At 46.0% G+C, this 144,179-nt stretch overlaps 3 protein-coding genes across 4 annotated transcripts; 2 read left to right on the plus strand and 1 right to left on the minus strand.

The window, feature by feature from the left end:
• Nucleotides 1–16,972: 16,972 nt before the first annotated feature.
• On the plus strand, nucleotides 16,973–23,159 carry LOC141077966 (uncharacterized). The gene is made up of 6 exons (XM_073564748.1): nucleotides 16,973–17,194; nucleotides 17,277–17,400; nucleotides 17,484–17,581; nucleotides 17,780–17,870; nucleotides 21,770–22,525; nucleotides 22,676–23,159. Exons 1-6 carry the CDS (start codon nucleotides 16,973–16,975, stop codon nucleotides 23,032–23,034), a joined length of 1,650 nt encoding a protein of 549 aa, XP_073420849.1. The 3' UTR covers nucleotides 23,035–23,159.
• Nucleotides 23,160–53,177: 30,018 nt separating this feature from the next.
• Nucleotides 53,178–102,206, minus strand: LOC141077970 (uncharacterized). 2 transcript variants are annotated; one of them, XM_073564758.1, is made up of 11 exons: nucleotides 102,122–102,206; nucleotides 80,440–80,589; nucleotides 80,131–80,310; nucleotides 79,924–80,047; nucleotides 79,743–79,840; nucleotides 66,046–66,195; nucleotides 65,737–65,916; nucleotides 65,531–65,654; nucleotides 65,350–65,447; nucleotides 65,061–65,151; nucleotides 53,178–54,828 (listed from the first exon to the last, which is right to left on the minus strand). In XM_073564758.1, the coding sequence occupies exons 2-11, from the start codon at nucleotides 80,515–80,517 to the stop codon at nucleotides 53,300–53,302; spliced, it is 2,652 nt and encodes an 883-aa protein (XP_073420859.1). In that variant the 5' UTR covers nucleotides 80,518–80,589; nucleotides 102,122–102,206; the 3' UTR covers nucleotides 53,178–53,299. The 2 variants fall into 2 exon arrangements, with proteins under 2 accessions (XP_073420859.1, XP_073420858.1); XM_073564757.1 differs by lacking the exon at nucleotides 102,122–102,206 and adding an exon at nucleotides 80,882–80,929 and having other exon boundaries at nucleotides 53,178–54,825.
• A 10,389-nt stretch (nucleotides 102,207–112,595) lies between these two features.
• LOC141077967 (uncharacterized) lies at nucleotides 112,596–137,224 on the plus strand. Its single transcript, XM_073564749.1, has 7 exons — nucleotides 112,596–112,952; nucleotides 120,263–120,412; nucleotides 120,542–120,721; nucleotides 120,805–120,928; nucleotides 121,012–121,109; nucleotides 121,308–121,398; nucleotides 137,130–137,224. Exons 1-7 carry the CDS (start codon nucleotides 112,596–112,598, stop codon nucleotides 137,222–137,224), a joined length of 1,095 nt encoding a protein of 364 aa, XP_073420850.1.
• Nucleotides 137,225–144,179: the final 6,955 nt, after the last annotated feature.

The following is a 144,179-nucleotide window of genomic DNA, read 5'->3' on the forward strand; positions in this document are numbered from 1 at the left end:
CTTTGTCGCGCCACCTTTTGCTGCGATTACTGCTGCAAGTCGCTTGGGGTATGTCTCTATCAGTTTTGTACATCGAGAGACTGAAATTCTTACCCATTCTTGCTTGGCAAACAGCTCAAGCTCAGTGTGGTTGGATGGAGATCGTTTGTGAACAGCAGTTTTCAGCTCTTTCCACAGGATGCCGTCAATCACCACTGGGAGGACCGGTCGCCCTCCAACATACTTGGCTCGCCAGTTCTTTGGGCCTTGTGGTCCTACTCCTGGGGGGTTGGCCCTCTGCCCCAGGGGTTGCTCATTTAAATAACAGAATCTTGCGATGTGGCCTGCCTTGCAGCAGTGACGACAGATGGGACGTCCATCCTGGTCATAGCGATCGTTGTCACTCCCCTCGGAGTGGCAGGATCCTCTTCTTCCGTAGCCACGGGACATCCTCTGGAGTGGAGGCCAGCTGGATCTTCTCCTTTGAGGACATCTGCATGGACTGCACAGTTTTGGCGAGTGCAGCCATATTTTTGGTCAGCTCTTGGACCTGAAGGCGCAGTTCTGTAGATGGATCATTATCCAAAGTCTGTGCGTCAGCCTCCGAGGGAAAGATGCTGCTTCTTGGTGGTATGTGATTGCTGGGCGCCTGGGGGGTGATGGACAGCTGATATTTGGTTCATTCAGCACCCGGATAGCCCTGTCTTTAAAGTCTGCAAAGTCTAGATCAGGGGTTTGTAGGGCTATGATGCGCAGCTGTGCTCTGGGTACTGGATAGGAGTCCCTCAGTAAATTGCTCCTTTAACAACCTGTCTCCATCTTTCACACTGTCTGAGTCAATCTGCTTTATGGCTCGCAGCGCCTCCTGCAAGTTAAGAGCATAGTCCCATATACTGTCCTGCGCTCTCTGCTTACACCCAAAGAATCTCATTTTTATTTCAGCTTCAGTGTGGGTGTCAAAGGTGCTTCTTAGCTTACCCAGAATCTTTTTAACAGTCTCTTTATCAGTGTCCTGCCAGGACTTTACTTCTCTTTGCGCTGCACCAGTTAGCTGCCCAATAAGGATGTCCACTTTTTGGTTTTCAGACAGAGGATACAGCTCAAACAAACTGCACAGTCTCTCTTTGAATTCACTCAGGGTATGTGACTCCCCTGAGTACTGCGGTAACCAGGCCACTCCCGGTATATAGGGCATGGACAGCGGCATTATGGGGACTGCTGCGCTGGTTCTTGAGGTGCTCTGGAGGCGGCGCTGGCTGCTGGATTCTGTGGTGCCATTGGAGCCGCAGCTGCGCTGGCCCCTGCATCTTGCGGCGCTGTGGGGGGTGCGGTGGCGTCCACCGCTGCATCTTCTCTTGCCTCAGACATTCTCTTCCCCCCTAGTTAACGTTTGCCAGGCCCCGTGTTTCACTGGCTTACCAGTTGCCGCTCCAGAGGCTGGATGATCGGGGATGCCAGGACTGCAGGCCTCAGTTCCTCACTTCCCGTCCGCTGGTCTCTTCCCGCGCAGCACTTCACTTTTTGCGCTCTCTTTCAGGCTCCACCCATGAAGGCACACCCCTTTGGCTTTCCGCACGCGCCAAATGGCGGGGTAATGGCGGCAATTGCAAAATAAGTCTATGGCACACAATACAGTCTCTGGCACACAGGAACCGATAGCATCGGGCTTCGTAAATCCTGTTCGTGACGCCAAAATGGATCGCCTGCCAGGGCAGTGGGGTTACTCGGTACTGGGCCGGTGTCTCAGAGGGACGTGTCACGGTGGCGGTGACCCGGTCTGTGGCCCTAGGAGTCCATGCAAAAGGGGTGAAATGTGGCTGAATAAAGTTTATAGGTGGATGATACGTGACGCCACCTGTGGTGCTCGGCAATGAAGGGGTTAAGCTGACACTGCAGGCAGATCCTCTGCGACTGATGGTATAAGGCAGCAAGGTGTAAGAGCTCCCCACAGGTAGAGCTGTAGTCCCAGGGCAGTGGTAATAGGTGTTGAGGGAGAGAGTGCAGTGTTAGGCACAGAGATGTAGCAGTGCTAAAGTGGTTGCAGGAAGGAGGCAATGGCACAACAGGGTGCTGTTTCCTTTACCTTTACTTTGCTTTGTAAGTGCAGTCAAGGATCCAGATTACAGATGGAACAGGAGTTAATCAGCCTGGAAGCAACTTAGGCATCTCTTTATGCAGATGGGTTGTGTAGTCTCCTTCCTAGCGCTTATCTGAGGTACTTGCAGTACTGAGTTACACTGAAGTTCCCCTTGCTTGCTCTCTTTTAGAACTCCCCTTGTGTTATGAAAGAGTCACCGTAGGAGGCAGACACAAAAATAGAAGCTACGTCCAGAAAGCCAGAGAAGTTGGCAACTATCAGATTGCAGACCCCTGAACCTATCAACACAACTAGCAGTAGCCGTGGGGGGTTCCTACGGTGCCCTAGACCCCTCGATCACAGCCGGAGAGCTAAATAGCCTAAAGACAGAAATGGAAATCTAAACTGCCCCAGAGCAGACCCCAAAGTAAAAGGCAGCCCCCAACATATAATGACGGTGAAGCAAGATGAAAAAACACTCACACAGATAGAAAGATAGGCTGAGCAAACGATGGGGCCCAAGCTAACTAAACAGGACAGGAAAGGAAGGTTGCTGTCTGCAATCTGCCAAAACCCTATCAAAGACATAAGCCAACAGGCTGATATGGAAAAAGACCCTGAAGCAGCTAGGCTTCAAAAAACTATATCAGCACTCAGGTATTTTCTGAAGACAGAGCTAAAGGAATTCAGCTCACCCCAGCAGGGAATGGCAGAAATCCAGAAAAAAAAGGAAAACAAAGTCTAAGCACAAATGCAAAAAGCAGCGCAAAAAACTTAGCTTTAGAAGAGCAGGAATTCAGACTGGTCTCCAAGAATCCCTCAGAGAAATCACCCGCAGGGCAGAAGGGCGTCGGCGGCCTTATATCCAGTCAGTAACTCCACTCAGCCAGTCATCATCATTAGGCTCAGGTGCTTGATAATCAGGCTCACTACCTTTCTTTACCAGAAGAGGGAGTTCATTGGGCCTCAGTGGTGAAGGGGAAAATGAACTCACAACACCCTTGTATGGCAGACAGCCGTAGCCTCCTCCTTCTCTGGCTCACACTCGTTGCTGCTGTGCCTCCGAGTCTTATGTGGGAACAGAGCATTTACAGCCTCCTGTTCCTCCGGTTTCTGTTGCAGGAACATCAGCATCCATACAACCTCGTAGACCAGACTCCGGACCATGCGCTACAGCTAGAAGTGAGCCTGAATTCCGCTCAATCCTCCAGCTCATCTCTCCCACATCCACAAACTTCGCCATCTCCACACAAACTCACTAACTTCCCTTTCCTGGCCACAGAGAGCAGCTCCTCAGCAGTTTGGGTTCAGAGCTCCCTCTGCTGGCCTGGAGTGGGAACTGTGCTGTGTACTGGATTTACCTGCTAGAGAGATCCTTCATTGCTTCCAAGCAAGACATCACACTCCCTAGGAGGAAGGTAATGCCACTGTGGCGACCATACTCCAGGGGGTGCCACAGAAGCACTCGGCTGAGTGGTTCTGTTCTGAATTTAGACGTTGGGCAGCTGAGATTTCTTGGAGTGATGCCGCCCTTTGGGGGTTGTTCCGTAGAGGCCTGTGTGAACGTCTGAAGGATGCCCTGGCACTTCATCCTCCACCTGACTCCCTGGAGGATGCCATGACCCAAGCGGTTTGTACGGATTGCAGACTGCGGTCAAGAGGCGTTATGCAACTCAAAACATCGTTATTCTCCAGTCGAGGTGATACCCGGACTCCTCCTGTGGCTATGGAGGTGAGCGCTGTCACCTGTGAGAAGGAAAGAAGACGCCGCTGGGAGAAGCAGTTGTGCTTCTATTGTGGGGATTCTGGATATTGGAAGAAGGACTGCCCTTCCTGTCCGTCGTCCTCCAAGGTGGCGGGAAATGACTAAGTCTGGGTAGTAGTCGAGGAGGCTACCAAGACATTCAGGTACACTTTTCCTCACTTGCAAAAATTGTGCTTCAGTTGGAACTGGAACTTGATGATGGTCCTGTTCAGACTACCGCCTTTGTTGACTGTGGTTCTGTTGTTAACCTGATTGATACCCATATTAAGACTCTTAATAAGATAGGGACAGTCAGCAGGATCCTGTTAAACTTGTGACAATTGACTCGTCCCTTCTTACCCAGTATGGTATCTGTTTCAAGTCTGAACTTTTTTCTCTGAAAGTGGGTCCCACTCATGTGGAAAAACTAAGTTGTCTTGTGTTAGATAACTTGCCTGTGGGACTGGTACTGGGGATGCCTTTGCTTCAACGCCATAATCCTACCATTGATTGGGTAACGGGGGAGCTCACTCAATGAGGATGCAAGGATAAATGTTGTAACCTGAGACCTCTTGTTAACTCTGTTAAATCCGTATCTGTGTCATCTGTCGGTCTGGAAGGTATTACGGAATACCTGAAGGATTTCAAAGATGTGTTTTCCAAAAGCAAGGCTGAGGCGCTGTCACCACATAGACCATACGATTGTGCCATTGATTTACTACCTGGAGCCAAGTTACCTAAGGCTCGGTTGTTCAATTTGTCTGGGCCAGAGTGCCAAGCCGTGAAGGAGTATATAGCTGAGAGTCTCCGCAAAGGGCATATCAGGCCTTCTGTTTCACCCGTGGCAGCAGGGTTCTTCTTTGTGAAGAAGAAAGATGGTGGTTTGCGGCCGTGCCTTGACTTTCAGGAACTTAACAAGATAACGGTTAGGAACACTTACCCGCTTCCCCTCATCCGAGACTTAAGGCCCCGTCACACACAGCGATCTTGCTAGCGAGATCGCTGATTTTGTGACACATCAGCGATCTCTCCAGCAAGATCGCTGTGTGTGACGGGGATCAGTGACCGGCCCCCCTGCTGGTTATCGCTGATCGTCGTCGAATGTCCCGGGCCATTTTTTGAACGCTGGTCTCCCGCTGCCCAGCGCGTATCGCTGCATGTGGCAGCGAGAGACCAGCGATCAGCGACGCTGGTTTCTAATGTAAACGTCAGGTAACTAGGAGCCCCGCGGCTCTTGGATACCCGCTGTTTACCTTGGAAACGAGCGTGCACGCTGGTTTCCAGGGTAAACAGCGGGTATCTAGGAGCCGTGGGGCTACTAAAAAGAAGCAAAATGGATTTTGGATTGCGATGCACAAGTTCCCCTTCGCCTCAATGATACATTGAATATGTCTGTGTGGCTATGATCTATGTTATATTTCTTTTAATTTTTTGTATTAATCATTTCACTGTACTCACTGTAAATGTTTTGCACTTCTCAGTTAACCATTCCCTAACCCTTGTTAAAAGGAAGTGGTGTAACCCCCTGACAAGCATGGACCGGTAGAAGCGCTAAGCAAGTGCGAAACGGCCATAGTCCGTCAGGCTCTCTCATCTGTATAGCTCCCTGCTACCTGCACGCCGCACTCTAATATGGTTTCATGTCTCGTTTCACCATGGAATAAAATTGTAAGAAGGATCTGGGTGACAATTCTTTCAATTTCTTATGATTACTCTTATACGTATACACAATGGTGATGAATGGAAGGCCGCATTCAATACACCGGAGGGTCATACTGAAAATTTGGTGATGCCATTCAGATTAAACAATGCTCCGGCAGTCTTTGAAAATGTCATTTTTTTTCTCCCCGATGGGTAGATTTGCGGTAGTTTACCTGGATGATATATTGAGTTACTCACGTCCTCTGCAGGAGCATCATGAGCATGTCAGACAGCTGGGGTGGGAAAAACATTACCCATCAATCTCTTTTTGACATTTTGAAGACCTCCATCATTGAAAAATGTCCTAGCACCAAGAAACATAAAAGAGAAGGAGGAAGATTTGCTAATAATCGCCTGTCTCCCGAATAAACTCATTACATGCAATCTGAAAACTTGCCTCTGTTGTGACTCGATCTGCCATGGTCTCTCTGAATTCACCCTTATTTCTACTGGTGAAATTTTCCAGACCAAAACTCCCATGTCATGTTCCACCAGTTATGTTACACACGTGATTATATGCTCATACCAGAAATTATATGTGGGAAGGACGACCCAACCCCTCCACAAAAGGCTGAACTCACACCGCTCCAATACTCCATAGGGTTTTCTCCAACATGGGCTTTCACGTCACTGCACCATCAAACGCAAGAAAGATTCCAGACAACTGAGAATATTCCCCACAGAGGAGATTCCCCCACAGGGTCAGAATTGCATTGGACAACTACATCGGGAAGAAATCTTCTGGATTTATAAACTAAACCCCCTTACTCCAAATGGCCTCAGTGAGATTACAGATGTTACAGAGCCTCCTGCTGCACCAGCCTGGGATAAGTCAGATCATCGCCGGATCCCCGAACACCTCCAGTGACCCGGCTCCACCAGCGCTGCCGATCCCCCCCCGGGTTTACTGAATTCAGACTGTGGGACAGACCCCCATTTGACACATTAACTTTTACCCTATTTTCCTCCTGAATATTTGGGGTGCGTCTTATGGTCCGGTGCGGCTTATAGTCCGAAAGATACAGTATATCTTTATTCATTCTTTTAGGTGACCTCACTTCATTCATAGGCACTTTATAATATAATTATTGTATGTAACTGTGTTCTGTTTTCTCATGAACTGTAATTTATCTTTGTGTGACGGACTTTCTCATGAACTTTGACATTTTGAGCTTTGTTGGTGTTTTTTTTCATTCCAAAGTCATACTAATAGGGAATTTAGATTGTGAGCCCCATCGGGGACAGCGATGATAATGTGTGCAAACTGTAATGCGCTGCGGAATATGTTGGCGCTATATAAATAAAAAGATTATTATTATTATTATACAGACTGCATATAAAACGTTCCAGGCTTGACATGTTTATCCGCTGTCAGGTTTCGTCCTGAGGAAGACGTCCCGCGTGACTGTGAAACGCGTTGACTTTGAAAACCTATTTGAATAAACGTTTTTGAGGAAAATCTCCATCTCCGATCATCTTCATCAGCAGCGCAGGTACAGACACATTATACCCGGATCAGCTCTTCTGCTCGGTCTTTGGCCCCGGGTCCTGCAGCAGCTGATTTATGCATTGAGCATGGTGTAAAGGCACCGCTCCATCAGGTGAGTGTAATACTCCCCTACTCTCATTACATCTGGTTATCAGGTAAGACCCTATTTTTTGCTTGTTTGTTCCTCAGTATCTCGACTACAAGAAATCTCTGTAACACTTTCAGGTTACTTGGATAAAACCAATGAAGGGACTGCTGGGACCGTAACGGGGTCCATCTGAGACCCCAATGCAGAAGCCACATGTCCTGAGAACTGGACCTGCTGGACCACAAATTGTCATTTCTCCAGGTTACCAAATACATAGTTGTCACATAGAACCTGGAGACCCTGTCTGACATGCTCAGCATGCTCCTCCAGAGGACGGGAGTAACTCAATATATCATCCAGGAAAATTACCACAAATCTACCAATCAGTGAGAAAAATATAATTACTGACATTGTCACAGACTGCCGGAGCATTGGTTACCCCGAATGGCGGCATCAGGTTGGGTTTTCTTACCACGAATATTGGATTTATGTTGGGGCCCCCTGTCCCTGACAGCCGGTGTCGTTTCCCCTACAGAGGCTAATCCACAAGGGCACTGAGGAGCGAGACTCGGGCGAGTTTCTCCCAAGTGTGACCCCGACCTCAGCCGGACTCTGGAAGGGGGGAAATAACCGAGATTTGGGCATTTTAGCTCCTGGTGTGGAGTCGATAGCACAATCATATGCCGCCATATAGTAGACGGCCGGTAACTGGTGATAATTCCCTCCTGTGTGGGGTCTATTTCCCTCCAGAGAAATCACACGTTACATTCCACACATAACACTGTGTAGAGAAGGCGGCGCGGGGTAATTGTGCTAGTAGTGAGGGGCGAATAATGGCGGGAATGTCACTGACTGAGGAGAAGGCTCCATGGAGCGTCTTCACTCCGGATATCATGTGACCTCTGACTCCTCCCCTCCTGTGACCTCATCACAGGTCCTGTGCACAGAGCAGCCCTATATGTGGAGTGCGGCTCTGCAGGTTAGTGATGGGCAGTCCGGCTCTTCTGGCTCCTTTCCCCACTTTTCTCCCTCCTGTCCCTTCACTACAAAGCCTGGGCCTCATTATACAGCTGTACAGGGGTCTAGTGAAGGCTTTTTAGCCCTTTCCTCAGAGTGTAGCTCCTGGGCACAGGCCCTCACTCCTGTCCCTTCACTATAAAGCCTGGGCCTCATTATACAGCTGTACAGGGGTCTAGTGAAGGCTTTTTAGCCCTTTCCTCAGACTGTAGCTCCTGGGAACAGGCCCTCACTCCTGTCCCTTCACTATAAAGCCTGGGCCTCATTATACAGCTGTACAGGGGTCTAGTGAAGGCTTTTTAGCCCTTTCCTCAGACTGTAGCTCCTGGGCACAGGCCCTCACTCCTGTCCCTTCACTATAAAGCCTGGGCCTCATTATACAGCTGTACAGGGGTCTAGTGAAGGCTTTTTAGCTCTTTCCTCAGACTGTAGCTCCTGGGAACAGGCCCTCCCTCCTGTCCCTTCACTATAAAGCCTGGGCCTCATTATACAGCTGTACAGGGGTCTAGTGAAGGCTTTTTAGCTCTTTCCTCAGTCTGTAGCTCCTGGGAACAGGCCCTCACTCCTGTCCCTTCACTATAAAGCCTGGGCCTCATTATACAGCTGTACAGGGGTCTAGTGAAGGCTTTTTAGCCCTTTTCTCAGACTGTAGATCCTGGGAACAGGCCCTCACTCCTGTCCCTTCACTATAAAGCCTGGGCCTCATTATACAGCTGTACAGGGGTCTAGTGAAGGCTTTTTAGCCCTTTTCTCAGACTGTAGATCCTGGGAACAGGCCCTCACTCCTGTCCCTTCACTATAAAGCCTGGGCCTCATTATACAGCTGTACAGGGGTGTAGTGAAGGCTTTTTAGCCCTTTTCTCAGACTGTAGCTCCTGGGAACAGGCCCTCACTCCTGTCCCTTCACTATAAAGCCTGGGCCTCATTATACAGCTGTACAGGGGTCTAGTGAAGGCTTTTTAGCCCTTTTCTCAGACTGTAGATCCTGGGAACAGGCCCTCACTCCTGTCCCTTCACTATAAAGCCTGGGCCTCATTATACAGCTGTACAGGGGTCTAGTGAAGGCTTTTTAGCCCTTTCCTCAGACTGTAGCTCCTGGGAACAGGCCCTCACTCCTGTCCCTTCACTATAAAGCCTGGGCCTCATTATACAGCTGTACAGGGGTGTAGTGAAGGCTTTTTAGCCCTTTCCTCAGACTGTAGCTCCTGGGAACAGGCCCTCACTCCTGTCCCTTCACTATAAAGCCTGGGCCTCATTATACAGCTGTACAGGGGTCTAGTGAAGGCTTTTTAGCCCTTTCTTCAGACTGTAGCTCCTGGTCACCATGTGATCTCACCATGACCCTAACAAGCCAATTAAGGTGTGAAATCTTGGTCAAAATTATCTCAATACACAAATCTCCAAGGGTGCCCAAAGTTTCGTGGGTCTCCCTCCCAGGGCTGTGGGGTACTCGGTACCGGGCCAGTAACTCAGAAGGGAAGGTGTTACAGCAGCAGTGACCCGGTCCGTGGCCCTGGTCGCCCAATGTAAAAAGGGGATTGAATGGTGGAATGTAGTTGATTAGATGAATAGTTCGTGACGCCACCTGTGGTGTTCGGCAATAGAGATGTACGCAGATGCTGCAGACAGATCCTCTGGGACTGATGGTGTGGTGCAGCAATGATGTTATAGCCCTCCACAGGCAGGGCTGTAGTCCCAGGGCAGAGTAGGTGCAGTGACACGTAGATGGTGTAGTGTCTGGCGCAAGGGATGTGGCAGTACTGGGCAGGTTACCGCAGGAATGAGTGGAGGACACCAGGGCATGTAGTTCCAAAGCTTTACTCACAGTCTGTTGTACAAACAGGTGCCTGCCTCCGTGCCGTGTCCCCCGGGTCAGAGACTCAGTCAACCTCCAGGCCAGATGGAATACTCCTTTCCAACACTCCGCCAACATGTGCCTTTCTGAACGTCTCCTCTTATAGCGCCTTTAAATGAAGTACTCCTAGTACTGAGTTACACTGGAGTTCCTCCTGTCCGATGTTCTTATGAACTCTACTTGTACGGCAGACAGCTGTAGCCTGCTTCGGGGACTCCTTGCTACTAAGTCCCGGCTCACTATCCAGTTGCTGTTGTGCCCCCAAGTCTTGTGTGGGAATAAAGTGGTCACTACTTCTATTCCTCTCGTGTCTGCTGCAGGACCATTAGTATTCATACAACCTCGGGGACCGGGCCCCGGCCTTGCGCTTAGAAGGGTTCTCTTCTAACCCACGTCCTCTGTGGCGACTGAGCCTCATTGGCGCCACATACCCCCCGTTAAACACAGCACATCCACGGGCTGCAAGGTAAACACAGTTACCAATACAGTTAGGCTATGTACCCACGTAGCGATTTTTAAGCGTTTTTGCCGTGATTTTCGGCGTGAAAACGCTGCAAAAACGTTTAAAAATCATGTACAGAACGCCCCCCATGCATTCCTATGGCATTCCGCACATGCTGTGCTAATGCTGCGCTTTTTTCCACGGCGGAATCGCATCGCGGAAAAAATCGCAGCATGCTGATTCTTTTGTGCGGAATCGCAAAGAATTGCCGCGATTCCGCACCCATAGGAATGCATGAGAATCGCTTACTTCCCGCATGTGGCTATGCCCACCATGCGGGAAGTTAAGCGCCTCATGTGCGTTTGGTACCCACGGTGTGGAGGAGAGGAGACTGTCCTCCAGGCCCTGGGTACCATACCCCTGTAAAAAAAAGAATAAAAAATAGGGGTATATTTACCTTCCGGTGTCCCGCGCTGCCATCCCGGGCCTCAGCGTTCCCAGTAATGCCTTGCGGCAAAGCCCTGTAATGACGTAGTCTCGCGTGACTCTAGCAGTCTCGCGAGATTGCTATAGCAACGCGAGACTACGTCATCACAGGTCTCGCAAGGCATTACTGGGAACGCTATGGCCCGGGAATGCAGCGCGGGACGCCGGAAGGTAAATATACCGCAATTTTTTTACTTTTTTTTAGCATTTTAACATCCTATCTTTTACTATTGATGCCGCATAGGCGGCCTCAATAGTAAAAACCTGGTCACACTTGTCAAACACTATGTTTGACGAGTGTGACCAACCTGTCAATCACTTTCCAAGCGATGCTTCAAATCGCTTGGAAAGTGCTTGAATATCGCACGCGAAAATCGCTGCAAAATCGCGATCATAATCGTGGTAAAATCACGGTGAAATCGTGCGGAAAAAAACGCGCAATTTCTGGGAAGGAGTCCGGGTTTTAGTGAGCGTTTTAAAACGCTACGTGGGTACATAGCCTAACATACAAAATTTTTATATTGCATAATAAACATGTCTTATACTAAACTTCCCAATGTGGGAGGCACTGTTTCTTGAACATTGCAAACAATTTAACTGTCTATCTATATTTAAAGTTATGCTACCTAATTTAAAGTGCTATGGAAGCAAATTCACTATCAGCTTGAGAAACACATTTTCTAGCATCACATTTCTTTTCTTTGTTATCTGTCACATTTTCTACTTTCTTAATGAGTGATAACCGTCAACACCTGGTTCGTCACCTGCATACTTTTATTCAATTCTCACATCTTTATTCAAATATTGTAAAACATTCTCTATATTTATTTCTCAATTGAACCCTATAAAATCTGTCATTAATACTTTTACTACACATTATCACTTTCTAGTTTCTTGTTCAAAAGTACTAAGCATTATCCATAAGTGCAAAGAGTAGACATTGGTCCAGCCATCATGTCTTGAAATGTCCCTATAACGAGGTAGTCCTTGTTCCAAGGTGAGGTTCCTATGTAAAACCAAGATAAAGCACCTAAAGAGGTGCAACTATTTACAACTACAGTTCTGGATCATTCAGCGTCCATGATCTTCTCAGTTCAAGTAATAAAAGAACGCTGCCAATAAAACGGGGCAACAACAGGATCAACAAATAAGCATCATAATCAAAAATAGAAAAACTGGAAACTTGCTAATACCCTCCTGGGCAACAAAAGTTAGTTCAAATCAAGATTATTGCTAATGATCCCCTCCTGGGTTTCTGGAAGCTGGTTTCTTGGGCTGCTTCCAGGGGAGATGCTCTGGGTGTCCACCTCCTGGTGGGTTGATGATGCTGCCTGAGGTACAGCAGGGGTGGTGACTTGAGGCTGTGGGACAGGTGTTACCGTAGCCTGGCACATGGGGGTCGGTACAAACGCAGTCTTGGTGATCACTGTGGGTGGAGGAACAGCAGGCTTCTCCTGCCTGTAGGCCGCGATGAAATCCTCTGGGATGCGGTGTATATTTAGGGCGTACCATCCCCTTAGCCCCTCATGCCGGGTGAAAGTCACGTAATTCCCTTGGTTGCAGGTTTCGAGCAGGGTGCCCCTTTTTCAGATGGGACTCCACGTCTCTCCGATTGAAGAACAGATCGGAGATCCGTTTGGGGTCAGAGATAAAACCGAACCCCCGCTCATGGTTCACATTAAGAACCTGGCCCCATCCTGCCGAATCCCGGGACCCATAGTGACCAGCACAGGCTCTCTGCGGTCCAGATCAGGGCCCAACACAGCCAACCTCCGCTGTTCCCTCTCCCGCTGCTCGGCTGCCAGCTGGTGGATGGTTTCCTGACAGTAGTCCCTTGTCCCTTCTTCCTGTTCCCGGGACCGCCCTCTGCCCTCCGTGGACTGCGGCACCACTGCCAGGGGCTCAGATGGTTCCCCCGGGGGCTGGTATCCCGGTCCCAGACCAAATCTAGCACGACCTGGCCAGCCGCTGCGACCGCGGTACACCCTAAGGCCTTCCAAGGTGTAGGGACATCAGACGTACCTGGGGCCTCCTGGCGGTGCTCCGGTGCGGGTCCGGGTGGCAGCGGTGGTAGTTGTGGCTGCCTGGGTGGATATCGGAGATGGCGATGGGATGACTGGCGGCTCCCGGTCTGCGGGGTCTCTGGTGGGACCTGCGCGGCCGCGTCATTTCCAGGGGGGAGCTCCTCTTCCTCCGCTTCAGCTCCCAGGGTCTCATACAACTCCTCCAGCGGTGACGGCAGAGAGGGGACGATAGATGCTGCCGATGGTATGGCAGCGGCCGCAGGCTCCACAGGGTCTGCCTGGAGAGGATCAGGTATAGCGACAGCGGGTACCGGTGACTGGGGTACCTCGGGTGTAGGCCCCTCCGGGGCGTGCTGCCAGTTCATCCTCCATAACGCCTCCTGCCTAAGCTGCAGATGGTGTGTTAGCCGGGTAATCTCCTCCTCCACCTGTCGGCAGTTCATCTCAGAAGTGGGGTCGGAGCCTTCAGCCATTGCGCCGATGAGATTTAGCTCGACCTCCTCGCGCTCCACAGGCCTCTTCCCTTCTCCTTCCAATATGGCATTCTGGCATTCTTCCACCTTCCTGGGCTCTTTTCCTGCCACTGTCTCCCGCCCTTCCTTCTGAATGCGGCGTCTTCTTCCAACTCCTCCATACCAGGCCAGTATATGAACCCCTCGGGGGGTGGGCCATGTTGCTGTCGCATAGAAGTTCAGACAGGGGAGGCCCAGGACAGTTTGTGGTCTTTTCTTAGGACCACCCATGTTGTCATGCCCTTCTTCACCGCGCCGGCGGCCATTTCTAGCTTTCATATTACAGTCTATTAAATTGGGTCTTCTGCACATTTTCAAAAGGTTTGAGTCTTAGGCACACAGAACCCGATGGCATCGGGTCTCGTCATCCAGTTCGTGACGCCAAGTTGGGTCGCCCTTCCAGGGCTGTGGGTTACTCGGTACCGGGCCGGTAACTCAGAGGGGAAGGTGTCACAGCAGCGGTGACCCGGTCCGTGGCCCTGGGCGCCCAATGTAAAAAGGGATTGAATGGTGGAATCTAGTTGATTAGATGAATAGTTTGTGACGCCACCTGTGGTGTTCGGCAATAGAGATGTAAGCCGACGCTGCAGACAGATCCTCTGGGACTGATGGTGTGGTGCAGCAATGATGTTATAGCCCTCCACAGGCAGGGCTGTAGTCCAAGGGCAGAGTAGGTGAAGTGACACGTAGATGGTGTAGTGTCTGGCGCAAGGGATGTGACAGTGCTGGGCAGGTTGGCGCAGGAATGAGTGGAGGACACCAGGGCATGTAGTTCCAAAACTTTACTCACAGTCTGTTGTACAAACAGGTGCCTGCCTCCGTGTCCTCCGGGTCAGAGACTCAGTCAACCTCCAGGCCAGATGGAATACTCCTTTCCAACACTCCGCCAACATGTGCCTTTCTGAACGTCTCCTCTTATAGCGCCTTTAAATGAAGTACTACTAGTACTGAGTTACACTGGAGTTCCACCTGTCCGATGTTCTTATGAACTCTACTTGTACGGCAGACAGCTGTAGCCTGCTTTGGGGACTCCTTGCTACTAAGTCCCGGCTTACTATCCAGTTGCTGTTGTGCCCCCAAGTCTTGTGTGGGAATAAAGTGGTCATTACTTCTATTCCTCCGGTGTCTGCTGCAGGACCATTAGTATCCTTACAACCTCGGGGACCGGGCCCCGGCCTTGCGCTTAGAACTTCTAGGAAGGGTTCTCTTCTAACCCACGTCCTCTGTTCTCTTTTACTCCTCACATTCCATACTAATCTTCCTTTCTATGGAGAATCAGGCTTTCAGTCTATGTTGCTCTCACTTCCTTTCCTGTGCCAGCAGACCCAGGTCACTGGGATCTGCTGCAGCACTTCCATCCATCTATCCCTCTCTACGGGGATCTTCTTCTCTCTGACTCTCTAACCAACTGACTTCTCAATCCTCAACTCTTCACGCTCTCTGTAATATAAACTAACTCCACCCACCTCCCAGCACATTTCGTGTTCCAAGCAGGGAGCCACCAATGGGTGCTTTGCTATACTCCAAGCAGGGAGCCGCCGAAGGTGCTTTGCTACACTACTTTGTGGTGTGGGGTGCAGGTGTTGGAGTGTGGTCAGGTGTCTCCACCTTATTTGGATGGTGGGGTACCACACCTCAGGAGGAGGTGCAGTACCTCTGTGGCGACTGAGCCTCAGGGGCGCCACATTTGCATCGCCCCTTTTTTCTTTTTGCAATTATAAAATTGTAAAAAAGTCTATATATATATATATATTTTTTTTATTATTATTTTTGCCTAAAATACAAAGAACATGTGTCATCTTAGAGGTTCATCCCGCTGGTGCTCAATATTTAATAGGGTCTTACTATTAAACTTAATGAAAAGTTTGGTGAATTTCTTTGAGCTGTTATTACTAGAGATGAGCGAATATCGTCGGAGAAGTTGTTATTGGCTAATATCGCTAACCGAATAGCTGCATCGGGACCACGGATCCCTGGAGCGCTCCCGATAATCAGCTGCATGTGTCGCTCTCCTTGCAGGTGCTGTGACTATCACACAGCGCGACACACGCAGCTGATTATCGGGAGCGCTCCAGCACCCTGAGTCCTGCACACACTGAGGCCCCTGATCATGTGACCCCTAACTCCTCCCCTCCTGTGACCTCATCACAGGTCCTGTGCACAGAGCAGTCATATATTTGGCGGACACTCCTGGATCTTCTGCTTTATGGGCCGGTTCCTCCTGTGAGTCCTATTAACCCTTTCGCTCCCTGTATTCTCCTTTCTGACCAGGACAATATCTGAATTCGGACAGTGTAACAGGGATTTAAGCAATGTGGAAGGAAAAAATGACAATTTTACTTTTTTTTACTCACAAAAATGTGACTTTAGCCCCAAAATTGGCAGCGTAACAGCGTAACATCCAGGAGATGTGGAGGGCGCCGTATGAGGGCAACAACCCAGCAGCAGGACCGCTACCTCCACCTTTGTGCAAGGAGGAACAGGAGGAGCACTGCCAGAGCCCTGCAAAATGATCTTCAGCAGGCCACAAATGTTCATGTGTCTGCACAAACGGTTAGAAACTGACTCCATGAGGATGGTCTGAGGGCCCGACGTCCACAGATGGGGGTTGTGCTCAAAGCCCAACACCGTACAGGACGCTTGGCATTTGCCACAGAACACCAGGATTGGCAAATTTGCCACTGGCGCCCTGTGCTCTTCACAGATGAAAGCAGGTTCACACTGAGCACATGTGACAGCCGTGACACAGTCTGGAGACGCCGTGGAGAGCGATCTGCTGCCTTCAACATCCTTCCGCATGACCGGTTTGGCAGTGGGTCAGTAATGGTGTGGGGTGGCATTTCTTTGGAGGGCCACATGATGTTGGGCTGTGAGCACAACCCCCATGGAGACAAAATTGTGCCTTTACCTGTAGATAAATTCCCAGTGGGGTGCAATTTCCAAAATGCAATAACTTAAGTGGGGAATTTATCCCTGTCAGTCCCTGTTATCTTGGCTGACCCTGGTCCCCAAAGACTCCTGCCCTTACAAGAGCAGTCCACAGCTGACCCTTAATGTCTAGCCAGCCCTGGACTGACCCTGGGTGCCTCCCGAAGCGTTTCTTCAAAGGTATGATTCATCAGGGGAATGGCACCTATCGGGAGAAACCTTGGCCAGCATGTCCTTCCATATGAAGCAAGAGGCAGTGGTAGACGTCAGGGAAGAAAACTAAATACTGTAAAATAATAAATCTCCTCATATGTTTCCCTTATTATCTCCAGTAATTGTATTATTACACAGGATTCTTATGATGTTACATTGGATCATCTTCTTCTCGTTCAGGTCTCTACAATATTGGATCCTCTCAGTGAAGATCTTCTACAAAAGAGAATTTTCCTGATTTCCCCATCAAGGATGGATATGGACAGAGACAAGATGGTGGAGAGGATGTTACACCTCACCCTAGAGATCCTCTTCTGTCTCACTGGAGAGGTGAGAGATTCTGATGACGTCACATTACATCATTCTTATCTATGGGAATAACAGATGGACAGAACTGGAGAGGTGAGGACTCTGGAAATGTCTGTAGTGAGATTTATTAATGTATCTCTCCATAACCAGGATTACACAGTGGTGAAGAAGACCTCTAGTGATCGCTGTCAGGACCCTGTGTCTGAGGGATGGGGAAGACCCCTGAGCCCAATCACGGGGCCTTCACCTCACCCCCTGATCCATGAGGACATCAATGACCAGAAGATCCTAGACCTCATCTACAAGATGATTGAGCTGCTGACTGGAGAGGTGACACTGCTGGGAATGCTGGGACATTATACAGTAACGCTATGAAGGGATCGGGGGATGACGGTATCATTGTATGTGTCAGGTTCCTATAAGGTGTCAGGATGTCGCTGTCTATTTCTCCATGGAAGAGTGGGAGTATTTAGAAGGACACAGAGATCTGTACAAGAACGTCATAATGGAGGTTCCCCAGCCCCTCACATCACCAGGTAATAGACAGGACTAAATACACACGGCCTATAATTATCTGTATGTAGAGAATGAATTCAGTCCCTGTATGTGTTTCCTCCAGATCTATCCAGTAAGAGGATAACACCAGAGAGATGTCCCTGTCCTCTTCTTCCACAGGACTGTAACCAAGAAGATCCCAGTGCTCCTCAGGATCATCAGGTAGATGGAGAGAAGGTGTCAGGAGATCTCCCCTATGATGTGTAGATGGCTGTTAAGGTCTTGTGCTCAGTCTTGTTTTATCCACCAGTATTATATGTTTTATACTTGTGTAATGAGAACGGTGGAGATGGAAGGATTAGAGCTGATCATAGATGGGACTTCTCCATCTGTCTGTGACTTTTACAATATTTGTTTCAGGGTGAAGATCTGACCCATATTAATACTACAGAGACATATGTGAGGGGTGATGAGTGGTGTAAAGAGGAGATTCCCACATATGACTACCCAGGTGAGTAGTAACCACTAAATGCAGAGAAGTCACAGATTCCTCTCCGTCACCGGCTGTGGCTGCTTTATCGGTGGTGTAGTCCGGCCGTATTACCATGATCACCATTTTGCCTCTAGACCGCAACATTCTCCCCCACCCAAAACTGTTCAAATGACTTTGGGCATTGAAAGCTCTTTTCATTAGAACTTATGGCCAGGAGGATCCACCTACCCCCTGAGATTAGAAGACGCTGACCGTTACCTGCCCAGATCTGTAACTATAAAGCCAAATGACAGCGTACGTAGAATGTGCTGACAGGTTAGAAAATCAGTTGGAGAAAAATCTTATGCTGGGCCTGTAAGAGAAAGCGGAGGGTAATGAAGCTGTTGGCTTCCTAGATCCCTGAGATCTTATCGGATGACTCTTCTCTCCATTCTGTGCTGCTGAATGTCTCATGGTCCCTACAAGACCAGGTCCAGTCTTTCTGGCCAAACTTCCCTTTTATGATCGACACCAGTAAATGTGCAGTGAGGCCAAGTGTGAATTTCTGTACAATAACAGCAGAATTTCCCTTTATCCTGACTTTTCAATTTGTGTTAAAACTACTGAATTTTTTGGACTATAAGACACAATGTTTTCCTTCAAAAATGTGGAGGAAAATGGAGGTTGCATCGTAGTCCGGATGTACCGGCTCTGGCTGTGGTGGGGGAACGGCATCGGCGGAGCAGCAGGTCACAGGAGGCTGAAGCCGGTGGCTGCGGCTAACTTCTGTTCCTGCTGGTAAAGAGAAATGAATATTCACTGCATTACACACCCATGGGCTTGGAGGGCAATGAATATTCATTTCTCTTTAATAATAGTATCTTGATATGATTAGCCTCCAACCCCGGTCCTGGTATGCAGGGCCCCATCCTTATAATTGGCCCACACCGCCATCCACATTCTGGTATGCATGGTCCCATCAGAAAACGTTAAAAAAGAAACCATCACACTTACCTATCCTTGCGCTCCCTCGCAGCGTCCTGCTCCGGTGCCAGCAACTGCTATATGCTTGTAAGCAGCACATGCCAGGGACGTCACGCACTGCTCACAAGCAGAGCACAGCTGCCAGGACTGTGCACACAAAGGGCAGTGAGTATTCTTTGCTCTTCAGTAGCGCGCAGTGTCAGCCACCGGCTTCCTGCTGCTACCGGCAGTGACGTGTGCCGCTACTTAAGAGAAATGAATATTCATGAATACTCACTGTTCTCAGAGCTGCTTACAAGCATAAAGCAGTTGCTGGCACCGGAGCAGGACGCTGCAAGGGAGCACCGGGTAGGTAAGTGTAATGGTTTGTTTTTTTAATGGATGGGGTCCTGCATACCAGGATAAGGATGGGGACCCAGTATACCAGGACAGGGATGAGGTGGCATGCATGCCAGGATAGGGATGAGGGATCCATGCATACCAGGGTAGGGATGAGGGATCCATGCATACCAGGATAGGGATGAGGGATCTATGTATACCAAGATAGGGATGAGGGATCCATGTATACCAGGGTAGGGATGAGGAATCCATGTATACCAGGATAGGGATGAGGGATCCATGCATACCAGGGTAGGGATGAGGGATCCATGTATACCAGGATAGGGATGAGGGATCCATGCATACCAGAATAGGGATAAGGTATCTATGTATACCAGGGTAGGGATGAGGGATCCATGCATACCAGGGTAGGAATGAGGGATCCATGCATACCAGGGTAGGGATGAGGGATCCATGCATACCAGGGTAGAGATGAGGGATCCATGTATACCAGGGTAGGGATGACGGATCCATGCATACCAGGGTAGGGATGAGGGATCCATGTATACCAGGGTAGGGATGAGGGATCCATGCATACCAGGATAGGGATGAGGTGCCATGTGTATCAGGATGAGGGTGAGGGATCCATGCATACCAGGGTAGGGATGAGGGATCTATGTATACCAAGATAGGGATGAGGGATCCATGCATACCAGGATAGGGATGAGGGATCTATGTATACCAAGATAGGGATGAGGGATCCATGTATACCAGGATAGGGATGAGGGATCCATGCATACCAGAATAGGGATGAGGTATCTATGTATACCAGGGTAGGGATGAGGGATCCATGCATACCAGGGTAGGAATGAGGGATCCATGCATACCAGGGTAGGGATGAGGGATCCATGCATACCAGGGTAGAGATGAGGGATCCATGTATACCAGGGTAGGGATGACGGATCCATGCATACTAGGGTAGGGATGAGGGATCCATGTATACCAGGGTAGGGATGAGGGATCCATGCATACCAGGATAGGGATGAGGTGCCATGTGTATCAGGATGAGGGTGAGGGATCCATGCATACCAGGGTAGGGATGAGGGGGCCATGTGTATCAGAATAGGGATGAGGGGACCATATATACCAGGATAGGGGATATTAAGTACAGAATTGACCACATTTTTTTGCTTCAGTTTTTTTCCCTAATTTTTTCCTCTAAAACCTAGGTGCATCTAATGGTCCAAAAAATATGGTAATTTTAAGGAGGATTGTGATAAACTACAGGACAAACATTATAATGATAATATTAAAATAATTGTTATTGAATAATAATAAATAAAAACTGAATTAATATGCAGCTGGATCAAACTGGAGCACGTATGGAAAATATATGAAAAATGTATTACAGTAAATAAAGCCACAATATTCACAATAGAATAGAAAAATCCTAATGCACACTGTCAGTATAAAAGCACATTGTTAATATAGAGTGAATCAAATATAAAAAAAATATATATGAAATCACAAAAACGGAAAGTGCTGCATTGTGCAAATGTGAAGAGTGTTATAACCAAAGTGCTCTAGTGCCAAAGGTGCTATACAGAAACCAGCGCCACAATCACTGTGTGATAAAGTGCTCATAGTGCAGACACATCATGGGGCATATAACTACAATGTGCCTGTAATAAGTATCCGGTACAAAGTGTCTTATAGACACCTCTCCATTACTAATCCATGGTCTTGATGTCACCTGACAATACAAGGGTGACATCAACCCCACAAATATGAACCCCATTTGCCATCACTACAGCGCTAGAATTCTAATAGATGTCCCTTTTCTGGGCAGCTGCGGGCTGCTATTTTTCGGCAGGGGGTCAATATCCATGGCCCCTTACAAGCCTGAGAATACCAGCCCCCAGTTATCAGCTTTAGCAAGGCTGGTTGTCAACAATGGGGGGACCCCACATGGTTTTTTAAATTATTTATTTAAATAATTTAAAAAAAACAGTGTGGGGACCCCTCTATTCTTGATAACCAGCCTTGCTGAAGCTGACAGCTGAGGATTGCAGCCCCCAGTTGTGATCTGGACCCATGGAAGCGTGTTTAACGCAAAACGGCAGTAGTCCTGTTTCTTGCCTGCATGCCTGCACTTATCCTGCCCTCACAAACCTTGTCCATGTTTGCTTTTCTGAAATAAAGGAGGTTTTTTATGATACGGTAAATGGAGTGTGCTGCTTTTTTCCTTATTTTTTGGTTTATAGAAACCTTGTTGCTTTTCAGCATCCTTTGAGCCACTAATAGTGTGGGAACCTCTATTTTTCCATTGACAGATGATGGACCTGAGTGGGGACTTGGTTTTTGTGAGATGAGAATTGGTATTATTTTCACCTACATAACATTGATTGGTTTCTTTTTATTCGATATTTGGGAGGCAGAATGAACAAACAGTTGAACACCGCACACTACTGGTTCATCCAACAAGGTTTTCTATTAGACTGTGAACTGTCATTGTCTTGGTAAATAATTAAAGTTTTTTACATAGCTTGCCGTTTTTATGGACAGTTTAAGTAGAAATGTTCAAAAATATAAAACTCAAGGATATTTTATTAAAAAGTAATAGTTTATTATCTTAGCAGATGACTGTACCAGGAGATCAGAGGGACAGCTGACATCTTCAATTTTTAAATCAGATGATCTTGAGATCCTACAAGATACAATGGAAGTGACTCCAGATATAGCATCATCCATTCACAGCAAAGATCTGTCATCTGATCCTATGAAACAGGTCCCATCTTCTGATTCATTACCAACTATAAAAGAAAATCAACGTTACAAAAGAGGCATTAAAAAACAATCTGCTTCTAAAGCAAATCAGTCATTTTCATGTTCAGAATGTGGGAAATATTTTATACGGAAATCACATTTTGTTAACCACCAGAGAACTCACACAGGGGAGAAACCTTTTTCATGTTCGGAATGTGGGAAATATTTTGCACATAAATCAAATTTTGTTACCCATCAGAGAACTCACACAGGGGAGAAGCCGTTTTTCTGTTCAGAATGTGGGAAATATTTTGCACAGAAATCAAATTTTGTTTCCCACCAGAGAACTCACACAGGGGAGAAGCCTTTTTCCTGTTCAGAATGTGGGAAATGTTTTGCACATAAATCAGAATTGGTTATTCACCATAGAGCTCACACAGGGGAGAAGCCGTTTTTCTGTTCAGAATGTGGGAAATATTTTGCACAGAAATCAAATTTTGTTAAGCACCAGAGAACTCACACAGGGGAGAAGCCATTTTTCTGTTCAGAATGTGGGAAATATTTTGCACAGAAATCAAATTTTGTTACCCACCAGAGAACTCACACAGGGAAGAAGCCTTTTCCATGTTCAGAATGTGAGAAATATTTTAGCAATAAATCAGATTGTGTTAGGCACCAGAGAACTCACACAGGGGAGAAGCCTTTTTCATGTTTAGAATGTGGGAAATGTTTTGCACATAAATCAAAATTAGTTACCCACCATTGAACTCACACAGGGGAGAAGCCTTTTTCCTGTTCAGAATGTGGGAAATCTTTTGCACAAAAATCACAATTGGTTACCCACAAAAGAACTCACACAGGGGAGAAGCCTTTTTCATGTTCAGAATGTGGGAAATGTTTTAACAATCAATTACATTGTGTCAAGCACCAGAGAATCCACACAGGGGAGAATCTTTTTTCATGTTCAGAATGTGGGAAATGTTTTGCACATAAATCACATTTTGTTATGCACCAAAGAACTCACACAGGGGAGAAGCCTTTTTCATGTTCTGAATGTGGGAAATGTTTTAGCAAGAAATCAAATTGTGTTAAGCACCAGAGAACTTACACAGGAAAGAAGCTTTTTTCCTGTTAATATGGGAAATGTTTTACTTGGAAATCAACTGTTAATAAACATCAGAGATGTCACATAGGGGAGAAGCCTTTTTTATGTTCATAATGTTGGAATAGTTTTTACCAAAATTGAATCTTCATAAATGAGTTGTCTCTTGTCATTCCTCATGTTTGCTGACAAAAGGATAAAACTAAACTTTATTAATTCCAAATGTAAAACTATACCCATAATTCATCCCCTGAAGGTTAGTCAGAAAGTGACTAATAGAAAAAACATATACCACACATCTCAGTACATAGGGTGAGGTGAAGTTTACACACTCACTCTCATTTCTATGGGTTTCATCGTCCTCACTAAAGACGACTCATCAAGAGAATATTTAATACTGACCTATAGTCAAGTGAGACTAAACGAAAAAAAAACTAAAATCATGTATCATGTTATTCGAAACTGTCAGAAAACTAGCCCCATATTGGCAGATCCCAGACCTCAAACTATATACTTCGGAAGCTTATAAGCCACTCCAGTGTCAGGAATAGATAGTATGAATTTGAATTTACCAAATGGCTGCAATGAAACAAAGAGTGAAAAATATAAAGGGGTCTGAATACTTTCCATACCCACTGTATCAGTAAAAATAACTCCTCTTTATTAGGTAAAGAATAAAAAAATTGCGCCATTTTCCGATACTCGGTGTGTCTCCATTTTTCATGATCTCGAGTTGGGTGAAGGTTTATTTTTTGTGTGCCGAGCTGACGTTATTAATGGAGACCATTTTGGTGCAGATACGATCTTTTGATCACCCTTTATTCCATTTTAATGCAATGTTGTGGCAACCAAAAAAAGGAATTTTGGCATTTTGACATTTTTTCTCGTTACACCATTTAGCGATCGGCTTAATTCTTTTTTATATTGATAGATTGGGCGATTCTGAACGCCGCTATAACAAATATGTGTATGTTTGATTTTTTTTATTGTTTTATTTTGAAAAGGGGGTGATTTGAACTTTTATTTTTTTTATATTTTTAGAAACATTTTTTTTACTTTTGGCATTGTGAAGACATACAGCATTGTATCTTAATTTACCAGATGACTATTTTTTGCAAACGAATAATAATAGAATGTTATCTGTATGTTGGCTTTAAATTTAAGTGTTTATTTTTAGTTGGTCAAAAAAACAGACTTGTTTGTGTAAGCCTGGAATATTGACTTTTATTGTGCGCTTATCCTTGATCACTGGTGATGATTGCTGATATGCTAATTATGCATTGTGTTATGGAGTCAGTTTGTTGACTTCTAAAGCAGAGAGGGAAAAACTATGCAAATAGTTTAAATAATCAAGTAATGCTATAATAATCTCATCTCCATTCTTACCCTTTATGTAAATACTGAATGAGGGACACTTTTTAAGTCTAAAAATAGGTTACATGCCTCTGTATAAAGAGACTGAGAGAGAAACAGCCAGAGAGATTCTGCCAAGACATCTATACATCCAAAGGACAAGAGACAGGACAGCAGCCACAACATCATCACAAGGGACACGGATCTATCATTCTATAGGAAACATCCTAGGGGTTTTCAGCCTCGGTTGGAAAAATACAGATCTGCTCCATTGACCATCACTGAACCATGGATACGTTTGGAAAAGCCAGATTGTGATCTTTGGATAAACTGGCCTTGTACCTTGTATGGACTCAATGGACTGTCATCTTCCTACACTTGTTGTTACCTCCTCTGTGTGCATGCCACAGGTGGGTAGTCGACCCTGGAAGATGAAGTCAGGTTGTGATCCTCTGATCAACTGGCCTTGTGTGGACTGTGATCTTCCTACACTTGTCGTTAGCTCCTCTCTGTGTGTGTGCCACAGGTAGTGATCCTGGAAGATCTGTAGTCACAGCAGCTATTATCCTGGCGGGTCAGTGGAAGGGTGAGACTCTGTAATGTGCCCCATCTTGGGTATTTTTCTGGGACTGTTGTATGTGTTAGCATACAAAGAAATGAACTGCACCACAGGGAAATCACGGCCGCCACATGTGCTCGGTGCGATACTGCTCAGTGAGCCATGATGAGCTCATGTAACCGGACACTTCGGGTGCACATCAAGTAAAGAAAGTGAGGATCTGTAGAGAAAACGGCCGCCGTCACTCGCATACTCCATCTCCCATTCTCCCTGAGGACATGCTGTGAACTGCTTGATCAATAAAGAATGGACTTTTTACACTGGTGAGTGCCACCTCATTTTTTTTGTGTTCTATGTGTTATCTGCCTGTTCTGTGGTACAATAAAGCATGGCCACACTGTTTTACCCTCACCCTGTGTTGTCTGAGTAGCGTTTTGTCCATCTTAAAAGGAGAGCGGGAGTTCGGCAGGTGGCGGTTTTGCCTAGCGGGCGGCGCTCACAGCATTCCGGCAGTGACAAGCATAGAGGTCTGCTGAAGACCTCTAGTTGTCATGCCAACCCATCGGTGACCCATGATCATGTGACGGGGTCACCGATGGGCGGGATTTCTGGCATCCTTGCTGGAAGTGAGCATTAAATGCCGCTGTTAGGGTCAAATGGCAGCTGTTCAATACAGCTGACGTGTGCTGTAAAAGATGTAAGCTCACCGCCGGAGCCCACATCAAAGGGAGGAAGTACATTTACACCCGATGTCGGAAAGAGTTAAAAGGGATTGTTTTTACAGAGACAGAAGTGGTAATCAATCATGTATACATACAAATAATTACAGAAATACACAGCTTCTAATGGTAAATAGTATGTAGGTAAGACCAGAAAATATAGTTTGTGTAAACCATGTGTAGATATAAAAATTCAGGCAAATGTAGCGCCATCTAGTGGCCATGTGCAAAAGTGCCATCATAGAGTAACATGTATCCTAAGAGAGCGTCACTATCAAGGTGGAGATGAGATAAGTGCACCGTATTTATTAAGTGTAAGATAAATCCATACATAGATGTATTGGCAACAAAAATCCCTTGGACATAAGTGGCGTAATGGAGATGGGGAAGAGCAACCCAAACACCAGCGCCAATTGCACAAGCTCAAAATACACTGTGAAAACCAGGAGACAGAATAAGAGCATGCGATAAATAGCATATAAAAGAGTCACATTTTATTAGAATAAAGTACTACAGATAATACACATGTAACAATGTGCTAGTCTGACAGAATAGACGGTATCAACCCAGAATACCCTACTCCTCCTTCACCTCTTGATATTTAATCTTGGACTTACTGTTTGGGCGCTTCTATGATACTATTACTTGCAGGACATGGGCCCATATGGGGATGCAGCACACTGGGGCTACCTTTCCACCTTGGTGGAGGAGTAGGGTATTTTGGGTTGATGCCGTCTATTTTCTCTGACTAGCACATTGTTACATGTGTATTATCTGTAGTACTTTATTCTAATAAAATGTGACTATTTCATATGCCATTTATCGCATGCTCTTATTCTTTCTCCCGGTTTTCATACATATATATAAACGGATTGTAGATTTATCACTGGATATCAGTGTATAAGGGGAATAGATCCTGTGCACTTATAGATGAATAGCTTATATAATGAGAGGACACTAGAGTTGAGCGACTTTTGTTTTTTTAGAGTCGCGTTTCGTTTCGTGAAACCCGACTTTTCCAAAAGTCGGGTCGAGCAAGATCGTCCGATTATAGGGAAAAGTCGGGGTCGTCCCGAAACACGAAACCCAATGTAAGTCAATGGGGAATAAAAGTCGGCAGTGAGAGGAGGACAGGAAACACACCTACAGTGCCCATTTGAATGCCAAAAGCATCAATTCTTCTTACTTAAGCTTGTTAACCCTAATTAACTTCATAATACAAGTTACGCACTGAAAAATGGGGGTTATTTGGCTAAAGTTGTGGGGGGGAGGGCTGGCTGCAGGTTTTCATGTGCCCTGGGCGAAAGAGCGCCCCTTTAACACATACCACAACTCATCATGCTCCGATACGGCAGAGAAATAGCGGTATAGTACAATGAAAAATACCTCACTTTTTACATCTCATGACGAGGCCCATCTATTTCTCCATACAGAATCATTGGTCCCATATAATGTTTGAAACAGTATATGATGAGCTCCACATAATGCTACAGTATATGTTGGTCCCCATGGATGAAGCTCCACTGTCTTATGGGCCCAAATAATGCTCCAAACATAATGGGCCCCATTTCTAATGCTCTAGTGTATAATGGGCCCTGTAAATGCTGCTCCAGTGTCTGATGTCCACCTTTGGAATGTTCCAGTGTATGGTGGGCCCCATCTATCATTCTCCAGAGTAACGTGCTCCCCAAAAATTGCTGTCCCAACATTGATAACAATCAAATAAGTCTCCTCGCTAGGGAATCCCTGTACTTCTCTGGATTCCTCGTCGTCCCCATCTTCCATCTCACTGCACAGTATTTCAACTTTGCAAGTGCTGTGATCCTGGGCAAGCAGGGGGGCCCACTCGTTGGCGACGGCACTGGCACAGGGCCCCTGATAGTATGGTGGTGTGTCTGATGGCGGGTGGGCCGAACCTGCACTTTCATCTGCAGCTTCCTCTTTGTCACCGTGTAAGATGGAACTGTATATGGGAAGGGTAACCTGAGTTTCATCAGGGTCAGATTCAGGTTGTGTAGCGTGCGAGGGGAATGTAGTGGTCTGGGTCAATGTACCAGCAGATTCATCGAGCAGTGGCTGGGCATCAGTGCACTTGTGTCGCCCCCAGGAGTACGGTCGCCACAGTGGCATTACCTTCTTCCTAGGGAGTGTGATGTCATGCTTGGGAGCAACGAACGATCTCTCTAGCAGGTTAACTGATTGGGCGGCGTTATTCCCACGAGTCATGACCCTCCAAACAGCGTTCATGAAGGCAAAGTGTTTGTTTTACGTGGGGAGTATGGTTGCAAAGCTGAACCTTAAAGGAATGTCCAGAAGGGCACCACCAGGAGTGGAGCCTACGGTTAAATTCTCTTGGGAAACCTCAACCATGCCAGCTACAGAACAGATGCACACATTGCAAGCTTAATTCCGTTAACGAACGAGACTCCGTCATGCCCCGCGGTCCGAGTCCGGCTTACTAGAGGGACACGTGAGGCTCTGGCACATGAGATTGGCCAATAACTGGTGTGTCATGCCCTTACATGTCCGTGGCTGCATGTGCGCTACACTGAAAAGGCCAGCGTTTGTCACTTACAGGTGCAGATAACCCGCTGAACAACGTTAGTGATGGGGATCACTGATTACAATTATTACCCGCGAACAATGATTTCCCTGTAAGTGCAGGTCAACCGCAGTTCCGGAATTAGGCCTAACCGTCATTCCTGAAAAAATGAAAAACTTACGTGTGCAAACCACAGGTGCTGTAGCTTGCTTAACAGCTCGCCAGCCGTTCTCACGCCCAGTATGGATTACACGTGATTGCACAAAGGTGAGAAAGGGTACCGTATCCCCAGATAACATGTATGCATAGCGTACACATTCAAAATATATGTCTATACATCAGGAGGCAGGCTCAGACGGTGTTAGGCCCAGTATGGATTGCACGTGATTGCACAAAGGTTAGAAAGGGTACCGTATCCCCAGATAACATGTATGGATAGCGAACACATTCAAAATATATGTCTATACATCAGGAGGCAGGCTCAGACGGTGTTAGGCCCAGTATGGATTGCACGTGATTGCACAAAGGTTAGAAAGGGTACCGTATCCCCAGATAACATGTATGGATAGCGTACACATTCAAAATATATGTCTATACATCAGGAGGCAGGCTCAGACGGTGTTAGGCCCAGTATGGTTTGCACGTGATTGCACAAAGGTTAGAAAGGGTACCGTATCCCCGGATAACATGTATGGATAGCGTACACATTCAAAATATATGTCTATACATCAGGAGGCAGGCTCAGACGGTGTTAGGCCCAGTATGGATTGCACGTGATTGCACAAAGGTGAGAAAGGGTACCGTATACCCAGATAACATGTATGGATAGCGAACACATTCAAAATATATGTCTATACATCAGGAGGCAGGCTCAGACGGTGTTAGGCCGAGTATGGATTGCACGTGATTGCACAAAGGTTAGAAAGGGTACCGTATCCCCGGATAACATGTATGGATAGCGTACACATTCAAAATATATGTCTATAAATCAGGAGGCAGGCTCAGACGGTGTTAGGCCCAGTATGGATTGCACGTGATTGCACAAAGGTGAGAAAGGGTACCGTATCCCCAGATAACATGTATGGATAGCGTACACATTCAAAATATATGTCTATACATCAGGAGGCAGGCTCAGACGGTGTTAGGCCCAGTATGGATTGCACGTGATTGCACAAAGGTTAGAAAGGGTACCGTATTCCCAGATAACATGTATGGATAGCGTACACATTCAAAATATATGTCTATACATCAGGAGGCAGGCTCAGATGGTGTTAGGCCCAGTATGGATTGCACGTGATTGCACAAAGGTTAGAAAGGGTAGCATATCCCCAGATAACATGTATGGATAGCGCACACATTCAAAATATATGTCTATACATCAGGAGGCAGGCTCAGATGGTGTTAGGCCCAGTATGGATTGCACGTGATTGCACAAAGGTGAGAAAGGGTACCGTATCCCCGGATAACATGTATGGATAGCGTACACATTCAAAATATATGTCTATACATCAGGAGGCAGGCTCAGACGGTGTTAGGGCCAGTATGGATTGCACGTGATTGCACAAAGGTTAGAAAGGGTACCGTATCCCCAGATAACATGTATGGATAGTGTACACATTTAAAATATATGTCTATACATCAGGAGGCAGGCTCAGACGGTGTTAGGCCCAGTATGGATTGCACGTGATTGCACAAAGGTTAGAAAGGGTACCGTATCCCCGGATAACATGTATGGATAGCGTACACATTCAAAATATATGTCTATACATCAGGAGGTAGGCTCAGATGGTGTTAGGCCCAGTATGGATTGTACGTGATTGCACAAAGGTTAGAAAGGGTACCGTATCCCCAGATAACATGTATGGATAGCGTACACATTCAAAATATATGTCTATACATCAGGAGGCAGGCTCAGACGGTGTTAGGCCCAGTATGGATTGCACGTGATTGCAAAAAGGTTAGAAAGGGTACCGTATCCCCGGATAACATGTATGGATAGCGTACACACTCAAAATATATGTCTATACATCAGGAGGCAGGCTCAGACGGTGTTAGGCCCAGTATGGATTGCACGTGATTGCACAAAGGTTAGAAAGGGTACCGTATCCCCAGATAACATGTATGGATAGCGTACACATTCAAAATATATGTCTATACATCAGGAGGCAGGCTCAGATGGTGTTAGGCCCAGTATGGATTGCACGTGATTGTACAAAGGTTAGAAAGGGTACCGTATCCCCGGATAACATGTATGGATAGCGTACACATTCAAAATATATGTCTATACATCAGGAGGCAGGCTCAGACGGTGTTAGGCCCAGTATGGATTGCACATGATTGCACAAAGGTTAGAAAGGGTACCGTATCCCCGGATAACATGTATGGATAGCGTACACATTCAAAATATTTGTCTATACATCAGGAGGCAGGCTCAGACGGTGTTAGGCCCAGTATGGATTGCATGTGATTGCACAAAGGTTAGAAAGGGTACCGTATCCCCAGATAACATGTATGGATAGCGTACACATTCAAAATATATGTCTATACATCAGGAGGCAGGCTCAAACGGTGTCAGGCACAGTATGGATTTGACGGCCCAGACTACACAGCGGAGGAGCAGGGAGAGGTAAAGATTGCAAATGCTGGGGCCCTGCCCAAGCAAGGGGGGCCCACTCGTGGGCGTCGGTACTGGCACTGGGCCCCTCATAGTACGGCGGTGTGTCTGACGGCGGGTGTGCACCACCACCGTCAGAGACACTTGATTGCACTATGAGGGACCCTGTGCCAGTGCCCGCGCCCAAGAGTCGGCTTACCCACCTGTCCAGGGCAACGGCACTCGCACGGTGTCGTGCGCTAGGTGGTGACCCCGGCCATGGACAGGCAGCACAGTTAGGGAGTTTTAGAAAGTGGCATATGTTGATGTTGGACATTCAGCTGATGCAAAAGGTGAAATAGGTCAAGTCCCAGGAAGAGGTGGACCAAAGCAAGCCATTTTTCTGTCACCCTATGTGTCATCAGGGGAAGGTGGGACAAAATCCTTGGAAACCCATGCGTGGTTCATTTTAATGAAGGTTAGATCATCCACATTTTGGGTTGACAGACGGGTCCTTTTTTCTGTCAGGATTGATCCAGCTGCACTGAAGACTCGTTCCGATAGCACACTTACTGGGCAAGCGAGCTCCTGTAAGGCATATTGTGCCAATTCAGGCCAGGTGTCCAGTTTAGCGGCCCAATAGTCAAAGGGGAATGACCTGTGTGGGAGAACATCGATATGGGAGGAAAAGTAGTTTGTAACCATAGTTGACAACTGCTGTCTCCTGTCACTTTCCATCGATGCAGTATTACCAGTTGTGTGAGCGGTACTTGAAAAATCAGTCCACAACATTGTCATGAAACCCGTCTCCAACGCCACTTCTGCTGTGTGCACCACGAACACCTCTGCCAAGCTGACCCCGGCCCGTACGGCTCGTGTGAGAACCATCACTGCTGCTGTGTGCTGGGAATGCCTCAAGCAACTGATTTACCAGAGTTGCTTGTTTATTAGCCAATATTAGGTCAAGGTTCTCCTGTGGCATGATGTTTTGTAATTTGCCTTTATAGCGTGGGTCCAGGATGCTGGCCAACCAGTAGTCGACATCGTTCATCATTTTGGCAATGCGGGGGTCCCTTTTTAGGATCTGCAAGGCATAATCTGACATGTGGGCCAATGTTCCCGGTGTCAATGATGCACTGCGAGTGCTGGGTGGAGGAGCACTTTCTGGCAAATCCACATCCCTCCAGTCACGCACAAACCCTGTACCAGACCTTGCCACGCCAACATTTTCACTTGCCCCACGAGATGCATCCTCCTCCCCTAAGTAATCATCCCCATCATCCTCCTCCTCCTCCTCCTCCACCTCGTCCAGGAGAGGTCCCTGAGCAGACAATGGCTGAATGTCATCAAGGATTCCCTCCTCCTCTTCCTCCTCATCAACATTGGCTGCAGAAGCCTGCTCCTTAAGGTGTGTCAAAGTTTGCATGAGCAGACGCATTAGTGGGATGCTCATGCTTAGGATGGCGTCGTCTGCGCTTACCAGCCATGTGCATTCCTCAAAACACTGAAGGACTTTACAGAGGTCTTTCAGCTTCGACCACTGCACACCTGTCAACTCCATGTCTGCTCTCAAAGTGCCTGGCCGTGTATCCTCCCACAAATGCATTATGGCCTGCCTCTGCTCGCACAGCCGCTCCACCATGTGCAGGGTGGAGTTCCACCTTGTTGCAATGTCAATAATGAGGCGGTGGTTGGGAAGGTGGAGCAATCGCTGCAGCTTCTGCATACGAACGGAGTGTACAGGCGACCGGCGGATGTGCGCGCACAGTCTTCGCACCTTCTGGAGCAGGGCTGTTAACTCCGGATAATTTTTGAGGAAGCACTGCACCACCAGGTTCAAGGTGTGAGCCAAGCAAGGTATGTGGCTGAGTTTTGAAAGGGCTATGGCTGCCACAAAATTACGGCCGTTATCACTAACTACCTTGCCTGCCTCAAGATGTACACTGCCCAGCCATGACTCAGTTTGTCGCTTCAAGTACTCGGCCAGCACCTCGGCGGTGTGTCTGTCGCCCAAACACATCATCTGCAACACAGCCTGCTTACGCTTTCCACTAGCTGCTCGATAGGGGGACACCTCGTGTGCAACAGTGGCAGCTGCAGATGGAGTGCTCGTACGACTGCGCTCTGTGGACGAGCTTTCGCTTCTGGAGGAGGAGGAGGAGGGTCGAACGCCTACAGCCAACTGTTTCCTATACAGTGGGCTAGGCAGCACTGTCCCACCACCGCTGTCCCCTGTGGACCCTGCATCCACCACATTAACCCAGTGCGCAGTGATGGACATGTAACGGCCCTGGCCATGCCGACTGGACCATGCATCAGTTGTGAGGTGCACCTTTCCGCTCACTGACTGCTTGAGTGCATGGACAATGCGGTCTTTCACATGATGGTGGAGGGCTGGGATGGCTTTGCGAGAGAAGAAGTGGCGACTGGGTAGGTCATAGCGTGGTACTGCATAGGCCATGAGTTCGCGGAAAGCTGCGCTTTCCACCAACCGAAAGGGCATCATCTCAAACGAGATTAGTTTGGCAATGTGGGCATTCAAACCCAGTGTACGCGGATGAGAGACTGAGTACTTTCTTGACCTACTCATAGTGTCTGGGAGGGTGAGCTGGACTTGAGAGCTGCATATGGTGGAAGTAGCGGTGGACAGGGCGGACTGAGAGAGGGTTGATGATGGTGATGGAGTTGGTGTTCTTTTTGATGGCCTAGAATCAGTCTTTCGTTGATATAACAGTGGGATTCCCTGACTGCTGTGGCCTTGCAACGACACCTCAACATTTGCTGCTGTGCTAACCGGTGGGCTTACAGTGGGGGAAACAATGTAGCGTTGCTGACTACCTTCGTTGTGATCAGTTGCACATGTGGCACTTGAGGTTTGGTGTTGTGTCCACGCTTGCAAGTGCATGCTGGTTAAATGTCTAAGCATGCAACTGGTATTCAAATTTTTCAGATTTTTCCCTCGGCTAAAGGTCTTTACGCACTTCTTACAGATAACCTTGGCCTGATCATGAGGATTTTGTTCAAAAAAGTGCCACACTGCACTCTTCCTACTTTGGCAGACATTTTGCGGCCTAGCATGCTGTGATGTTTTGACCCTCTGGACAAGCTGTCCAGCAACTCTTTTGATTTTTGGAACCTGTCTTTGGAGTGCTCCGGGCCTGCCAGATAACAGCTGTTGCGATGTCGATGTCTTCTGTGGATGCTCCTCATCTGAGCTATTGGAAGCAGCACCCTCTTCCCCCAATGGATGCCAATCTGGGTCAACAACTGGGTCATCCATCACCTCCTCTTCAATGTCATGTGCACCTTCCTCTGTGTCACCGTGTATGGTGGTATAGTGTGCGGGAAGGGGCACCTGAGTCTCATCAGGGTCAGAATCTGGCTCTGCACACTGCGAGGACAATGTAGTGCTCTGAGTGAATGTACCAGCAGAATCATCCATCAGCGGCTGTGCATCAGTGCACTCCATGTCAGATTCATCTTGGCCTGGGTAATTCACCATTTGACTTGATAATCCAGGCATGGTATGTGAAAACAGCTCCATGGAGTAATCAGTAGTATGGCCTGCGTCATCCTTCAATCTTGGTTGGGGTGAAGGACACAAGGAAAGGTGTGGTTCATGAACATGAGCCTCCAATGACGACTCAGTGCTTTTACTTTTTACAACTGAAGAAGAGGAGGCGATAGAGCTGGAGGCTGAGTCAGCAATGTAAGACAAAACTTTTTCCTGATGCTCTGGCTTTAATAGCGGTTTGCCAACTCCTAGAAAACTAAGCCTTCGAAGCCTTATGGAGCCAGATGATGACGCAGGATCAACACCTCCTGCATTCGGTCCTATTTTGCTCTTGCCACTACCGTCAGATCCACCACCAACACCATCATTACCAGCTGCCAACCCCCGCCCAATTCCACGGCCTCTTCCACCAGCCTTCCTCATTTTTGGTAGAAATGTAGACAAAATCCAACAAACTATATAGTAATGTAAAACAAGGTACAAGGTGTCTATAGGACAGGGGAGATTTTGAATTTCTGCTCACACTAGTGGACACAGGACACTTTTGGATTGTGTGAGGCCCACTGAATATCTGAGCGCTATGTCACAGGCTCGATGGCACAGCTGTGACCAAAGTGACTAGAGGATAAGTGAGATTTTGAATTTCTGCAGACACTGGACACTTTTGGATTGTGTGAGGCCCACTGAATATCTGAGCGCTATGTCACAGGCTCGATGGCACAGCTGTGACCAAAGTGACTAGAGGATAAGTGAGATTTTGAATTTCTGCAGACACTTGTGGACACTGGACACTTTTGGATTGTGTGAGGCCCACTGAATATCTGAGCGCTATGTCACAGGCTCGATGGCACAGCTGTGACCAAAGTGACTAGAGGATAAGTGAGATTTTGAATTTCTGCTCACACTAGTGGACACTGGACACTTTTGGATTGTGTGAGGCCCACTGAATATCTGAGCGCTATGTCACAGGCTCGATGGCACAGCTGTGACCAAAGTGACTAGAGGATAAGTGAGATTTTGAATTTCTGCAGACACTGGACACTTTTGGATTGTGTGAGGCCCACTGAATATCTGAGCGCTATGTCACAGGCTCGATGGCACAGCTGTGACCAAAGTGACTAGAGGATAAGTGAGATTTTGAATTTCTGCAGACACTGGACACTTTTGGATTGTGTGAGGCCCACTGAATATCTGAGCGCTATGTCACAGGCTCGATGGCACAGCTGTGACCAAAGTGACTAGAGGATAAGTGAGATTTTGAATTTCTGCAGACACTTGTGGACACTGGACACTTTTGGATTGTGTGAGGCCCACTGAATATCTGAGCGCTATGTCACAGGCTCGATGGCACAGCTGTGACCAAAGTGACTAGAGGATAAGTGAGATTTTGAATTTCTGCTCACACTAGTGGACACTGGACACTTTTGGATTGTGTGAGGCCCACTGAATATCTGAGCGCTATGTCACAGGCTCGATGGCACAGCTGTGACCAAAGTGACTAGAGGATAAGGGAGATTTTGAATTTCTGCAGACACCTGTGGACACTGGACACTTTTGGATTGTGTGAGGCCCACTGAATATCTGAGCGCTATGTCACAGGCTCGATGGCACAGCTGTGACCAAAGTGACTAGAGGATAAGTGAGATTTTGAATTTCTGCAGACACTGGACAATTTTGGATTGTGTGAGGCACACTGAATATCTGAGCGCTATGTCACAGGCTCGATGGCACAGCTGTGACCAAAGTGACTAGAGGATAAGTGAGATTTTGAATTTCTGCAGACACTGGACACTTTTGGATTGTGTGAGGCCCACTGAATATCTGAGCGCTATGTCACAGGCTCGATGGCACAGCTGTGACCAAAGTGACTAGAGGATAAGTGAGATTTTGAATTTCTGCAGACACTTGTGGACACTGGACACTTTTGGATTGTGTGAGGCCCACTGAATATCTGAGCGCTATGTCACAGGCTCGATGGCACAGCTGTGACCAAAGTGACTAGAGGATAAGGGAGATTTTGAATTTCTGCAGACACTTGTGGACACTGGAGACTTTTGGATTGTGTGAGGCCCACTGAATATCTGAGCGCTATGTCACAGGCTTGATGGCACAGCTGTGACCAAAGTGACTAGAGGATAAGTGAGATTTTGAATTTCTGCAGACACTTGTGGACACTGGACACTTTTGGATTGTGTGAGGCCCACTGAATATCTGAGCGCTATGTCACAGGCTCGATGGCACAGCTCTGACCAAAGTGACTAGAGGATAAGTGAGATTTTGAATTTCTGCTCACACTAGTGGACACTGGACACTTTTGGATTGTGTGAGGCCCACTGAATATCTGAGCGCTATGTCACAGGCTCGATGGCACAGCTGTGACCAAAGTGACTAGAGGATAAGGGAGATTTTGAATTTCTGCAGACACTTGTGGACACTGGACACTTTTGGATTGTGTGAGGCCCACTGAATATCTGAGCGCTATGTCACAGGCTCGATGGCACAGCTGTGACCAAAGTGACTAGAGGATAAATGAGATTTTGAAATTCTGCAGACACTGGACACTTTTGGATTGTGTGAGGCCCACTGAATATCTGAGCGCTATGTCACAGGCTCGATGGCACAGCTGTGACCAAAGTGACTAGAGGATAAGGGAGATTTTGCATTTCTGCAGACACTTGTGGACACTGGACACTTTTGGATTGTGTGAGGCCCACTGAATATCACAGCGCTATGTCACAGGCAGAAATTGGCTAGTGTATCACAAACTACAAGGTGTATGTAGAATTGGGCAGAGTAGGAATCTCCCTAGAGTGCAGGTCTGTAAGAACGGAACATGTCCTCGACTTATTCTCACAGAGTGACACAGATAGCTTCACTGTGGCTGTGATAACAGCCGTTACACGGTACTGTGTGAGGAGCGTACACCGCTGTATGAAAAAACCAGGGGAAGAGTCTTGAGGAGATCATTTGCATATTCCCAGTGCCTTCTGGGATAAGTGAAGAGTCTCCGCGAGCTCAACGATCACTGGGTTTTGGCCGTTGCAGCTGAAAAGAGGAAATCGGAAAACCAGGGGAAGAGTCTTGAGGAGATCATTTGCATATTCCCAGTGCCTTCTGGGATAAGTGAAGAGTCTCCGCGAGCTCAACGATCACTGGGTTTTGGCCGTTGCAGCTGAAAAGAGAAAATCGGAAAACCAGGGGAAGAGTCTTGAGGAGATCATTTGCATATTCCCAGTGCCTTCTGGGATAAGTGAAGAGTCTCCGCGAGCTTAACGATCACTGGGTTTTGGCCATTGCAGCTGAAAAGAGGAAATCGGAAAATTTTGGCTCATCTTTCATCGTTTTTAAGAAATCTCAAGATGGAAGAGGCCAGGAGCCATTTGGTGAGCTGCATTTCTTGCTACATGTTCACAGATTTACCAGTGGAAAAGCCAAACTTCACATGCCACAAATGCAAGCTTGTGACCCTGTTGGAGGAAAAGTTGCAAAATCTCGAAGAGAGGTTAGCTACGTTGAAGATCATTAAGGAAGGTGAAGAGTTCTTGGACAGAGCAGAATTATCTCTTCATGTTACAGAAAGAGAAGAAATTCGAAGTGCACCTGAAGAAACAGAGGAATGGAGACATGTGACCCAGAGAAGCAGGAGGATCAGGAGGCAGTCAGCACCCATACTGCTCAGAAACCAGTACCAGGCTCTCACGCAGGAAAACGATGAAGAAATACATCAGGATAAGACTTTGCCAACAAACAGCAACCTTGTACGCCTTCAGAGTCCTCCTGGATGGAGAAAGAAAAATGTTGTGAAGAAGAAACGGAGAGTGGTGGTCATGGGGGATTCCCTGTTGAGAGGAACAGAGGCCGCTATCTGCAGACCGGATATAACTTCAAGAGAAATGTGCTGTCTTCCAGGTGCAAAAATTAAAGATGTGTCTGACAGGATATCAGGACTCTTCAGACCTACAGATGACTACCCATTCCTGCTACTACATGTGGGGACAAATGACACCGTAAGAAACGACCTGGAAACCATCTGCAGAGACTTTGAAGACATAGGCAAGAAAGTGAAAGAACTGGGAGCGCAGGTGGTCTTCTCTTCCATCCTCCCAGTGGATGGCCATGGAACAAGGAGGTGGAATAAGATTCTGCAGGTGAACAACTGGCTACGTCGATGGTGCCGTCAGCAACGATTTGGATTTCTGGATCACGGAGTGAACTACTTATACGATGGACTACTTGCTAGAGATGGGGTGCACCTTACGAAGACTGGAAAGCAGGTATTTGGAAGTCGCCTTGCTACACTTGTAAGGAGAGCTTTAAACTAGAACAACATGGGAAGGGAAGCAAAAGACCAGAAAAAGCCATACACCTGACAAATGCTATTGAGAACTCTGCTATTAGAAGTGGAAAGGAAGAACAAAGACGAAAGAATCTAATTAATAAAAATATTGGAGAAAGAGAAACCAATCACAAACTAAAATGTTTCTATACTAATGCACAAAGCATGGGCAACAAACAAGGAGAATTGGAACTACTAACACAGGAAAAGAAATATGATGTCATTGGAATCACTGAAACTTGGTGGGACAATACACATGATTGGAATACAAGACTAGAAGGATACAACTTATTTGCAAGAAACAGACTTGATAAACGAGGAGGGGGTGTCGCATTGTATGTTAGAAATGCGTATATCTGCACAGAGATTGAAGCTTCAGAGACCGGGAGTTCTGTGGAAACTGTTTGGGTAAGAATACAAGGACAGAACAATGGAAAGGACACCATTGTAGGCATTTACTACAGGCCGCCTGTGCAAGCTGAAGATATGGATGAACTCTTTATGCATCAAATGGCCAAGTTCTCCAAAAAATATAACATAGTTGTCATGGGAGATTTCAACTATCCAGACATTTGTTGGGAATCTCTCTCAGGCAAAACTAACAGGTCAAGGAAATTCTTATCCTCTCTTGCTGACAACTTTATCTTCCAAAAGGTAAAGGAGAAAACAAGGGGAACTGCTACCTTGGATCTAATCCTTATAAACAGGGAGGAAATGGTTGAGGAGGTAAAAGTGGCTGGGACCCTAGGAGGTAGCGACCATGCTATTTTAGAATTTTGGATAACTAGAGGCGGAAGACCTGTGAAGACTCAGACGTCAAGGTTAGATTTCAGAAAGGCAGATTTTAAGGGATTCAGAAAGAGAATTGGAGGGATCCAATGGCTGGATATCCTTAAAGACAAAAATGTCCAGGAAGGATGGGAAATCTTGAAAAATGAAATTCTCAAAGCACAGTTGTTAACAATTCCGAAAAGAGGGAAGAATAGGAAGCATTTAAGGAAACCAGGATGGATGAACACAGAACTTAAGCACATGCTAAAAAGGAAGAAAAAAATGTTTATAAAATGGAAAGAGGGAGGCATATCTAAAGAAGAATATAATGCTGTCTGCAGAACCTGCAGGGCACAAATCAGATTATCTAAAGCTGAAAATGAATTGAGGCTTGCAAGAGATGTCAAAAGCAATAATAAAGGATTTTGGGGATATGTCAAAAGTAAAAGAAAAGTCAAAGATGCTATAGGATTTTTACAGGATGAAAATGATGAAATGGTAAGACAGGATGTTGAGAAGGCTGAACTTTTAAATTCCTATTTTGCATCTGTTTTCTCTCAGAAAGGAAATGTAACATCAACTGTTATTCACTGTCCTATTAAGGGAATAGAAGAATCCAGGATATCTATAAACAGAAAGATAGTGAGGAAACACTTAGCTAACCTAAATGAATTCAAGTCTCCAGGTCCAGATGCATTACACCCCAGAGTACTGAAGGAGATAGCAGAAGAAATTTTTGAACCCCTCTCCATAATCTTTGAAAATTCTTGGAGAACAGGAGATGTGCCAGAAGACTGGAGAAGAGCAAATGTTGTTCCTATCTTCAAAAAGGGGAAGAAGGTGGACCCAGGCAACTATAGGCCGGTGAGTCTGACTTCTATACCAGGAAAGATCTTTGAACAAATTATTAAACAACATGTATGTCAATACCTGGATAAGAATGAAGTGATTAAACAGAGTCAGCATGGGTTTGTAACTAATAAGTCATGTCAGACTAATTTAATTTCCTTCTATGACGGTATTACTGATTGGGTGGATCAAGGAAATGCTGTAGATATAGTATATCTTGACTTCAGCAAAGCATTTGACAAAGTCTCTCATACAATCCTTATTGAAAAAATGACTAAGTATGGAATGGACAAGGCAACTGTTAGGTGGATTCATAACTGGCTTAGTGATCGGACCCAAAGAGTGGTCGTAAATGGCTGCACATCCAGTTGGAAGAATGTCTCAAGTGGGGTACCACAGGGCTCTGTCCTGGGCCCTGTATTGTTCAACATCTTTATCAACGATTTAGATGAAGGAATTGAGGGTAAACTGATTAAATTTGCTGATGACACAAAGCTAGGAGGGATAGCTAATACTAGAGAAGAGAGAGAGAGGATTCAAAAAGATTTAAATAAACTGGAGAAGTGGGCAGCAACTAACAGAATGGTTATTAACAGGGAGAAATGCAAAGTACTACATCTGGGCAATAAAAATGAAAAAAGCATATATAGAATGGGAGGAATAGGGCTAAGTGACAGCACATGTGAAAAAGACTTGGGTATACTAATAGATCACAGACTGAATATGAGTCAACAGTGTGATGCAGCAGCAAAAAAGGCAAATGCAATTCTAGGATGTATTAACAGAAGCATACAGTCTAGATCACGTGAAGTCATTATTTCCCTCTACTCCTCTTTGGTCAGACCTCATCTGGAATATTGTGTCCAATTTTGGGCACCACATTTTAAAAAAGACATCAACAAACTGGAGCAAGTTCAGAAAAGAGCGACCAGAATGGTGACCGGTCTGCAAACCCTGTCTTATGAGGAAAGGTTGCAGGATTTGGGAATGTTTAGTTTGCAAAAGAGAAGACTGAGAGGAGACTTAATAGCTGTCTACAAATATCTAAAGGGCTGTCACATTGTAGAAGGATCAACTTTATTCTCATTTGCACAAGGAAAGACTAGAAGCAATGGGATGAAGCTGAATGGGAGGAGACACAGATTAGATATTAGAAAAAACTTTTTGACAGTTAGAGTGATCAATGAGTGGAACAGGCTGCCATGAGAAGTGGTGAGTTCTCCTTCAATGGAAGTCTTCAAACAGAGGCTGGACAGACATCTAACTGGGATGATTTAGCGAATCCTGCTTTGAGCAGGGGGTTGGACCAGATGGCCCAGGAGGTCCCTTCCAACTCTACGATTCTATGATTCTATGATTCTATGTATGGTGTGAAAAAATGCATGCTCAGTACCTCAGCAGGACAAAAAAAAAAATTGGGATTGCTTTTAAAAAAGCAGTTTGCAGAGCAGTGGGTAAACAGCAATGCAGCTGTCAGGAAGCCTTAGAAGGCAGCCCAACAACCAACACCACTGATACACCACTATATAGCCTCCCCTTGCACTGCACACACAGTGACTGGTGTGTTGTACAGGCACAATCGCTAGCAGCAGAAGCAGTTTTTTTTTCTTCTTCCCTGCCTAACTCTCTCCCTACAGATTCAGCAGCAACCTCTCCCTATGCTAAGATCGGCAGAAGTAAGATGGCGGTCGGCGTGCACGCCCTTTTATACCCCCTGTGACGCCCACCAAAGCAAGCCAATCACTTGCATGCCCTTCTGAAAGATGGTGGTGACCCGTGCCTATGTCATCACGTTGCCCACAGTGTCCGTGGATCCTGATTGGCTGAAAAAGAGCGCAAAACAAACTTTTGAAACGCGACTTTGGCACGTAAGTTGCCGACCTCGTGGCCGACCTCATCCTAGGGTCGGGTTTCGTTTCATGAAACCCGACTTTGCCAAAAGTCGGCGACTTTTTAAATTTTTCGACCCGTTTCGCTCAACTCTACACATGTCACAAAGTACTGTACAGAGTGCTGCACTTTTGTGATATGTTAAATCAACTGTTTCCATCTGTAAACCTCACAACTGATTGCATTATAGTGTCAGAGCATTTTGCCTGCACTTTTAACAAGCCATTTTCCAAAACGTTTCATGTCATTCTCCGCAAGGAGAGACAGTACTTCTTGGACGCCTCTATCACAACCAAACCAGATCTCACACTTTGCACTGACGAGGGGCAGTACCCTGAAACACAGTGTCTGCAAACTGAGATTCTCATTTTGGCTTTTATCCTAAGTCATGTAACAAGGCTCGTTGTCTCTGAAGAGACAATTTACATATTTCCCAGAGGAGCATTGCGGCTTTAAGCCTCCTCATCTCGGCATGCTTAGCATGTCATTCTCTGCAAGGAGAAACAATACTTCTTGGATATAAAACATTTTTGTGTTGCAAAAACAGCACAAAAAAAATAAACGGATTCAAAAAATGTAGTGTGAATGAGGCCTGATTTAGGTGGGGAATGTAAACCACTCTAAACTTAAAACATTTTGTGACCTTTTACCTGACCCAGCACTGAGCTGCTTTTTTGCAAGTTTTGTTGCAGACGTAACAATTTTCATGTCAGGTGTCCTGCAAGTTACATTAGACGAGCTCTTATTCCATTATTACATCAGAATATAGCAGTGTCAATGATCTCTACAAAGAGAGAGGTGTACTAGCACAAACATCAGTCAGCTTCCACAGCAATTCACTGTCTACAAGTATGATTTCAGTTCTATCCAAAAGTGGGAAGAAGTTGGTCTACGAGAATCACATTTACGTATTTTCCAAAAGAACGGCTGACGATGTCCATTCCATCTGGGTGTGTGAAAAACGGTCGACTTGCAAGGGACGTGTTTGGACCAATGAATGAAGCATCTGGTGAAGTGGTGAAAGTAATCAGTCCCCACAACCACGCAGGGCAAGCAGCAGGACCTGAAGCAATCCGACTTGTCAATGAGGCGGTCACCAGGGCAAGGACAACACAGGAGACACCACAACAGATTCTCCTAGAAGTCATTTCAGGAGCCCATTCTAATGCTGTCGCACTTCTCCCAAGGAAAGCAACACTGGAGAGAACAATACGATTATCAAGGCAACTTGGCAATATTCCAAGGTTGCCCCAAACCCTTGATCATATGTTGGGGTAAACCAGGGGCATATCTAGGGGGGGGAGCCAGGGCAGTTGCCCCGGGTGCAGCTGGCAGGGGGGCGCAGTCGTGCCGCCTAATGCAGCGGTCCGCAGTGTCCTCCCTGGCGGCTGCGTTCTGCCGCCCCCCTGGCCTGAGAATCGGCAGTTCTCTGTGTCAGCTGTCAAGCTGACAGCTGGTGCAGAGAAGGTGCACGTGCCAGCTCCCAGGGAACAATTGTACTGGCGTCTATACCCAGAGCGAACGATGTTGGTAAGTGCTCCACTGTGGAGCTGAAGACGCCGAAGATGGGGGTTATTTAATGTGTGGGGGGGATTTGGAGTGGGGTTGGGGGGTTATTTAATGTGTGGGGGGATTTGGAGTGGGGATGGGGGTTATTTAATGTGTGGGGGGATTTGGAGTGGGGATGGGGGGTTATTTAATGTGTGGGGGGATTTGAAGAGGGGATGGGGGATTTAATGTGTGTGGGGAGATTTGAGGACAAAAAATGAAGAGTATGTATGAGGAGACAGTATGGGGGATGGGTGCAGACAGTATGGGGAGCGAACAGGTTAATGTATGTGGACACAGTATGGGGTGTGAGGGTGATGGGATGTGTGCAGACACCGTATGGGGAGTCGGGGGTATGTGTGAGCAGACAGTTTAGAGAGGGAGGGGGTAAATATATGAGGAGACAGTATGGTGAACAGAGGGGATATTAGAGGAGACAGTATGAGGAGGGAGGGGAATAGTGTGAGGCGACAGTATATTGCAGACATTTTTATTCAGGAGCATTATAATGACACTTCTATCTTTAAGGGGATCGTGTGGAGATTTGCTGCAGAAGACCGGAGAAGATGGACGTCTACAGAGACAGCTGTGGATGAGAAAACTCATCATGGGGTCTGGACAAGAAGAAGAAAAGGAGAACGACTGCAGAGATGACGTCATCTATAAGGTACCTAGATGTAAATATTATTTGTGATACTGACTAATTCTCATGTTTTTATTTTTTAGGAGCATTAAAGGGGTTGTTCAGGTTTGTGCTGAGTCTGCATTCTATGTGACTGCAGACTTCTGAATTCTCACAGTGCTCACTGAACGCTGTTAGGATTCTCTCATGCCGATAATATACATACATGCGGTCACATGCTGACTAGACGTGTGTGGCCTCACTCAATGAAAATGAACAGAGCGAGGCCGGGCACGTCTAGTTGGAATGTGGCCAGAAGTATATAAATCACATGCTTGTGCTGACATGACTGTATATCGGCAAGGGAGAATCCTAAATGTGTGCAGTGCATTAGTTGTGAGAATTCAGAAGCCTGCAACATCAGGATTCAACTCTGCAGGTTCCAGTAGTCATCACATGGACACTTCACTCATATGAGACTTTCATAGTTATGGTCCTGTGACAACGAGCTTCAATTCCTGCTTTCAGTTTTTTACTGAACATTGAGAGGATTAGGGAGAGCAGCTCGTGGGTACATGGCTAAGTGTGCAAGTCGCAGATGTACTTGGGGGGGCACCGAACCAAATTCTTGCCCCGGGTGCCAGAAAGCCTAGATACGCCTCTGGGGTAAATCACTGTTTGGGCACACGTTGTGGCTCGGAATGGAGGGAGCACTGATTGACTTTTTGAACGCAAAATTGGCTGGAATAAATGGTGGCGCCATGTCGCGTTTGGAGACCCCGTGATGTGCCTAAACAGTGGAACCCCTCAATTCTAACTCCAACTCTAACCCCAACACACCCCTAACCATAATCACAATCCTAATCATAACCCTAACCACAACCCTAACCCCAACACACCCCTAGCCCTAATCCCCACTCTAACCCTAACCGCAAGCCTAACCCTAATCCCAACCCCAACCCACCCCTAATCTTAACCCTAATTCCAACCCTAACCATAATTCCAACCCTAACCCTAATTCCATCCCTAACCCTAATTCCAACACTAACCCTAAATCTAACCCTAATTCCAACCCTAACCCTATTTCTAACCTAACCCTAATTCCAACCCTAACCCTATTTCTAACCCTAATTCCAACCCTAATTCCAACCCTAACCCTAACCATATTTCTAACCCTAATTCCAACCCTAACCCTAATTCTAACCCTAATGGAAAAATAAAAACATTTTGTGCAGCGTTGCAGATTCGACAGGCACACTGCGCATGTGCCCGCCATTTTCTAAGATGGCGGCGCCCATGAGCCGAGACGGTGGGACACCGGGACAGCCAGAGGGACTTTGTAAGTACCGTGGGGGGTGATTGGAAGGTGAGGGGGAGCGGAGAGAATGGGAGGGGGTGCAGATGATGACAGCGGCGATCGGCCCTGCCTGTAGGTGTGGGGGAGTTGGGTCTCAGTCTCCAGCCATGGCAGATGCTATTGCATTGGTGAAATATTACAAATCGCTGATTCGCTGCTTCACTTTTAACAGCCAATCTGAGCGATCATAGGCATGTGGGGGCTAAGCCATTCCCCCTGGGGTTAACTATAAAGTGTCCTCTGTGTGCGGGTCGGGTGACCTTTCAGTGACCCCGGTCACCCTACCCGCAGGGGGGCAATCAATTCATGACGCCACATAGGCGTGATGGGTCGTATTGGCTCGACTTTTCATGACGCCTATGTGGCGTCAAAGGTCGGAAGGGGTTCAAAGGGAAACTTTGAGGATAGTATAATGTAGGGTGAATCCTACTGATTCCAACTATGCCTCACTTGTTTAGTTGCAGTCTGATTCTCTGCTCAGCTTCAAAGTAGAAGTCCTGCCTTTAATATACAGTGGTCTGCCATGTTCATAAGCAGAGTGGCAACCTTGTCCACCAACCATGATTTGCAGGTATCCAGCATTGTCAATCGCAGCCAGAGGACAAGGTTGTCGCATCAGACCAGCACCAATAGATGTCAATTTTAGTGTAGAATTTTCTGGTATAAATTAGCTGCAGATCATCTGCTGCAACTACTTAGTGCATGTGAATGGACCTTAAGGATTCATTAACATGTCTCCTAACCTCTGTGGATTGTCCACGACTGTAGATCTACAGCTATTCTGGTGGAGATAATTCTACACCAAAATCTCTGTTTAGCTCTATGGATTTAGGTGCAGGTTTTAGTGCAGGATTTTAGCCCCTTGTCTGAATGGCTGAAATCTTCTTTGCATATTGGCAGCATACATTCACATGCAGGGACATAAGTAGCTTGGCCCTGGCCCCATAACAAAGTTTTGAAGGGGCCTGGGCCCCCCTTCCTCCACGATGCACTGCTCCTTTAGCCACACCCCCTGCCAACAGCCTGAAATTAAGTTCCAATGCTGAATTAGTGCTGGGAAGAAGGTACCCCGTGCTCCGGTAGGTGCCGGTCACCTACCGGAGCATGGCAGGCGGTTGATTAATATTCACCACCTGCTGCTACATGCTGCGTTCCTCTGCTTTGATACAGGACCTGGAATAATGTATGCAATCATGTGATCGCTCACATCTCAGGATCTGCATCTAACCCTAACCCTGCAGCAGCAGGCAGTAATAATTTATCCTTGCCATGCTCCAGTAGGTGACAGGCACCTACCAGAGCATGATAGATCCAGGGGGCCCGCTGTTCATGGGCATATTACACCCCTTGGCGGCAGGCCCCTGACGGCCCGAGGGCAGTGGCGTCCCCTGCCTACATGGTAGGCACGCCACTGCTGCACTGCATGTCATTTTTTTTTAACTGTGCATTTTTTCATCAGCATGTGGATGGGATTTAGACCTTTACGCTGCATATGACCCCGACCTAATGAACCGTTGAGTTAGTATGCTTATTTTTCACAAATACTTCTTACATGTTTGCTCGTTTTTCCTGATGCAAACCTTTTATTATCATGGAATTCTGCATTTTGTTAGTTTCTGCTGCCGTTAGTCCTTTCACGACTTTGAAAATGTGACATTTTTGAAGCTTGGAAGCATTTTTGAACAGGAATATATCATTTTCCACTGGGACAATACATGTCGTAGAAAAAGCTATTGTTTAGCTCCTTCACACCAGATTTTACTTCAATTTAACGTTTGTTATAAAATCAGAAAATCTGAAGCAAAATGTGAGTTTTTACTGTGAGATATGAACGGATGCTTCTGATTAGGAAAATTTATTGTGAATTCATTCCGAAATTCTCTGCCTGCTACGTGTTACTTTTTGTTTTGTCTCTCATTATTTCCTGTACTAATACTTTCACTTTTAATTAGGAAGTGGACTCAGCCGTATCTTGATATTTGGAACAAGAGACAATCTCCATCTACTGGCCCAAAGTAAAGAGTGGTTTGCTGAGGGCATGTTTTCCACTACACCATCCCTGTTCAAGCAACTTTACACAATCCATGTGCCAAATAATAAAATTGCAATTTTTTTTGAATACATATGAAAGAATAACGCTATAAAACATGTACAAAATAGGGACAACAATGTGCAAAAAATGAGCGAACCGTATATTTGTGTGATTCACCGCGCTATGCTGAGCAGATGTATACAAAAAAAAAAAAGGGGGGAATAAATACTTAACAGCAGTTATACGTACTTACTTAAAAATGAAGTTGATGTAGAATATTCTGTGTAAGTTGAGATGTCTACGTGGTAAGTAGTTTGCAGGTTATCTGATGGTACTACACACACTTTACAAATTTTAAATTCGCTAGAGTGGAATAGCAACTCCATTCTGGGAACATTAGATATTAAGTCTCTTTATACAGTCATAGACCCATTGAAAGGCTGCCAGGCAGCCCAATTTTTTCTTGACACTCTGGGAACATATCATAATTCCCAAATAGCGTTCATTGTTGAGTGTATTGAATTTATACTCAAGCACAACTATTTTTCATACGACAACCAATATTATTTACAGACACACGGCACTGCTATGGGCACGCGATTCGCGCCCAGTTTTGCAAATTTATACGTAGGCATGTGGGAAAATGATTTGATCTTTCAAAACAACAGCCTTCATAAAGGCCTGAGATTATGGAAGTGTTTTATCGATGACATACTTTTTGTCTGGGATGGCGCACTCTTAGGCTGGTTTCACATTAGCGCATTTTCAGCGCGCGCACGGCCGGGGGTAGCTCCGCCCCCGAGCCGGCTCTCTGCCCGGCGTGCCCGCCCCTTGCTTGTAGCGCCGCCTACTAGCGGACAGCGGCGCCTGCGATCGGCGCACCCTATCTTTAGCATAGGGTGCGCAGATCGTGCGCAGGCCGTGCGCTAGTTGCGCTTTGACCTGCGCTGCGCACTTTTGACGGTGCGCCGTGCGCGCCAAAATCCGTCAAAAGTGCGCAGCGCAGGTCAAAGCGCAACTAGCGCACGGCCTGCGCACGATCTGCGCACCCTATGCTAAAGATAGGGTGCGCCGATCGCAGGCGCCGCTGTCCGCTAGTAGGCGGCGCTACAAGCAAGGGGCGGGCACGCCGGGCAGAGAGCCGGCTCGGGGGCGGAGCTACCCCCGGCCGTGCGCGCGCTGAAAATGCGCTAATGTGAAACCAGCCTTAGACTTACAAACATTCATTGCTAGTCTAAATACAAATTCATACGGCCTGGAATTTACACCTACATATAGCAAGACTAGTGTGAACTTCCTTGACTTAACGATCTGTGTAGAACACAATAAATTAATCACCAAGGGATACCACAAGGAAGTGGATTCAAACAGCTATATTCACATTAATAGCTGTCACCTACCGGTGTGGTTAACAAATATACCCAAAAGCCAATACGTGAGGGTAAAAATAAATTGTACAAATACCCAGGATTTCCATAAGGAAACAGAATGTCTGACAGACCAGTTCATGGAAAAAGGCTATGATCCTCAACAATTGAACCAAACCAAGAAAGAGGTGGAAAACATGTCTAGAACATCTCTAATATACAAATCTCGGAATAGTGACACTCCACTTAGTATTCAAGATCAAATTAAAAAATGACCTATTATTACACAATTTCATGTGGGCTATAAACGATTCAATAACATTATTCGGAAATATTGGCCAATATTACAGGGGGATAAACACATAGGGGAATTGCTACCGCAACGTCCTAGATTTGTTTACACTAGATCCCAGAATTTAGGGCTTCTAGTGGCACCCACCACAAAAATGATCAAACCCATAACAAGGCCATCCTTACGCCAAACTCTCCTTACTAATTCAAATACACAACCATCTGGGTTTTTGGCATGTGGGAGATGCTTATGTTGCAATAGAACGTTGACACAAAGGAAGTTACAAACGACATTCACAGATATGACAAATAATAAATTTAGTATTAGAGATGAAATAACATGCCAAACTAAGGGGGTGATATATATACTCAGGTGCCCTTGCAATAAAATCTATGTAGGCAGAACCAAGAGACGTTTAATGGATAGGATTAAGGAGCACCTGGATAACATTAAAAAAGGATTCAAAGGTCACCCCTTATCGCGTCATTTTTTGGACAAACATAATCAGTCTTACAAGGGGGTATCCTATTGTGGAATCCAGGTGGTCCCCCAAAATCCAAGGAAGGGCAACTATCTGAAAGTTATGTCAAGAGTGGAGTCAAAGTGGATTTACACTCGACAGCCTGGCCCCAAAAGGCCTCAACCATGAGATTGAGCTATATGCTTTTTAGATAAAATTATTAAAACATTAATCTTATTTTTATAATTTTTTTATTTATTTATTTTTTATTCATTTTTAATACACTTATTGTTATTTCTATCTACATTTTATGAAACATGCAATTAAGGATGTACATACTACATCCGTGCGTCAGTTTTCATCTTTATCCATATTTTCTTTATATAGAGATTCACGATGAGTACCATATGGTCAAATTAGTCCTTCCCCCCCCCCCTTCCGTTTCTATCCTTTTTTTCGGTATTATTTTTTTATTTTTTTTTTTTTGCTAAAGTGCTGGTAGCACACATATACTTTTTAGAAAATGTAGGTATCTATTTTATTACCGTGCGGAGGGTCAATCTGCTCGTGTAACCCTCCATACTCATGTTTTATTTATTTAGTTCCAGTAAAATTATTTGAAATTATCTTAAAATTGGTATAAATAAAAGTTATGTTTTAGTTTAGTATATTATGCACACAAGTTAGGTATACTTTTATTATTTAGGAGACAAAGCGGACTATCCATTTTCTTAAATCAACAATATAATATTGCAATTATAGCAGCAAGGCGTATCTTGAGGCAACAATACACACAGAAAAAAACAAAACATACATTTCTGCCCAAGACTAATGATTGGTATGGGTTGCAGCTGGGTGAGCTATTATATAAGGACGGGCTGACAGGCATTCAGCATAGCCCTGACGAAGAGGGAAGTCCCCCTCGAAACATGTTGGTTGGTTTGTGCCTCTCGTGCCCCTGTCCTCCTCCCTGCCTGTGACGTCACAGTAGCACCGCCCCCCCACTCTCGCCGCGTCCTCGTCAATACTTCCGGCCGGAGTACACGAGGTGCTGGCGTCTACCCGCTCCCCTACTACACGCTGCATAGCTTATCACTCCATCAGCAGCCGCTGCCTCAGCCAGAGCCGCTGCCTCAGCCGCTGCCTCAGCCAGATTGCGCCAGAGCAATCACCAGAAGTAAGTGCATAGAAGTCCTATTAGGACTAACTGATTATTGGAACGCTAGCATAATTAGGGTGTCTAGTGGATCCCTCCTTACACTGCATCGCTTATCACTCTATCAGCAGCTGCTGCCTCAGCCAGACTGCGACAGAGCAATCACCAGAAGTAAGTGCATAGAAGTCCTACCAGGACTAACTGGCTACTGGAACGCTAGCACTATTTGTGGGTTTAGTGGATCCCTCCTTACCCAGCACTTTGTCATTTTTTTAACAGTGGATATCGTCCCTGCACCGGCTCTAAATAAAGCCAACAAAGACCATTATAGAGAGTCTATCAGGATTTACACCTGGGTAGCATAACAAATCTAGCACAAGTAAGTGCATATGTACCCCAGGAACTGGGACTGAATATCAAGGTTGTGGTCACTGTTAATAATTGAAATTCTCTTCATATTTAGTATTGTATCAATTGATCCACCATAAAGGGAACACCCCGAAGAGAATATAAACGTTACGATACAACCAGTGAGTATGGTGGACATGCGAGGAGTGGTGTGACCTTTTGTATGTTTTATTGGTACCTTAATATATCATTGTTCCAATAGCATCAGCAGCTATCAAAAACGAGATCTCCCCCATCAGATAACCTGCAAACTACTTACCACGCAGACATCTCAACTTACACAGAATATTCTACATCAACTTCATTTTTAAGTAAGTACGTATAACTGCTGTTAAGTACTATTTCCCTTTTTTTTTTTTTTAATACACATCTGCTCAGCATAGCGCGGTGAATCACACAAATATACGTTTCGCTCAGACTTTATAACAGGAGCCGACACAGTCCTGTCTCTTCACCAGCTGCATCTGAGTTTTTTGGATAGGTAGCGCCCGTGTTACTTTACCGTAATTATTTTAGACTTAACAAGTGTCCCTCATTCAGTATTTACATAAAGGGTAAGAATGGAGATGAGATTATTATAGCATTACTTGATTATTTAAACTATTTGCATAGTTTTTCCCTCTCTGCTTTAGAAGTCAACAAACTGGCTCCATAACACAATGAATAATTAGCATATCAGCAAACATCACTAGTGATAAAGGATAAGCGCACAATAAAAGTCAATATTACCGGCTTACACAAACAAAAGTCTGTTTTCTTGACCAACCAGAAATCAACACTTACATTTAAAGCCAACATACAGATAACATTCTATTATTCTTCGTTTGCTAAAAATAGTCATCTGGTTCATTAAGATACAATGCTGTATGTCTTCACAATGACAAAAGTAAAAACAAAAAGTTTTTAAAAATATAAAAAAATATAAAAGTTCAAATCACCCCCCTTTCGCCCCTTTCAAAATAAAACAATAAAAAATCAAACATACACATATTTGTTATAGCCGAGTTCAGAATCGCCCGATCTATCAATATAAAAAAGAATTAACCCGATCGCTAAATGGCGTAACGAGAAAAAAGGTCAAAACGCCAGAATTACTTTTTTTGGCCGCAACATTGCATTGAAATACAATAAAGGAAAGACCAAAAGATCGTATCTGCACCAAAATGGTCTCCATTAATAACGTCAGCTCGGCACACAAAAAATAAGCCTTCACCCAACCCGAGATCATGAAAAATGGAGACACAACGGGTATCGGAAAATGGCGCAATTCTTTTATACTTTACCTAATAAAGAGGAGTTATTTTTACTGATACAGTGAGTATGGAAAGTATTCAGACCCCTTTAAATTTTTCACTCTTTGTTTCATTGCAGCCATTTGGTAAATTCAAATTCATACTATCTATTCCTGACACTGGAGGGGCTTATAAACTTCCGAAGTATATAGTTTGAGGTCTGGGATCTGCCAATATGTGGCTAGTTTTCTGACTGTTCTGAATAACATGATACATGATTTTAGTTTTTTTTTTTTTGTTTAGTCTCACTTGAATAAAGGTCAATATTAAATAGTCTCCTGATGAGTCGCCTTTGGTGAGGACGATGAAACCCGTAGAAATTAAAGGCTTGGAGAGTGAGTGTGTACACGTCACCTCACCCTATATACTGAGATGTGGGGTACATGTTTTTTCTATTAGTCACCTACTGACTAACCTTCAGGGGGTGAATTATGGGTATAGTTTTATATTTGCAATTAATAAGGTTTAGTTTTTTCCTTTCGTCAGCAAACATGAGGAATGACAAGAGACAACCCATTTAAGAAAATTCCATTTTGGTTAAAACTATTCCAACATTATGAACATATAAAAGTCTTCTCCCCTATGTGACATCTCTGATGTTTATTAACAGTTGATTTCCAAGTAAAATATTTCCCACATTAAGAAAATGAAAAAGGCTTCTCCTCTATGTGACTGCTCTGATGTCTAACAAGAAGTGCTTTCTGGTTAAAATATTTCCCACATTCTGAACTGGAAGAAGACTTCTCCCCTGTGTGAGTTCTCTGGTGGGTAAGAAAACGTGATTTCTGTGCAAAATATTTCCCACATTTTAAACATGAAAAAGGCTTCTCTCCTGTGTGGATTCTGTGGTGCTTAACACAATCTGATTTCTGTATAAAACATTTCCCACATTCTGAACAGGGAAAAGGCTTCTCCCCTGTGTGAATTCTCTGGTGATTAACACAAGCTGATTTATTGTTAAAACATTTCCCACATTCTGAACAGGAAAAAGGCTTCTCCCCTGTGTGAGTTCTCTGGTGGGCAACAAAATGTGCTTTCTGTGTAAAATATTTCCCACATTCTGTACAAGAAAAGGGTTTCTCCCCTGTGTGAGTTCTCTGGTGCTTAACACAATTTGATTTCATGTTAAAACATTTCCCACATTCTGAACATGAAAAAAGTTTCTCCCCTGTGTGAGTTCTCTGGTGCTTAACACAATTTGATTTATTGTTAAAACATTTTCCACATTCTGAACAGGAAAAAGGCTTCTCCCCTGTGTGAGTTCTATGGTGATTAACCAAATCTGATTTCTTGTTAAAACATTTCCCACATTCTGAACATGAAAAAGGCTTCTCCCCTTTGTGAGTTCTCTGGTGCTTAACACAATTTGATTTCTTGTTAAAACATTTCCCACATTCGGAACATGAAAAAGGCTTCTCCCCTGTGTGATCTCTCTGGTGCGTAACACAATCTGATTTTTTGTTAAAACATTTCCCACATTCTGAACAGGGAAAAGGCTTCTCCCCTGTGTGAGTTCTCTTGTGGGTAAGAAAATGTGATTTCTGTCCAAAACATTTCCCACATTCTGAACATGAAAAAGGTTTCTCCCCTGTGTGAGTTCTCTGGTGAATAACACATTGTGATTTCTGGTTAAAACATTTCCCACATTCTGAACATGAAAAAGGCTTCTCCCCTGTGTGAGTTCTCTGGTGGTTAACAAAATGTGATTTCCGTGCAAAATATTTCCCACATTCTGAACAGGAAAAAGGCTTCTCCCCTGTGTGAATTCTCTGATGTGTAACAAAATGTGATTTATGTGCAAAACATTTCCCACATTCTGAACAGGAAAAAGGCTTCTCTCCTGTGTGGATTCTCTGGTGGGCAACAAAATGAGATTTCTTGTTAAAACATTTCCCACATTCTGAACATGAAAATGACTTCTTTGCTTTAGGAGCAGTTTGCTTTTTATTGCCTCTTTTGTGACTTTGATTTTCCTTAGTAGTCAGTAATGAATCAGAAGATGGGACCTGTTTCATAGGATCAGATGGCAGATCTTTGCTGTGAATGGATGATGATATATCTGGAGTAACAGCAATCACTTCAGTTGTATCTTGTAGGATCTCAAGATCATCAGATTTCAAAATTAAAGATGTCAGCTGTCCCTCTGATCTCCTGGTATAGTCATCTGCTAAGATAAAAACAATTATTTTTTAATAAAATATCCTTGAGTTTTATATTTTTGAACATTTCTACTTAAACTGTCCATAAAAATGGCAAGCTATGTATAAAACTTTAATTATTTACCAAGACAATGACAGTTCACAGTCTAATAGAAAACCTTGTTGGATGAGCCAGTAGTGTGCGGTGTTCAACTGTTTGTTCATTCTGCCTCCCAAATATCGAATAGAAAGAAACCAATCAATGTTATGTAGGCGAAAATAATACCAATTCTCATCTCACAAAAAACAAGTCCCCACTCAGGTCCATCATCTGTCAATGGAAAAACAGAGGTTCCCGCACTATTAGTGGCTCAAAGGCTGCTGAAAAGCAACAAGGTTTCTATAAACCAATCCAGCAAAATCCGCTCTCCCTTCGGAGTCTTGCAGTGTGCGCAAACAACATTTAGGATCCCTGTATTGAGCAATATTATAGTGAGAAGAATCCACTTAATTTTTGGTGTGTGTCTCCTGGAGCACAATCTGGGCACTATGTGCTGGGTAATAAAATGGCAGATGTGTAATTTTCACTCTCCAACATCCACTGCGTGTTAATTTCTGGAACGTGACTGTGGAGTCAAAATATTCACTCCTCCTAAGGATTATAACCCTCAGTGAATTAATTTATAAAATGGAATCACTTTATGGGGATTTCGACTATTCTAGATTTCTGTCATTTAGTTACATTAGGGCTTCTGCATATGATGTGTCCAATCTCATCTGGGATCTGTTCATGCTGTCCAGCTGGAGTAATCTGCTCCCTACTTCAGCCAATTGGAAAGTACCACACCCTACTAAAGCGCAAAGCACATGGCCGGAATCTGCCAGATACAGCGTTGTTCTCCTCTGGTTCAGTCCTCTGTGCTCAGCTTGTGACTTGTGTATTTGTTTCCTGTTGTGACCGTGGCCCGTTTACTGACTACTCTTGTGTCTTCTGATTCTGTCCTTCTGGTTCTGACCCAGCTACCTGACTATTCTTCTTGCCATCTAACACCACAGAATAGCAGGTAACACCATGGTCCAAGCCTAGAGGTCCCAGTGTAAGTCCAGATCCATGTAAAGGTGTAAAAGGGCAATGAGCAAGGCAATCCTTGGGATATGGACAGCAGAGAAGATAGAGCCAAGCATGTTCATGGAGGACATCTTTTGAGCTGCCAGGTGACCATGAACAGTGCTCCCAATACATTATGTCTGCAAACTATTCCAGCTAGATCTGCATTCAAATAGCTAAATGGCGCTCCTTCCCTTCTGAACACTGCCATGTGACCAGACAGTAGTGTACAACCGTATGTAGGGTATAGTGCGAAGCTGGAAAATAATTTGTAAGATCCATTTGTTTTCTATTATCCTTTGTGCAGAATTCCAAACTTACCACCACATAAAGTGACACACGTCAGATACTAATAATGGGGCCTGATTAGGAACTACTGAAATGATCAAACTCCACAGTCTCCATCAGTAATAAATGAGTAGCTAGTGGTGAAACCTCTCTGGTGTAATTAGAGTATGGGTCTCAGAGACTTCACAATCTATACTATCCTAAGCTCCAATATTTTCTGTCAGATGAGTTTCAAGAAGAAATATTAGGCATTTAAAGAGAACTGTGTATAAGGCCGGTTTCACACGTCCTGATATTTCCGGTACCGGAGACGTCCATGTGTGTAATACTGGTGGCACACGTGTGACAACCATGTGCAGCATCAGTACCACATGGACGGCCGGCAGGGAAGAAGCGCTATAGTAAGCCCTGTTCCCCGGTGGCCGGTGCTGAAGACGCTCTCATCATTCTCCCCTGCTCTGCCGGCGGGGTGAATGATGAGAGTTATATTAAAGTCAGAATGATGACAGCAGGTGGCGGCTTTTGGGTCTATTACCCCCTTCAACCTACACCTGCTGCTACTAAGAACAGTGGCAGCAGGAGCGGATGATGGGAGTATTCCTCACCCGCCGCCTGCACTATAAGTAAATGAATGAAAAAAACGGCATGGGTTCCCCTGTATTTTCTATAACTAGTCTGGCAAAACTCACAACTGGGGGCTGCAACCCTCAGCTGTCAGCTTCAGCAAGGCTGGTTATCAAGAAAAGAGGGGTCCCCACAGTTTTTTTTATTTAATAATTTAAGAAAACGGCCTGGGGTCCCCTCCATTTTTGACAACCAGCCTTGCTAAAGCTGACATCTGGGGGCTGGTATTCTCAAGCTTGTAAGGGGCCATGGATATTAACCCCCCCAGCCTAAAAATAGCAGCACGCAGCTGCCCAGAATAGCCACATCTATTAGATGCTCCAATTCTGGTGCTTTGCCTGGCTCTTCCCACTTGCCCTATAGTGGTGGCAAATGGGGTTCATATTTGTGGGGTTGATGTCACCCTTGTATTGTCATGTGACATCAAGCCCACGGCTTAGTAATGGAGAGATGTCTATAAGACACCTATCCATTTCTAATACTATAGTTATATGGTAAATACACAGCCATAATAAACTCTTTTATTAGAAATAAAGCAAAACGCAGTTTTCGTTTTTTTATTTAAAAATAACCCACAGAATTCTCACGGTGATCTGCTGTGAAGTCACTAAGCTTAAACTGTGGTGACCTCATCACTGACTTTTTCCCACGGTCCTGAGGTCACTGCAGTTCAGCCTGGTTGGAAACCTCGATGATGTCACTGCTGGTCAATGATACTGCGCTTACAGCAGCTCATTCACCAGTGGTTCTCAACCTGGACGGTCGCATCTTGGCACCAAACAGGTTGAAAACTAATTATCCCCCAGATAAAGATTATGGCGTGGGACAGAGCGACAGAAAGGTATATTATATTGTTGTTTTTTATTTTTATTACAGGAGAACGAGCTCTTTGGTGGAAATAGGCGTTAGGTGAGTATAACTGTGTTTGTTATTTTTAAATAAAAAAGGAAAACTGTTTTGTTTTATTTCTAATAAAAGGCTTTATTCTGGCTGTGTCTTTATTTACCATGTAACTATGGGGTTAGTAATGGATAGACACCTTTCCATTACTAAGCCGTGGGCTTGATGTCACCTGACAATACAAAGGTGACATCAACCACACAAATATGAACCCCACTTGCCAACACTACAGGGCAAGTGGGAAGAGCCGGGCAAAGTGTCGGAATTGGCGCATCTAATAGATTTGTCTTTTTCGGGCAGCTGCGGGCTGGTTATTGTTTGATCTGTATTTGTAGTTTTCAGTTAATGAGATTCTCGTGCTTTGGGGTGGGTTTGTGGGAGTGGCTGTGGGCGGGTCTTATGTGGTGCTCTACGTACATATTCATCTATATTGGCTTATGACCCTGATCCTTCAGTGACCTGCCCCCTATTTTACATAAAAAACTACATCCAGAAAAATGTCACCGGCAATGGCATCTATAAATCTATAAGTAAGAGATATTACTGAACAGGCGCTGCCAGTGTCATTTGCACATTTTTTGTCTAAGCCTCACAATAGCCACAATATTATAGGCATTATCACCAATAATATCAATGCTATTATATGTATTATGTAATAATGGGGGGCAGGTCAGTGAGGGATCAGTGATCTGTCATAAGCCAATACAGATGAATATGTAATCAGCGCACCACATAAAGCCCCGCCCACAGCCCCACCCCAGTGCCCCACCCACAGCCCCGCCCCAGAGCACGAGAATTTCATGAACTGAAAACTACAAATACAGATTAAACAACAACCACAAGACGGATTTCATCACCAGGTATCATTGTAATCAGTATAACGGCGCTGACCTGACAGTGTCTGTAGGTTACTGAGCACAATCCTGCTGACAGGTTCCCTTTAAATTTAGATCTTAGACATTTGGAAGAGGCGATGGAGAGATTTTTTTCAAGACTATCACGGAGTTACAGACTCACATTAGGCAGGAAGGCCGATCCCACCACAATCAAATTATCATACAGAAGGAACAGGTTAAAAAAAAAAGACATAGAATAAAAAATGTTACATCCCCAACATCAACGTATGTACAAGGGGAGAACACTAAACTGGAGCTGCACTCATTTATGGTGGACCATTGGAGCCACTATGAGTCCTGACCAGAAGAGTAGAGAAAGACACTATTATTAACCCCTTCATGACCAAGCCTATTTTGACCTTAATGACCAGGACATTTTTTGCAATTCTGACCAATGTCCCTTTATGAGGTAATAACTCTGGAACGCTTCAATGGATCCTAGCGATTCTGAGAATATTTTTTCATGACATATTGGGCTTCATGTTAGTGGTAAATTTAGGTTGATAATTTTTGCGTTTATTTGTGAAAAAATCAGAAATTTGGGGGAAATTTTAAAAATTTCACAATTTTCAAAATTTGAATTTTTATTCTGTAAAACCAGAAAGTTATGTGACACAAAATAGTTACTAAATAACATTTGCCACATGTCTGCTTTACATCAGCACTATTTTGGAAACAAAATTTTTTTTTGTTAGGAAGTTATAAGGGTTAAAAGTTGAGCAGTGATTTCTTATTTTTACAACAAAATTTACAAAACCATTTTTTTAGGGACCACCTCACATTTGAAGTCACTTTGAGGGGTCTATATGGCAGAAAATACCCAAAAGTGACACCATTCTAAAAACTGCACCCCTCAAGCTACTCAATACTACATTCAAGAAGATTATTAACCCTTCAGGTGTGTCACAGTGACTGAAGCAACATGGAAGGAAAAAATGGACATTTTAATTTTCCAACAAAAATTTTCTTTTAGCATCAATTTTTTCATTTTCACATGGGCAAAAGGATAAAATGGATCTTAAATTTTGTTGGGAAATTTCTCCTGAGTACACCGATACCTCATATGTGGTCATAAACCACAGTTTGGGTGCACAACAGGGCTCAGAAGGGAAGGAGCGCCATTTGACTTTTTGAATGGAAAATATGCTGGAATATTTAGCGGTTGCCATGTCGCGTTTGGAGAGCCCCTGTGTGCCTAAGCATTGGAGCTCCCCCACAAGTGACCCCATTTTGGAAACTAGACCCCCGAAGGAACTTATCTAGATGTGTGGTGAGCACCTTGAACCCCCAAGTGCTTCACAGAAGTTTATAATGCAGAGCCGTGAAAATAAAAAATATTTTTTTTTCCTCCAAAAATTATTTTTTAGTCAGCAATTTTTTATTTTCACAAGGGTAATAGGATAAATTGGACCCCAAAAGTTTTCCAGTTTGTCCTGAGTACGCTGGTACCCCTTATGTGGGGGGGACCACTGTTTGGGTAAACGTCAAGGCTTGGAAGGGAAGTAGTGACGTTTTGAAATGCAGACTTGATGGAATGGTCTGTGGGCATCATGTTACATTTGCAGAGCCCCTGATGTACCTAAACTGTGGAAACCCCCCACAAGTGACACCATTTTGGAAAATAGACCCCCAAGGAACTTATCTAGTTGTGTGGTGAGCACCTTGATCCCCCAAGTGCTTCACAGAAGTTTATAACGCAGAGCCGTGAAAATAAAAAATAATTTTTTTCCTAAAACAAATGATTATTAGCCCGCAATTTTTTTTTCACAAGGGTAACAAGAGAAATTGGACCCCAAGAGTTGTTGTCCAGTTTGTCCTGAGTATGCTGGTATCCCATATGTGGGGGGGACCACTGTTTGGGCACACGTTGGGGCTTGGAAGGGAAGTAGTGACATTTTGAAATGCCGACTTGATGGATTGGTCTGCGGGCGTCATGTTACGTTTTCAGAACCCCTGATGTGAAGAAACTGTGGAAACCCCCCACATGTGACCGCATTTTGGAAACTAGACCCCCCAAGGAACTTATCTAGATGTGTGGTGAGTACCTTGAACCCCCAAGTGCTTCACAGAAGTTTATAACGCAAAGCTGTGAAAATAAAAAATCATTTTTTTCCTTCAAAAAATGATTTTTTAGCTTGCAATTTTTTATTTTCACAAGGGTAACAGGAGAAATTGGACCCCAAAATTTGTTGTCCAGTTTGTCCTGAGTACGCTGGTACCCCATATGTGGGGGGAACCATTGTTTGGGCACACATCAGGGCTCGGAATGGAAGTAGTGATGTTTTGAAATGCAGACTTTCAAGGAATGGTCTGCAGTCGTCGTTACATATGCCCCTGATGTGCCTAAACAGTAGAAACCCCCCACAAGTAACCCCATTTTGGAAACTAGACCTTCCAAGGAACTTATCTAGATGTCTGGTGAGCACTTTGAACCCCCAAGTGCTTCACAAAAGTTTATAACGCAGAGACGTGAAAATAAAAAAAACATTTTTTTCCACAAAAATAATTTTTTAGCCCCCAATTTTTTATTTTCCCAAGGGTAAAAGGAGAAATTAGACCCCCAAAGTTGTTCTGCAATTTTTCCGGAGTACGCTGTTACCTCATATGTTGGGGTAAACCACTGTTTGGGCACACGTCAGGGCTTGGAAGGGAGGGAGCACCGTTTGACTTTTTGAACGCAAAATTGGCTGGAATCAATGTTAGCACCATGTCGCGTTTGGAGACCCCCTGATGTGCCTAAACAGTGGAAACCCCTCAATTCTAACTCCAACCCTAACCCCAACACACCCCTAACCCCAACACATCCCTAACCCTAATCCCAACCCTAACCATAACCCTAACCTCAACACACCCCTAACCCTAATCCCAAAACTGACGATAACCCTAACCACAAGTCTAACCCTAATCCCATCCCTAACCCCAACAAACCCCTAACTCTAATCTTAACCCTAATTCCAACCCTAACCCTAATTCCAACCCAAACCTTAACCCTAATTCCACCCTAACCCTAATTCCATCCTAACCCTAACCCTAATTCCAACCCTAACCCTAACCCTAATTCCACAATAATCTTAATTCCATCCCTAACCAGAATTCTAACCCTAATTCCAACCTTAACTGTTGTGAGCTCATCTGTTCATTCACCTTTTGTGTCCGAGGATCTCACTCTTCTGGTGAAGGAAGGTAGTGAGGCTGATTTGGATGAAAGAAACCAAACACCTGATCAGGTGGATTGTGACTGGGTAACAGGAACTTCAGACTGGATATAAGGCAGCCGACACCCTTCTGAGTGGCTGGTGATTTTCTCTGCTGGATTCTTGGAGACCAGTCTGATTCCTGCTTCCCAAAGATAAGTTTTTGCTCTGCTATTGAACTTATTAGTTTTGGTTCTGTTTACCTTGTTTTTTGAGTTCAGCCATCCCTGGCCGGGGGTGTGCTGGATTCTTAATCCTTGATCAGTGTTCTCTTTTGCTCTGCTTTCAGAATATTCTGAGTGCTGATATAGGGTTTGAAGTCTAGTGACTTCAGGGTCCTTTTTGCTTATCAGTTGTGTTGGTAATATTTTTAGCAGGGTTTTGTCGGATTGCAGACAGCAGCTTTTCTGTCCTGTCCTTTTTAGTTAGCTTGGGCCCCATCGTTTACTCAACCTATCTTTCTATCTGTGTTAGTGTTTTCATCTTGTTTCACCGTCATTATATGTTGGGGGCTGCCTATTGCTTTGGGGTCTGCTCTGGGGCAGTCAGTTTTTCCCTTTTCTCTCTTTAGGCTTATTTAGATCTCCGGCTGTGACGAGGTGTCTAGGATCACCGTAGGAACACTCCACGGCTACTGCTAGTTGTGTGATAGGATTAGGGGTCTGCAATCCGCTAGTTTCCAACCTCTCTGATTTTCTGGGCTGAGCTTGTGTTTTGTTTTTTCCTCCTCGGTGACTCAATCATAACACCTAACCCTAATTCCAACCCTAACCCTAATTCCACTCTAACCCTAACCCTAATTCCAACCCTAGCCCTAACTCCACCCTAACCCTAATTCCACCCTAACCCTAATGGAAAAATGAAAATAAAAATGTTTTCTTTATTTTATTATTTGTTTCTACCTAAGGGCGTATAGAGGGGGGGGTTTATTTACGTTTTATTTTATTTTGATCACTGTGAGAGTTTATCACAGTGATCAAAATGAATGAATCGAATCTGCAGCCGGCAGATTTGAGCGGGCGCACTGCGCATGCGCCCACCATTTTCCAAGATGGCGGCACCCATGATCCGGGACCGCGGGACATCGGGAGCAACAGCGGCACTCGGAAGGTACCGGGGGTTGGGAGGGGATGTGATCGGACTGCGGGGGGAACGGAGGGAAGGCGGGGGGAGCAGATGATGACAGCGGAGGCAGATCTGTCATTCAGTGGCAGATCGCCGGTGTGGGGGGGTCGGATCGGTGTCTCCAAGCATGCCCGATGCTACTGCAGCATCAGCCATGGCTGGATTTGTAATATTTCATCAAATTTCATTGATGAAATATTATTATCGCTCTGATTGGCTGTTTCACTTTTAACGTCCAATCAGAGCGATCATAGCCACATGGGGGCGAAGCCACCCCCCCTGTGGTGAAGTACAAAGCTCCCTGTGTGTGCGGGTGTGACGACTCCTGGAGTGGACCCTCTGGGTCATGGCACCAACCCTCCCAGGGCGAGCTGGCCTAGTGAGAACCACCCCCTATACAGGGAGTGTCAGGAGCAAGCCCCAGGGGATAAGATACCACGACTGCTGGCACCAGGCGGCCGGTTCACAGGAGACACGAGTGAGTGTGTCTGAAGGAAGGTGCAGGATACTAGGGAATACCAGCTGGATACATGGGTGTGCGCTAAATACAGGATAGTGCAAGACGGGTACAAGTGGGCACAAATGACATGCAGCGACCAGTACGTCTGGATGTGAGCAAAACAGGACGCGTGCCAGAAACACGACAGAGTACTGAATTGAGCAACAGACGTGCCAGGAGGCGTAACAGAGCACAAGGACAGAGTGAGTGCCCGGAGGCACGGCTGAGCATGAAACAGAGCACAGGATCAGAGTGTGTGCCAAGAGGCACGACTGAGCATGAGACAAAGCAAAGTGAAAGTTCAGAACGTGTGCCAGGAGGCACAATAGAGTACAAAGCAGAGCAGAGGACCTGAATACAGCGCACAGCCAGGCAGGGACACAACCGACTAGGCCAGGAAGCACAACAATAATCAGGGACCTCCCATAGGGAGAGGTAGCCTGATATAGCACATGACCAGTACAGCTTCCGGGTCAGGTCCTAATGCCTGATAGCACATGACCACTACAGCTTCCGGGTCAGATCCTCCTTTACCATAGAGAGGACCGACCTGGAGACAGACCTGACAGGAGCGCGCACGCACAAGCGCGACATGGAGGGAGTGGAAACCTGGGTATGAGAAGTGCGCGTGCTCAGCCGACGGGGCCCCCTGAGCGGCCGCAGTGAGCGCGGCATGACAGCGGATTGGGTGACCTTTAAGTGACCCCGGTCACTCGACCCGCAGGAGGGCAATTATTTCATGACGCCACATAGGCGTCACTGGTCATATTGGCACGGCTTTTCATGATGCCTATGTGGCATCATTGGTCGGGAAGGGATTAAAGAGAAATGAATATTCAAGGCCCTCCAAGCCCATGGGCGTGGAATGCAGTGAATATTCATTTCTCTTTAGCAGTGGGAACAGGAGTTAGCCGCAGCCACCGGCTCCAGCCTCCTGTGACCCGCTGCTCCGCCAGAGCCGGTACATCCGAACTATAAGATGCACCCCCCATTTCCCTCCAGATTTTTGAAGGAAAAAAGTGTGTCTTTAGTCCAAAAAATATGGTAGTTTTAATATAAATTGAAAAGTCAGGATAAAGGGAAACTCTGCTGTTATTGTACAGAAATTCACACTTGGCCTCACTGCACATTTACTATTGTCGATTTTAAAAGGGAAGTTTGGCCAGAAAGACTGGACCTGGTCTTGTAGGGACCATGAGACATTCAGCAGCACAGAAGGGAGAGAAGAGTCATCCGATAAGATCTCAGGGACCTAGGAAGCCAACAGCATCATTACCCTCCGCTTTCTCTTACAGGCCCAGCATAATATTTTTCTTCAAGTGATTTTCTAACCTGTCAGCACATTCTACGTACGCTGTCATTTGGCTTTATAGTTTACAGATCTGGGCAGGTAACGGTCAGCGTCTCCTCAACCCAGGGAGTAGGTGGCTCCTCCAGGTTGTAAGGTCTATAGAAAAGGGCTTTCAATGCCCAAAGTCATTTGCAGTTTTGGTGGAGGAGAATGTTGTGGTCTAGAGGCAAAATGGTGATCATGGTAATACGGCCGGACTACACCACCGATAAAGCAGCCACAGCCGGTGACTGAGAGGAATCTGTGACGTCTCTGCATTCAGTGGTTACTACTCACCTGGGTAGTCATATGTGGCACTCTCCTCTTTACACCACTCATCATCTCTCACATATGTCTCTGTAGTATTAATATGGGTCAGATCTTCACCCTGAAACAAATATTGTAAAAGTCACCGACAGATGGAGAAGTCCCATCTATGATCAGCTCTAATCCTGCCACCTCCACTGTTCTCATCACACAAGTATAAAACATATAATACTGGTGGTTAAAACAAGACTGAGCACAAGACCTTCACAGCCGTCTACACATCAAAGGGGAGATCTCCTGACACCTTCTCTCCATCTACCTGATGATCCTGAGGAGCACTGGGATCTTCTTGTTTACAGTCCTGTGGAAGAAGAGGATGGGGACATCTCTCTGGTGTTGTCCTCTTACTGGATAGATCTGGAGGAAACACATACAGGGACTAAATTCATTCTCTACATACAGATAATTATAGGCCGTGTGTATTTAGTCCTGTCTATTACCTGGTGATGTGAGCGGCTGGGGAACCTCCATTATGACGTTCTTGTACAGATCTCTGTGTCCTTCTAAATACTCCCACTCCTCCATGGAGAAATAGACGGCGACATCCTGGCACCTTATAGGAACCTGACACATACAATGATACCGTCATCCCCCGATCCCTTCATAGCGTTACTGTATAATGTCCCAGCATTCCCAGCAGTGTCACCTCTCCAGTCAGCAGCTCAATCATCTTGTAGGTGAGGTCTAGGATCTTCTGGTCATTGATGTCCACATGGATCTGGGGGTGAGGTAGAGGCCCTGTGATTGGGCTCAGGGGTCTTCCCCATCCCTCAGACACAGGGTCCTGACAGCGATCACTAGAGGTCTTCTTCACCACTGTGTAATCCTGGTTATGGAGAGACACATTAATAAATCTCACTACAGACATTTCCAGAGTCCTCACCTCTCCAGTTCTGTCCATCTGTTATTCCCATAGATAAGAATGATGTAATGTGACGTCATCAGAATCTCTCACCTCTCCAGTGAGACGGAAGAGGATCTCTAGGGTGAGGTGTAACATCCTCTCCGCCATCTTGTCTCTGTCCATATCCATCCTTGATGGGTAAATCAGGAATATTTTCTTTTGCAGAAGATCTTCACTGAGAGGATCCGATATTGTAGAGACCTGAATGAGAAGATGATGAGCCAATGTAACATCATAAGAATCCTGTGTAATAATACAATTACTGGCGATAATAAGGGAAACATATGAGATTTATTATTTTACAGTGTTTAGTTTTGTTCCCTGACATCCCCCCAGTTCCATCACTCTCATTCCCTTCTTTTGAGGTCCATACCATCAGACTCTTCCGTCCCTTCTCCCTCACAGTAGCGGTCATATACCGGCCTCCAGGCTCACCCACGTCTGTTGTGAGTACATTTGCCCCTTCACCTGTGATGTCTGATGAACTCCCTCTGCTGGTGAAGGGAAGTAGTGAAATTGAGTTGGATGGGAAGAACCTGTCATCTGAACAGGTGGAGTGTGATTGGACATCCAGAATCTCTGAGTGAATATAAGGCAGCCAACGCCCTGCAGGGTTGCTGGTGATCCTTTCTGCTCTGAGTTCTGGCATCCAGTTTAGTTCCTGTCTACTAAAAGCTAAGTTTTTGCCCTGCTATTATTCCATGAAATTTTGTCTGGTTTACTTAGTGTTTGCGTTCAGCCAGCCCTTGCTGGGACTGGCTGAATTCCATTTTTGTCTCTGATCAGTTGATCTATTTGCTCTGGTTTCAGAATATACCTGAGTGCTGATATAGAGTTTTTGAAGTCTAGTGACTTCAGGGCCTTTTTTCCTATCAGACTGTTGGGACATTTTTGGTAGGTTTTTTGCAGATTGCAGCCAGCATCTTTTCTGTCCTTTCCCATCTAGTTAGTTGGGCCCCATCGTTTGCTCAGCCTGTCTTTCTGTCTGCGTTTGTATTTTCATCTGTTTTTCACCGACAATACATGTTGGGGGCTGTCTATTGCTTTGGGGTCTGCTCTGGGGCAGTTTAGATTTCCTCTTTCTTTCTTTAGGTTTATTTAGCTCTCCGGCTGTGACGAGGGGTCTAGGACCACCGTAGGAACCCCCCACGGCTACTGTTAGTTGTGGTGAATAGGATCAGGGGTCTGCAATCCGCTAGTTACCAACTTCTCCGGTTTTCTGGACTTAGCTTGTATTTTTGTTTTCTCCTCCTCCGGTGACTCATTCATAACACACGTCCTTGACCACTTTTCAGCCTGTCTGCCACACTTCATGTCCTCAGAACTACCAACTCTTATCCTGGGAGACTTCAACATCCCCATTAACAGCCCTACTTCCACATCTGCATCCCAGCTTCTATCACTAACCACCTCTCTCGGCCTCTCACAGCGCTCAACCTCTGAGACACACAAAGACGGTAACACCCTTGACCTGGTCTTTGTCCGGCTTTGCTCAATCTCCTACCTAAATAACTCACCACTTCCCCTCTCTGACCACAATATTCTCTCCTTCACGCTCACAAATCCTCGCCCACCCCAGCACACTCCTACCTATCAAACATTCAGAAATCTACAAGCCATTAACCCTCAGACACTTTCAGACTCCCTACAATCTTCCCTATCCCAATCTCCTCTTTTTCCTGTCCTAATCTGGCTGTTCATCACTACAACACACTCTTACAACCACCCTTGACCAGGTAGCGCCCCTCACCCTCAAAACCTCCAAACACAGAGTAAAACAGCCCTGGCTCACATCGCAAACTCAATTTCTCCAGCGATGCTCTAGGAGTGCTGAACGCTGACGGAGAAAAACCCGCACACCAGAAGACTTCATCCACTTCAAATTTATGTTAAGAACCTATAACGCTGCCCTTCACCTCGCCAAACAGACCTACTTCACCACCCTGATCTCCTCACTAGCCAACAACCCCAAGAAACTTTTTGACACTTTTCACTCCCTCCTCTGGCCAAAAGCACAAGCCCCTATCACAGACATTTGTGCTGATGACCTGGCCTCCCATTTTATAGAGAAAATAGATAATATCCGTCAGGACATCCGCTCCCAACCACCAAGTGCTGTGACTCCCATCCCTAATTGCATTTCCCCTGGCTCACTTTCCACATTTGATCTCATCACAGAAGAAGAAGTCTCCAGACTCCTCTCTTCTTCTAGCCCAACTACATGCACTACCGACCCCATTCCCTCACAACTCCTCCAGTCTCTCTCTCCAGTCATCACAACTCACCTAACTACAATCTTTAATCTCTCCCTCTCCTCAGGCATTTTCCCATCCTCCTTCAAACACTCTATCATTCTTCCATTATTAAAGAAACCTGCTCTCGACCCATGATGCACAAACAACTACAGACCAGTCTCCAATCTCCCCTTCATCTCTAAACTCTTGGAGCGCCTAGTCTACTGCTGCCTTACCCGTTACCTCTCCCCTCACTCCCTCCTAGACCCTTCACAGTCTGGCTTCCGACCCCTACATTCGACTGAAACTGCACTCATCAAAGTGACCAATGACTTTCTGACAGCAAAATGTAACGGTGAACACTCTCTGCTCATTCTTCTTGACCTTTCTGCAGCTTTCGACACTGTTGACCACCGTTTCCTACTCCATAGGCTCCAGTCACTAGGCATTAAGGAAATCTCTCTCTCCTGGTTCTCTTCCTATCTCTCTGACCGCTCCTTCAGTGTTTTGTTTGCTGGCTCCACGTTATCTCCTCTTCCTCTCGCTGTCGGGGTACCTCAGGGCTCAGTCCTTGGCCCCCTTCTCTTCTCTCTCTACACGGCCCCAATTGGACAGACCATCAGCAGATTTGGCTTTCAGTACCATCTTTATGCTGATGATACACAACTATATACGTCATCCCCTGACCTTACCCCCGCTGTACAACAGAATGCCAGTGACAGACTGTCCGCAGTCTCCAACATCATGTCCGCTCTCTATCTGAAACTTAACCTCTCAAAACCTGAACTTTTTCTGCTCCCGCCATCTACTAACCTCCCTAAATCTGTCATTTCCCTCTCCGTGGGTGGCACCATAATAACACCCCGGCAGCAGGCGCACTGTCTGGGTGTTATGTTTGACACCAACCTCTCCTTCACATCCCATATACAATCTCTTGCCCGCTCTTGCCACTTACACCTAAAGAACATCTCTAGAATCCGCCCTTTTCTCACCAGGGAAACAAAAAAACCCCTCATTGTCATTCTGATCCATTCCCGCCTGGACTACTGCAATGCCCTATTAATTGGCCTCCCCGCTACTCGACTTTCCCCTCTCCAGTCCATACTTAATGCAGCAGCCAGGGTCATCTATCCGGCTAATCGGTACTCGGACGCGTCCGCTCTTCGCCAGTCCTTACATTGGCTGCCCATTCATTATAGGGTCCAATTCAAAGTACTTGTTCTCACCCACAAAGCTCTCCACAGTGCGGCACCCCCCTACATCTCCTCCATCATTTCCATCTATCGGGCTAGCCGACCGCTGCGCTCTGCAAAAGACTTTCGACTAACCTCTGCACTAATCCGCGCCTCCCACTCCCGACTCCAAGAATTCTCCAGCGCTGCGCCAATACTCTGGAATGCTCTACCCCAAGAAATTAGGACTATCCACAATTTGCACAGTTTTAGGCCCTCTCTCAAAACACATCTATTCAGAGCAGCCTATCACGTTCACTAATCAAAGTCATTTTATGTGCAAGTGTGAATATGTAGCCCATTCACTATCTCTGTCCCCCACCTTCTCAAGATGGCTGGACCATCATTGTAAATACATCATTGTAAATACACACCTGTACTTTGTATCTCCCCCACCTCATTGTAGATTGTAAGCTCTCACCAGCAGGGGCGGCTGATTTTACTTTAATTATTGTATTGTTAACGTTGTTACTTATGACTTGTGTTTTGAAACTGTTAAACTGTAAAGCACTGCAGAATATTTTGGCGCTACATAAATAAAGATTATTATTATTATTTTATCTACTAATAAAACCTATATATTTAGGCCACAGACAACAAGCAGTTTCCTCCTCGGAGTCGGCAGCTGAACACGTTCCTCATAGACTCATCTTCCATAACGCTAATTCTCGTCTCATTTACCGACACTGGAATCGGCATTAGCAATACTGCAGGAGATATTCATTACACGCGACATGAGAAATAACTCCTTCATGATGAGGACGACATCTTCATCTTCTACTGCGGCTCTAGAGACAGATTTGGCCAGAGTCGGTCACTGCCTCCATCCCCACCGGCCGTCTATATGAAGGTTTCCCGTCTTCCCCGCACTGGAATCTTCCATCACGTTAGATCTCAGCTCTGAGTCACACACAGAAGTTTGAGGCTTTTAGAAAAGATTTTTTGTTTCCACAAACACAACGGACAGAAATGATCTGATCCCAAAGTCTCCATGTACAGTGATTTATGGGGTTTATTTCTGGCCTTAGGCTTTCCTATATTACAAGAAAAACTCCAGAAAAAGCCGATATTAAAATGTTTCTAAAGAAAATTGGCTACAACAATTCTTGTAAGAAGAAAAAAATAACAAAAAAGCAGAAAACACATTTTATAATTTTTGACATGTTAAACATTTATTAAAAAGAAATTAACTCTTTTGTGCCCCAGAACATAGATGTACACCGCAGGGACGGCACAGGAGCGGCTGCAACAAAAACCCTGAAAAGCAAACATGACATCTAAGAAGGTGTGACAGAGTTTGGCTGAATGCCCCCCGCCTCCAAGTACTCGATAGTATGGGGCGGCCTAGTTACTGCGATACTTACATGCCTAATAATGGGGTCTGGGCTGCAATGTATGAAGGTCTATTAGGCCGGGCCAGAGGCAGCGTCCAATAAGTTACCTTATAACACCCCCATACACATTAGGCTAAAGTTACATGAAAGCTCTGATTTCGGGGGATTGGCCGACCATATAATGTATTTGGGGGCCTCCCGACAGATGATGTCAGGGCAGAGAAGGATCTGACATCCTGAATTTCAGAGGATTATCCGTCTGTTCTTCCTGTAGATAATCCTCCTCTAGAGGAGTCTGGAGGCGACTCTCTCATACAGACCACAGGAAAGCTGGAATATTTGTGTGTATGGGGGAGTCGGGAGAGATCGCCGTCTGCCAAATGACCGCTCAGCCAACTTTGATCTCATGTGTATGGGGCCGTTAGTATTATGTGGCGACCCTGAGGGTTCAGTCGCCACAGAGGTACTGCACCTCCTCCTGAGGTGTGGTACCCCACTATCCAGGTAAGGTGGAGACACCTGACCACACTCCAACACCGGCACCCCCACACCACAAAGTAGTGTAGCAAAGCACCCTTTGGTGGCTCCCTGCTTGGAACACGAAACGTGCTGGGAGGCGGGTGGAGTTTAGTTTGCACTCAAAAGAGCGGGAAGAGTTTAGGATTTGGTCAGTCTGACAGAGTCAGAGGAGGAGAGAAGATCCCCGGAGTGGGATGGATGGAAGGAAGTGCTGCAGCCGACCTCAGTGACCTGGGTCCGATGGCACAGGAAAGAGACATTATAGAAAGCCTGAATCTCCATGAGAAGGAAAGGATTGTACGAAACGTAAGGAGAGGAGGACTAAGGATTAGGGTTAGAGGAGAAGCCTTCCCAAGTTCACAGCGCAAGGCCGGGGTCCGGTCCTCGAGGTTGTATGGATACTAATGGTCCTGCAGCAGACACCGGCGGAATAGTAGTTGTCACCACTTTATTCCTACCCAAGACTTGCATCGTGAGTGAGCCGGGACTAGGTAGTAAGGAGTCCCCGAAGCAGGCTACTAGCTGTCTGCCGTACAAGTAGAGTTCATAGGAACATCTGACAGGAGGAACTCCAGTGTAACTCAGTACTGTGAGTACTTCACTATAGGCGCAACAAGGGAGACGTTCAGAAAAGGCATATGTTGGCGGAGTGTTGGAAAGGAGTACTTCATCTTGCCTGGAAGTTGGCTGAGCTCCTGACCCAGAGGACAGCACGGATGCAGGCCCTTGTACCACAACAGACTGTGAGTAAAGCTTTGGAACTACATTCCCTGGTGTCCTCCACTTATTCCTGCGTCCACCTGCTCAGCACTGCTACATCCCTCGCGCCTGACACTGCACCATCTACGTGTCACTTCACCTACACTGCCCTTGGACTACAGCCCTGCCTGTGGAGGGCTATTACATCATTGCTGCACCACACCATCTGTCCCAGAGGATCTGTCTGCAGCGTCGGCTTAACATCTTCATTGCCGAACACCACAGGTGGCGTCACGAATAGTGTTGAGCGATACCATCCGATATACAGAAATATTGGATCGGATTGGATCGGCCCAATACCCAAAAAAGTATCGGTATCGCCGATTCCGATACCGGAAGTCCCATTCAAGTCAATGGGACAGAAATATCGGAATTAAAAAAGCCCCTTTCTTTCCTTGTACATCCAGTTCGGGAGGGGGGGAAGAGTGTGGGCGGTGCGTGGGCGGACACTGTGCGTGTCTGTGTGTGCGGGCGGGGTCTGTATGGGCCTCTTGGGGGTCTGTACGGGCCTGATGGGGGTCTGTGCGGCCTTCCGGCGGTCTGTGCGGGCCTCTCGGTGGTCTGTACGGGTCTGATGGGGGTCTGTGCGGGCCTTCCGGCGGTCTGTGCGGGCCTGCCAGGGGTTGTGAGTATGTGCAGGCATCGTCCGATGGGACTACAAGTCCCATCGGGCTATGACTGCTACAATGACAGTGATTGACACATTAGCCAATGATGGGACAGTAGTAGTCCCATCATCCGGCTAATGTGTTGAAGGTAAAAAATAAAAAACATACATACTACATACATACTACAGACATACTACATATATACAACATTCATACAACATACATACATACATACTTCATATATACTACATTAATACAACATACATACATACATACATACTACATACTACATGCATACTTCATATATACTACATTAATACAACATACATACATACTACATACTACATGCATACTTCATATATACTACATTAATACAACATACAGACATACTACATGCATACTACATATATACAACATTCATACAACATACATACTACATACATACTTCATTTATACTACATTCATACAACATACATACATACTACATATATACAACATTTATACATACTACATACATACTACATGCATACTTCATATACCGTATACTGCATTCATACAACATACATACATACTACATACATACTTCATATATACTACATTCACACAACATATATACTACATACATACTTCATTCATACAACATACATACATATATACAACATTCATACAACATACATACATACTACATACTTCATATATACTACATTCATACAACATAGATACATACTACATACATATATACAACATTCATACAACATACATACATACTACATACATACATACTACATACATACAACATACATACTACATTCATACAACATACATACATAGTACATACTACATACATACAACATACATACTACATACAATACATTCATACAATACATACATACTACATTCATACAACATACTACATACATACTACATACATGCAACATATATACTACATACAATACATTCATACATTCATACAATACATACATACTACATTCATACAACATACTACATACATACAACATGCTACAGACATACATACAACATACATACATACTACATTCATACAACATACATACATACAACATGCTACAGACATACAACATACATACTACATACAATACATTCATACAATACATACATATAGACATACAGTAGAATCATAGAATCATAGAATCATAGAATCATAGAATCGTAGAGTTGGAAGGGACCTCCTGGGCCATCTGGTCCAACCCCCTGCTCAAAGCAGGATTCGCTAAATCATCCCAGTTAGATGTCTGTCCAGCCTCTGTTTGAAGACTTCCATTGAAGGAGAACTCACCACTTCTCGTGGCAGCCTGTTCCACTCATTGATCACTCTAACTGTCAAAAAGTTTTTTCTAATATCTAATCTGTGTCTCCTCCCATTCAGTTTCATCCCATTGCTTCTAGTCTTTCCTTGTGCAAATGAGAATAAAGTTGATCCTTCTACAATGTGACAGCCCTTTAGATATTTGTAGACAGCTATTAAGTCTCCTCTCAGTCTTCTCTTTTGCAAACTAAACATTCCCAAATCCTGCAACCTTTCCTCATAAGACAGGGTTTGCAGACCGGTCACCATTCTGGTCGCTCTTTTCTGAACTTGCTCCAGTTTGTTGATGTCTTTTTTAAAATGTGGTGCCCAAAATTGGACACAATATTCCAGATGAGGTCTGACCAAAGAGGAGTAGAGGGAAATAATTACTTCACGTGATCTAGACTGTATGCTTCTGTTAATACATCCTAGAATTGCATTTGCCTTTTTTGCTGCTGCATCACACTGTTGACTCATATTCAGTCTGTGATCTATTAGTATACCCAAGTCTTTTTCACATGTGCTGTCACTTAGCCCTATTCCTCCCATTCTATATATGCTTTTTTCATTTTTATTGCCCAGATGTAGTACTTTGCATTTCTCCCTGTTAAAAACCATTCTGTTAGTTGCTGCCCACTTCTCCAGTTTATTTAAATCTTTTTGAATCCTCTCTCTCTCTTCTCTAGTATTAGCTATCCCTCCTAGCTTTGTGTCATCAGCAAATTTAATCAGTTTACCCTCAATTCCTTCATCTAAATCGTTGATAAAGATGTTGAACAATACAGGGCCCAGGACAGAGCCCTGTGGTACCCCACTTGAGACATTCTTCCAACTGGATGTGCAGCCATTTACGACCACTCTTTGGGTCCGATCACTAAGCCAGTTATGAATCCACCTAACAGTTGCCTTGTCCATTCCATACTTAGTCATTTTTTCAATAAGGATTGTATGAGAGACTTTGTCAAATGCTTTGCTGAAGTCAAGATATACTATATCTACAGCATTTCCTTGATCCACCCAATCAGTAATACCATCATAGAAGGAAATTAAATTAGTCTGACATGACTTATTAGTTACAAACCCATGCTGACTCTGTTTAATCACTTCATTCTTATCCAGGTATTGACATACATGTTGTTTAATAATTTGTTCAAAGATCTTTCCTGGTATAGAAGTCAGACTCACCGGCCTATAGTTGCCTGGGTCCACCTTCTTCCCCTTTTTGAAGATAGGAACAACATTTGCTCTTCTCCAGTCTTCTGGCACTTCTCCTGTTCTCCAAGAATTTTCAAAGATTATGGAGAGGGGTTCAAAAATTTCTTCTGCTATCTCCTTCAGTACTCTGGGGTGTAATTCATCTGGACCTGGAGACTTGAATACATTTAGGTTAGCTAAGTGTTTCCTCACTATCTTTCTGTTTATAGATATCCTGGATTCTTCTATTCCCTTAATAGGACAGTGAATAACAGTTGATGTTACATTTCCTTTCTGAGAGAAAACAGATGCAAAATAGGAATTTAAAAGTTTAGCCTTCTCAACATCCTGTCTTACCATTTCATCATTTTCATCCTGTAAAAATCCTATAGCATCTTTGACTTTTCTTTTACTTTTGACATATCCCCAAAATCCTTTATTATTGCTTTTGACATCTCTTGCAAGCCTCAATTCATTTTCAGCTTTAGATAATCTGATTTGTGCCTTGCAGGTTCTGCAGACAGCATTATATTCTTCTTTAGATATGCCTCCTTCTTTCCATTTTATAAACATTTTTTGCTTCCTTTTTAGCATGTGCTTAAGTTCTGTGTTCATCCATCCTGGTTTCCTTAAATGCTTCCTATTCTTCCCTCTTTTCGGAATTGTTAACAACTGTGCTTTGAGAATTTCATTTTTCAAGATTTCCCATCCTTCCTGGACATTTTTGTCTTTAAGGATATCCAGCCATTGGATCCCTCCAATTCTCTTTCTGAATCCCTTAAAATCTGCCTTTCTGAAATCTAACCTTGACGTCTGAGTCTTCACAGGTCTTCCGCCTCTAGTTATCCAAAATTCTAAAATAGCATGGTCGCTACCTCCTAGGGTCCCAGCCACTTTTACCTCCTCAACCATTTCCTCCCTGTTTATAAGGATTAGATCCAAGGTAGCAGTTCCCCTTGTTTTCTCCTTTACCTTTTGGAAGATAAAGTTGTCAGCAAGAGAGGATAAGAATTTCCTTGACCTGTTAGTTTTGCCTGAGAGAGATTCCCAACAAATGTCTGGATAGTTGAAATCTCCCATGACAACTATGTCATATTTTTTGGAGAACTTGGCCATTTGATGCATAAAGAGTTCATCCATATCTTCAGCTTGCACAGGCGGCCTGTAGTAAATGCCTACAATGGTGTCCTTTCCATTGTTCTGTCCTTGTATTCTTACCCAAACAGTTTCCACAGAACTCCCAGTCTCTGAAGCTTCAATCTCTGTGCAGATATACGCATTTCTAACATACAATGCGACACCCCCTCCTCGTTTATCAAGTCTGTTTCTTGCAAATAAGTTGTATCCTTCTAGTCTTGTATTCCAATCATGTGTATTGTCCCACCAAGTTTCAGTGATTCCAATGACATCATATTTCTTTTCCTGTGTTAGTAGTTCCAATTCTCCTTGTTTGTTGCCCATGCTTTGTGCATTAGTATAGAAACATTTTAGTTTGTGATTGGTTTCTCCTTCTCCAATATTTTTTTTAATTAGATTCTTTCGTCTTTGTTCTTCCTTTCCACTTCTAATAGCAGAGTTCTCAGTAGCATTTGTCAGGTGTATGGCTTTTTCTGGTCTTTTGCTTCCCTTCCCATGTTGTTCTAGTTTAAAGCTCTCCTTACAAGTGTAGCAAGGCGACTTCCAAATACCTGCTTTCCAGTCTTCGTAAGGTGCACCCCATCTCTAGCAAGTAGTCCATCGTATAAGTAGTTCACTCCGTGATCCAGAAATCCAAATCGTTGCTGACGGCACCATCAACGATTTGGATTTCTGGATCACGGAGTGAACTACTTATACGATGGACTACTTGTACATCTAACATAGAGTACATACTCACCATCACTTGTCACTTTGTTCCCCGAAGCCAGTGTCATCTATGGAAAAAATTAGAAAATAACAAACAAGCGATATACTCCCTGATCCGCAGAAATCCACGAGGGTCCCACGCCGATTTCCTGTGGAGAACAGGAACAGCAGCATCAGCTGATGCGACCGCTCTCCAGGGGGCTCCAGGAATCCAATGACGGGAGGTAGGTACCGTCCGCACTGTATTCCTCCGCCACTGTAAAAAAAAATAGTCCCTAGTCTCACTTTATGGCAAAAGCTGCGTGGGAACTTTCTCACACAGCAATGCCAAAAGTGAGACTAGGGACTATTTTTTTTACAGTGGCGGAGGACTACAGTGCGGAAGGATACCTACCTCCCGTCATTGGATTATTGAAGCCCCTAGAGAGCGGTCACATCAGCTGATGCTGCTGTTCTCCACGGGAAATCGGCGTGGGACACTCACTCGTGGATTTCTGCGGATCAGGGAGTATATCGCTTGTTTGTTCTTTTCTAATTTTTTCCATAGATGACACTGGCTTTGGGGAACAATGTGACAAGTAATGGTAAGTAAGTACTCTATGTTATATGTACTGTATGTCTATATGTATGTATTGTATGAATGTATTGTATGAAGTATGTATGTTGTATGTCTGTAGCATGTTGTATGTATGTAGTATGTATGTATGTTGTATGAATGTAGTATATATGTAGTATGTATGAATGTATTGTATGTAGTATGTATGTAGTATGTTGTATGTCTGTATCATGTTGTATGTAGTATGTATGTTGTATGAATGTAGTATACATGTAGTATGTATGTATTGTATGAATGTATTGTATGTAGTATGTATGCAGTATGTATGTAGTATTTATGTTGTATGTCTGTAGCATGTATGTAGTATGTATGTATGTTGTATGAATGTAGTATATATGTAGTATGTATGTATTGTATGAATGTATTGTATGTATGTATGTTGTATGTAGTAAGTATGTAGTATGTATGTATGTTGTATGAATGTAGTATATATGTATGCAGTATGTATGTTGTATGAATGTAGTATATATGTAGTATGTATGTTGTATATATGTAGTATGTATGTATTGTATGAATGTATGAATGTATTGTATGTATGTATGTTGTATGTAGTATGTATGTAGTATGTATGCTGTAAGTATGTAGTATGTATGTATGTTGTATGAATGTAGTATATATGTATGTTGTATGAATGTAGTATATATGTAGTATGTATGTAGTATGTATGTTGTATATATGTAGCATGTATGTATTGTATGAATGTATGAATGTATTGTATGTAGTAAGTATGTAGTATGTATGTATGTATGTTGTATGAATGTAGTATATATGTAGTATGAATGTAGTATGTATGTTGTATGAATGAATGTATGTTGTATGAATGTAGTATATATGTATGTAGTATATATGTATGTTGTATGAATGTAGTATATATGTAGTATGTATGTACAGTATGTTGTATGAATGCAGTATATATGTAGTATGTATGTTGTATGAATGTAGTATATATGTATGTATGTTGTATGAATGTAGTATGTATATAGCATGTATGTAGTATATATGTATGTTGTATGAATGTAGTATATATGTAGCATGTATGTAGTATGTATGTATGTCGTATGAATGTAGTATATATGTAGTATGTATGTATGTTGTATGAATGTAGTATATATGTAGTATGTATGTAGTATATATTTAGTATGTATGTAGTATGTATGTATATTGTATGAATGTAGTATATATGTAGTATGTATGTAGTATGTTTGTTTTTTTTTACATTCAACACATTAGCCGGATGATGGGACTACTACTGTCCCATCATTGGCTAATGTGTCAATCACTGTCATTGTAGCAGGCATAGCCCGATGGGACTTGTAGTCCCATCGGACAATGCCTGCACACACACACAACCCCTGGGAGGCCCGCACAGACCACCGGCAGTCTACACAGACCCCCGGCAGCTGGTACAGACCCCCGGCAGGCCCGTACAGTCCCCCGAGAGGCACGTACAGACCCCCGGCAGGCGCTCACGGACCCCATCAGGCCCGTACAGACCCCCGAGAGGCCCGCACAGACCACCGGAAGGCCCACATAGACCGCGTATCATGATGCGCACAGACCGCGCATCATGATGACATCATTTCAGCAGCCAATCACAGCCACAACAGTGGCTCATTGCATTATGGGGACTTCCAATTCCGGTATCCGATATTGAAAAAATATCGGTACTCGGTATCGGAATTCCGATACAGCAAATATCGGCCGATACCCGATATTTGCAGTATCGGAATGCTCAATACTAGTCACGAATCATTCATTCATAAACTGTAACTATCAGAAGCACACTGAACACATTCCCTCTTTACAATGCGCGCCCAGGGCCACGGGCCAGGTCCCAGCTGCCGTGACATCTCCCATTGAAGCTCATCGGGCCCGGTACTGAGTACCCCGCCAGCCCTGGGAGGGCGACCCAACTACACTGACAGGCAGTGATGATACACAGCACTACAGTAGTACAGGGCATCACCGGAGCCATCAGAGGCTTGTATGTTGTATGATCGCACTGATCAGAGGGGTTTAAAAATGGTTTAAAGTGGAAAAAATATCACAGTTTCAGCAACAAGAAATATCTGTCATCTACCTGATGATGCTGAGGAACACTGGGATCTTCTTGGTTACAGTCCTGTGGAAGAAGAGGACGGGGACATCTCTCTGGTGTTGTCCTCTTACTGGATAGATCTGGAGGAAACACATACAGGGACTGAATTCATTCTCTACATACAGATAATTATAGGCCGTGTGTATTTAGTCCTGTCTATTACCTGGTGATGTGAGGGGCTGGGGAACCTCCATTATGACGTTCTTATACAGATCTCTGTGTCCTTCTAAATACTCCCACTCCTCCATGGAGAAATAGACAGCGACATCCTGACACCTTATAGGAACCTGACACATACAATGATACCGTCATCCCCCCGATCCCTTCATAGTGTTACTGTATAATGTCCCAGCATTCCCAGCAGTGTTACCTCTCCAGTCAGCAGCTCAATCATCTTGTAGATGAGTTCTAGGATCTTCTGGTCATTGATGTCCTCATGGATCAGGGGGTGAGGTGGAGGCCCCGTGATTGGGCTCAGGGGTCTCCCACATCCCTCAGACACAGGGTCCTGACAGCGATCACTAGAGCTCTTCTTGACCACTGTGTAATCCTGGTTATGGAGAGACACATTAATAAATCTCACTACAGACATTTCCAGAGTCCTCACCTCTCCAGTTCTGTCCATCTGTTATTCCCATAGATAAGAATGATGTAATGTGACGTCATCAGAATCTCTCACCTCTCCAGTGAGACGGAAGAGGATCTCTAGGGTGAGGTGTAATATCCTCTCCGCCATCTTGTCTCTGTCCATATCCATCCTTGATGGGGAAATCAGGAAAATTCTCTTCTGTAGAAGATCTTCACTGAGAGGATCCGATATTGTAGAGACCTGAATGAGAAGAAGATGATCCGATGTAACACCATAAGAATCCTGTGTAATAATACAATTACTGGAGATAATAAGGGAAACATATGAGATTTATTATCTTACAGGGTTTAGTTTTCTTCCCTGACATCTACTAATAAAACCTATATATTTTGGCCACAGACACCAAGCAGTTTCCTCCTCGGAGTCGGCAGCTGAACACGTTCCTCATAGACTCATCTTCCATAACGCTAATTCTCGTCTCATTACCGACACTGGAATCGGCATTAGCAATACTGCAGGAGATATTCATTACACGCGACATGAGAAATAACTCCTTCATGATGAGGACGACATCTTCATCTCCTACTGCGGCTTTAGAGACAGATTTGGCCAGAGTCGGTCACTGCCTCCATCCCCACCGGCCGTCTATATGAAGGTTTCCCGTCTTCCCCGCACTGGAATCTTCTCTCACGTTAGATCTCAGCTCTGAGTCACACACAGAAGTTTGAGGCTTTTAGAAAAGATTTTTTGCTTCTACAAACACAACGGACAGAAATGATCTGATCCCAAAGTCTCCATGTACAGTGATTTATGGGGATTATTTCTGGCCTTAGTCTTTCCTATATTACAAGAAAAACTCCAGAAAAAGCCGATATTAAAATGTTTAAAATTAATTTGCAAAGGATCATTCAGTTGAGTGCCAAGTTATTTTATTATTCACTCTGGTCTGGGTAACCTACTTGTGCACCTTGTGGTTGTGCCACGCTATATTTGACACAGGGCCAGAGGCAGCATCCAATAAGTTACCTTATAATGCCCCATACACATTACACTAAAGCTCCATGAAAGCTCTGATTTCGGGGGGTCTGACCGACCATATCACGTATTTGGGGGACTCCAGACAGATGATGTCAGGGCAGAGAAGGATCCGGCATCCTGAATTTCAGAGGATAATCCGTTTGTTCTTCCTGTAGATAATCCTCCTCTAGAGGAGTCTGGAGGCGACTCTCTCATACAGACCACAGGAAAGCTGGAATATTAGTGTGTATGGGGGAGTCGGGAGAGATAGCCATCTGCCAAATGACCGTTCAGCCAACTCTGATCTCATGTGTATGGGGCCGTTAGTATTACACTGACAGGCAGTGATGATACACGGCACTACAGTAGTACAGGGCATCACCGGAGCCATCAGAGGCTTGTATGTTGTATGATCGCACTGATCAGAGGGGTTTAAAAAAGGTTTAAAGTGGAAAAAAAATCACAGTTTCAGCAACAAGAAATATCCATCACTATATGGAAAGCAGAGTCACTGCACAATGTTAGTTACGTCACGTCCATAACTACTTTATTATACTCTATTGTCCTGTACACAGTGGAGTAGATAGAAATCACAGATCCCACAGCAATAGCTGGAATTGGACCCTCCAACGCAAAGAAAAAAAAAATCTCTCTATCTATATACACTGTTCAAAAAAATAAAGGGAACACTTAAACAACAGAATATAACTCCAAGTAAATCAAACTTCTGTGAAATCAAACGGTCCACTTAGGAAGCAACACTGATCGACAATCAATTTCACATGCTGTTGTGCAAATGGAATAGACATCAGATGGAAATTATTGGCAATTATCAAGACACCCTCAATAAAGGAGTGGTTCTGCAGGTGGGGACCACAGACCACATCTCAGTACCAATGCTTTCTGGCTGATGTTTTGGTCACTTTTGAATGTTGGTTGTGCTTTCATACTCGTGGTAGCATGAGACGGACTCTATAACCCGCACAAGTGGCTCAGGTAGTGCAGCTCATCCAGGATGGCACATCAATGCGAGCTGTGACAAGAAAGTTTGCTGTGTCTGTCAGCATAGTGTCCAGAGGCTGGAGGCACTACCAGGAGACAGGCCAGTACACCAGGAGATGTGGAGGGGGCCGTATGAGGGCAACAACCCAGCAGCAGGACCTCTACCTCTGCCTTTGTGCAAGGAGGAACAGGAGGAGCACTGCCAGAGCCCTGCAAAATGATCTTCAGCAGGCGACAAATGTTCATGTGTCTGCACAAACGGTTAGAAACCGACTCCATGAGGATGGTCTGAGGGACCGACGTCCACAGATGGGGGTTGTGCTCACAGTTCAACACCGTACAGGACACTTGGCATTTGGCACAGAACACCAAGATTGGGAAATTCACCACTGGCGCCCTGTGCTCTTCACAGATGGAAGCAGGTTCACACTGAGCACATGTGACAGCCGTGACAGAGTCTGGAGACGCCGTGGAGAGCGATCTGCTGCCTGCAACATCCTTCAGCATGACCGGTTTGGCAGTGGTCAGTAATGGTGCGGGGTGGCATTTCTTTGGAGGCCACACGATGTTGGGCTGTGAGCACAACCCCCATGGAGACACAATTGTGCCTTTACCTGGAGATAAATTCCCAGTGGAGGCAATTTCCAAAATGCAATAACTTAAGTGGGGAATTCAGCTCTTTTCGCACTTAAGGGATCTGTATATGGAGACTACAAACTACAGTGGGGGAAATAAGGATTTGTTACGCGGCCAATTTTGGGGCTAAAGTCACATTTTTGTTAGGAAAAAAGTAGAATTGTCATTTTTTCCTTCCACATTGCTTAAATTCCTGTCACACTGTCCAAATTCAGATATTGTCCTGTCAGAAAGGAGAATACAGGGAGCGAAAGGGTTAATAGGACTCACAGGAGGAACCGGCCCAGAAAGCAGAAGATCCAGGAGTGTCCGCCACATATATGACTGCTCTGTGCACACAGGACCTGTGATGAGGTCACAGGAGGGGAGGAGTCAGGGGTCACATGATCAGGGGCCTCAGTGTGTGCAGGACTCAGTGTGCTGGAGCGCTCCCGATAATCAGCTGCGTGTGTCGCGCTGTGTGATAGTCACAGCACCTGCATGGAGGGCGACACATGCAGCTGATTATCGGGAGCGCTCCAGGGATCCGGGGTCCCGATGCAGCTATTCGGTAAGTGATATCAGCCAATAACAACTTCTCCGACGATATTCACTCATCTCTAGTAATAACAGCTCAAAGAAATTCACCAAACTTTTCATTAAGTTTAATAGCGAGACCCTATTAAATATTGAGCACCAGCGGGATAAAGCATTGACAGTGGCATGTAAAAGTGTGAGCGCCCCTGGTCAAAATGACTGTTATTGTGAGCAGTAGTAAGATGAAGATGAAATGATCTCTAAAAGGCCGAACCTCTAAGATGACACATGGCCTTTGTATTTTAGGCAAAAATAATAATTATAAAATATATATATAGAGAGACAAATTTTACAATTTCATAAATGCAAAAAAGAAAAAGGGGCGATGCAAAACTATGGGCACCCTTGGAGATTTGTGCACTGAGATAATTTTGACCAAGATTTCACAACTCAATTAGCTTGTTAGGGTTATGGTGAGATCACATGGTGACCAGGAGCTACAGTCTGAGGAAAGGACTATAAAGCCTTCACTACACCCCTGTACAGCTGTATAATGAGGCCCAGGCTTTATAGTGAAGGGACAGGAGTGAGGGCCTGTGCCCAGGAGCTACAGTCTGAGGAAAGGGCTAAAAAGCCTTCACTAGATCCCTGTACAGCTGTATAATGAGGCCCAGGCTTTATAGTGAAGGGACAGGAGTGAGGGCCTGTGCCCAGGAACTATAGTCTGAGGAAAGGGCTAAAAAGCCTTCACTAGACCCCTGTACAGCTGTATAATGAGACTCAGGCTTTATAGTGAAGGGACAGGAGTGAGGGCCTGTTCCCAGGAGCTACAGTCTGAGGAAAGGGCTAAAAAGCTTTCACTAGACCCCTGTACAGCTGTATAATGAGGCCCAGGCTTTATAGTGAAGGGTCAGGAGTGAGGGTCTGTTCCCAGGAGTTACAGACCGAGGAAAGGGCTAAAAAGCCTTCACTAGACCCCTGTACAGCTGTATAATGAGACCCAGGCTTTATACAGAAGGGACAGGAGTGAGGGCCTGTTCCCAGGAGCTACAGTCTGAGGAAAGGGCAAAAAAGCCTTCACTAGACACCTGTACAGCTGTATAATGAGGCCCAGGCTTTATAGTGAAGGGACAGGAGTGAGGGCCTGTTCTCAGGAGCTACAGTCTGAGGAAAGAGCTAAAAAGCTTTCACTAGACCCCTGTACAGCTGTATAATGAGGTCCAGGCTTTATAGTGAAGGGACAAGAGTGAGGGCCTGTGCCCAGGAGCTATAGTCTGAGGAGAGGGCTAAAAAGCCTTCACTAGACCCCTGTACAGCTGTATAATGAGGCCAGGCTTTATAGTGAAGGGACAGGAGTGAGGGCCTGTTCCCAGGAGCTACAGACTGAGGAAAGGGCTAAAAAGCCTTCACTAGACCCCTGTACAGCTGTATAATGAGGCCCAGGCTTTATAGTGAAGGGACAGGAGTGAGGGTCTGTTCCCAGGAGCTACAGTCTGAGGAAAGGGCTAAAAAGCCTTCACTAGAGCCCTGTACAGCTGTATAATGAGTCCCAGGCTTTATAGTGAAGGGACAGGAGTGAGGGCCTGTTCCCAGGAGCTACAGTCTGAGGAAAGGGCTAAAAAGCCTTCACTAGACCCCTGTACAGCTGTATAATGAGGCCCAGGCTTTACAGTGAAGGGACAGGAGTGAGGGCCTGTTCCCAGGAGCTACAGTCTGAGGAAAGAGCTAAAATGCCTTCACTAGACCCCTGTACAGCTGAATAATGAGGCCCAGGCTTTATAGTGAAGGGACAGGAGTGAGGGTCTGTTCCAAGGGGCTAGAGTCTGAGGAAAGGGCTAAAAAGCCTTCACTAGACCCCTGTACAGTTGTATAATGAGACCCAGGGTTTATAGTGAAGCGACAGGAGTGAGGGCCTGTGCCCAGGAGCTACAGTCTGAGGAAAGAGCTAAAAAGCCTTCACTAGACCCCTGTACAGCTGTATAATGAGGCCCAGGCTTTATAGTGAAGGGACAGGAGTGAGGGTCTGTTCCCAGGAGCTACAGTCTGAGGAAAGGGCTGAAAAGCCTTCACTAGACCCCTGCACAGCTATATAATGAGGCCCAGGCTTTATAGTGAAGGGACAGGAGTGAGGGCCTGTGCCCAGGAGCTACAGTCTGAGGAAAGGGCTAAAAAGCCTTCATTAGACCCCTGTACAGCTGTATAATGAGGCCCATGCTTTATAGTGAAGGGACTAGAGTGAGGGCCTGTGCGCAGGAGCTACAGTCTGAGGAAAGGGCTAAAAAGCCTTCACTAGACCCCTGTACAGCAGTATAATGAGGCCCAGGCTTTATAGTGAAGGGACAAGAGTGAGGGCCTGTGCCCAGGAGCTACAGTCTGAGGAAAGGGCTAAAAAGCCTTCACTAGACCCCTGTACAGCTGTATAATGAGGCCCAGGCTTTATAGTGAAAAGACAGGAGTGAGGGCCTGTTCCCAGGAGCTACAGACTGAGGAAAAGGCTAAAAAGCCTTCACTAGACCCCTGTACAGCTGTATAATGAGGCCCAGGCTTTATAGTGAAGGGACAGGAGTGAGGGTCTGTTCCCAGGAGCTACAGTCTGAGGAAAGGGCTAAAAAGCCTTCACTAGACCCCTGTACAGCTGTATAATGAGGCTCAGGCTTTATAGTGAAGGGACAGGAGTGAGGGCCTGTTCCCAGGAGCTACAGTCTGAGGAAAGGGCTAAAAAGCCTTCACTAGACCCCTGTACAGATGCATAATGAGGCCCAGGCTTTACAGTGAAGGGACAGGAGTGAGGGCCTGTTCCCAGGAGCTGCAGTCTGAGCAAAGAGCTAAAAAGCCTTCACTAGACCCCTGTACAGCTGTATAATGAGGCCCAGGCTTTATAGTGAAGGGAAAGGAGTGAGGGCCTGTGCCCAGGAGCTACAGTCTGAGGAAAGAGCTTAAAAGCCTTCACTAGACCCCTGTACAGCTGTATAATGAGGCCCAGGCTTTATAGTGAAGGGACAGGAGTGAGGGTCTGTGCCCAGGAGCTACAGACTAAGGAAAGGGATAAAAAGCCTTCACTAGACCCCTGTACAGCTGTATAATGAGGCCCAGGCTTTATAGTGAAGGGACAGGAGTGAGGGCCTGTTCCCAGGAGCTACAGACCGAGAAAAGGGATAAAAAGCCTTCATTAGACCCCTGTACAGCTGTATAATGAGACCCAGGCTTTATACAGAAGGGACATGAGTGAGGGCCTGTTCCCAGGAGCTACAGTCTGAGGAAAGTGCTAAAAAGCGTTCACTAGACCCCTGTACAGCTGTATAATGAGGCCCATGCTTTATAGTGAAGGGACAGGAGTGAGGGCCTGTTCCCAGGAGCTACAGTCTGAGGAAAGAGCTAAAAAGCCTTCACTAGACCCCTGTACAGCTGTATAATGAGGCCCAGGCTTTATAGTGAAGGGACAGGAGTGAGGGCCTGTGCCCAGGAGCTACAGACTGAGGAAAGGGCTGAAAAGCTTTCACTAGACCCCTGTACAGCTGTATAACGAGGCTCAGGCTTTATAGTGAAGGGACAGGAGTGAGGGCCTGTGCCCAGGAGCTACAGTCTGAGGAAAGAGCGAAAAAGCCTTCACTAGACCCCTGTACAGCTGAATAATGAGGCCCAGGCTTTATAGTGAAGGGACAGGAGTGAGGGTCTGTTCCAAGGGCCTACAGTCTGAGGAAAGGGCTAAAAAGCCTTCACTAGACCCCTGTACAGTTGTATAATGAGACCCAGGCTTTATAAAGAAGGGACAGGAGTGAGGGCCTGTGCCCAGGAGCTACAGTCTGAGGAAAGAGCTAAAAAGCCTTCACTAGACCCCTATACAGCTGTATAATGAGGCCCAGGCTTTATAGTGAAGGGACAGGAGTGAGGGTCTGTTCCCAGGAGCTACAGTCTGAGGAAAGGGCTAAAAGCCTTCACTAGACCCCTATACAGCTGTATAATGAGGCCCAGGCTTTATAGTGAAGGGACAGGAGTGAGGGCCTGTACCCAGGAGCTACAGTCTGAGGAAAGGGCAAAAAAGCCTTCACTAGACACCTGTACAGCTGTATAATGAGGCCCAGGCTTTATAGTGAAGGGACAGGAGTGAGGGTCTGTTCCCAGGAGCTACAGTCTGAGGAAAGGGCTGAAAAGCCTTCACTAGACCCCTGCACAGCTGTATAATGAGGCCCAGGCTTTATAGTGAAGGGACAGGAGTGAGGGCCTATGCCCAGGAGCTAGTCTGAGGAAAGGGCTAAAAAGCCTTCACTAGACCGCTGTACAGCTGTATAATGAGGCCCAGGCTTTATAGTGAAGGGTCAGGAGTGAGGGCCTGTTCCCAGGAGCTAGAGTCTGAGGAAAGGGCTAAAAAGCCTTCACTAGACCCCTGTACAGCTGTATAATGAGACCCAAGCTTTATACAGAAGGGACGGGAGTGAGGGCCTGTTCCCAGGAGCTACAGTCTGAGGAAAGGGCTAAAAAGCCTTCACTAGACCCCTGTACAGCTGTATAATGAGGCCCAGGCTTTATAGTAAAGGGACAGGAGTGAGGGTCTGTTCCCAGGAGCTACAGTCTGAGGAAAGGGCTAAAAGCCTTCACTAGACCCCTGTACAGCTGTATAATGAGGCCCAGGCTTTATAATGAAGGGACAGGAGTGAGGGTCTGTTCCCAGGAGCTACAGTCTGAGGAAATGGATAAAAGCCTTCACTAGACCCCTGTACAGATGCATAATGAGGCCCAGGCTTTATAGTGAAGGGACAGGAGTGAGGGCCTGTACCCAGGAGCTACAGTCTGAGGAAAGGGCTAAAAAGCCTTCACTAGACCCCTGTACAGCTGTATAATGAGACCCAAGCTTTATACAGAAGGGACGGGAGTGAGGGCCTGTTCCCAGGAGCTACAGTCTGAGGAAAGGGCTAAAAAGCCTTCACTAGACCCCTGTACAGCTGTATAATGAGGCCCAGGCTTTATAGTGAAGGGACAGGAGTGAGGGTCTGTTCCCAGGAGCTACAGTCTGAGGAAAGGGCTAAAAGCCTTCACTAGACCCCTGTACAGCTGTATAATGAGGCCCAGGCTTATAATGAAGGGACAGGAGTGAGGGTCTGTTCCCAGGAGCTACAGTCTGAGGAAATGGATAAAAGCCTTCACTAGACCCCTGTACAGATGCATAATGAGGCCCAGGCTTTATAGTGAAGGGACAGGAGTGAGGGCCTGTACCCAGGAGCTACAGTCTGAGGAAAGGGCTAAAAAGCCTTCACTAGACACCTGTACAGCTATATAATGAGGCCCAGGCTTTATAGTGAAGGGACAGGAGTGAGGGCCTGTACCCAGGAGCTACAGTCTGAGGAAAGGGCTAAAAAGCCTTCACTAGACCCCTGTACAGCTGTATAATGAGGCCCAGGCATTATAGTGAAGGGTCAGGAGTGAGGGCCTGTTCCCAGGAGTTAGACCGAGGAAAGGGCTAAAAAGCCTTCACTAGACCCCTGTACAGCTGTATAATGAGACCCAGGATTTATAGTGAAGGGTCAGGAGTAAGGGACTGTTCCCAGGAGCTACAGTCTGAGGAAAGGGCTAAAAAGCCTTCACTAGACCCCTGCACAGCTGTATAATGAGGCCCAGGCTTTATAGTGAGGGGCCAGGAGTGAGGGTCTGTTCCTAGGAGCTAAAGTCTGAGGAAAGGGCTGAAAAGCCTTCACTAGACCCCTGTACAGCTGTATTATGAGGCCCAGGCTTTATAGTGAAGGGACAGGAGTGAGGGTCTGTTCCCAGGAGCTACAGACTGAGGAAAGGGCTAAAAAGCCTTCACTAGACCCCTGTAGAGCTGTATAATGAGGCCCAGTCTTTATAGTGAAGGGACAGGAGTGAGGGCCTGTGCCCAGGAGCTACAGACTGAGGAAAGGGATAAAAAGCCTTCACTAGACCCCTGTACAGCTGTATAATGAGGCCCAGGCTTTATAATGAAGGGACAGGAGTGAGGGCCTGTTCCCAGGAGCTACAGACCGAGGAAAGGGATAAAAAGCCTTCACTAGACCCCTCTACAGCTGTATAATGAGACCCAGGCTTTATACAGAAGGGAAAGGAGTGAGGGCCTGTTCCCAGGAGCTACAGTCTGAGGAAAGTGCTAAAAAGCGTTCACTAGACCCCTGTACAGCTGTATAATGAGGCCCAGGCTTTATAGTGAAGGGACTGGAGTGAGGGCCTGTTCCCAGGAGCTACAGTCTGAGGAAAGAGCTAAAAAGCCTTCACTAGACCCCTGTACAGCTGTATAATGAGGCCCAGGCTTTATAGTGAAGGGACAGGAGTGAGGGCCTGTGCCCAGGAACTACAGACTGAGGAAAGGGCTAAAAAGCTTTCACTAGACCCCTGTACAGCTGTATAACGAGGCCCAGGCTTTATACTGAAGGGACAGGAGTGAGGGCCTGTGCCCAGGAGCTACAGTCTGAGGAAAGAGCTAAAAAGCCTTCACTAGACCCCTGTACAGCTGTATAATGAGGCCCAGGCTTTATAGTGAAGGGACAGGAGTGAGGGCCTGTTCCCAGGAGCTACAGTCTGAGGAAAGTGCTAAAAAGCGTTCACTAGACCCCTGTACAGCTGTATAATGAGGCCCAGGCTTTATAGTGAAGGGACTGGAGTGAGGGCCTGTTCCCAGGAGCTACAGTCTGAGGAAAGAGCTAAAAAGCCTTCACTAGACCCCTGTACAGCTGTATAATGAGGCCCAGGCTTTATAGTGAAGGGACAGGAGTGAGGGCCTGTACCCAGGAGCTACAATCTGAGGAAAGGGCAAAAAAGCCTTCACTAGACACCTGTACAGCTGTATAATGAGGCCCAGGCTTTATAGTGAAGGGACAGGAGTGAGGGTCTGTTCCCAGGAGCTACAGTCTGAGGAAAGGGCTGAAAAGCCTTCACTAGACCCCTGCACAGCTGTATAATGAGGCCCAGGCTTTATAGTGAAGGGACAGGAGTGAGGGCCTGTGCCCAGGAGCTAGTCTGAGGAAAGGGCTAAAAAGCCTTCACTAGACCCCTGTACAGCTGTATAATGAGGCCCAGGCTTTATAGTGAAGGGTCAGGAGTGAGGGCCTGTTCCCAGGAGCTACAGTCTGAGGAAAGGGCTAAAAAGCCTTCACTAGACCCCTGTACAGCTGTATAATGAGACCCAGGCTTTATACAGAAGGGACGGGAGTGAGGGCCTGTTCTCAGGAGCTACAGTCTGAGGAAAGGGCTAAAAAGCCTTCACTAGACCCCTGTACAGCTGTATAATGAGGCCCAGGCTTTATAGTGAAGGGACAGGAGTGAGGGTCTGTTCCCAGGAGCTACAGTCTGAGGAAAGGGCTAAAAGCCTTCACTAGACCCCTGTAAAGCTGTATAATGAGGCCCAGGCTTTATAGTGAAGGGACAGGAGTGAGGGTCTGTTCCCAGGAGCTACAGTCTGAGGAAATGGATAAAAGCCTTCACTAGACCCCTGTACAGATGCATAATGAGGCCCAGGCTTTATAGTGAAGGGACAGGAGTGAGGGCCTGTACCCAGGAGCTACAGTCTGAGGAAAGGGCTAAAAAGCCTTCACTAGACACCTGCACAGCTGTATAATGAGGCCCAGGCTTTATAGTGAAGGGACAGGAGTGAGGGTCTGTTCCCAGGAGCTACAGTCTGAGGAAAGGGCTAAAAGCCTTCAATAGACCCCTGTAAAGCTGTATAATGAGGCCCAGGCTTTATAGTGAAGGGACAGGAGTGAGGGTCTGTTCCCAGGAGCTACAGTCTGAGGAAATGGATAAAAGCCTTCACTAGACCCCTGTACAGATGCATAATGAGGCCCAGGCTTTATAGTGAAGGGACAGGAGTGAGGGCCTATACCCAGGAGCTACAGTCTGAGGAAAGGGCTAAAAAGCCTTCACTAGACACCTGTACAGCTGTATAATGAGGCCCAGGCTTTATAGTGAAGAGACAGGAGTGAGGGTCTGTTCCCAGGAGCTACAGTCTGAGGAAAGGGCTAAAAAGCCTTCACTAGACCCCTGCACAGCTGTATAATGAGGCCCAGGCTTTATAGTGAAGGGACAGGAGCGAGGGCCTGTGCCCAGGAGCTACAGTCTGAGGAAAGGGCTAAAAAGCCTTCACTAGACCCCTGTACAGCTGTATAATGAGGCCCAGGCTTTATAGTGAAGGGTCAGGAGTGAGGGCCTGTTCCCAGGAGTTAGACCGAGGAAAGGGCTAAAAAGCCTTCAATAGACCCCTGTACAGCTGTATAATGAGACCCAGGATTTATAGTGAAGGGTCAGGAGTGAGGGACTGTTCCCAGGAGCTACAGTCTGAGGAAAGGGCTAAAAAGCCTTCACTAGAACCCTGCACAGCTGTATAATGAGGCCCAGGCTTTATAGTGAGGGGACAGGAGTGAGGGTCTGATCCCAGGAGCTACAGTCTCGGCAAAGGGCTAAAAAGCCTTCACTAGACCCCTGTACATATGTATAATGAGGCCCAGGCTTTATAGTGAAGGGACAGGAGTGAGGGCCTGTACTCTGGAGCTACAGTCTGAGGAAAGGGCAAAAAAAAGCCTTCACTAGACACCTGTACAGCTGTATAATGAGGCCCAGGCTTTATAGTGAAAGGCCAGGAGTGAGGGTCTGTTCCCAGGAGCTACAGTCTGAGGAAAGGGCTGAAAAGCCTTCACTAGACCCCTGTACAGCTGTATAATGAGGCCCAGGCTTTATAGTGAAGGGACAGGAGTGAGGGCCTGTGCCCAAGAGCTACAGACTGAGGAAAGGGATAAAAAGCCTTCACTAGACCCCTGTACAGCTGTATAATGAGGCCCAGGCTTTATAGTGAAGGGACAGGAGTGAGGGCCTGTTCCCAGGAGCTACAGACCGAGGAAAGTGCTAAAAAGCCTTCACTAGACCCCTGTACAGCTGTATAATGAGGCCCAGGCTTTATAGTGAAGGGACAGGAGTGAGGGCCTGTTCCCAGGAGCTACAGTCTGAGGAAAGAGCTAAAAAGCCTTCACTAGACCCCTGTACAGCTGTATAATGAGGCCCAGGCTTTATAGTGAAGGGACAGGAGTGAGGGCCTGTGCCCAGGAGCTACAGACTGAGGAAAGGGCTAAAAAGCTTTCACTAGACCCCTGTACAGCTGTATAACGAGGCCCAGGCTTTATAGTGAAGGGACAGGAGTGAGGGCCTGTTCCCAGGAGCTACAGTCTGAGGAAAGAGCTAAAAAGCCTTCACTAGACCCCTGTACAGCTGTATAATGAGGCCCAGGCTTTATAGTGAAGGGACAGGAGTGAGGGCCTGTGCCCAGGAGCTACAGACTGAGGAAAGGGCTAAAAAGCTTTCACTAGACCCCTGTACAGCTGTATAATGAGGCCCAGGCTTTATAGTGAAGGGACAGGAGTGAGGGCCTGTACCCAGGAGCTACAGTCTGAGGAAAGGGCAAAAAAGCCTTCACTAGACACCTGTACAGCTGTATAATGAGGCCCAGGCTTTATAGTGAAGGGACAGGAGTGAGGGTCTGTTCCCAGGAGCTACAGTCTGAGGAAAGGGCTGAAAAGCCTTCACTAGACCCCTGCACAGCTGTATAATGAGGCCCAGGCTTTATGCAGAAGGGACGGGAGTGAGGGCCTGTTCCCAGGAGCTACAGTCTGAGGAAAGGGCTAAAAAGCCTTCACTAGACCCCTGTACAGCTGTATAATGAGGCCCAGGCTTTAGTGAAGGGACAGGAGTGAGGGTCTGTTCCCAGGAGCTACAGTCTGAGGAAAGGGCTAAAAGCCTTCACTAGACCCCTGTACAGCTGTATAATGAGGCCCAGGCTTTATAGTGAAGGGACAGGAGTGAGGGTCTGTTCCCAGGAGCTACAGTCTGAGGAAAGGGATAAAAGCCTTCATTAGACCCTGTACAGCTGTATAATGAGGCCCAGGCTTTATAGTGAAGGGACAGGAGTGAGGGCCTGTACCCAGGAGCTACAGTCTGAGGAAAGGGCTAAAAAGCCTTCACTAGACACCTGTACAGCTGTATAATGAGGCCCAGGCTTTATAGTGAAGGGACAGGAGTGAGGGTCTGTTCCCAGGAGCTACAGTCTGAGGAAAGGGCTGAAAAGCCTTCACTAGACCCCTGCACAGCTGTATAATGAGGCCCAGGCTTTATAGTGAAGGGACAGGAGTGAGGGCCTGTGCCCAGGAGCTACAGTCTGAGGAAAGGGCTAAAAAGCCTTCACTAGACCCCTGTACAGCTGTATAATGAGGCCCAGGCTTTATAGTGAAGGGTCAGGAGTGAGGGCCTGTTCCCAGGAGTTACAGACTGAGGAAAGGGCTAAAAAGCCTTCACTAGACCCCTGTACAGCTGTATAATGAGACCCAGGATTTATAGTGAAGGGTCAGGAGTGAGGGACAGTTCCCAGGAGCTACAGTCTGAGTAAAGGGCTAAAAAGCCTTCACTAGACCCCTGCACAGCTGTATAATGAGGCCCAGGCTTTATAGTGAGGGGACAGGAGTGAGGGTCTGATCCCAGGAGCTACAGTCTCGGGAAAGGGCTAAAAAGCCTTCACTAGACCCCTGTACAGCTGTAAAATGAGACCCAGGCTTTATACAGAAGGGACAGGAGTGAGGGCCTGTTCCCAGGAGCTACAGTCTGAGGAAAGGGCTAAAAAGCCTTCACTAGACCCCTGTACAGCTGTATAATGAGGCCCAGGCTTTATAGTGAAGGGACAGGAGTGAGGGTCTGTTCCCAGGAGCTACAGTCTGAGGAAAGGGCTAAAAGCCTTCACTAGACCCCTGTACAGCTGTATAATGAGGCCCAGGCTTTATAGTGAAGGGACAGGAGTGAGGGCCTGTGCCCAGGAGCTACAGTCTGAGTAAAGAGCTAAAAAGCCTTCACTAGACCCCTGTACAGCTGTATAATGAGGCCCAGGCTTTATAGTGAAGGGACAGGAGTGAGGGTCTGTTCCCAGGAGCTACAGTCTGAGGAAAGGGCTAAAAGCCTTCACTAGACCCCTGTACAGCTGTATAATGAGGCCCAGGCTTTATAGTGAAGGGACAGGAGTGAGGGCCTGTACCCAGGAGCTACAGTCTGAGGAAAGGGAAAAAAAAGCCTTCACTAGACCCCTGTACAGCTGTATAATGAGGCCCAGGCTTTATAGGAGTGAGGGTCTGTTCCCAGGAGCTACAGTCTGGGGAAAGGGCTGAAAAGCCTTCACTAGACCCCTGCACAGCTGTATAATGAGGCCCAGGCTTTATAGTGAAGGGACAGGAGTGAGGGCCTGTGCCCAGGAGCTACAGACCGAGGAACGGGCTAAAAAGCCTTCACTAGACCCCTGTACAGCTGTATAATGAGACCCAGGCTTTATACAGAAGGGACAGGAGTGAGGGCCTGTACCCAGGAGCTACAGTCTGAGGAAAGGGCTAAAAAGCCTTCACTAGACCCCTGTACAGCTGTATAATGAGACCCAGGCTTTATAGTGAAGGGACAGGAGTGAGGGTCTGTTCCCAGGAGCTACAGTCTGAGGAAAGGGCTAAAAAGCCTTCACTAGACCCCTGTACAGCTGTATAATGAGGCCCAGGCTTTATAGTGAAGGGACAGGAGTGAGGGCGTGTTCCCAGGAGCTACAGTCTCAGTAAAGGGCTAAAAAGCCTTCACTAGACCCCTGTACAGCTGTATAATGAGGCCCAGGCTTTATACAGAAGGGACAGGAGGGAGGGCCTGTTCCCAGGAGCTACAGACCGAGGAAAGGGCTAAAAAGCCTTCAATAGACCCCTGTACAGCTATATAATGAGGCCCATGCTTTATAGTGAAGGGACTAGAGTGAGGGCCTGTGCCCAGGAGCTACAGTCTGAGGAAAGGGCTAAAAAGCCTTCACTAGACCCCTGTACAGCTGTATAATGAGGCCCAGGCTTTATAGTGAAAGGACAGGAGTGAGGGCCTGTTCCCAGGGGCTACAGTCTGAGGAAAGGGCTAAAAAGCCTTCACTAGACCCCTGTACAGCTGTATAATGAGGCCCAGGCTTTATAGTGAAGGGACAGGAGTGAGGGCCTGTGCCCAGGAGCTACAGTCTGAGGAAAGAGCTAAAAAGCCTTCACTAGACCCCTGTACAGCTGTATAATGAGGCCCAGGCTTTATAGTGAAGGGACAGGAGTGAGGGCCTGTGCCCAGGAGCTACAGTCTGAGGAAAGAGCTAAAAAGCCTTCATTAGACCCCTGCACAGCTGTATAATGAGGCCCAGGCTTTATAGTGAAGGGACAGGAGTGAGGGCCTGTACCCCGGAGCTACAGTCTGAGTAAAGGGCAAAAAAGCCTTCACTAGACCCCTGTACAGCTGTATAATGAGGCCCAGGCTTTATACAGAAGGGACAGGAGTAAGGGCCTGTTCCCAGGAGCTACAGTCTGAGGAAAGGGCTAAAAAGCCTTCACTAGACCCCTGTACAGCTGTATAATGAGGCCCAGGTTTATAGTGAAGGGACAGGAGTGAGGGCCTGTGCCCAGGAGCTACAGTCTGAGGAAAGGGCAAAAAAGCCTTCACTAGACCCCTGTACAGCTGTATAATGAGGCCCAGGCTTTATACAGAAGGGACAGGAGTGAGGGCCTGACCCCAGGAGCTACAGTCTGAGGAAAGGGCTAAAAAGCCTTCACTAGACCCCTGTACAGCTGTATAATGAGACCCAGGATTTATAGTGAAGGGTCAGGAGTGAGGGACATTTCCCAGGAGCTAGTATGAGGAACGGGCTAAAAAGCCTTCTCTAGACCCCTGCACAGCTGTATAATGAGGCCCAGGCTTTATAGTGAAGGGACAGGAGTGAGGGCCTGTTCCCAGGAGCTACAGACCGAGGAAAGGGATAAAAAGCCTTCACTAGACCGCTGTACAGCTGTATAATGAGACCCAGGCTTTATACAGAAGGGACAGGAATGAGGGCCTGTTCCCAGGAGCTACAGTCTGAGGAAAGTGCTAAAAAGCCTTCTCTAGACCCCTGCACAGCTGTATAATGAGGCCCAGGCTTTATAGTGAAGGGACAGGAGTGAGGGCCTGTTCCCAGGAGCTACAGACCGAGGAAAGGGATAAAAAGCCTTCACTAGACCCCTGTACAGCTGTATAATGAGACCCAGGCTTTATACAGAAGGGACAGGAATGAGGGCCTGTTCCCAGGAGCTACAGTCTGAGGAAAGTGCTAAAAAGCCTTCACTAGACCCCTGTACAGCTGTATAATGAGGCCCAGGCTTTATAGTGAAGGGACAGGAGTGAGGGCCTGTTCCCAGGAGCTACAGTCTGAGGAAAGAGCTAAAAAGCCTTCACTAGACCCCTGTACAGCTGTATAATGAGGCCCAGGCTTTATAGTGAAGGGACAGGAGTGAGGGCCTGTGCCCAGGAGCTACAGACTGAGGAAAGGGCTAAAAAGCTTTCACTAGACCCCTGTACAGCTGTATAACGAGGCCCAGGCTTTATAGTGAAGGGACAGGAGTGAGGGCCTGTACCCAGGAGCTACAGTCTGAGGAAAGAGCTAAAAAGCCGTCACTAGACCCCTGTACAGCTGAATAATGAGGCCCAGGCTTTATAGTGAAGGGACAGGAGTGAGGGTCTGTTCCCAGGAGCTACAGTCTGAGGAAAGGGCTAAAAAGCCTTCACTAGACCCCTGTACAGTTGTATAATGAGACCCAGGCTTTATAGTGAAGGGACAGGAGTGAGGGCCTGTGCCCAGGAGCTACAGTCTGAGGAAAGAGCTAAAAAGCCTTCACAAGACCCCTGTACAGCTGTATAATGAGGCCCTGGCTTTATAGTGAAGGGACAGGAGTGAGGGTCTGTTCCCAGGAGCTACAGTCTGAGGAAAGGGCTAAAAGCATTCACTAGACCCCTGTACAGCTGTATAATGAGGCCCAGGCTTTATAGTGAAGGGACAGGAGTGAGGGCCTGTACCCAGGAGCTACAGTCTGAGGAAAGGGCAAGAAAGCCTTCACTAGACACCTGTACAGCTGTATAATGAGGCCCAGTCTTTATAGTGAAGGGACAGGAGTGAGGGTCTGTTCCCAGGAGCTACAGTCTGAGGAAAGGGCTGAAAAGCCTTCACTAGACCCCTGCACAGCTGTATAATGAGGCCCAGGCTTTATAGTGAAGGGATAGGAGTGAGGGCCTGTGCCCAGGAGCTACAGTCTGAGGAAAGGGCTAAAAAGCCTTCACTAGACCTCTGTACAGCTGTATAATGAGGCCCAGGCTTTATAGTGAAGGGTCAGGAGTGAGGGCCTGTTCCCAGGAGTTACAGACCGAGGAAAGGGCTAAAAAGCCTTCACTAGACCCCTGTACAGCTGTATAATGAGACCCAGGCTTTATACAGAAGGGAACGGGAGTGAGGACCTGTTCCCAGGAGCTACAGTCTGAGGAAAGGGCTAAAAAGCCTTCACTAGACCCCTGTACAGCTGTATAATGAGGCCCAGGCTTTAGTGAAGGGACAGGAGTGAGGGTCTGTTCCCAGGAGCTACAGTCTGAGGAAAGGGCTAAAAGCCTTCACTAGACCCCTGTACAGCTGTATAATGAGGCCCAGGCTTTATAGTGAAGGGACAGGAGTGAGGGTCTGTTCCCAGGAGCTACAGTCTGAGGAAAGGGATAAAAGCCTTCACTAGACCCCTGTACAGCTGTATAATGAGGCCCAGGCTTTATAGTGAAGGGACAGGAGTGAGGGCCTGTTCCCAGGAGCTACAGACCGAGGAAAGGGCTAAAAAGCCTTCACTAGACCCCTGTACAGCTGTATAATGAGGCCCAGGCTTTATAGTGAAGGGACAGGAGTGAGGGCCTGTGCCCAGGAGCTACAGTCTGAGGAAAGGGCTAAAAAGCCTTCAATAGACCCCTGTACAGCTGTATAATGAGGCCCATGCTTTATAGTGAAGGGACTAGAGTGAGGGCCTGTGCCCAGGAGCTACAGTCTGATTAAAGGGCTAAAAAGCCTTCACTAGACCCCTGTACAGCTGTATAATGAGGCCCAGGCTTTATAGTGAAGGGACAGGAGTGAGGGCCTGTTCCCAGGAGCTACAGTCTGAGGAAAGAGCTAAAAAGCCTTCACTAGACCCCTGTACAGCTGTATAATGAGGCCCAGGCTTTATAGTGAAGGGACAGGAGTGAGGGCCTGTGCCCAGGAGCTACAGTCTGAGTAAAGAGCTAAAAAGCCTTCACTAGACCCCTGTACAGCTGTATAATGAGGCCCAGGCTTTATAGTGAAGGGACAGGAGTGAGGGTCTGTTCCCAGGAGCTACAGTCTGAGGAAAGGGCTAAAAGCCTTCACTAGACCCCTGTACAGCTGTATAATGAGGCCCAGGCTTTATAGTGAAGGGACAGGAGTGAGGGCCTGTACCCAGGAGCTACAGTCTGAGGAAAGGGCAAAAAAGCCTTCACTAGACCCCTGTACAGCTGTATAATGAGGCCCAGGCTTTATAGGAGTGAGGGTCTGTTCCCAGGAGCTACAGTCTGAGGAAAGGGCTGAAAAGCCTTCACTAGACCCCTGCACAGCTGTATAATGAGGCCCAGGCTTTATAGTGAAGGGACAGGAGTGACGGCCTGTGCCCAGGAGCTACAGACCGAGGAAAGGGCTAAAAAGCCTTCACTAGACCCCTGTACAGCTGTATAATGAGACCCAGGCTTTATACAGAAGGGACAGGAGTGAGGGCCTGTTCCCAGGAGCTACAGTCTGAGGAAAGGGCTAAAAAGCCTTCACTAGACCCCTATACAGCTGTATAATGAGACCCAGGCTTTATAGTGAAGGGACAGGAGTGAGGGTCTGTTCCCAGGAGCTACGGTCTGAGGAAAGGGCTAAAAAGCCTTCACTAGACCCCTGTACAGCTGTATAATGAGGCCCAGGCTTTATACAGAAGGGACAGGAGTGAGGGCCTGTTCCCAGGAGCTACAGACCGAGGAAAGGGCTAAAAAGCCTTCAATAGACCCCTGTACAGCTGTATAATGAGGCCCATGCTTTATAGTGAAGGGACTAGAGTGAGGGCCTGTGCCCAGGAGCTACAGTCTGAGGAAAGGGCTAAAAAGCCTTCACTAGACCCCTGTACAGCTGTATAATGAGGCCCAGGCTTTATAGTGAAAGGACAGGAATGAGGGCCTGTTCCCAGGAGCTACAGTCTGAGGAAAGGGCTAAAAAGCCTTCACTAGACCCCTGTACAGCTGTATAATGAGGCCCAGGCTTTATAGTGAAGGGACAGGAGTGAGGGCCTGTGCCCAGGAGCTACAGTCTGAGGAAAGAGCTAAAAAGCCTTCACTAGACCCCTGTACAGCTGTATAATGAGGCCCAGGCTTTATAGTGAAGGGACAGGAGGGCCTGTGCCCAGGAGCTACAGTCTGAGGAAAGAGCTAAAAAGCCTTCACTAGACCCCTGTACAGCTGTATAATGAGGCCCAGGCTTTATAGTGAAGGGACAGGAGTGAGGGCCTGTACCCAGGAGCTACAGTCTGAGGAAAGGGCAAAAAAGCCTTCACTAGACCCCTGTACAGCTGTATAATGAGGACCAGGCTTTATACAGAAGGGACAGGAGTGAGGGCCTGTTCCCAGGAGCTACATTCTGAGGAAAGGGCTAAAAAGCCTTCACTAGACCCCTGTACAGCTGTATAATGAGGCCCAGGCTTTATACAGAAGGGACAGGAGTGAGGGCCTGTTCCCAGGAGCTACAGTCTGAGGAAAGGGCTAAAAAGCCTTCACTAGACCCCTGTACAGCTGTATAATGAGGCCCAGGCTTTATACAGAAAGGACAGGAGTGAGGGCCTGTTCCCAGGAGCTACAGTCTGAGGAAAGGGCTAAAAAGCCTTCACTAGACCCCTGTACAGCTGTATAATGAGGCCCAGGCTTTATAGTGAAGGGACAGGAGTGAGGGCCTGTGCCCAGGAGCTACAGTCTGAGGAAAGGGCTAAAAAGCCTTCACTAGACCCCTGTACAGCTGTATAATGAGACCCAGGATTTATAGTGAAGGGTCAGGAGTGAGGGACATTTCCCAGGAGCTACAGTCTGAGGAAAGGGCTAAAAAGCCTTCTCTAGACCCCTGCACAGCTGTATAATGAGGCCCAGGCTTTATAGTGAGGGGACAGGAGTGAGGGTCTGATCCCAGGAGCTACAGTCTCGGGAAAGGGCTAAAATGCCTTCACTAGACCCCTGTACAGCTGTATAATGAGACCCAGGCTTTATACAGAAGGGACAGGAGTGAGGGCCTGTTCCCAGGAGCTACAGACCGAGGAAAGGGCTAAAAAGCCTTCACTAGACCCCTGTACAGCTGTATAATGAGGCCCAGGCTTTATAGTGAAGGGACAGGAGTGAGGGCCTGTGCCCAGGAGCTACAGTCTGAGGAAAGGGCTAAAAAGCCTTCAATAGACCCCTGTACAGCTGTATAATGAGGCCCATGCTTTATAGTGAAGGGACTAGAGTGAGGGCTTGTGACCAGGAGCTACAGTCTGAGGAAAGGGCTAAAAAGCCTTCACTAGACCCATGTACAGCTGTATAATGAGGCCCAGGCTTTATAGTGAAGGGACAGGAGTGAGGGCCTGTTCCCAGGAGCTACAGTCTGAGGAAAGAGCTAAAAAGCCTTCACTAGACCCCTGTACAGCTGTATAATGAGGCCCAGGCTTTATAGTGAAGGGACAGGAGTGAGGGCCTGTGCCCAGGAGCTACTGTCTGAGGAAAGAGCTAAACAGCCTTCACTAGACCCCTGTACAGCTGTATAATGAGGCCCAGGCTTTATAGTGAAGGGACAGGAGTGAGGGTCTGTTCCCAGGAGCTACAGTCTGAGGAAAGGGCTAAAAGCCTTCACTAGACCCCTGTACAGCTGTATAATGAGGCCCAGGCTTTATAGTGAAGGGACAGGAGTGAGGGCCTGTACCCAGGAGCTACAGTCTGATGAAAGGGCAAAAAAGCCTTCACTAGACCCCTGTACAGCTGTATAATGAGGCCCAGGCTTTATAGGAGTGAGGGTCTGTTCCCAGGAGCTACAGTCTAAGGAAAGGGCTGAAAAGCCTTCACTAGACCCCTGCACAGCTGTATAATGAGGCCCAGGCTTTATAGTGAAGGGACAGGAGTGAGGGCCTGTTCCCAGGAGCTACAGACCGAGGAAAGGGCTAAAAAGCCTTCACTAGACCCCTGTACAGCTGTATAATGAGACCCAGGCTTTATACAGAAGGGACAGGAGTGAGGGCCTGTTCCCAGGAGCTACAGTCTGAGGAGGAAAGGGCTAAAAAGCCTTCACTAGACCCCTGTACAGCTGTATAATGAGGCCCAGGCTTTATAGTGAAGGGACAGGAGTGAGGGTCTGTTCCCAGGAGCTACAGTCTGAGGAAAGGGCTAAAAGCCTTCACTAGACCCCTGTACAGCTGTATAATGAGGCCCAGGCTTTATAGTGAAGGGACAGGAGTGAGGGCCTGTACCCAGGAGCTACAGTCTGAGGAAAGGGCTAAAAAGCCTTCACTAGACCACTGTACAGCTGTATAATGAGGCCCAGGCTTTATAGTGAAGGGACAGGAGTGAGGGCCTGTGCCCAGGAGCTACAGTCTGAGGAAAGGGCTAAAAAGCCTTCACTAGACCACTGAACAGCTGTATAATGAGGCCCAGGCTTTATAGTGAAGGGAGAAAAGTGGAGAAAGGAGCCAGAAGAGCCGGACTGCCCATCACTAACCTGCAGAGCCGCACTCCACAGATATGGCTGCTCTGTGCGCACAGGACCTGTGATGAGGTCACAGGAGGGGAGGAGTCAGGGGTCACATGATCAGGGGCCTCAGTGTGTGCAGGACTCTGCTGTGCTGGTTGTCATGGTGCTGGATGAGGGGAAGTTTCTCTGTGGGGTCAGGAGGGGTTTACAGGGTGGATGTAGCAGAGCCGCGTGTGTACGAGGTGTACGGAGCGGAGCCGTGTGTGTACGAGGTGTACGGAGCGGAGCCGTGTGTGTACGAGGTGTAAGGAGCGGAGCCGTGTGTGTACGAGGTGTAAGGAGCGGAGCCGTGTGTATACGAGGTGTACGGAGAGGAGCCGTGTGTGTACGAGGTGTACGGAGCGGAGCCGTGTGTGTACGAGGTGTACGGAGAGGAGCCGTGTGTGTACGAGGTGTACGGAGCGGAGCCGTGTGTGTACGAGGTGTACGGAGCGGAGCCGTGTGTGTACGAGGTGTACGGAGCGGAGCCGTGTGTGTACGAGGTGTACGGAGCGGAGCCGTGTGTGTACGAGGTGTACGGAGCGTAGCCGTGTGTATACGAGGTGTACGGAGAGGAGCCGTGTGTACGAGGTGTACGGAGCAGAGCCCTGTGTGTACGAGGTGTACGGAGCGGAGCCGTGTGTGTACAAGGTGTACAGAGCGGAGCCGTGTGTGTACGAGGTGTACGGCGCGGAGCCGCATGTGTAAGAGGTGTACGGAGCGGAGCCGTGTGTGTACGAGGTGTACGGAGCGGAGCCGTGTGTATACGGAGCGGAGCCGCGTGTGTATGAGGTGTACGGAGCGGAGCCGTGTGTGTACGAGGTGTACGGAGAGGAGCCGTGTGTACGAGGTGTACGGAGCGGAGCCCTGTGTGTACGAGGTGTACGGAGCGGAGCCGTGTGTGTACGAGGTGTACGGAGCGGAGCCGCGTGTGTACGAGGTGTACGGAGCGGAGCCGCGTGTGTACGAGGTGTACGGAGCGGAGCCGCGTGTGTACGAGGTGTACGGAGCGGAGCCGCGTGTGTACGAGGTGTACGGAGCGGAGCCGCGTGTGTACGAGGTGTACGGAGCGGAGCCGCGTGTGTACGAGGTGTACGGAGCGGAGCCGCGTGTGTACGAGGTGTACGGAGCGGAGCCGCGTGTGTACGAGGTGTACGGAGCGGAGCCGCGTGTGTACGAGGTGTACGGAGCGGAGCCGTGTGTATACGGAGCGGAGCCGCGTGTGTATGCGGTGTACGGAGCGGAGCCGTGTGTGTACGAGGTGTACGGAGAGGAGCCGTGTGTACGAGGTGTACGGAGCGGAGCCCTGTGTGTACGAGGTGTACGGAGCGGAGCCGTGTGTGTACGAGGTGTACGGAGCGGAGCCGTGTGTGTACGAGGTGTACGGAGCGGAGCCGCATGTGTAAGAGGATTAAGGAGCGGAGCCGCGTGTGTACGAGGTGTACGGAGCGAAGCCGCGTGTGTACGAGGTGTACGGAGCGGAGCCGCGTGTGTACGAGGTGTACGGAGCGGAGCCGCGTGTGTACGAGGTGTACGGAGCGGAGCCGCGTGTGTACGAATTGTACGGAGCGGAGCCGCGTGTGTACGAGGTGTACGGAGCGGAGCCGCGTGTGTACGAGGTGTACGGAGCGGAGCCGCGTGTGTACGAGGTGTACGGAGCGGAGCCGCGTGTGTACGAGGTGTACGGAGCGGAGCCTCGTTTGTACGAGGTGTACGGAGACGAGCCGCGTGTGTACGAGGTGTACGGAGACGAGCCGCGTGTGTACGAGGTGTACGGAGACGAGCCGCGTGTGTACGAGGTGTACGGAGACGAGCCGCGTGTGTACGAGGTGTACGGAGACGAGCCGCGTGTGTACGAGGTGTACGGAGACGAGCCGCGTGTGTACGAGGTGTACGGAGACGAGCCGCGTGTGTACGAGGTGTACGGAGACGAGCCGCGTGTGTACGAGGTGTACGGAGACGAGCCGCGTGTGTGCGAGGTGTACGGAGACGAGCCGCGTGTGTACGAGGTGTACGGAGACGAGCCGCGTGTGTACGAGGTGTACGGAGACGAGCCGCGTGTGTACGAGGTGTACGGAGACGAGCCGCGTGTGTACGAGGTGTACGGAGACGAGCCGCGTGTGTACGAGGTGTTCGGAGCAGAGCCACGTGTGTACGAGGTATACGGAGCGGAGCCGCATGTGTACAGTACGAGGTGTACGGAGCGGAGCCGCGTGTGTACGAGGTGTACGTAGCGTAGCCGCGTGTGTACGAGGTGTACGGAGCGGAGCCGCGTGTGTAAGAGGTGTACGGAGCGGAGCCGCGTGTGTAAGAGGTGTACGGAGCGGAGCCGCGTGTGTAAGAGGTGTAAGGAGCGGAGCCGCGTGTACGAGGTGTACGGAGCGGAGCCGCGTGTGTACGAGGTGTACGGAGCCGAACCGCGTGTGTACGAGGTGTACGGAGCCGAGCCTTGTGTGTACGAGGTGTACGGAGCAGAGCCACGTGTGTACGAGGTATACGGAGCGGAGCCGCATGTGTACAGTACGAGGTGTACGGAGCGGAGCCGCATGTGATCGCCGTGTTCACAATTGTGCATGTCACATTTGTGTTTTTAATCCGTTTTTTTCCTTGCTTTGCATGGTTTGGGAGACCCCACCCCTCTCTTGTGTGACGTGCACATAAGAGCTGTCTCAGACCACAAGCCCATACTAGGGAGTGGCCTGTCTGAATCCTGTTCATATTAGACACTGTTCACATGTTCAGGTTTTTAATACATTAGATAGGGACTGCTTCAATAGGAGTTACTGTTGTGAGCTCATTTTCTCATTCACCTTTGATGTCCAATGAACTCCCTCTGCTGGTGAAAGGAGGTGGTGAAACTGATTTGGATGGGAGAAACCTGTCACCTGAACAGGGGGATTGCGATTGGACATCTGGAATCTCTGAGTGGATATAAGGCTGCCGACGCCCTGTAGGGTTGCTGGTGATTTCTCCACTCTGAGCTCTGGCCTCCAGTTCAGTTCCTGTCTTCTAAAGCTAAGTTTTGCTCTGTTATTGTTCCATGAGATTTTGTCTGATTTGCTTAGTTTTGTGTTCTGCCAGCCCCGGCTGGGGCTCTGCTGAATTTCCATTTTTGTCCCTGATCGGTTAAATCTCTTTTGCTCTGTCTTCAGAATATATCGGAGTGCTGACATAGGGATTTTGAAGTCTAGTGTCTTCAGGGCCGTTTTTCCTATCAGACGTGTTGGGACATTTTTGGTAGGGTTTTTTCTGTCCTTTCCTATCTAGTTAGTTGGGCCCCATCGTTTGCTCTGCCTGTCTTTCTGTCTGTGTTTGTGTTTTCATCTGTTTTCACCGACAATACATGTTGGGGGCTGTCTATTGCTTTGGGGTCTGCTCTGGGGCAGTTTAGATTTCCCCTTTCTTTCTTTAGGCTTATTTAGTTCTCCGGCTGTGAAGAGGCGTCTAGGACCACCATAGGATCGCTCCACGGCTACTGTTAGTTGTGAATAGGATCAGGGGTCTGCAATCCGCTAGCTACCAACCTCTCTGGTTTTCTGGACTTAGCTTGCATTTTTGTTTTTTCCTCCTCTGGTGACTCAAAATAACAGAATCACCAGCCATACCGCAGATTCTAGGGTACTCAATAGCAGGAAAGAATTGTAAAAAAAAAAAAACAAAAAGTCAGAATTGTTTTTTTTTTCTAATGTATATTTTTTCCTCTTTTTCTCTGGGGCTGTAGGAGTAATTTTTTCTTAATGGAGATTAAGCAATTGTCTGATCGTGTGGAGCAGCTCGCTGCTGAAGTGCGGGGAATTTCCGCCTATCTTGCTCATTCACATGCTGCTGAACCAAAGATCCCTACTCCTGATGTGTTTTTTGGGGATCGGTCTAAATTTTTGAAATTTAAGAATAATTGTAAATTATTTCTTGCCTTGAAGCCTAGCTTATCGGGGAGCTCTGTGCAGCAGGTTAAAATTGTCATCTCTTTGCTGCGCGGCGATCCCCAGGATTGGATGTTTTCTTTGACACCTGATGATCCTATTCTAACTAATGTGGATGCATTTTTTCAAGCCTTGGGGTTGTTGTATGATGAACCTAATGCTATTGATCAAGCTGAAAAAGTCCTGTTGGCATTGAGCCAGGGTCAGGATTCTGCAGTTGTACTGTCAAAAATTCCGAAAGTGGGCGGTCCTTACTACCTGGAATGATGGTGCCTTGGCAGCTCTCTTTCGGAAGGGTTTGTCAGAAACCGTAAAAGATACTATGGTGGGATTTCCTGTTCCCTCAGGTCTTGATGATTCTATGTCATTAGCCATTCAGGTTGATCGGCGTTTACGTGAACGTAAAATTACACGAGAAATGTTGCCACCTGTTGAACAAATGTGTGAACCTATGCAATGTGATAGAGTTTTGTCTAGGGCGCAACGTCAGGAGTTCAGAAGGCGTAATAAGCTGTGTTTTTTCTGTGGAGATGCCTCTCATAATATTTCTGTCTGCCCTAAATGAGAGAAACGTTTTGCACACACATTTGCTGTGGGTGGTGTACAACCTAAGTTTCTTCTGGCAATTACTCTGATCTGCTCCCTGTCCACATTTTCCGCCAAGGCTTTTGTGGATTCAGGAGCGGTTCTGAACCTGATGGACTTGGATTTTGCTAAACGTTGTGGGTTTCCTATGACACCTCTACGGACGCCTATCCCTTTGAGGGGTATTGATGCTACTCCTTTGTCGAAGAATAAACCTCAGTTTTGGACCCAGGTGGTAATGCGGGTCGCCCCAGACCATCAAGAAAATTGCAGATTTTTGGTGTTGCATAATTTGCATGATACCATTGTTCTGGGATTTCCCTGGTTGCAAATCCATAATCCAGTTTTGGATTGGAAATCTGTGTCTGTGGTGAGTTGGGGTTGTCGGTGTGCCCTTAGTGACACTCCTGTTTTCTCCACCTCTCCCCAGTCGCATGATGTTCCTGACTATTTGGCGGACTTTTATGATGTATTTAGTGAGAATGAGTCTGCGTCTTTGCCTCCTCATAGGAGTTATGACTGTGCAATTGAGCTGAGCCCTGGGTGTAAATTTCCCAAGGGTCGACTTTTCAATTTATCTGTACCCGAGCACGAGGCTATGCGATCTTATATTAAGGAGTCATTGGAGAGGGGTCATATTAGACCATCCTCTTCACTCTTGGGTGCTGTTTTTTTTTTCGTGGCCAAGAAAGATGGTTCATTAAGGCCTTGTATTGACTATCGTTCCCTCAACAAAATTACTGTTAAATATCAGTATCCGTTACCCCTGATTTCTGATCTATTCTCCAGAGTTAAAGGTGCTTGCTGGTTTACCAAGCTTGACCTCAGGGGGGGCGTATAATCTTATTCGCATTAAGCATGGGGATGAATGGAAGACGGCGTTTAATACTCCGGAGGGACATTTTGAGTACCTGGTGATGCCTTTTGGGCTCACTAATGCCCCTTCTGTCTTCCAGTGCTTCATGAATTATATTTTCCGGGACTTTGTGGATACATTTTTGATCATCTATCTGGATGATATTTTGATCTTTTCCAGGGATTGGGACTCTCATGTGGAACATGTTCGGACTGTGTTCCGGATTTTGAGGGAGAATTCCCTGTATGTTAAGGGGTCGAAATGCCTTTTTGGTGTACAGAGGATTTCATTTTTGGGATTTATTTTGTCTCCATCAACTATTGAAATGGACCTGGCCAAGGTACAGGCCATTTATGATTGGGTTCAGCCCACTTCTTTGAAGGCCCTCCAGAAGTTTTTGGGTTTTGCTAATTTTTATCGTAAATTTATAGCTAATTTTTCTGGTATTGCCAAACCATTGACTGATTTGACTAAGAAGGGTGCTGATGTGCTGATTTGGTCTCCAGAGGCTGTTTCTTCCTTTCAGGAGCTGAAGCGGAGGTTCACTTCTGCTCCGGTTTTGCGGCAACCTGATGTCTCACTCCCGTTTCAGGTAGAGGTGGACGCTTCTGAGATTGGTGCAGGAGCTGTTTTGTCCCAAAAAGATCCGGTAACATCTAAAATGAATCCCTGTGCTTTCTTTTCCCGAAAGTTCTCCCCATCTGAACGCAACTATGATGTGGGGAATCGGGAACTGTTAGCCATAAAATGGGCATTTGAGGAGTGGAGACATTGGTTGGAGGGAGCTAGACATCAAGTCGTGGTCCTGACTGACCAAAAGAATTTGATTTACCTTGAGTCGGCCAAACGCTTGAATCCTAGACCGGCTAGGTGGGCCTTGTTTTTCACACGTTTTGATTTTGTGGTCTCTTTTCTTCCGGGCACTAAGAATGTCAAGGCAGACACCCTCTCTAGGAGTTTTTTTGCTGATTCTCCTATTGTGACCAAGCCTGCTACCAACTTAGGTGAGGGGGTAGTTCTTTCTGCCATCTCGCCCGATTTGAGACGTGCTCTGAAAGAGTTTCAGGAGGACAAACCTGAGCGTTGTCCCATTGGAAAATTGTATGTTCCTGACCAGTGGAGGAAGAGAGTAATGTCTGAAGTTCATTGCTCCGCATTGGCTGGTCATCCAGGTATTTTTGGTACTAAAGATTTGATGAGTCGGTCTTTTTGGTGGCCCGCCTTATCTCGTGATGTCAGGAATTATGTGCAGTCCTGTGGGACTTGCTCCCGGTCTAAACCTTTTTCTCACTCTAGTGGGTTGTTGATGCCTTTGCCGGTGCCCAGGAGGCCATGGACCCATATTTCAATGGATTTTATTTCTGATCTGCCTGTCTCTCAGAGAATGACTGTTATCTGGGTGATTTGTGGTAGATTCTCTAAGATGGTCCATCTTGTACCACTCCCTAAGTTGCCATCTTCCTCAGAGTTGGTGCCCTTGTTTTCGCAACAGGTGGTTCTCTTGCATGGGATTCCTGAGAACATTGTATCTGACACAGGAGTTCAGTTTGTCTCTAGATTTTGGAGGACTTTTTGTTCCAAGCTGGGAATTCAGTTGTCCTCCTCTGCGTTTCACCCTCAGACCAATGGGCAGACGGAGAGAACAAACCAGACTTTGGAGTCTTATTTGAGATGTTTTATCTCTGCCGATCAGGATGATTGGGTCTCATTTTTGCCCTTGGCCGAATTTGCTTTAAATAATAGAGCTAGTTCTGCCACTTTGATGTCACCTTTTTTTTGTAACTTTGGGTTTCATCCTCGATTCTCTTCAGGGCAGGTGGAGTCTTCTGCCTGCCCAGGTGTTGACACTGTGGTGGAGAGAATGCACCAGATTTGGGACCAAGTGGTGGATAAGTTGTCTCTCTCCCAGGAAAAGGCCCAGCGGTTTTCCAACCGGCATAGGACCATTGGTCCCCGGTTTAAGGTGGGTGATATGGTTTGGTTGTCATCAAAGAATATCTCTATGAAGGTGGCTTCTCCAAAGTTTAAACCTAGATTTATTGGACCTTACAAGATTTTGGAGATTCTTAATCCGGTCTTTTTTTCGATTGGCTCTTCCTGTTACATTTAAGATCCATAACGTGTTTCATAAGTCTCTGTTGAAGATGTTTGTTGAGCCAGTAGTTCCTGTGGTGGCACCTCCTGACCCTGTATTGGTTGAAGGTAATGTGGAATATGAGGTTGAGAAGATACTGGATTATCGTCTGGCTAGACGGAGACTCCAGTATTTGGTTAAGTGGAAGGGTTATGTCCAGGAGGATAATTCTTGGGTCTCTGCATCTGATATTCATGTCGAAAGATTGGTTCTTGCTTTTCATCGGGCCCATCCTAATCGGCCTGGTGGCGTGGATGAGGGTTCGGTGACCCCTCCTCAAGGGGGAGGTACTGTTGTGAGCTCATTTTCTCGTTCACCTTTGATGTCCGATGAACTCCCTCTGCTGGTGAAAGGAGGTGGTGAAACTGATTTGGATGGGAGAAACCTGTCACCTGAACAGGTGGATTGCGATTGGACATCCGGAATCTCTGAGTGGATATAAGGCAGCCGACGCCCTGTAGGGTTGCTGGTGATTTCTCCGCTCTGAGCTCTGGCCTCCAGTTCAGTTCCTGTCTTCTAAAGCTAAGTTTTGCTCTGTTATTGTTCCATAAGATTTTGTCTGATTTGCTTAGTTTTGTGTTCTGCCAGCCCCGACTGGGGCCCTGCTGAATTTCCATTTTTGTCCCTGATTGGTTAAAACTCTTTTGCTCTGTCTTCAGAATATATCGGAGTGCTGATATAGGGATTTTGAAGTCTAGTGACTTCAGGGCCGTTTTTCCTATCAGACATGTTGAGACATTTTTGGTAGGGTTTTGCAGATTGCAGCCAGCATCTTTTCTGTCCTTTCCTATCTAGTTAGTTGGGCCCCATAGTTTGCTCTGCCTTTCTATCTGTGTTTGTGTTTTCATCTGTTTTCACCGACAATACATGTTGGGGGCTGTCTATTGCTTTGGGGTCTGCTCTGGGGCAGTTTAGATTTCCCCTTTCTTTCTTTAGGCTTATTTAGTTCTCTGGCTGTGAAGAGGCGTCTAGGACCACCGTTGGAACGCTCCACGGCTACTGTTAGTTGTTGTGAATAGGATCAGGGGTCTGCAGTCCGCTAGCTACCAACCTCTCTGGTTTTCTGGACTTAGCTTGCATTTTTGTTTTTTCCTCCTCCGGTGACTCATTCATAACAGGTTACCTTGACGTGGTGGAGCAGCTTGATGTACATTTTTTTGCGCAAAAAAAGTATCAACTAAATACCCTGTATTTGTTATCCAGCACTTGCTGATTACTGCCATTTTTTATTGCAGCGTATTTTTGCAAATCTGTCATTCTGTGTTTTCTTGTTGTATCTCAGTGGGTGGTGTGAGCATTGTCTGATCAACGTGTTCACAATTGTGCATGTCACATTTGTATTTTTAATCCGTATTTTCCTTGCTTTGCATGGTTTGGGAAACCCCACCCCTCTCTTGTGTGACGTGCACATAAGAGCTGTCTCAGACCACAAGCCCATACTAGGGAGCGGCCTGTCTGAATCCTGTTCATATTAGACACTGTTCACATGTTCAGGTTTTTAATACATTAGATAGGCACTGCTTCGATAGGGGTTAGGCTGGTTTCACATTAGCGCTTTTGTGCGCAGCGCATCGTGCGCACCCGTGCGCATGCGCACTGCGCACCTATACTTAACATGACGTGCGCATGGTCTTGCGCATACTTGCGTTTTCGTGCGCATGCGTTTTTTTGTCTTTTGCGCCAGGCGCGCCAGACGCAACATGTTGCATTTTTGGTTCCGCCCTGTCTCGTCAAAAAAACGCATGCGCACGCTTGCGCACGGAATGCGCAAAAACACCACATTGGAGCCTATGGGAACGCATGCGTGCGCATGGTCTTGCGCACGCTTGCGTTTTTTTGCGCATGCGTTTTTGAGTTAAACAAGTCTAGAATGTTCTCTAGACAATGGAAAAAACGTCACACTTAAAAACGCATGCGCATAAAAAACGCCAACGCATGCAAAAAACGCATGTAAAACGCAAACAACGCTGCGTTTTTTTTACACATCAGCGTGCGCATGACGTTAAAAAAACGCGCATTTGTTTTGCGTTTTTCTTTGCGTTTTTTATGCGCCCGATGCGCTGCGCAAAAAAACGCTAATGTGAAACTAGCCTTACCTTGACGTGGTGGAGCAGCTTGATGTACATTTTTTTGCGCAAAAAAAGGATCAACTAATACCCTGTATTTGTTATCCAGCAATTGCTGATTACTGCCATTTTTTATTGCAGAGTATTTTTTCAAATCTGTCATTCTGTGTTTTCTTGTTGTATCTCAGTTAGTGGGTGGTGTGAGCATTGTCTGATCGACGTGTTCACAATTGTGCATGTCACATTTGTGTTTTTAATCTGCTTTTTTCCTTGCTTTGCATGGTTTGGGAGACCCCACCCCTCTCTTGTGTGACGTGCAAATAAGAGCTGTCTCAGGCCACAAGCCCATATTAGGGAGTGGCCTGTCTGAATCCTTTTCATATTAGACACTGTTCACATGTTCAGATTTTTAATGCATTAGATAGGGACTGCTTCGATAAGGGTTACCTTGACGTGGTGGAGCAGCTTGATGTACTTTTTTTGCGCAGAAAAAGTATCAATTATATACCCTGTATTTGTTATCCAGCACTTGCTGATTACTGCCATTTTTTATTGCAGAGTATTTTTGCAAATCTGTCATTCTGTGTTTTCTTGTTATACCTTGTAATGAGCCAACTGTAAGACAAAACCTGGAAAAAATCAACTCCGTGGAACAGAAAAGGGATCTGGTCTGATATGCAATTTAGGTTATTTATGAAAGAGGAAGAAATTGAGGATTTAAAGGACCAAGCAAGAATCTCTTGGAGGACAGACTGCAAACAACAGGCAGCATTCATCGGACATCCAGAGACCTGAGCATCCAAAGGTAGGACCATCCTGCAACCCCAAACAACCTATAGACGTCTTACAAATTAACCCTCTTAGAAATAAGGATTATAATTACTATATAACCACAAAAATGGAAAACCCAAATTTAGAAGGAGTAAATGAGCAAAGCACAGAGCTGGAGACACAGGACACCTGGGGGTCAGACATGGAGACACCACATGGGCAGAGGAGCAGTAAAGCCAGGAAAGGAATCACAATCAGAGAGAAACCAGAAACTCTTATTGCTGATTACACCAAAGAGGAAGATAAAAGAAAAAACAACCTGCTATTCTACACAGATCAACTCTCAGCCTGGCACACCACCCTGTGCAAACATTATAAATATATATTTAAGTGCAACACTAATAATGGCCGGCAGATTAAAATCAGAAGCCAAGCAGATGATGACACCAACTCACTTACCATAAGCCTATACAACAATGTCATGGTGCAAGGGACGAGGACAATCTGCAGCAGTTTGAAAACCATTTTACTCATATCAGAGAACAGGCACAAATCTTTAAAAAACAACCCCTAGAGGCCACTTCTAATGCTTACATCTCTACAGAGACCTCTAGGTTCAGCTCCTCAACCCCCAACTCTTCATACCTCTCCCCTGAGGCCATCAGAGACTGCCTATCCCAATTAGAAAGAGAACTGGTCCAAATTAGGGAAGAGCTTCAAAGAAACTCGCATAGAAATGCAAATGACCAAGTAACAAGTGAGATCAATAAACTGAAATGTGAGTACAAGTCAGCTCTACAGAAGATAAGAGAAGAAATGCATGAATTACAAAATGACAATGAGAGACTCAGAAAGGAGATCGCAGAACTAAAAACACAGACCCCTCACCATCTGACCCAGCAGGGGGCAAAGGAAGCAAGCCAGAGAGCAGACAACATGGCCTCCACTGACCAGAATGTGAAGATGCCAAATAACAGCACAACAATAACCAATACGACCAATCCTGAAACCAATAAAAGTGAACCAGAAACGAGAGAGATAGAAAAGAGAAGAGAACCAACCACCAGCAAAGCCAGCATCACAGACCCCCATCAGCGGCCACTTAACCCACCCCAGACATCACAAAGTCCTGACATTGTCCTAATAATGGACTCAAATGGGAAGTACCTAAATACACGATGGCTATTCCCAGGAAAACGGGTCTGAAAAGTTCACTGTGCAACTATTGAACAGGTGACAGAGGTCATCAGTAATCCGCGGTTTACCAACCCAAACCATATTATCATACAAACAACCTGCCAGACCAGCACCAGCAGATCGCAGGACAACTTATCCAATTAGCAAAGACAGCAAAACTAAAATTCCCAGACAGCAAAATCATTCTGTCATCTCTGCTCCCAACAAAGGATATATCCAGGCAAACCACCCAAAGTATCAATATGGAACTGACAGAAAGGGTCAAGACTGTCCCAAACGTGACCCTGGCACAACACCTTTCCATAAACCACCATCACCTGTATGATAATAAACACCTCAACAAACAAGGGGTCAGCCTCCTGGCCAAAGAGCTGAAATACATTGTACTAAACAGAGGACCGAGGCCTGGACTCAACAGTGACCATAATCACACTGAAAGACCCCCAACAATAAAAAGGCAGAAAACCCCAATCCTATCTCCAGAAGCAGGAAACAAAGCTCTTCACCCAAAATCAGACCATCAGAGGAGGAGACCACCACGGAGGGGTCCACCGACCTCACACAGATACATGCAGAGCAGAGATATGGATGAGATAAAGACCCTGCTCAGTGCACTATGCAGGAAACTAATGTGACTGGATGCAACCAAGCACATCTACAGAACAGTCAGAAATCCAGTTTGATCTACACAGCCATACTCATTACAAGGTATATACACCCAAGATATATAGAAACATGACTTCACTTACAATCAGCAGCTGGAATATTCAGGGTCTCAACACCTCGACCTTTGGATGTAAAACAAATGACCCTGACTTTATACAAAGACTGAGAAATATAGACATTCAGATCCTCCTGGAAACATGGACCAGAGCCGAAAACGAATCTCTGGTGCTCATCGGATACAGGGAAATCTCTGTCCCTGCCCTGAAAAATAAAAACATCAAACAGGGCCAGAGCTCAGGAGGAATACTGATCTGGTATAAAGAGGAGCTCCACCAGTACATCAAACCGGTGAAGAGAGGAGGCAGCCACATATGGATCAGGATCAGCAGCTCCATCCACACCTCTCAGTCTGATGTCCACCTCTGCGCCACCTATATACCACCACCAGAGTCACCCTACTTCAATCCAGACTGCTTCGAGATCCAACAAAGAGAAGCCGCCCACTATCAAGGCCTGGGCAAAGTTCTCATCTTTGGAGACCTCAATGCAAGAACAGGGAGAGAAAACGACTTCCTGACCACGGATGGGAACATCTACATATTTGGAGCAGAGAATGACGGCCAAGACTCAGTAGTCACAGAGAGAAACATCTATGACAGTACAGTCAACAAAAGTGGTAAAAAGCTCCTGAACGTATGTAGAAGTTTAGGAATTCATATTCTTAATGGACGAACCAAAGGGGTCTCCTTAGGGAGGTGTAAACTAAACTACCATGTAGGGAGAAGTGTAGTAGATTATGCCATTACAGATATGAACCTGGTAAATATCAGCGCCTTCATAGTCTCCCCACAAACGCACCTGTCAGACCACAGCCAACTTCTTCTGTACCTGAAATCTACAGAGAAACCATCCACTCAAAAGCCACAGCAGAGTGGCCGCTTCACCCGGCCTCCATCCTAAAAAATGGCACAAAATGTCAGCAGTAAAGTATAAAGAGGCTCCCAGCAGACCTGAAATACAGCGGATGCTCCACCACTTCTACAACTACGAGTACCAGCCTAACCCAAAGGGAGTGAGTCAAGCTGCCAAAGACCTCAACAATATATTCTATGCAATGGCCAGACTGTCCGACCTTAAAAAAGTCAACTACAAGAGACCAAAATAAAAACAAATCAATGGATGGTTTACAGAGAATGTAAAGCCGTACGGAAGACCCTGAGAACAGCCTCAAACAAGAAACACAGAGACCCCAACCACCCGGGTCTGAGGGAAGCCTATGAAACCATACAAAGGTAGTACAAAACCATCCTCAGGAGGAAGAAGCAGAGATACATCTCTATCAAGCTCAACCAACTCCAAGATGCCCTCCAAGACAACTCCTTCTGGGAACTATGGAACCACATGGGCACAAACGACAAGAAAAAGCAACATCAATATCCAAAATGGCAACATCTGTCTCCAGTACTTCAGAGACCTCTATAATGACATTCCAAAGGAAGAACTAAGCCAAGAACAGGAAAGCATAATGGCAAAACTAAAAGCAATGGAGGAAAAAGTAAAAAATTTCCAAAACCCCGTGGATACACCTATTACATTACAGGAAGTAGCAGAGAGAATCTCTTCCATAAGATGTAGAAAAGCCAGTGGCCTGGATGGAATCCTACCAGAAATGCTGAAGTACAGCCCACCAGAAATACAGGCCGCAATGGTTAAACTCTTCAATATTGTGCTAAGTGCCGGCTACTTCCCTCGTACCTGGAACCAAGGCCTCATCACACCCATCCACAAGAATGGGGACAGGTATGACCCTGCCAACTACAGAGGAATATGTGTCAGCAGCAACCTGGGAAAACTGTTCAACAGCATCCTGAACAAGAGGATCCTCAGTTTCCTCACCGAGCACAACGTCCTCAGCAAGAGCCAAGCAGGGTTCATGCCAAACCACCGCACTACCGACCACATCTATACCCTGCACAGCCTCATTCAGAGACACTTCCACAATACAAAGAACGGGAAGATATATGCCTGTTTCGTAGACTTTAAAAAGACCTTTGATTCGGTGTGGCACCCAGGCTTATTCCTGAAACTGCTGGAGAGCGGAATAGGAGGAAAGACCTACGATGTTATCAAAAGCTCCTACACCGAGAACCTCTGCAGTGTGAGTGTGAACGGTAGAAGAACGGCCTATTTCCAGCAGAGCCGTGGAGTCAGACAAGGCTGTAGCCTAAGCCCAACGCTCTTCAACATTTACATCAACGAGCTGGCTACCACTCTGGAATCTTCCACAGCACCAGATCTAACCCTCCTCGACGTGCAGGTGAAATTCCTGCCGTATGCAGATGACCTGCTGCTTCTGTCACCAACCGAGAAAGGTCTCCAAGAAAACCTGAAAATCTTAGAGAAATTCAGCTCCACCTGAGCACTACTGATCAACGCAAAGAAAACCAACATCATGGTGTTCCAGAAGAGAAAGAGAAAATCAGACCAGCACCCTTCATTTTTCCTCAACAACTGCGCCCTTACAGGAATGGACAAATATACCTACCTGGGCCTAGAGATTCACCGGTCAGGGAGCTTCAAACAAGCCATAGAGACCCTGAAAGACAAGGCCTGCAAAACCTTCTATGCCATCCGAAGGAAACTCTACCATATGAAGCCACCAGTGAGGCTCTGGTTAAAAATCTTCGACTCTATCATCGCCCCAATCCTCCTGTATGGCAGCAAAGTCTGTGGCCCTCACACCTACCCAGACTGGTCAAGGTGGGATTCCAGCCCAACAGAAATATTCCACCTGGAATTCTGCAATCACCTTCTCCAAGTCCATCGGAGCACCTCCAACAGTGCTTGCTGGGCCGAGCTGGGCAGATTCCCTCTACACCTAACGGTTCTAAAGAGGGCACTGTCATTCCGGGCTCACCTACAAAGGAGCAATCCAAGCTCCCATCACCATAAAGCCCTGACACGTCGGTGAAACAGAAAAACCAGGACCCTCGGAACAGCTCACCCAAACCCAACCTGACCAGAACACCAATCACAGCAACCTAACAAAAGCCGGAATCAGGAAGATGGTAGACGAAGGCCAGGAGAGGTACGCAAGTGACTGGAAGAACGACATTATCAGCTCACAGAAACTGACCATGCACCAGAGTCTACAGAGAGACTACAGACTGGCCCCATATCTGGAGAAACTCCCGGACCCCAGAGACCACAAGATCCTGAGCCGGTATAGACTCAGTGCCCACAGTCTGGCCATCGAATCCGGCCAACACAGGCAGATCTTTAAACACAGGGAGGAAAGACTGTGCCAACACTGTGACCAGGAGGCCCTGGAGGATGAGACCCACTTCCTGCTACACTGCTCCAAGTACTCAGCAGTGAGGGACACTCACTTCAGGAGACTCTCACATCTCTTCCCAGATTTCATCACCATGAAGGAGGAAGAGAAAACATATATCCTGCTGGGGGAGAAGAGAGAGCAGTGGAGATAGCAGGGCAATATGTGAGCGAATGTCATAGACTGCGAGAAAGAGAACTATGATATGCCATGGACTTCTATAGCCCCTACCCTGGATCTGCCCCATGCCCCCCATTCACCTTCCCTATGCCATGGACTTCTATAGCCCCATCCTAGATCTGCCCCCATCCACCTTTCCTACAACCCCTACCCAAGATCCCTACAGTCCCTATCCCTATTCCCTTTTGTACACTTGCTTTGGCAAAACTAATGTGTATTTAGTCCTGCCAATAAAGCTTCCTTGAATCTTGAATCGTGTACACAGGGGTCTGCGACCAAAGCTGGGGGTATACGGGTGTATACAGCGTACACAGAGGTGCCCGTGTCCGAAGTTGGGGGTATACAGGTGTATACAGCGTACACTGAGGGGTCTGCGACTGAAGCTGGGGGTACACGGGTGTATACAGCGTACACAGAGGCGTCTGCGACCGAAGCTGGGGGTATATGGGTGTATACAGAGCACACCTCGTACACACACTGCTCTGTTCTGTACACACGTGGCTCCGCTCCGTACACCTCGCACACACGCGGCTCCACTCCATACACCTTGTACACATGCGGCTTCGCTCCGTACACCTCGTACACACAGGGGTCCGCTCCGTACACCTCGTAGACACACGGCTCCGCTCCGTACACACGCGGCTCCACTCCGTACACCTTGTACACATGCGGCTCCGCTCCGTACACCTCGTACACACAGGGCTCCGCTCCGTACACCTCGTAGACACACGGCTCCGCTCCGTACACCTCGTACACATGCGGCTCCACTCCGTACACCTTGTACACACGTGGCTCCGCTCCGTACACCTCGTACACATACGGCTCCGCTCCGTACATCTTGTACACACACGGCTCCGCTCCGTACACCTCGTACACACACGGCTCCGCTCCGTACACCTCGTACACACACGGCTCCGCTCCGTACACCTCGTACACATACGGCTCCGCTCCGTACACCTCGTACATATACGGCTCCGCTCCGTACACCTTGTACACACGTGGCTCGGCTGCGTACACCTCGTACACACGCGGCTCCGCTCCGTACATCTTGTGCACACACGGCTCTGCTCCATACACCTCGTACACACACGGCTCTGCTCCTTACACCTTGTACACACACGGCTCTGCTCCTTACACCTCGTAGACACACGGCTCTGCTCCTTACACCTCGTAGACACACGGCTCTGCTCCATACACCTCGTACACATACGGCTCCGCTCCGTACATCTTGTACACACACGGCTCCGCTCCGTACACCTCGTACACCTCGTACACACACGGCTCCGCTCCGTACACCTCGTACACACGCGGCTCCGCTCCGTACACCTCGTACACACGCGGCTCCGCTCCGTACACCTCGTACACACACGGCTCTGCTCCTTACACCTCGTACACACACGGCTCCGCTCCGTACACCTCGTACACACACGGCTCTGCTACATCCACCCTGTAAACCCCTCCTGACCCCACACATAAAGTTCCCCTCATCCAGCACCATGACAACCAGCACAGCAGAGTCCTGCCCACACTGAGGCCCCTGATCATGTGACCCCTGACTCCTCCCCTCCTGTGACCTCATCACAGGTCCTGTGCGTACAGAGCAGCTGTAGAAATCTCCGGCCTCGGGGGTCTCACCAGACTTCGCTCTTTTCTTGCAGGGGCCGCAGTGGATTTCATCCTGGATCCATAGAGCTGAATAGAGGAGCGATGTTCCTTCACTCTGATGGGAATTGATGGTGACGTTTGTCCAACGTCCACGTTACCGAGTAAATCCCCCCAGTACTGCAGCCGGTAAAGACCCCGATATCCACAGGTGCCCCCTCTAATTGGGGGAAAGGGATAGAAAAGCCTCTTATCCCGAGGGGTAACCCTGTACATGGAGACATCGGCCTCAGATCTCTCCTGTCCTGTTCTTCCAGAAAAGCCTCAAACTTCTGTGTGTGACTCAGAGCTGAGATCTAACGGGAGAGAAGATTCCAGTGCGGGGAAGACGGGAAACCTTCATATAGACGGCCGGTGGGGATGGAGGCAGTGACCGACTCTGGCCACATCTGTCTCTAGAGCCGCAGTAGAAGATGAAGATGTCGTCCTCATCATGAAGGAGTTATTTCTCATGTCGCGTGTAATGAATCTCTCCTGCAGTATTACTAATGCCGATTCCAGTGTCGGTAATGAGACGAGAATTAGCGTTATGGAAGATGAGTCTATGAGGAACGTGTTCAGCTGCCGACTCCGAGGAGGAAACTGCTTGTTGTCTGTGGCCTAAATATATAGGTTTTATTAGTAGATGTCAGGGAAGAAAACTAAACCCTGTAAGATAATAAATCTCCTCATATGTTTCCCTTATTATCTCCAGTAAGTGTATTATTACACAGGATTCTTATGATGTTACATCGGATCATCTTCTTCTCATTCAGGTCTCTACAATATCGGATCCTCTCAGGGAAGATCTTCTACAGAAGAGAATTTTCCTGATTTACCCATCAAGGATGGATATGGACAGAGACAAGATGGCGGAGAGGATGTTACACCTCACCCTAGAGATCCTCTTCCGTCTCACTGGAGAGGTGAGAGATTCTGATGACGTCACATTACATCATTCTTATCTATGGGAATAACAGATGGACAGAACTGGAGAGGTGAGGACTCTGGAAATGTCTGTAGTGAGATTTATTACTGTGTCTCTCCATAACCAGGATTACACAGTGGTGAAGAAGACCTCTAGTGATCGCTGTCAGGACCCTGTGTCTGAGGGATGGGGAAGACCCCTGAGCCCAATCACGGGGCCTCCACCTCACCCCCTGATCCATGAGGACATCAATGACCAGAAGATCCTAGAACTCATCTACAAGATGATTGAGCTGCTGACTGGAGAGGTGACACTGCTGGGAATGCTGGGACATTATACAGTAACACTATGAAGGGATCGGGGGGATGACGATATCATTGTATGTGTCAGGTTCCTATAAGGTGTCAGGATGTCGCTGTCTATTTCTCCATGGAGGAGTGGGAGTATTTAGAAGGACACAGATATCTGTACAAGAACGTCATAATGGAGGTTCCCCAGCCCCTCACATCACCAGGTAATAGACAGGACTAAATACACATGGCCTATAATTATCTGTATGTAGAGAATGAATTCAGTCCCTGTATGTGTTTCCTCCAGATCTATCCAGTAAGAGGACAACACCAGAGAGATGTCCCCGTCCTCTTCTTCCACAGGACTGTAAACAAGAAGATCCCAGTGCTCCTCAGGATCATCAGGTAGATGGAGAGAAGGTGTCAGGAGATCTCCCCTGTGATGTGTAGACGGCTGTGAAGGTCTTGTGCTCAGTCTTGTTTTATCCACCAGTATTCTGTGTTTTATACTTGTGTAATGAGAACGGTGGAGATGGCAGGATTAGAGCTGATCATAGATGGGACTTCTCCATCTGTCGGTGACTTTTACAATATTTGTTTCAGGGTGAAGATCTGACTCCTATTAATCCTACAGAGACATATGTGAGGGATGATGAGCGGTGTAAAGAGGAGATTCCCACATATGACTACCCAGGTGAGTAGGAACCACTGAATGCAGAGAAGTCACAGATTCCTCTCAGTCACCGGCTGTGGCTGCTTTATCGGTGGTGTAGTCCGGCCGTATTACCATGATCACCATTTTGCCTCTAGATCACAACATTCTCCTCCACCCAAAACTGTTCAATTGACTTGGTTACAGGAAAGATGTATATATTTGTACCGTGTTAGCCAGTAGATAGAAGAATATTTAGAATTGAGAGTCCTCAGTAGTTGATACCTTTTAATGGCTAACTGAAAAGGTGGTAACACATTGCAAGCTTTCGAGACTACTCAGGTCTCTTCATCAGGCTAGACTAATACAACATCTGAAAAATCACATATTTATACACAAAACAACACAGAAATAACGCAATAGATAAGACAAGTAACATTTAGCAGAATTGTCATTATGGGAGAGGTATAAACATAAATATTGGAACAGTTTATAGATTAGGAGTGTGAAGGTTTTATTGCCCTCTGATTGGGGTCTGGTTCTGTGTTGTGTGATGACCCCAGAAGTTCTGAAGAGCAAATTCCTTAATTGATGTAAAAAGACATAAATCCATGTGACACATTCATTCCTGCACTGAGTGTGTCAAACGTTGTCATAAATTTATACTCCCAGACCCTCCTGTCTCTCTGAGAGTTGAAGTTACCTTTTAATACAAGTAATTTAATGTCCATCGTGCTATGACCGAGGATATAAAAATGTTTTGCCACAGGTAGATCCCTTCTTTTTTCTCTTATTGTGTGGCGATGAGAAGTCTCCCTCACATGCAGACCCCAGTTGGACATTTAGTACAAATAATTAAGTACACCCCATTAGATGTAATGCAGGTGAGAGTACCTGGGATCTTGTAGTCCTGATGTGAGTTGGGGATCTTTATCTTGTCCGTGGTCATTATAAGTGGACAGGTTTTACATTTTTTCTGGTTGCAAGGAAAGGTTCCTGCAGCTGTTGGAGAGGACAGGGAGCTTCTGACAATGACGCTTCTTAGATTTGGGGGCTGCCTAAAACACAGCAGTGGGGGGTCTGGAAACATGGATTGTAATCGGGCATCTTTTTGTAGTAAAGGTTGTAATTTCCGTGCCGCTCCCCTTAGCACCTCCAGATTTGGGTTGTAGGTGACCACTAGAGGCACCCGGTTATTCTCTTCTTTAGCTTTGTAATGTGGCAGGTGATTCCTTGATATTCTGGTGGCTCTTGTAATTTGGTTTTCAATTGTTCTTGGATGGTAGCCCTGACTCAAAAAGGTCTTTCTGAGGCGACCAAGGTGTTTGTCTCAATCCATGGGGTTGGAACATGCGTTATATGTTATATCTGTTATATGTTGTTAACGTATGATATTCCGATCACGCTCAGTAATGCAATACAATGAGTGCGTGGAAAACATTGGACTGCACTCTGATGACATAATGGAGAAGCGTTTGTTTTCCATCTTTGCCTCAGTGTTCTCTGATTTTCTCATCCTAGACAATCGGACCACACTGTGCTGGCACTCGGGTCAGATCCTGATCCAAGTGTCAGCTGTACAGTATAATTGGCCGATTCTCTCAGATCAGAGGATACATATGGCCGTCTGCATTGGCCCTTAGAAATCCATGTAGCCGCACGCTCCGGTCCGAGTGCCGGGTGTTGTTTCTCGCATCACACACCCTAGTGTGACCCCGGCCTTAGAATGATTCATGTACTGAGCGTTTGCCGGGTGCTGTAGCCTAGTGTTTGTAACTAGGGTATGCTAATTATGCAAATTGTCTCTTCAGAGAGGAAGAGGACTAGAACTCTAGTGCCACCTATTGGAGGTAGCAATCCTAGAAGTCAAGGTTGACCCTTTAATGAGCCTTGTCAAATGACGTAGGATAAAAGCCAAGCCAGAATCTCAATTTGCAGACACTGTGTTTCGGGGTACTGCCCCTCATCAGTGCAAAGTGTGAGATCTGGTTTGGCTGTGAGAGAGGCGTCTGACCGATATCCAAGAAGTATCATTTCTCCTTGCGGAGAACTAGGGTATGTGCACACAGTTTTATTTCAGGGGGCAGAGCTGCTTCAGGAAAGTGTCTCCGGTCTTTTACCTGAAGGCGCCATGTTTTTTGTGCCACCGGTGTCTTTTCTCAATAGTTTCTATTATAGTTGCAGGTGACAGAATGTGCTACTTGTATTAATGGCCTCAGTTTCCAAGCACTGAAGCATTATTTAAATAATTTAAAAAACAGTGTTGGGACCCCTCTATTCTTGATAACCAGCCTTGCTGAAGCTGACAGCTGAGGGTTGCAGCCCCCAGTTGTGAGTTTTCCATACTGGTTATAGGAAATACAGGGGAATCCTCGCCAGTTTTTTCAGTCATTTACTTAGTTATAGCACAGGTGTCAGGTGAGGAATACTCCCATCATCCGCTCCTGCTGTCACTGTTCTTAGCAGCAGGTGTAGGTTGATGGGAGTAATAGTCCCAAAAGCCGCCACCTGCTGTCATCATTCTGACTTTAATATAACTCTCATCATTCTCCCCACCGGCAGAGCAGGGGAGAATGATGAGAGCACCTTCAGCACCCGCCACCGGGGAACAGCGATTAATGTAGCGCTTCTTCCCTGCCAGCCGTCCATGTAGTACTGATGCTGCACACAGGCGGCACACGGTTGTCACACGTGTGCCACGAATATTACACACATGGACATCTCCGGTACCGGAAATATCAGGACGTGTGAAACCGGCCTTATACACAGTTCTCTTTAAATGCCTAATATTTCTTCTTGAAACTCATCTGACAGAAAATATTGGAGCTTAGGATAGTATAGATTGTGAAGTCTCCGAGACCCATACTCTAATTACCCCAGAGAGGTTTCACCACTAGTTACTCATTTATTACTGATGGAGACTGTGGAGTTTGATCATTTCAGTAGTTCCTAATCAGGCCCCATTATTAATATCTGACGTGTGTCACTTTATGTTGTGGTAAGTTTGGAATTCTGCACAAAGGATAATAGAAAACAAATGGATCTTACAAATTATTTTCCAGCTTCGCACTATACCCTATATACGGTTGTACACTACTGTCTGGGCACATGGCAGTGTTCAGAAGGGAAGGAGCGCCATTTAGCTATTTGAATACAGATCTAGCTGGAATAGATTGCAGACACAATGTATTCGTGGTCAACTGGCAGATCAAAAGATGTCCACCATGAACATGCTTGGCGCTATCTTTTCTGCTTTCCATATCCCAAGGATTGCCTTGCTCATCGCCCTTTAACACAATTACATGGAATCTGGACTTACACAGGGACCCCTAGGCTTGGACCATGGTGTTACCTGCTATTCTGTGGTGTTAGATGGCAAGAAGAATAGTCAGGTAGCCAGGTCAGAACCAGAAGGACAGAATACAGAATCAGAAGACACAAGAGTAGTCAGTAAACGGGCCACGGTCACAGCAGGAAACAAATACACAAGCCGCAAGCTGAGCACAGAGGACTGAACCAGAGGAGAACAGCGCTGTATCTGGCAGATTCCGGCCATGTGCTTTGCGCTTTAGTAGGGTGTGGTACTTTCCAATTGGCTGAAGTAGGGAGCAGATTACTCCAGCTGGACAGCAGGAACAGATCCCAGATGAGATTGGACACACCATATGCAGAAGCCCTAATATAACTAAATGACAGAAAACCAGAACAGTCGAAATCCCCATAAAGTGATTCCATGTTATTAATTAATTCACTGAGGGTTATAATCCTTAGGAGGAGTGAATATTTTGACTCCACAGCCACTTTCTGGAAATTAACACGCAGTGGATGTTGGAGAGTGAAAATTACACATTTGCCATTTTATTACCCAGCACATAGTGCCCAGATTGTGCTCCAGGAGACACACACCGCAAATTAAGTGGATTCTTCTCACTATAATATTGCTAAATACAGGGATCCTAAATGTTGTTTGCGCACACTGCAAGACTCCGAAGTGAGAGCAGATTTTGCTGGATTGGTTTATAGAAACCTTGTTGCTTTTCAGCAGCCTTTGAGCCACTAATAGTGCGGGAACCTCTGTTTTTCCATTGACAGATGATCGACCTGAGTGGGGACTTGTTTTTGTGAGATGAGAATTGGTATTATTTTCGCCTACATAACATTGATTGGTTTCGTTTTATTCTATATTTGGGAGGCAGAATGAACAAACAGTTGAACACCGCACACTACTGGTTCATCCAACAAGGTTTTCTATTAGACTGTGAACTGTCATTGTCTTGGTAAATAATTATAGTTTTTTACATAGCTTGCCATTTTTATGAACAGTTTAAGTAGAAATGTTCAAAAATATAAAACTCAATATTTCATTAAAAATAATTTTTTTTTATCTTAGCAGATGACTGTACCAGGAGATCAGAGGGACAGCTGACATCTTCAATTTTTAAATCTGATGATCTTGAGATCCTACAAGATACAACTGAAGTGATAGCTATTACTCCAGATATACCATCATCCATTCACAGCAAAGATCTGTCATCTGATCCTATGAAACAGGTCCCATCTTCTGATTCATTACTGACTACTAAGGAAAATCAAAGTCACAAAAGAAGCAATAAAAAACAAACTTCTCCTAAAGCAAAGAAGTCATTTTCATGTTCAGAATGTGGGAAATGTTTTAGCAATAAATCAGATTGTGTTAAGCACCAGAGAACTCAGACAGGGGAGAAGCCCTTTTCATGTTCAGAATGTGGGAAATGTTTTGCACATAAATCACAATTTGTTACCCACCAAAGAACTCACACAGGGGAGAAGCCTTTTTCATGTTCAGAATGTGGGAAATATTTTGCACAGAAATCAAATTTTGTTACCCACCAGAGAACTCACACCGGGGAGAAGCCTTTTTCATGTTCAGAATGTGGGAAATCTTTTGCACAGAAATCACAATTGGTTACCCACAAGAGAACTCACACAGGGGAGAAGGCTTTTTCATGTTCAGAATGTGGGAAATGTTTTAACAATAAATCACATTGTGTTAAGCACCAGAGAACTCACACAGGGGAGAAAATATTTTCATGTTCAGAATGTGGGAAATGTTTTGTACATAAATCACATTTTGTTATCCACCAAAGAACTCACACAGGAGAGAAGCCTTTTTCATGTTCAGAATGTGGGAAATGCTTTAACAATAAATCAAATTTTGTTAAGCACCAGAGAACTCACACAGGAGAGAAGCCTTTTTCATGTTCAGAATGTGGGAAATGTTTTAGCAAGAAATCAAATTGTGTTAAGCACCAGAGAACTCACACAGGGGAGAAGCCATTTTCATGTTCAGAATGTGGGAAATGTTTTAGCAAGAAATCAAATTGTGTTAAGCACCAGAGAACTCACACAGGGGAGAAGCCATTTATATGTTCAGAATGTGGGAAACATTTTAACCAGAAAGCGCTTCTTGAACGCCATCAGAGCAGTCACACAGAGGAGAAGCCATTTTATGTTCATAATGTTGAAGTAGTTTTAACCAAAATTGAATCTTCTTAAATGAGTTGTCTCTTGTCATTCCTTATATTTGTTGACAAAAGGATAAATCTAAACTTTATTTTTTCCTAATTTAAAACTATACCCATAATTCACCCTCTGAAGGTTAGTCAGAAAGTGACTAATAGAAAAAACATGTACCCCACGTCTCAGTATATAGGGTGAGGTGACATTTACACACTCTCCAAGCCTCTCATTTCAACGGTTTTCATCGTCCTCACCAAAGACGACTCATCAGGAGACTATTTAATATTGACCTATATTCAAGCGAGACTAAGCGAAAAAAAAAACAAAAAACTAAAATCATGCATCATGTTATTCGAAACAGTCAGAAAACTAGCCACATATTGGCAGATCCCAGACCTCAATCTATATACTTCGGAAGTTTATAATCCACTCCAGTGTCAGGAATAGATAGTATGAATTTGAATTTACCAAATGGCTGCAATGAAACAATTTAAAAATGCAAAGGGGTCTGAATACTTTCCATACCCGCTGTATCAGTAAAAATAACTCCTCTTTATTAGGTAAATTATAAAAGAATTGCACCATTTTCCGATACCCGTCGCGTCTCCATTTTTCATGATCTCGGGTTGGGTGAGGGCTTATTGTTTGCGCGGCGAGCTGACGTTATTAATGGAGACCATTTTGGTGCAGATACGATCTTTTGGTCTTTCCTTTATTGCATTTTAGATCGGGCGATTCTTGCGGCTATAACAAATATGTGTATGTTTGTTTTTTTTATTTTATTTTGAAGGGGCGATATGAACTTTTATATTTTTTAAAATATTTTTTAAAACTTTTTTTTACTTTTGGCTTTTTTTATATTTTTAAAAACATTTTTTTTTTACTTTTGGCATTTTAAAGACATACAGCATTGTTTCTTAATTAACCAAGTTATCTGTATGTTGGCTTTAAATTTAAGTGTTGATTTCTAGTTGGTCAAGAAAACACTTTTGCTTGTGTAAGCCGGTAATATTGACTTTTATTGTGCGCTTATCCTTGATCACTAGTGATGTTTGCTGATATGCTATTTATGCATTGTGTTATGGAGCCAGTTTGTTGACTTCTAAAGCAAAGAGGGAAAAACTATGCAAATAGTTTAAATAATCAAGTAATGCTATAATAATCTCATCTCCATTCTTACCCTTTATGTAAATACTGAATGAGGGACACTTGTTAAGTCTAAAAGTAGGTTACATGCCTCTGTATAAAGAGACTGAGAGAGAGAAACAGCCAGAGAGATTCTGCCAAGACATCTATACATCCAAAGGACAAGAGACAGGACAGAAGCCACAACATCACAAGGGACACGGCTCTATCATGCTACAGGAAACAACCTAGGGGTTTTCAGCCTCGGTTGGAAGAATACAGATCTGCTCCATTGACCATCACTGAACCATGGATACATTTGGAGAAGCCAGGTTGTGATCTTTGGATCAACTGGCCTTGTACCTTGTATGGACTCAATGGACTGTCACCTTCCTACACTTGTTGTTACCTCCTCTGTGTGTATGTGCCACAGGTGGAGTACTCGACTCTGGAAGATGTAGCCAGGTTGTGATCCTCGGATCAACTGGCCTTGTATGGACTGTCATCTTCCTACGCTTGTTGTTACCTCCTCTCTGTGTGTGTGCCACAGGTAGTGACCCTGGAAGATCTGAAGTCACAGCTGCTATTATCCCGGTAAGTCAGCGGAAGGGTGAGACTCTGTAATGTGCCCCATCTTGGGTATTTTGCTGGGACTGTTCTATGTGTTAGCATACAAAGAGATGAACTGCACCGCAGGGAAATCACGGCCGCCACATGTGCTAGGTGCGATACTGCTCAGTGAGCCATGACGACCTCATGTAACTGGACACTGTGGGTACACACCAAGTAAAGAAAGTGTGAACCCATAAAAGTGCAGAAGCGCAAAATGGCCGTCGTCACTCACATACTCCATCTCCCATTCTCCCCATGTTGTAGCGCCATCTAGTGGCCATGTGCAAAAGTGCCATCATAGAGTAAAATGTATCCTAAGAGAGTGTCACTATCAAGGTGGAAATGAGATAAGTGCACCGTATTTATTGAGTAAAAGATAAATCCATACATAGATATATGTAAATGAATTGTAGATTTTAATAAAGTGAAATGAAAAACAAGACATTAAAATCATGTCAAACTTTTATTAAAAAAGTAGAGAACGAATTCTACCAACCCCCTATAGGAAAGGGGAGAAGCTGAGAACTTCATTTACACCATTGGGATGTAAAGGATTTAATTGTCGGATACATTTAGTTTCTGATTGTGACCAGATCTTTTTCCAGTCACCCCCCTATTGATAACCAGGACCCTATCGATGCCAGAGACACAGGGGAAACCAACTGCAGCAAAAGAACCCCTAAAAAATAACTTTTATTAATTATTTAAAAACTATCAAATTTTACAAGAAATAACCAAGAAAAATCTTTCCAATGTAAAGGAGTAATGGGGGGTCTGGTGGTAGTAATGGGGGGTCTGGTGGTGGTAATGGGGGGGTCTGGTGGTAGTAATGGGGGGTCTGGTGGTAGTAATGGGGGGTCTGGTGGTGGTAATGCCGGTCAGCTGGAGTCACCAAGATACAATAATAACGGATTGATTTAGCACTAATTAAATAACACAGGGGAAATATCTCGGGAAGATAGGTTGTGCATGACCCTATGTAGATGTCCCTTCCTTACAGCGGAGGGTGGCACCCTGGGTAGTGATTTGGCGCCTTTGCTCCATATCCACTGACCCTTATTGACCCTCAGCAGGACTCCTCACCAAAAGCCATTGTCAAACACATAAGAAATAAAGTGCTAGTGGGGCAAAAAGTACAACTGACCCCTTGTGCTTAATGTGCACTGAGCACAGATGTGGCTCCATGTTACAGAGAAGATGCCGCATCCATATATCCTCCGTATGTCTAATATCTTGTAGTGATAGAGAAATAACAAGATGTCACGGATCAGAGACAAAAGACATCGATCATATAGACCTACTGCTCAAACGCAAGACGCCTATAATAACAAAGCAGAAGGCCCAAAAGGAAATCTATCATTCTCTGCAGCAACTGAAGATCTAATGTGTAAGCATGTAACATCCGCAGCACAATGGCTGATCTAAAAAGCACAAGACCGTGCCCACAATACAGGCCACACTTCTGCCTTTATATGGCCCCAATAGCATCATATTATATAAGCAGGTGTCATCTCAATAGCACAAGGGATTCTTCATAGCACAGAAACATGCCCAATATACAGGAACGCCCTTATATTGGAGGGGCTAATACCCCACCCTGTATATGCAGATAAATGGCCCAATCAGCAGAGAGGAAAACATCAGAAGCCACGCCCATAGGAGGTGGACACTTATCTCCAAAAATTAAAAAGGGCAGGTACGGACTGGGGCTGAAATCCAGCCCTGGCATTGGCAATCATACAGGCCCATGTTGTCCCCGTCTCCAAGTGTGACACCCCAGAGTCCGGTTGTCACAGTGACATTACCTCCCTCTAATGGGTAAAGTCATGCTTGGAGGCAAAAAGGGACCCCTTGCCAGGCAGCATAAATAAATCACAATTTCCTGCTGCAGGTCAGAAAAGGGAGATGCCTTATAAATTCTGGCCAGCAGAGGGGGTTGGTGAGTCAGCTAGGCATCAGCTGAGGAGTTGTCATGGAAACAAAGCAGCTGTGAGCTGTGAGGAGAAATGACAGTTAAACGTGAGGAGGTGAGGTGAAAAGATCTTTCTAGAAGATCCTGTCAGAGAGATGAAGACAGGGAGCTGATCTGTGAAGAGAGAAAGGACAAAAGCAGAGATTGAGAGACTCTAGGGAAGCTAAAATACTGCATATAGCAGACCCTTGAGTGAAGCGCTAATATAGAGAAAAGGGACATCAGAGTCCTAGGCTGACAGGAGCTGTAAGTCCTGATCGCCGAATCTGAAAGTACAGTGGATTGTAAATTCCTGTGCACCTTGAATACCTGAGGGCACGGCATCAGATAAGGAGCCCGGGGCCGACGGTGAAGAGAACAGTACCCGTGTAATAGGCTTACGCTGACAGCCGTACAGGTTGGTGAAGCCATCACGAATAGAGGGTCGCAGCATAGTTATATACAGCAGAGACCCACACACATAGCACAGAAGGAAGGCCATAATTCCCCACCTGACAAGGTGGATCCCCTGAGTGCCTCCAGGCGAGCCGGACTCCTTCCATCACCTGTATGTGGTACTCCGGACTGCAACCTATTACCAGGAAAAGGTAAAGAAACTGCACCTCTCTGTGTCTGTCATTTATCTGCACCCCAACGTTCACAGCCATCTTTACTATTTATTTAACATCTTTGTTTTTGTTTTAAACATCTTTTTATTGTTTTAACAAAAGGGTGAAACAATACATGCGACTAGAAAGATCAAGTAACAATATTTACATGAGTTACCAGTCCGCTGTACATATATTAACATCATAAGCAATATCACTTGAAGTACCCAATCTTTAAACAGGTCAGACATTGTCTATCCGAGTTTTCATATTTGAAATCTTGAGTCAAAGGGAAAGACCTTGACGTAGAGCGCAGGTAGAAATGTGCATTCCAGTCGCAACGAAGTACAAGTCTTAAACCAAGGGGGAAAACAGCAGTTAGGTAGAAAGGAAGGATAGAGGAAGGGGGGATGTTAAAGGATGGAGAAGGAATTCTAGTCAGGAGGGATGTCCAGTCGTTAGATGTTCTGCCCTGACAATCTAGATAGTCAGCTGGTGTTGCTTCATGTATAATTGGTCTTAGGGCAAACTAATCTTGTTTACTTAGAGTTTAGCAGATTTAAGTCTTCGTCTGTTTCTCTATAGAGTGTCCAGGGCGCCCAGGTCAAACCGAATCTAACTAGCTTGAATGACGTGCCAGCTATTATTTCTTCTATGTGGTATATCTGATTTACCTTGTGTAACCATCCTGACAGGGTGGGGCTGTTCTGTGATAGCCAATGTAAGGGGATGAGCATTTTAGCTGCTGCCAACAGATACGTAAGACGCTTTTTGTGTTTGTATTGTGCAATATCACTTGACCAGTTTAGAAATATCAATTTCAAGGATGGGGGGTTTGGCAGCTGGCAAAGTTTTGTCGTAATTTTAAGTACCTTACTCCAGAAAGGTTGAATTTTGTCGCATTGCCACCATATGTGCAAAAATGATCCCCTCTCACCGATACATCTCCAGCAATTAGAGGAAGCATCAAGCTGCCAAATCTGCCTTGTGTCAGGGATGGTATACCATCTGGTAAGGATCTTGTAAGAGCTTTCTTGAACCCTCACACAACCAGAAGGGCCATGCGAGTTTTTATATATCTTTTCCACCTCCCAATCCCACAATTCCACCCCCAGGTCTCTTTCCCATTTCAATATAAATGCCCGTTTAGCAGAGGATGAGTGAGCTAGGAGCATCTGGAAGAGTTTACCCAGCACACCCCTTGGTTTATTCCTCTGGGTCAGCATCTTTTCAAAGCCTGTCAACTCTCTATATGGTAGTCCTGATTGTAAGTATGATCTGATCGCACTTTTGAGCCTGTTGTAAAGAAGAAAGATAATGTGGTAGTGTGGGAATTTAGTTTGCAGAGAGAGGATTACACCATCTTCCGTGAAAGCATCTAGAGAGTCTGTGTCCTTAAAGGGCGGTCTAGATATAGGCCAGGCAGGTCTCTTACTTTTATTAGCGGTGACGGAAGCGGCATTAGTGAGGAGGAAAATCTGGCCCAAGTCTTAATTAAATTTCTTGTTATTGTGTTTGGGGAAAGAGCTCTCATTGTGGGAGCCGTAGACGTGTGGAGAATAGCAGAGATTGGTACTGTTAATGACTCGTTCACAATCCCTGTCCATAGTTTGTGGTTACTATCTCTCACCCAATCAATTAGCAGCGACAGAGTATTTTTGTGGGTCTGGGATTCCCATGCCCCCTTTAGGTTTAGGTAGGGAAAGTGTATTATAGCTTATTCTCGGTTTTAAGCCACCGCAAATATACTTCCCAAAAAGAGTTCTGACCTTTTGGATGAACGTGTCTGGGACTTTAATAGGTAGCATTCTAGATATATAACTGTACTTGGGTAAAATGAACCCTTTAATGAGGTTCTTTCGTCCTATCCAGGATACATAGGGCACTCTCCATGACTTAATAGCTTCTAAAGTATTATCAAGAAGGGGAGCGAAGTTGACTGAGAAAAGGGAGTTCCAATGTGGGCTTAGTTTTATACCTAGGTATTTAATATATTTAGAGTTCCATTTTATTGGCAATTTAGCTTTCAAATTTCGGATTGTTGTGTGCCGTATATTTATCCCCATCGCCTCAGATTTCTCTAGATTAATCTTAAAATTTGATAGCTCTCCGAATGCCTCGAACCTTTCCAATACCACGGGAATTTCTTTCTCAGGGTCTGATAGGAGTAATAGAAGATCGTCTGCGAACGCCGCTACAACATGTGAGGAATCTGAGATCTTAACGCCCCTCATTCCTGGATGCTGTCTAATGCTTTGAATTAACGTCTCGATGGTCAGGACAAATAGAGCTGGTGATAGGGGGCAGCCCTGGCGTGTGCCGTTTTTTATTTCAACAGTTGGAGAAAAATCTCCATTTACCCTAACTTTTGCAGAGGGTGCTTTATACATTTGAAAGATGGCATCAATGACCACGGGAGGAAAGCCAAACCTCACGAGGGTCTCACGCATGAATGTCCAGTCCACCCTGTCAAACGCCTTCTCTGCGTCAGCTCCCATTAAAACTAGGGGTTTGTGGTGGCTGTGTGCATGCTGCATCAGGTACAGTACTCTCAGGGAGTTGTCTCTCCCCTCTCTATTTTTCACAAAACCCACTTGCTCGGCTGAAATGAGTATGTCTAGGATGAGACTAATCCTTGTGGCCATCGTTTTTGAAAATATTTTTAGATCATTATTTAATAGCGAGATCGGTCTGTAATTACTACATAATTCAGGATCTCTACCTTCTTTATGTATTAAGGAGATATGTGCTTCCAGTGTCTGTCTAGCAAAAGCTGCCCCACCTAATACTTCATTACACAGCTTCAATAGATACGGGCTCAACGCATCTCAGAAAGTCCTATAGTAGGATGCCGGGAGGCCATCAGGGCCTGGGCTCTTGCCCATAGGGCAGTCCGACAGGGTGGACTGGAGATCCCCGACCGTGAAAGGGGCCGATAGTTCCTGTTGTTGTGCTTCAGATAATGTAGGGAGGTTTATATTTTGTAGAAAATCTCTTATATTGATTTGTCTTTACTCTAATTGATCTGCGCTCTCCTCCGGCCGTAAATTGTACAGGGTGGAGTAGTATTCCCTGAAGGCTGATGCTATCTCGTCTGGGCTTGTAATTTTTGCTCCGTCTGGACCTTTTACCGTGTGAATAAGAGACTTAGCCTTACGTTTTTTAATCATGGATGTCATAAATTTTGTCATTTTGTCTCCATGAGCGAATACCCTGTGTTTCCATCTAGTATAAATTTTTATCGAGTCTTTGTTTAGTAAGTCTCTAAGAGATTGTCTCTTCTGAGAGAGCAGATTTAAAACATTCGGGTCAAGTGTCGTTCTATGGTCTCGTTCTAGTGTTTGGATCTCTTTATAAAGAGTGTCAGTTTTATTTTTTCTACTTTTATTCTTATGCGAAGCCATAGAAATCAATTCACCTCTTATTACGGCCTTGTGGGCCTCCCAAATAGTTGCAAATTGGATGTTGTCACTCAGATTAATCTCAAAGAACTCCTGAATTTTCTTTTTTATTTTGTTTTTGGAAGGTTCATCTGCAATTAAAGTTTCATTCAGCCTCCAAGGGTTATTGTTTGGTCTATGACCTATCACAAGTTTATTTATTAAGAAGGAGTGGTCGGAGTGAACGCTCGGGATTATTTGTGTCTTTTAGATACGAGGATATTTGGAATGGGACAAAGAGATAGTTAATTCTACCATAGGACGATTGTGCTTGTGAGAAATGTGAGAAGTCTCGTTCAATAGGATGGAGAAATCTCCAGGCATCAATCAGTTGGTTTAGATGTAAGGTTGTTCGGATGCGTGTTAGTACATTCTTGGGAACACTAGATTTCCCAGTAGAGGAATCCATTGGTGGCTCAAGAGGAACGTTCAAGTCTCCCCCCAAAATCAAAGTACCCTCTATAAATTGGCCTGCCTGTCTCATAATTCTGGAAAACCAGGTGTCTTGTTTTATGTTGGGGGCATATACACACCCTATCATGACTAGTTTGTGTGCCAGTTTCCCTTTTATGAAGACATATCTACCATCTCCATCGTGGAGCCTGTCGAGATACTGAAATGGTGTGTTTTTTGCTAGAGCAATTGCCACCCCTCTCCCCTTCCTAGAAGAGGAAAATGAGTGGAACTATGTGTTGTAGTGATGTTTCTCGAAACTCTGGGTTTTTTTCTGTATAAAGTGGGTCTCCTGTAGGAGTGCTATATCAGTCCCCAGTTTTTTTATATGTGCTAGTGGGTCACCCTCCCGGGGCTGTTGGGTACTCGGTACTGGGCCGGTGTCAGGGGGATGTGTCACAGCAGCAGTGACCCGGTCCGTGGCCCTGGGCGCCCAATGATGGGGGATGGTTTATGTGAATAGTTCGTGACGCCACCTGTGGTGTTCGGCAAGTGAGGTGTTAGGCCTACGCTGCATGCAGATCCTCTGGGACTGATGGTGTGTGCAGCAAAGATGGCAAAGCTCCCCACAGGTGGAGCTGTAGTCCCAGGGCAGTGTAGATGTAGTAATGGAGGAGAGGCGCAGTTGGTGTAGATGCTGGTACCCAAGTGTAGTGGTGCTCGAATAACTGGAGGACACCAGAGCGTGCAGTTCCAAAGCTTTACTCACAGTCTGCAGTTCACACAGGTGCCTGCCTCCGTGCCGTGTTCTCCAGGTCAGGGCTCCAGCCAACCTCCAGGCAAGAAAGGATTCTCCCTTCCAACACTCTGCCAACATGTACCTTCCTGAATGTCTCCTCTAATGCGCCTCTAAGTGTGAAGTACCCCAGTACCATGGTTCCCTGGAGTGCCTCTTGTCTCGGGTTCCTAAGACCCTTACTTGTATGACAGACAGCTGTAGCCTGATCAGGGATCTCTATCTCCAGAGTCCGGGCTCTCTATTCAGTTGCTGTTGTGTCCCAAGTCTATGGTGGGAGTAAGGCATTAGCGGCTCACTTCTCCACCGGTGTCGCTGGATATTAAGGATCCGATCAACCTTGGGGACCGGGCCCCGGCCTTGCGCTCTGGACTGGAAGTGTTGTCTATCTCTCTAACCCACTTCCCACCGTCCTTCTGTTCTCCTTCGTTCCGATCAGTTCTATCTTTCTTATGGAAGCTGCAGTCTCAAGTCTACATCTCTTCTCCTTCTCTTCCTTCCCGTGCCAGCTGGCCCAGATCACTGGGGCAGCTGCAGCACTCCTTCCTCCATCTCTTCTTCCAGGGATTCTCACTCTTCACCGATTGACTCTCCTCTCACTGACCTCCTGTCAGACTGACTTGTAATTCTACACTTTCCCTCTCTTTTATATATTCTTACTCCACCCGCCTCCCAGCACATCTCGTGTTACGAAGCCAGGGACCACAAAAGGTACTCTATTACCTTTCCAGCATAAAGCATGGATGTGTCCCTGCTGAACTATCCTGTTTGTGGGGTGAAGGTGTGGAGTGTGGTTAGGAGTTCCCACCTTACCTGGATGGTGGGGTACCACACCTTAGGAGAAGGTGCAGTACCTCCGTGGCGACTGAAGCCTCAGGAGCGCCACACTAGTACCTGAGCTCTTTTAATTGGCGCGTTCAGTCCTCTTACATTGTATGAAGCTATTGTCGTTTCTTGCATTCGGTCAGCCATATCGGGTCGGTGGGCGTCGGGGCTCAGATAAAGATAACAGGTGATCCTCCGATGGACATGGGGAGGGTAGGTGAGGGAAGAAAGAGAAGTAAAAGATAAAAACATTAACATGTGTTCAACAAAAAGGGTTTGTTGCCCTAAATTAACCACTTTCATTGTAATAAGTAAAATTATGATTAATACTGTAATACCCATCAGGGAATGCAATAGGTCAAAACATAACAATTTTTCAATTTGTTCCACTTATTAACTTGGTAGTCATTATGGATTAGATTAAAAGATTAATGCATAGAAGGATAGAGGACCAGGGTCTTCCATTCAATCGCTTGAAGATTGCTGCTTTCCTGCTTGTCTTTTCTTGTCTCTCTGCTCTCTAGAACCACCCGCTCTCTTCCAGGGTTCTTGCATTGACAGGTCCGGGATACAGAAATCAGTACGGGCGAAGCGAAGATCGGGCAGCCTGTCGAGTTGAATGTCCAGTTCTGTACATACTTTGGCCATGTCAGAAGATGATTTGACAGTAAATCTTTTGCTGTCCGCTGTGATAAAGAGGCCAAATGGGAAAAACCAACGGAAGGGAAACTGTCTCTGCTTGAGGGCATCCGTAAAAGGTTTCAATAGGTATGTCTTTGACAAGGTTGACGGTACCAGATCCTAGAAAACACGAATGTTAGAGCCTTTGTATTCCAAAGAATTTAGTGCCCTTGTCTTTTTAAGAATTTTCTCTTTCATACGGAAGTCCAGTATTCTGCAAATTATATCCCTCGGGAATTCTGATTGTTTAGGCTTGGGCTTCAGCGCACTGTGTGCCCTCTCAAGGATTTACATCTTTCTTTCATCTGGGTCCAGCATGGGCAAAAAGAGTTCATGAAGAATGGCTAGTACATCCTCCCGGTCTGCCGCCTCCGGCACCCCCCGGACTCTAAGGTTGTTTCTTCTATTCCTGTTTTCAGCGTCCTCCAGTGCTGTATAGAGGGAATTGATATGGTCTTCTTGCTGTTGTAGACCTGATTTTAGTTACCCGGCAAAGGCAGACACCTTTGATTGTGCCTCCTCCAACTCCTCCACTCTGCCCTCTATCTGCTGGATGTCTTTTTTGATTGTAGATAAATCTTTAGCTAGGGGAGCCAAGGCCGAAGACAGGATGTTTTTAACGAAGCTTCTGGAAATTGGCTTATCTGAATCCACAATGTCAGAAGGATCTTCCTGCGACTCATCTAAATCTAGGTCATCACCAGAGTCTTTGTGGTGCGTTGGCACTTGTTTAGGTCCACCTTGTTTTGTGAAAATTTTTTCCATCTTTTTAGTTGTTTGTGTCCCACTATTGACATCTGTGTTATTTCTTCTTCCAATCTTGACCATGTTCAGTTTTTGTTGAAGAAACAAAAAAAAAAACAGGTATTGTAGTGCGATTCAGAGGTCTGGGGTCAGGTATCAGAACTGTAAAATGTGATATCTTGCAGCAGAGTTGGGACAAGAGTGCAAAGAAATTTCTTAGCTAATATATTCCAGAAGTACCACTAGATTGGGATCACGCTCTGTTTTTCTCATAGGCTTTTCTGTGGCCCATGTAGTAGTAAACTTCAGGGCATGAAAAGATAATTATTTACCAGCTACTTGGCATTTTATCCAGCAGATAGCATTATTATGAGAGCATTATTTTATGAGAGTGTAAGCAGCTTCCCCTGACTCATGGGAGCCCCAGTACTCTCATTCTCCATGGAACTTTTTTTTTTCTTTTAATCTTTTAATATATATGCATCCCCTCGGCGGGCATTTTATCCGCTCCTTAAATCATGTCAGGGATGGAGAGAGTGAGCAATTGTTCAGAGAAATATTCTTGATAAAGCGGTGGGAGGTGCCGCGTATAGCGTTGCCTCCAATAGTAATGGAAGATGGTGGTATATACTCAGAATGTCTGAGAGAGTCTACTATATATCTATCCACCCTTTGGGGATGGGGTGAGAGCTTATTGTGGGATGAATAGGCTTTATGCCTATACGATTAGTCCCCAATCCCCAAAATTTTAAGCGTGCCCTGAAAACGCATTTATTCAGACTGGCCTATCGCCTCAACACATTAACCTAATCTATCCCTGGGTGGCACAGCCATAAGCTTTTTACCATAACCAGGTTCCCCACATCATGTCCCCACATGCTTTATGCATCCATTAGCCCTCTGTGTCTGTACTGTTACACACTTAACATTATGGCCGGTCCATACAATCAGGACAATTGTTACCACCCACCTTTCGTGTCTCCCTCTTTCCTCATAGACTGTAAGCTTGCGAGCAGGGCCCTCATTCCTCTTGGTATCTGTTATGATCTATGTGATTATTGTTATGCTGTAATGTCTATTGTCTGTACAAGTCCCCTCTGAAATGTAAAGTGCTGCGGAATATGTCGGCGCTATAAAAATAAAATGTATTATTATTATTATGCGGTGCTGTATAGGTGTAAGTCGCTTTGAATTTATATCAGGGCCTCCTAGTGGGTCTCAGCAGAGCTTACTTCTTGCCACATTGTTAGGGCAGATTGTCGCTCCCTTATTTCACCTGTCACCCACCTCTTGGAAGCGTTGCTTCTTCAGTCTCTCCAGAGACGAGGGGTTTATGAACCAGTTCAGCTCTTATGCCTGTGAGCTGCGCGTACAGCTGTGGGGGAAGGGGGACGCCAGGCCCTGCGGAGGGGAACTCCAGTCCCGCATCTCCTGCTTCACACCGTCTGCAGCTCGTTTGGACCTCAGTTCTCCGGGGATTCCCCGTTCAGGCATCTGCTTCCACCGCTATCACGAAGAGCTTGCTCCACTTCTCTCTCTCCAGCTCTCCTGCAGCATGCGGTCAGCCGTGGGGGGATCCAACCTTCCAGGCCCTGCACCCGCTCCACGCTCTGTTGCTTCTCACGTGTGCCAGATGTAAACTCCTCCGCTGGTGAGCTGATGAGCTTTAGACCTAATGAGGCTAGATGGTCTTGGTAGTCCCGGAATCCTTTTGTCGCCGGCTCCGAGGCTGGGTGTGGGGGATTGCTTCAGATGGAGCAGGAGCTCAGTTGAACATGTCCTGCTCCCTCAGCGGCCATCTTGGATCTCCTTATTTAACATCTTTGCCCTGGGACTACAGCCCTACCTGTGGAGGGCTACAACATCTTAGCTGCGCCCAACATCCATCCCAGAGAGGCAACACCGCAGCGCTGGTCACTTCTGACTAGAATACCACAGGTGACGTCACATATTTCACCATCTATAAACATTATCTTTATTTATTTTCATTTTTTTACCACACAACTTTCCCCTATTTTATTACTGGACGCCTCTGGGCCACGGACCAGGTCGCTGCCTCCGTGACACCGTCCCCCATGGAAGTCGACGGGCTCGGTACCGAGTACCCCCAGGCCCCGCGGGGCGCTCCAACAGCACCAGATGGGAGATATTACTAATATTACCCTGGATGGAGGAAGGAAGATTTACTACAAGACCAATATTTCTAATGATACCTGTTGCCTGCTGGGGTAAGTGACGGAGTCAGCGACTTTGTGCTCCGTCACAACTGGTAACAGTATGGGGGTCTTGAGATCACCAATTCTGATAACAACTTAGCAGACAGGGCAGCCCACAACCAGACAGGCCCTTCTGGCGAATTGCCAGATAATCAGTCCGGCCCTGAAAAAGGGGATGGGGAACGGGAGAAGTCAGCTCACCATTTGCAGTCTCTTTCTAAGAATGAGTTCCACGCACGGAGCCACCTCGGCGTGCAAGTTCCAAAGAATGAAGAAAAAAGGTTCTCCAGAGTAGAAAAATATAAAACTTCATCTTTATTAAAAAAAAATTCATGAAAACCGGTACAATGCAGACAACATATAGATCCCAGAGAGCGAGCAACTGACGCTCTTCACCAATCCGGCCTTAATCATGGTCAGTATACGTTGTCAGACTGGAGGCTGAAAAAACCTTTCCTGAAGCAAAAGGGTGAGAAAGTCAGAGCGAATTATTAATTAGATCACAAGGTGAGTAGATTTAACTCTTTGTGACAGCACTTCAACAACATGCATGGACCATATGAAATAAAAGCAACACATCATGAAAAGACAATATGCAAACACAAGATAATTACTACCATGGATGAGACGGACACTTATTACCATGTATAGCCAAACTGATGAGAAATCAGACACGGAAAAGGCAAACGGAGGGGAAACTCTATGCAGCCACAAGATAATTACTACCATGGATGAGACAGACTCTTATTACCATGTATAGCCAAACTGATGAGAAATCAGACACGGAAAAGGCAAACGGAGGGGAAACTCTATGCAGACACAGGATAATTACTACCATGGATGAGACAGACTCTTATTACCATGTATAGCCAAACTGATGAGAAATCAGACACGGAAAAGGCAAACGGAGGGGAAACTCTATGCAGACACAGGATAATTACTACCATGGATGAGACAGACTCTTATTACCATGTATAGCCAAACTGATGGGAAATCAGACACGGAAAAGGCAAACGGAGGGAAAACTCTATGCAGACACAAGATAATTACTACCATGGATGAGACGGACTCTTATTACCATGTATAGCCAAACTGATGGGAAATCAGACACGGAAAAGGCAAACGGAGGGGAAACTCTATGCAGACACAAGATAATTACTACCATGGATGAGACGGACTCTTATTACCATGTATAGCCAAACTGATGAGAAATCAGACACGGAAAAGGCAAACGGAGGGGAAACTCTATGCAGACACAAGATAATTACTACCATGGATGAGACAGACTCTTATTACCATGTATAGCCAAACTGATGAGAAATCAGACACGGAAAAGGCAAACGGAGGGAAAACTCTATGCAGACACAAGATAATTACTACCATGGATGAGACAGACTCTTATTACCATGTATAGCCAAACTGATGGGAAATCAGACACGGAAAAGGCAAACGGAGGGAAAACTCTATGCAGACACAAGATAATTACTACCATGGATGAGACAGACTCTTATTACCATGTATAGCCAAACTGATGAGAAATCAGACACGGAAAAGGCAAACGGAGGGAAAACTCTATGCAGCCACAGGATAATTACTACCATGGATGAGACAGACTCTTATTACCATGTATAGCCAAACTGATGAGAAATCAGACACGGAAAAGGCAAACGGAGGGAAAACTCTATGCAGACACAAGATAATTACTACCATGGATGAGACAGACTCTTATTACCATGTATAGCCAAACTGATGAGAAATCAGACACGGAAAAGGCAAACGGAAGGGAAACTCTATGCAGCCACAGGATAATTACTACCATGGATGAGACGGACTCTTATTACCATGTATAGCCAAACTGATGAGAAATCAGACACGGAAAAGGCAAACGGAAGGGAAACTCTATGCAGACACAAGATAATTACTACCATGGATGAGACAGACTCTTATTACCATGTATAGCCAAACTGATGAGAAATCAGACACTGAAAAGGCAAACGGAGGGGAAACTCTATGCAGCCACAGGATAATTACTACCATGGATGAGACGGACTCTTATTACCATGTATAGCCAAACTGATGAGAAATCAGACACGGAAAAGGCAAACGGAAGGGAAACTCTATGCAGACACAAGATAATTACTACCATGGATGAGACAGACTCTTATTACCATGTATAGCCAAACTGATGAGAAATCAGACACTGAAAAGGCAAACGGAGGGGAAACTCTATGCAGCCACAGGATAATTACTACCATGGATGAGACAGACTCTTATTACCATGTATAGCCAAACTGATGAGAAATCAGACACGGAAAAGGCAAACGGAGGGAAAACTCTATGCAGACACAAGATAATTACTACCATGGATGAGACAGACTCTTATTACCATGTATAGCCAAACTGATGAGAAATCAGACACGGAAAAGGCAAACGGAGGGAAAACTCTATGCAGACACAAGATAATTACTACCATGGATGAGACAGACTCTTATTACCATGTATAGCCAAACTGATGAGAAATCAGACACTGAAAAGGCAAACGGAGGGGAAAACTCTATGCAGACACAGGATAATTACTACCATGGATGAGACAGACTCTTATTACCATGTATAGCCAAACTGATGAGAAATCAGACACTGAAAAGGCAAACGGAGGGGAAACTCTATGCAGACACAAGATAATTACTACCATGGATGAGACAGACTCTTATTACCATGTATAGCCAAACTGATGAGAAATCAGACACTGAAAAGGCAAACGGAGGGGAAACTCTATGCAGCCACAGGATAATTACTACCATGGATGAGACAGACTCTTATTACCATGTATAGCCAAACTGATGAGAAATCAGACACGGAAAAGGCAAACGGAGGGAAAACTCTATGCAGACACAAGATAATTACTACCATGGATGAGACAGACTCTTATTACCATGTATAGCCAAACTGATGAGAAATCAGACACTGAAAAGGCAAACGGAGGGGAAAACTCTATGCAGACACAGGATAATTACTACCATGGATGAGACAGACTCTTATTACCATGTATAGCCAAACTGATGAGAAATCAGACACTGAAAAGGCAAACGGAGGGGAAACTCTATGCAGACACAAGATAATTACTACCATGGATGAGACAGACTCTTATTACCATGTATAGCCAAACTGATGAGAAATCAGACACTGAAAAGGCAAACGGAGGGGAAACTCTATGCAGACACAAGATAATTACTACCATGGATGAGACAGACTCTTATTACCATGTATAGCCAAACTGATGGGAAATCAGACACGGAAAAGGCAAACGGAGGGAAAACTCTATGCAGACACAAGATAATTACTACCATGGATGAGACAGACTCTTATTACCATGTATAGCCAAACTGATGAGAAATCAGACACGGAAAAGGCAAACGGAGGGGAAACTCTATGCAGACACAAGATAATTACTACCATGGATGAGACAGACTCTTATTACCATGTATAGCCAAACTGATGAGAAATCAGACACGGAAAAGGCAAACGGAGGGAAAACTCTATGCAGACACAAGATAATTACTACCATGGATGAGATAGACTCTTATTACCATGTATAGCCAAACTGATGAGAAATCAGACACGGAAAAGGCAAACGGAGGGGAAACTCTATGCAGCCACAGGATAATTACTACCATGGATGAGACAGACTCTTATTACCATGTATAGCCAAACTGATGAGAAATCAGACACGGAAAAGGCAAACGGAGGGAAAACTCTATGCAGACACAAGATAATTACTACCATGGATGAGACAGACTCTTATTACCATGTATAGCCAAACTGATGAGAAATCAGACACGGAAAAGGCAAACGGAGGGGAAACTCTATGCAGCCACAGGATAATTACTACCATGGATGAGACAGACTCTTATTACCATGTATAGCCAAACTGAT

This window comes from Dendrobates tinctorius, unplaced genomic scaffold, assembly GCF_039654945.1.
Source record: "Dendrobates tinctorius isolate UK_male_01 unplaced genomic scaffold, ASM3965494v1 ptg000485l, whole genome shotgun sequence".
Lineage (NCBI taxonomy): Eukaryota > Metazoa > Chordata > Amphibia > Anura > Dendrobatidae > Dendrobates > Dendrobates tinctorius.

What these genes read in the sequence shown, in the direction of transcription:
- LOC141077970 (XM_073564757.1), bottom strand. Translation starts at nt 80,908, where the DNA reads ATGAAGGAGTTATTTCTCATGTCGCGT. An exon ending in TTGAGCTGCTGACTGGAGAG is followed by an intron (nt 65,655 to 65,736) that starts GTGACACTGCTG and finishes TGTATGTGTCAG; the next exon opens with GTTCCTATAAGGTGCCAGGA. An exon ending in TGCCACATATGACTACCCAG is followed by an intron (nt 54,826 to 65,060) that starts GTGAGTAGTAAC and finishes TTATCTTAGCAG; the next exon opens with ATGACTATACCAGGAGATCA.
- LOC141077967 (XM_073564749.1), top strand. Translation starts at nt 112,596, where the DNA reads ATGGAAAACCCAAATTTAGAAGGAGTAAATGAGCAAAGCACAGAGCTG. An exon ending in TTGAGCTGCTGACTGGAGAG is followed by an intron (nt 120,722 to 120,804) that starts GTGACACTGCTG and finishes TGTATGTGTCAG; the next exon opens with GTTCCTATAAGGTGTCAGGA. An exon ending in GTGCTCCTCAGGATCATCAG is followed by an intron (nt 121,110 to 121,307) that starts GTAGATGGAGAG and finishes TATTTGTTTCAG; the next exon opens with GGTGAAGATCTGACTCCTAT.
- LOC141077966 (XM_073564748.1), top strand. Translation starts at nt 16,973, where the DNA reads ATGTCTGTAGTGAGATTTATTAATGTATCTCTCCATAACCAGGATTAC. An exon ending in CCAGCCCCTCACATCACCAG is followed by an intron (nt 17,401 to 17,483) that starts GTAATAGACAGG and finishes TGTTTCCTCCAG; the next exon opens with ATCTATCCAGTAAGAGGATA. An exon ending in GTGCTCCTCAGGATCATCAG is followed by an intron (nt 17,582 to 17,779) that starts GTAGATGGAGAG and finishes TATTTGTTTCAG; the next exon opens with GGTGAAGATCTGACCCATAT.